Source organism: Calonectris borealis, chromosome 6, assembly GCF_964195595.1.
Source record: "Calonectris borealis chromosome 6, bCalBor7.hap1.2, whole genome shotgun sequence".
NCBI classification, from domain to species: Eukaryota; Metazoa; Chordata; class Aves; order Procellariiformes; family Procellariidae; genus Calonectris; species Calonectris borealis.
Genome location: NC_134317.1, coordinates 28,521,238 through 28,665,416, shown reverse-complemented (window position 1 = coordinate 28,665,416; position 144,179 = coordinate 28,521,238). Strand labels below are relative to the sequence as shown.

The 144,179-nt window shown below is 39.8% G+C and overlaps 1 protein-coding gene across 2 annotated transcripts; it reads left to right on the top strand.

Annotated features, from left to right (window-relative positions):
* Positions 1–43,659: 43,659 nt before the first annotated feature.
* Positions 43,660–139,032, top strand: RAPH1 (Ras association (RalGDS/AF-6) and pleckstrin homology domains 1). Of its 2 annotated transcripts, XM_075153411.1 has the most exons (15): positions 43,660–44,000; positions 80,578–80,697; positions 84,180–84,285; positions 85,187–85,704; positions 104,470–104,544; positions 115,403–115,480; positions 116,835–116,994; positions 120,647–120,768; positions 122,505–122,570; positions 123,972–124,115; positions 125,318–125,428; positions 129,125–129,223; positions 129,886–130,006; positions 131,632–131,774; positions 136,447–139,032. In XM_075153411.1, the coding sequence occupies exons 2-15, from the start codon at positions 80,578–80,580 to the stop codon at positions 138,415–138,417; spliced, it is 3,834 nt and encodes a 1,277-aa protein (XP_075009512.1). In that variant the 5' UTR covers positions 43,660–44,000; the 3' UTR covers positions 138,418–139,032. The 2 variants fall into 2 exon arrangements, with proteins under 2 accessions (XP_075009512.1, XP_075009513.1); XM_075153412.1 differs by lacking the exons at positions 43,660–44,000; positions 104,470–104,544.
* The last annotated feature ends 5,147 nt before the right edge of the window (positions 139,033–144,179 follow it).

Sequence of the window (144,179 nt, the reverse complement as noted above, 5' to 3'; positions counted from 1 at the left end):
TTTCAATTGTTGAGTGCAATAGGCTGCTCACTAAGGGAGCTGGGCAATTAAAAGGACTCTATTATATGTTTTTTAAAATACCACTGTAAAACAGTAAGGCTAGAAATCAGGACCCAGAAGACACATGCATTCAGACAAATAGGCCTTAAATACCAGAGCTAGAAAACAAAACAAAACTGAAAACTAAGAGGTCTCTCCTTTTTCTCTTCCTTTTAATTTACTGTTACTAGTCCTCACCCAAGACTAACCACTTATGGGAGGCAAACGTTTTCTGTCTCTCCCTGGTTTTGAGACTAATGCCTTCTGACCAAACTAACCGTACTGGAGATGCAGCTGTGTCTTGGAATTCAAAGATATCTCAGTAACGAGTACACACGAGTCTCTGTAAAGGGCCTTGTTTCAGACCAAAGGTAAATAGCCAGTGTCACGCAAACCTGCACAGTGATCAAACACTGGAAAACACGACTGGATTTTTTTTTTCTTTAGTCATGAAAGAAGGTCAGACTTGCCTAAAATTGCCTTCTTTGTATGATGCTTTAAGTTGGTGAATTGAACCCAGAAGACGGATTTTAAGCATTAACCAGTGAAAACGCAAGCAACTTTTGATTTTAGAAATCTCTCTTGAGAGTAGCCTTTCCTGTTTAACATTGAAGAATTACACTTCAGAAATAGGTGATCTTTGCTGCCATGCCTCCATTCAAACATGATAATAAGCAACATCTTTTTTTAAGTCCTGTAGAAGCTTTTACTACAGATAAAAAAAGCTCATCCTTTGCTCCTGCATTCTCCTTGTAGCATCATCTTTATCAGAGCGCAAAACACTTATGCATATTTATTTATTTTTCTTGTAAATATCTCATTGATTAAAGAGAGAAAGGTCCAGGTCAACAAATATGCACTAACTGTCCTCTCCCAATGCCATTTCTTGAAATCCTTTCCCAGCGAGGAACAAGAATGAACTCAGGGAGTCCTACTCTAGCAGCACACCAAGGAAGAAAACAAATTTACCATTTATACTACACTTATTATGTAATCCCCAGGTAATTATCTTTTCCTGTCTATGCATATACTATTTTAGGTATGTACTTACAAAATCTAAGGCAAGCATGGCTCAGGTCTTTGACTTGTTGATGCTGCATGGCTTTCAACTTCTTGAATATTTAGGGAAAGAAGGATGAGTTTGTGGTTAAAGTACAAGTCTAGGAGTCAAGAGGTCTGGATTCTATTTCTGTGCTGTGCCACAGACTTCCTGTACGCCCTTGAACCACTCACGTGACCTCTTTGCATTTTTATACCCCATCTACTAAATGGGGTATAAATGCTTCATACACGCTGCTGCTGTGAGGCTTAATTCATGCTTCTCTGAAAGTGTTTCAGGTTTCTCAGAAGAAAAGTACTTCAGAAATAAATCCTCATCTCAGTTTTAATATTGTCTGAGCTGTCTAGCTTAAATGTAACCTCACTCAAAGGGAATGGTATTTGTAAATGTCATCCTTATAATGAAAAATCTGTTCTCCTTTTTCTGCCCCCCATGCCTTCTCCACTTCCTCCCCTTCTTTCTCTTCCAACAAGCTGCAGCATTGTTAAAATACCTCCTCATCCTCTGGGACATCCAGCTGATCACAGACCTGGGTGTGGGGATTGTTTTATGTGGAGATGTGCATGCACTTATGTTGCAACGTTCTTTTCTCTGTCTCTGAGCAGGCAAACGGCTCTGCGGAAAGAATAGAGCATATCTGTATTTGATTTAAACAGCCATTCAGAATAAGCTGAGCATTTCAGGGAACGGGTTGGTCTTTAGCTTCATTTAAAACAAAGGAATTCCCAGACTCTGACATTTCTGAGGGCTTGGGGCTTTTTAATCATCTCTTGAGGGTTTCTGAAGGTGCAGAGATGAGATACTATGCTGCTGTTGGACATGAGTGTTTCAGCTAATGAATGATTACCGAATGATCCATTACTGAATCAGCGTAATACAAAAATTGCAGTGTTTGCACGTGTGGAGGAGAAGAGAATGCTTTGTGGGAGCTGGATGTGTTGTCTAGGCCTGATAACTCACCAGGTTTTTATTATTGGTATAACTGTTTAATTAGTGCCATCTTTATGCTAAGGACAGCTCAGTCAATGTGTGACCCTGCCCAAAAGCTCCATCAGCTTTCAGGCTGGGCAAGGACTGCAGAGACTCATGTGGGTTGTGAAATCCAGACCCTGATTCTGAGTGTGGTGGCTTGTGCATGCTGCATGTCCCAAAGACAGAGGTATGTCACCCTCACAGTGACTACTCAGGCTAACCTCATGGAGTAAAGGCTGATGGTGAACAGGGTGATCCTGCTGGTCTGTTGCACAGCCCCCAGGGTGCAAGAATAACATCAGGAGTGCGTGGGAGAGGAAGGCCTTTGCACCCAGGACACGATGCACCCTGATTACTCTGGACTACTTGAATAGCCCGGAGGACCCATAACAGTGATACATTGGTGAATTCACTATATAATTGCTCACTTGTTTCCCTGAAGCCACACTGTGCATGGGAAGTGGATCCTTGCATTTAATCTGCACATATACAGAGGTCAGTGCTTTAAAAAGCCAATCAGTTCTCTGAGCTGCGTGATTTTCAAATTTGTAAGAGCCTTCTGCAAAATAACAGAACGAGTGCTGAGAGGCTCAGTGTATTTTGGGGGAGCAGCATTGCTGTAAATGCTTTGTCAAAGAGAGATTGTCAAACAGAATAAGCATAAAGAAGAGAGAAGTTTGGCACATGAGGAAGAGAGGAGGAGCAAGTTGCTACCCATAGGTGTAAACACTGGTGCTAAAAAAGACTTGACGTTGTTTGAAAGACCTGGAGGAGCCTTCATTAGGAATGAGAAAGGAAAAACAGAGGAGCAAGTTTTGAAACATTCAGAGCCATGAAAACACAGAGAGAAGTTGGAGCTGGCTGCAAAAGGGAGAGGAAGCAGGAAGCCAGGATTAAGAGAGGACACAAACTTACTGGGGGGGTGCCAAGGTGTGACAAGTCCAGGGTCCCATATTCCCCTGCATCGGGTGACAAGTATCAGCTTGTTAGGCCAGTTATCAGATGAGGAACTTCTACTTACTGCCCATCTCCTCCTTCTCTCCATCAATCAGCAACAGGAGGTGGTGGGCACTTACATTACGCATGCTGTGGATATTAGCTGTCAGACCTGCAGCCCTGTAACCATTCATTGTTTTCAGGGAATACAAGGCTCCTTTATCAGTAACTTTAGGAAGTTGCATTAATCAGCGGGGGACTTATTATAATGCCAAATGGATAAATTTATGGTATTTGGCCTGCCATAAATTGTCTCACACCGAACCTTTTCATTTTCCAGTTGGTGTTCTCCTGAGAGTTAAACCATATAGCTCTCAAAACAACAGATTCGGGAGAGCCTGGGAAAGCAGCGATATTGCAAAAAACATGTGTCCCTCCTACACCTTCAGTACATTCTCCACACACTGTCCCCAGGAAGATCTGAATTAACTACAAGCTCTGCAATATTTTAAAGATCTTTCTAGGCCTTTTCCTGCCCTCCCCATGCTCCCTTACTTGGGCAGATATCCCAGTGAAGGTCCATGGGAGTTTTGCTTGAGACATCTGTTCGGATTTCCATGTCTGCTTTTTTCTTTTCAGCCAGTGTTTTGCTCCTTTCCTCTGACTCCATGTCATTCTCCCCTTGCTGCTTATTGCAAAGTGAGGAGAGGAAATGACGGGATGATACAAAGCAAGGAGAAAAAGAAACCTGTCAGAAAGGAACAGTAAGGGCCAGGAGTAATGGGAAAGACTGGAAACCTGGTCAAATTCATTTCCTAATACCTTCCAGCAGTGCTGGACACAGTTTGGTGGGTACACTTTGAGTTCAGCTATCCAATTTTTGTCCCACAAAACACATCCCTTTTGCTTGTAGATGTAATTCCCAGGACAAAGCTAGCTTAATTAAGTGTGATGGAAAAAGCAATTAACAGATTGCCTTTGGCAACTGCCCTTTCTATTATTTCAGGTCTGAGAAGGTTTGGTATTAGAACAACGCTAGGTAGGAATTAGACTTCTGTAGGTCTGAGCTACCTCTTTAGTGTCCTCTCACAAGGCACCTATGCTTTTGCATATCACTGACTCGCTGCGTCAACTCAGTAGGTTAAGCAGTCACTCAAAAAGAAAAGGCAGATAAAATGAAAATACAGTTCATTCTTCTTGATGGTTTGAACCACCCAGAGAAACCTGCTTTCCTCATCAGAAAAGACACGTCGCACCACTTCAGCCAGGAAGCAGGTGAAAGTCACAGATGTAGCTATGCTTATTTCTTTTTCTGTGATGAGTTGACATGTCCTTGTGTAGACATAAAAGTGGCTGTGCACATTTTTTCTCATTTAAACACATCTAGCAGCCACTTGGTTTTATTTCCCGAGATAGGTTTTGGTTTATTTTCTTTTTCAGTTTCAACATGAGAAATTCCAACCTAGCTTCTTGTCGCAAATATTCTACTTCATGTTTGTCCTGCAGAGTAAGTGTTGCTTAAATATTTTAGGGATTCGATTGCTTCACTTAAGAATTTCTGTCTCCATGACAACCCTTCTATGCTTTGTAATACCTTTGGCGAACATGGTGGAAGTGACTATTATTTATTTCAAACTATATAACATTTAGCAGTGGAGAGGCAAAGGGAAATGGAATCAAAAGAAAAATACCAAAAGAGCTAATTTGCACCATTTTCTTTAAAAATAATTTTCAAAACGACCACATCATTTACAATGTGGGAAGTCTGGTCGTATCGAAAATGCCTCGTTTTTTCTCAAAATCCACTTCTGGGTTTATTCTTTATCTCACCACTGTGTCCTGATACAGACAGGCTGCAGAGTTTGACCTTCAGTGTCATCTCCATGATCATTAGCGTTCTGTTGAAAGAAAGTTAACTTCATATTGAAAGTGCTTCCCAAGTGTTATATAATTTTTTTTTTTCCCCAGGCATCCAAATCAACTTCTCCCACACTGCAAAAAACAGAACTCTGTTCTTGCCTGGGATGATGAATGATCACCTGCCACATGATGGAAGGTATGGCAGAGTTACACAGTTCTTGTGAATCTTAAGAAAGATCCCATACTTTCGTCATTTGGAAACTTTAGTTATGTAAATAATATCCTGTGTATGGAATTTTAGTGCTCTGACCTATAGCTGTGTTGGCTTTCTAATAAAAAAATACCACTTAAAGTAATTTGGCTATTTTCCATTCCATCCACAGACACATTCCTACATTTGTCCCTTTCTCTTTCTTCCTGATGCTGTCCTGTATCTACCTCAATTTTCTAGTTTATACCTGCTTCATATGCGGAGTTGCTAACCTGCACATCTGTGAGATGTCAGACTTCTGACAGTTGTGCTTTGCGTAAGCTCTTTGTGAATAAAGCTCCAGGCGAGGATGTTTTTGGATAGTGGCTTGATTTCTGGATGCATCTGTAGATGCATCAAAACAAGGCCTTATTTTCACATGTTAAATGCCAGGGTTTTTTTAAATCAGACCATGCAAAAGTGGTTAAAGTTGGCCATCCCATATCACCAGTCCCTGCTGAGGGGCTTGCTGTGTAACATCTTAGTGCTTCCATACCTCTGAAGAGCAGCAATAACAAGCAAAGACTCTGTCTCTTTCTTCTCTGCTCCTGTGTCATACTGGAACTTTCTCAGAAAAGTGAGGCACCAGGAACTATGTGCATTTTGATAAGATATCCATATACCAGGTTTTTTTGGTATTAAAAATACCATATATCTGAGAAACCTTTCCCTTTTTTTCCCTGTTTTGAAAATGAAGGCACATTTAGAGCCTAAAACTTCATGCTGAGTCCATAAAGCATAAACACTATCCATGCTGATGTTTTCTGTTCTCTAAGCCACCCTCTTATTCTTAATACATAATGTTGTTTCATAAAACCTACTGAGATGCCGTCCCAGAAGTCTCCCATGCTCCTCTGATTCCTTCTGTCTTGATTTCTAAAGCCACTCAGCTCTGCCTCCTCCTATTCATCAAGCACTGTAGTGCTCTGTCATGAGAGAACTCCTATAATTTATAGCGTTAATGCCTCCAGGTGGTGCTACCTTGAATATAAAAGCAATCTAATTAGGCCACCTTCTGGCTGAATCTGATTTAGTCTTTGACTCGGGAGAGACAGGGAAGACAAGTGACTGTGTGTACGTAGTAGTGACTGTAGTAAAGAGCAGATGTTGCTGAACACTTTTAAGTTCCTTTCTCCCTTGTTTTTGTTGTTTCCTTGTTGTGCTTGAAGCATCTACAGAAAATCTTGGTGTAATATGATATAGCACTTAGGACAAGCAAGGTGATTATAAATGGCTCTTGCCTCACTTATGGATTCTACAGATGTTACTACATGAGTTTTGATTCTTCCTGATTCTATAATTTGATTTTAATGGCTAGATACCATTGGAGCATGCAAGTCCTAACAGACAGTAGTGTCCTTTTACATTCAGAAATATCTGTTGTACAGCCTGAACTCTAAATGAGCAGATCTCTGTCTGAACACCAGCGTTTAATACCAACCTGGCAGACAGCATTCTCAGGAGAAACAAAGTCTAATATGTCTTTTCTCATTGGTAGAGCTCTTTTCTTTCCCCTGTCCTTCATGTTTCTCTTTATTTCATCTGCTACTTTTAGGGATATGAAGTTCGAGAGCCTTTTCTAAGGGCTTAATGCAGCCTAGGGACCAAATGTGTAATTCAAATAATGGTGCTTTGCAGGATAGAACTGGCACCACTCAGAGTAATATTTTGGGCTGTCACTATTTGATCAAAGAACTTGGACTGGATCTGCCAGTGTTAATGCTTTTAGGATGGATGACTCCTTTGCTTTAGAAGGGGTTTCCAGTAACCGAGGGCAACACATAACATCTTTGAAATTTCTCTATTTACAGAGTAGTGAACTCTCCATGGTAGTGCACTTCAGGCACCCTCCAGGGAAGAAACAGGTTACAGAGCTCATTGGCACATCCTTCCTTTTCCTCTTCTAATTTGTGCTTCTTCCAGTTTGGTCTTGTTTCTGTAGATTTCTATAGCCTTCCATAGCACTCAGCTTGGGGAACAAGTCTGAACTCAAACCCAGCTAACAAAGACAGTTTACTCATAGCCATAGGCTGTAAGGAATAAGTTTTAAAGATGCCTGAGTTCTTTGGGGTTGGAACCACAGTACTCTTGTGTCAGCTGAGTGTGTTTTACACCTTAAGTGCTGTACAATAAGTGGCCTTTATAAAACAGCATATCACATGTACTATTAATGCCTGCAGATTAAAACAGCTGCCAGGCAGCAAAACTGTTGCATGCAGAAAAATCAGGTGGACACTCAAATTTGGAGCTTAAATTAATTCTCTATTAGGGAGCTGCAAATCTTAAGGCAACTTCAAACAAAGAATCTTACAGAGGTTTGAAAATTACATTCACAGCAATTGTTCTCAACCTGTGTTTAGCTTTGAGGGCAGCTGCTTTTATTCTAGACTTGAAGAAAACTTGCCTGGTTTTCCAATTATTTTTGTCTAATAAAAGTCATTACTGCTCCTTAAAAACACTGCGTCACGTAGCATGTAGTTAGGTCATAACAAAGCCACTACCATGTGTGCTTGGAATACAGCCATTTAACACTTTGTTCTTTGTATTCAGAGTATCTCGCTGCAAAACAGCAACAGTTGCAGCTTTCGGAGGAAGTTAGCAAGTACTGGGAAGGATCATTCGTTTCTGATAAACCAGCCAGCTGCCCACTTGCTTTTCAAGTAAATCACCACATCCAGTTACCAGATTTCAGGCCTGTTTAGAGTATTTATAAATAGAATAATTGGACTTACTAACTTTATTATTTATCTTTTTAACCATTAGTTATTGTAAATTGAACTAACTGAAATTTAGGTTCCGAACAGAAATATATGTTCACTGGAGCTAATTCTGAAGGCCATACGCGGAAGTGGGTACAAAGATTCAACAAATTTAACTTCCCTGCCATCATGCTCAGAATCCTTTCTTAATATCACCTGCTCTCTGTATTGACAAAAAAATATTGCTTCTAACTGGGCAATAGGTTGGTACATTTGGCAAACAAAACACACTATGAGCTCTAGAAAGTATAAAACACAGGAAAAAAAAGGAGAGTGGGATTCTCCAGAAGAACAAGCCTCTCTGAAAACTTCATTTATGTCACATAAAAACTTTTAAACAGAGCCTTGTGTGTGTTGCCACTACACATTGTTTTGCCTCTGACTCTCACTGTCATTTGGTCCATAGACAGTTCCCAAAGTATCAATATTTAGTGTTTCTTCCTTGCTTCTCAACAGACTAAATCAATCTGCTCCCACTCGCCTTCCTGAGACAAAAGTTACTTCATCCATGGCTGTCATACATTTCCCAGATAACATTTTAATGTAGTCCCACCAGTCATGACTTTCATAAACTTGATTTAGTGTCCAGTTTATTGACCTCGCTTTGCAAGGCTTTGCCTCCCTTCTTAACAGCTGTGAACACGTTGCCATAACAGGAGTTTGCCTTCTGTACACCAGCAATTTGCCCTTTCATGTTCTGAAATCTCCAGGGAAACCCTGGTGGTGTTAATCTTTAATTCCTGGGAACCTGCCTCATACTCAAACACTCTGGGCATCTTAATAAAAATGTAACTAAGGAAATAATTTAGGGTAACTGAGCAATGTTCACTAAACCACCAAGACTACAAAGGATATTTTCCAAGCAAATTGTTTATTGAGAGTAATATCCTCGGTCTCCAAATGAGTAGGAATTTAAAATAGACATGAGAGTACATTTGAGGACAACCAGGGCATGCACGATGTCACCTTTGACTAGTTTGCTCATGCCAATCTAGACCTTCATATTCTCCCATGTCAATAGGTTTCTATTCCACATGCCCATTGGAATAATGAGAGACTGAGATCTCTGCAGCTGAACAGCCACTGAAGAGCTGATTGGATCAATATATATTTGTAACCTCCCACTGCATATGTGGAAATAGCAATAGGAGCCTATACGCAGGGATATGGAGAGCTGGCAGCTAGGGAGTGAAGAGAAATGGGATTGCAAGGGGCAGGAGGAAATGACTAAGAACTGTAGCAGAGGTGAGATCACACTAGTACACAGGCTGAGGAGCAGAAGCATAGAAAGGCAAATACAAAGGTGTAGAGGATGTGGGAAGAGACGGAGAAGTCCATAGGATGTACAGAAGCAGAAGGCAGAGAAAATTCTCGTGCCTTAAATAGCTTTTTTTATTGAAAAACACTTCTGCTTGGTGAAAGTTTTAGGCAAAGAAAGCCAAGGCAAAGATGCAAAAATACATAAACAAAGGAAAAGAAAAATGGACTGGAAATAGTCACTTATATGCCAATAGACAGTGCAATTATGTAGCTTCTGTATAAAAAAGAAAGGTAAGAACTGGATATCAGGGACAAATTACCACCTCCAATAGTGCCTCTGGCAAAGGTCTCCCTTTCTGAAGGAAGGCCATGATTTTGTCATAGACAACCAAAATTAATCAAAACGAGGAAAAAGACAGACATTAGTATTCTGTGGGAATCAACAGGAAGAAGCTTGCAAACAAAGGTTTAGTGCCAGACACAGTGGAAGAGAGGTTGAATGGTTAGGGGCAGAGCGAGGGGCAGACACGACCTAGGCAGCAGCCTCGCTAACTGCAGAGTTTTCTGCCTTCTGCTCACTCCATTCACCAGCGTGCTGAACAGCCCTTCAGCAGAAGTTCCCAAACTTCTTTTCTGTTGCTTCTTTATCAGCATTTTGATAAGCTGGCTTGTTGGCACTCCTGAACTGAGGAGTGTTGCCATGAAGTGGCATGAAGCCTCTTTCCGTGTTACTAAAAGTTACAGCCTTCCTCTACTGTGGAATTAGCAGATGACCTTTCAGAGGCCAATTATAAGAAATATCTTGGAAGCATATGAGAGCCACTTCTTCTTATCCAAGCTCTTCGCCCAGCCCTGCTGTTCTGTTGCATGTGCGTGGCGGGACTACTTGTGCAGAATGGGATGTCTCCTGGTTTGGTTTGCAAGGTAATACATTCTAGATTGATAATATTTGACTGGGTCATGGCAAGAGGTTTGTGGTTGAAAAAAAATATCATAAATTATTAATATTCTGTCAGGGGGGAAAAAGCCATATAATATTGGATTATGCATATTTTATCATCAAGTTGTATAAGTGAGCTATTAAACTGCATACAATTCTTGCAAGTCTTTGTTTTATAGATTAGTTTTACAAAGCATTTTGTGTTCCTGCTGAACATAAACAGCCTCTCAGATCTCCACCTACTACACCAAGTATTCTCCTGATTTATTCATGAAGTCTATAATATTCAAAAGGAACCAGGGAGAAGAAATACATTTTTAAGCCCTCTCCTAGCTTTGGCAGAGCAAACTATCTGTGTTCAAGTCAGGAAAGCAGATTCCTTGCTCGTTTTTTTTCAACACAGCGTGCATTTTTCTTTCATTAGCATCATGTCTGGTCCTCTGTCTTTGCAAGGAACACACAGTAGTTCTGCAGCTACACAGTGGACATGGTGGTGGCTCTCAGAGGTTATCATCATCAAGGCTAATGCTAGAAATGGAGGAAGCATCAGGACAAAATCAAGCCTTACTTGAAGCTTCATCCACAACTAAGTGAAATCCCAAACCTCAGCTTTTCCCAGCTGGGGGAACACTGGCACCCCTCGGTACACTGGTTGCCCAGAACCAGCCAGGGCACCACACAGAGGCAAGTTCTGTAGGCTCTCCTGGATGCTACTACAGTCACCCACAGCCACACCATGGCAGAGGGGAAGGACAGGCATTCAAAGGGGAGATTTATAGCCTCCCCTGGGCAGGTGGGTAGAGCAACATGGCAGACTGAGCTCCCTGGGTGTTCATCGCTCTGCCTCTGGTGGGCGTTTGCCTCAGAGTCCCTCCACCTCAGAGCATGTTGGCTTACTGTAGGCTAATGCCCAGGCATAGAAAGTAGCCCTGAGACTTCAAGGATGGGATGGCAGAAACAGAAATCTTCCCCAGGAGCAAGGACACCTGCTTCACAGCCACTTATGACCAAATATAACATCATCTCAAATAGGTGCTCCCTTATCCATGGACGTCTTCCAGGGCCCAGAGCAAAGGGTGCTCCATGTGTAGCACATTGTTTTCACTTTCACAAAACCGATTATCACAGGCTGAGCCTGGCTGGCCACATGCATGCAACAGAGCCAGAACAGTAATCCCAGTATTTCTGACCGGCCCACTGAAGGGAAGTACCAGCAGAAACGAGGGGAAAGCCCAGTCTCCCAATTGCAGTCTCCAAATTGTTTGCTGGCTCACAAAAGGCTGAGTATTGTGCTCAGCCAAACAAACACTCGTTAGAATTTCATTGCTTGTTTGTTTACAGCTCTTGGAAAACCTCCGTCTGAAGAAGAAGATGGAAAAACAGTCCCCAAAACAGATTTTTGTGTGCACCTCCTTCTGTATGTCTGTTTTTCTGATAGGCTGTATGCATGATGCAGCAGCAGGGCATTAGGGTGAGCAGTATTGCTTTGGGAATTATCTGAGGAACAAGGTTTTGATGTCTTTCTATTATCTATAGTCTGGCAGGAATGAGTGGGAGACAAGGAAAGGTTGGTTCAAGGTGCTAGCTTGTTGTGCCCTCGCCTACACATTGATTTCTGTAATGAATAGGTATCTATCCTTTTGCACTGATGATGAGCTAGACTTACTGAATGTTTTCAGAGCTCAGTTTAAAGTAGATGTCATTCTGCTAAATTAAGGAGGCATTTAAAAAGAAATTGCATGACAGTATTGTTGGTTGTGTTATCCTTTCCCGCCAGAGGCTCCAGGTGCTCTTAATTCTCACTGGAGTGCTAAATACTCAATTCCTTCAGAAAAATCTGACAAATAAAGGTTAAGTATGTTCAACTCATCATTTTTGGCAATGTCCCTTTAACTCAGGTGTCAGCTGGAGGGGTTCTTGCCGCTGTTTCTTCTGTTGTTCTCTTAAAATCCCACTAGATACCATAGCAACAGCTGGATCACATGCTCCTCTGGTGTGCTCCTATAAGCAGATGTGAACAATGTTGGCTAATGAAGTCTCAGCAAGTGTTGGACAGGAAAAGGACTGAATTCAGCCTCTACATTTCTTTTTAATAACTCCCAGCAAAGGCTTTCCGTCATTTCTTATGACACAGGTAAATCCAGATCTGCAGGCAAAACATATTCAAGTTACTTCCTTGCTTGATAAAAAGACCGTCAAGGCAGCTGACATTTTACAGCCATTTTCTCCCCATCCTATGTAAGCGTTTCTCGGAAGCCTGAGGCTGAAATATGTTTCCATATTCAAATGTGTTTGCAGTGCCTGAATGAATACGATCTCTGCTTTATTGATGTTAAATTGATTACGCTCTTTGGTATTTTTTGAAACTTTACCCCAAAGAAGGAATTCAGAACTATTCATATGTCAACTGAATGTTCCATATTCAATTGTGCTCTAATTATGTTCCATGCATGTGGCAAACATTTAAAGTAATACAGGTCAGTTTTAATAACTATGTCATTGTTTTTTAAATCACAGAATAAAGCTTTTCACATGTCAAGTGAACATTTAATAATGCCATCGCTTAGAGGAAGTGTTTACAATTCTTTTCCTTGACTAATCTATGACTTGAAAAATTTATGTACAGCCTTATTTATGTTCATATTTAGGCAAGCAAAAAATAATAATTCTCTCTTTTCATCTGATAAATTCCGCCCATATAACACTAAGCCGTATGCAGTCTCAGCTGTGTCATACTCCCTAGGTTCAAATCTGACTTGCAATGCATAGAGTCTGCAGCTATGTCAGACATTGTGTAATCAATCTGTACTTTAATTATGGGTTCTTAAAAGGACAGATAAATCATACCTCCATGCAGCATGATGGAAGGACTAAAACCCAAAACAGGGAAAGAGAATATTAAATTTATTCCCTTATGCAATTAGATGGAGGTTTTGTAAGAAATCAATGCTAATACTTCTGATGAAGATCCAGAGTAGATTCTGTGATTTGTAAAATCTGAAGAGGCTCTGAAATTGCAGATGCCTGTGGAGTTCTTAGGCTAATACTTGTTTATAGTATCTGCATCAATTTGTATGCAAAAACTTAAGGGATCTAATTATTTTCCTTCTGTTTTACAAAGTCTCTTTTCATTACATATCATTGAGTTAGAAATCCAGGGAGGAAATCTTAAGTAGCAATGTCTGCTGCTGATTTTAGCTCTTTTCTTTCTGAAGACTAATGAATATGTGTGTGTGCGCCTCACAAAGGGTCTGCTTCTGCCACCCCCTTGGTAGTGTTACAAGAAATTTTTGGTGATTACTGGAAATGCTCACTGGTAAGGTCAAAGTAAGGGAAACAGCCTCCAGCCAAGTAAAATGACAGCCCCTGCTCCAAAGCCTGAGATCATTGCATAGTAAGCTGCCTGACAGGCACTTGCATGCATGGCTTCCGTAGGTCTGGAGCAGGCTCTGAGCTGTGTAAAAAGCCACTGGTGCTTAAACAGGGTGGACATGAAGGGTGGAAGGAACACAGGATATTAATAGCATCGTAATGTTTACTTGGTGGGGCAGACACAGGTTTGGATGGGGCAGTATCTGACATTCACGGGGTCTATGTCCGAGCCTCTCCCGCGTGTGTCTCTAGAAGAATGGGGCATAAATGGAAGGGAGCATCCTGACAGGCAAAGAGGAGACACTGAAGGCACGGAGTATCCTGATGCTCAGAGCAGCTTGAGTGTGCTGCCAGTCTCCTCCTGGACTGCCCGTCCCTGCCACAGGCTGTTGCGTAGCTCCTCACGAGCAAACAGTCTGGAGGGTGGCCCACACCAGCTGGCCTCAGGGCAAACCCTCCAGACCAGGTGGGCCAAGGGTGCTTGTCCTGCTGCTGCCCCTTGCAGGGAGACACAGGTCTATGGTCCCCAGACTGATGGCTCAGCATTTCTCACGGGAACAGCAGATGAGGTGACAGTGCTCTATGAAAAACTAGACCAGTTCAGGCTAGGAAGATGAGCTGCTGTTTGCCCCTGCCCTGCCACCAGGGACACGTCTGCCCCTGCCAAACCATCCAGCTCCAGGAAGGATGCAGGCACAGGCCTGTAAATTGATATTGCACTTAAATGATTACAGGCTCTTCACCTTCAGCTGAATCAGCCTAAACAGCCTGATTGCGGCTGACTTGAGGAAAAGCAAGTCCAGAAATCTAGTTCTGTCTGTCTAAGGATTGCTGAACAACTGGGCTAGTTAAACCAGGCTAAGTTAGAAATTAACAGGCATTGCCCTGGGATGGTCTTATAAGCAATGAGTGAAGGAAATAGGCAAGTAATCATCATCAGCATCCTAGGAGGATGAATTGCATGTAGATAGACAGATTTAAAGTCAGGAATAACAATTGTGCTTAAAAGTGGAAACAATTTACTTTTATTTATTGTTTTATTTCTAGTCATCGTGCAAAAGCATTTTTGTTCAAAACTCCTAGGCAGACCATGTATGTTATGTTTGTGGAAGGACAAAATAATTCTTAGAGCATAACCATAATCACAAAGAGATTGTTTCATCTCAGATCTGTTTACTGACCTTTCACCACCAGAAAATGGTTTTTTATTGCAGTCTGTGGCAAGAGAAATTCCACAGAATTGTAACGTGTGCAATTAACAGAGGGTCAGCATTGCAGCTAGTATAAATCAGGGTAGCTAAAACTTGGAGATATACTTACTTACATCAACTGAGTGTCTGGCCCCAAGAATGTAAAATAAGATCTGGTCTGCAGAATGAGACTACTGTTACCAAGGATCCCATGACTAGCCTTTGTATGGTGAGAAAATGCAGAGTAAATAGGATTTTGCTATTAGTGAATTTGATCTGATACTGTGCTTTATTTTATTCCAGGGCAGCCTGGTAGATATTTAGCATCAACAAAGCAAAAACTGTAAGAGAATTTCTTACTTATCGAGAACATTTTCCTAAGCGTTCCGTTGCTCCCCAGGAAGCGGGAGCTCCGGGCGCAGGAGCCTGCGAGCAGCCGGGCTGCGGGCAGCACGGCAGAGCCGCCCCAGGCGGCCTCACCCCGTAGAGGGTGCCCTGGATTGAGGCTGCCAATTCGACTCTGGCACTGTCACCGTGACACTCCTCACAAATGTTGAAATGCAAACCAGAAAAAACAAGCTGCACCTCTTTATTTCTCGACGAGTACTTAAAATAGAAATACTTTGACCTATTTTTTTTAAGCTACTCCTGTCTTGATATTCCCATGTAGAAAAAAGCTGCGTGTCACTCTTCACAGCAGCCCTGTTCTCAAAGATTTAGAGCTGGATTCAGCCCACCAGCCCTACACTAGGGAATATCCACCCAGCCACACTGAAAGCAGGGGTCATTTGACAATGGCTCAGAGCAACCCTTTTCAAGCCTTGAACAGCACAACAACTCAAATAATACTCACTGCCTGCTTTGCTCTTTTCATGCTCTCTCCTAGCTTGGCACTGCAATAATAAAAATCCTCTTTAGAATATAATGCACACTCTGTGTCACTCACCCTTCCTGTAATTTACAGGAGCTAAGGACACTAGTAAGGTCCAAGAATAACAGGCTTTTCTGATGCATTCGAAGATACCTTGGCAAGGTCTTCTGATAGATTAGAAGAAAAAGTAAACAGTTTAATGCAATCCCCAGGCAGCATCACCCGTGTCTGGCATTGAATGTAGATGAGGCCAATCTTGAAGAGGGCTTTGCCTGTAAAGCATCTGGTGCCTCTGTGCCTGGGGGCAGCAGAGCCAAGAAAGGGAAACCCTGCAGGGGCAAATGCCTGAGCCCTGCCCAGGCTGCAGGGAGGGTCAGTGCTCAGCTGGACAAGAGCCTGTCCCAGGAGCACCCTCAATGCTGGCTGTGGGTGGGCACGGCTCTTTACTCATGTAACTGTCTGAGGACTGGGTACAGCATCCAGCAGAGCAGAGCATCTCCCCCGTTTTACAGAGCCTCTGTTCTTGCTCCCGCCAGCTGCTGCATCCCCTCACACACAGTGCTTTCCTTGTTCCTCTGAAGCAAGGACAAGCCTTTCCTGCTGCCTTCTCTCACTAATGGTGGAAAAATTCACAGGCCAACACTATAACACTCATCATGACAAGATGGGAGCTTTTCTCCTGACTAAACTTCTTTACCTCTGTCTCTGAGGTGTTTAGAGATTCATGGGAGGAAAGCTGCCTTTTCCTGATACCTTGTCTGATGATGTGACAACCTGGACTGTCATCACACACCAGTTGTTTTTGGCAGCAGCTGGGCAAAAATAATTAGTACAACAGAGGTATAAGCAATCCTGCACTGTCTGTTCCTCAGCAACAGAGGCCTTAGGCTTTGGCTGCCTGAGCAGCCACGGGAAAAAGTGGTGTAGTCCGAGGGATCTATTACACTAACCTGAATTTAGCTTGCAGCACAGTTTGATCATTCAGCTCATTCAGAACACCCATCTTTGACCTCACTTGCTTCTCAGTTAATGCCTTCTGCTCCTCCTTGGTACCAGCATGGGTAAAACAAAGGCCTTCTGAAGGGGAAAACAAAGGTTATCAATCTGCTGTGCAGACAGTAGTAACTGGACTCAGAGGGGCAGCTCCTTGCCAGAGTGGATTTTGTTTTGCTCTTCATGGGTTACAGCTGTTACTGAGCAAAATTTCTCTCCTTCTCTTATTTGCAGAGCAGATTGCAAACTTTTCAGGGTACTTCAAATGGCAGTCTGGCTGAACATGAAATCATTGCCACCGAGAAGTCTGTCATTTGGCAGATAAATAACATCATTGCTAAAGTATTAAAAGAAGTAATAAATCTTCCACCCTCTGTGTCTTACAGCTATCCTGGGTCTGTGGAGCTCACAGCTGTTTTTCAGGAAGGAGACAGATTTATGTAGAGAACTAATGTGCGTGTAAATCTCTTCCCCATATATGCTGCCTCCTCCTGTGTTGAATCTTGGCCTTGGTAAGAACTGTCATAACATCCAAAACTTTTTAGCATTGATTGAAGAGACTATCTGCTGTGAAGCCACTCCTCTGTTGGGTTTCTCTGAATTGGGGAAGGAATAAAAACTAATTCAGAGATAGCATTACAATCAGTAACAGATTCATACTGATCAGATTCAGAAATATTCATACTGAAAGCCTGCAGTCTGTTCCTCTCTCCGTGAAACTCCTGTTAGATATATTGACAGAAGAGAAGCACTTCTGTATCTGTGTGGGATCTTCCAAACAGAGGTCCTTATAATTCTGCCAGACTCTCATCTCACTCATTTGAATATTGCCACCTGTCTTTGAGAAGAAGCATAAATCTGACATTGCTGTAAGGACTTATTCCTACCCCATAGAGAATTTTCATTACATGTGAGACAGATGCTGCTCCAAGTTTACGCTCAGGATTTCAGGTTTCAGAACAGACTATAAGTGCTAAGAGGAGCAAGTTCATGATAGAACACAGCTCTAGCAAAAAGTGGGAAGATTACTGAGCCACATAGGGGTAAAAATGCAGAGACTACCAGGCAAACTGTCTTCATCTGGTGGTTACCTTCAGCCTGGATGTGGTCCTGGAAGGTATCACGCTGCCCACTGGCTTTGTCTCAAAGGGGCTGCCCCTCCCTGCTTCTGTAAAAGCAGAGAGGGAAAGGACTGGATCATCTCCTACTGCCTGTACAGAGCCCAGCTTCTCAAACCAGGGGCTGCTGCCACTGCAGCAGAGCTCATGAGCGGAAGCCCAGTATACGCTGACCATGAAAGAGGATGCACCTGGAAACACGTGCATCTTCCAGGAAGACCATGGAAATCTAGGATTGCTCAGTGACTTTTGTCTTGGGTGTTCAGGAAGGATGACAAAAGGTGAGAGATGCAGTGCAATGTGGCTGCAATTTCTTCAACTCCAGACATGCAGAAGTTGTCCATTCATAGAAGGGCAACATTGCTCCCTCATGCACGCCAATTCAGGGGATGAAATTTCTTTCAGTACAACAGGACCTGTTGCCTAACTATCTACTTTGCCAAAGAGGTTCCTTCTGTGCTGAATGAATCCAAATGCAGAGCTCACCCAGACTAAGACCTTGAATGCAAGCTTCATTTCATTTTCAAGAAAGGGTCAAACACTTGGTCTGTTCTCTTGTGACCCATCACCATAGGCAGCCTATTTTCCAGTATCAGCACATCCCAAGAATGGCAAAAACCTGCACCTGGCTCACCAGCCTCTAGCACTGCCAAATCAGAAACTATGCCCAACTTTAAATCCACCACAAATTAGTCTGCATCTGAGACCAAACAATATACCCTGGCTTAAACACCAAAGCAAGAGAGCGGCTCCACCCTCCAGAAACAATTCAGCCTGGTATGACCTGCATACTGAAAAGCATCCGTTAGCATTAGCATGCAGATTTAAACATGGCAAGGCAAAGAAGCTGGCAACTAAAATTAAGATGCGTAGGGCACAGAAGAGTCCTGTTCAGCTTGCTCATATTGCACCAAAAAGAGAGAGGGAGGAGAGATACCTTTTGTTTTTTTTTTTCTTTAACACAGCATTATATAGAAAAAACTAATCCCTTTCATTTAGCAAATCCATTTTGTTTCTTGGAGGGTTAAATTCCTGCTTGCCTCAAACAAATGAGTAATCCAATTGGCTTCAATGTGACAACTCCAAAAGGCAAACAGGATTTGACTCCCTCCAGAACGTAGTACACAGATTTTGTGAATGAGCTATTTGAAACGCTGGATACTCTGTGTGCTAGCTTTGGTGCTGCCCTATAAACCCATGATGACTGTGTCAGCCAGTTTTTCTTATGCTGAAGGTTTAAATGGCTTCCTATGACTCTAAATTTAAACTAGGGCCTCTCACTACAAATCATAAATTTGGCCATGTTGGTTTTGTAAGATGGAGAGAAAAGGGAGGAGAAGGAAGCACTCTCTCTGAAAGCAGTAGTTAGGGCCAATTTACTTTTACTGGATGTTTTAATTTCTTGAGAACCACGTAATCTCCTAGGACTCTTGCAAAACTGTAAGCTCTGTAGCTCTAATGTGAGGGAGCAAGAGTGATTGAGCCGCATTGTATAAACTTTCCCAGTTTGCTGGCACCAGGGGCTTTGTCATCTCCTCACTGACTGAATTTCTATGTTCTTACTAAGCCCTCTCGCAGGAAAGCAGACATTTGAGCTTGCAGTTTGTCTCACATTTGCAACTGACAGTGCAGGTTGTTTTCAGAGTAGCCTGAATTTCTTTTCTTTGACACCTCTGGTTAGTTCACAGAAGACACTTAATTAGACACATCCCAGCACCCACCTACAACGCTTGCACCACTGCAGGAGGGAGCTCCCTTGACAAAAATGTTCACGCTGGCAGGAAACCAGATCAAGAAGGTAGTCAACAATCCATATGGATGAAACCCATCCAAGGAAAATAGCTTCACTGATCTAACTTTGAGAGCTGAAAGAATGTGGGAAATCACCCACTGGCTGTTTAAAAACAGTCAGATGCGTAGAGGCACTGAATCCAAATAGCAAGAAAGAGAAGAGAAAATTGCAACAAATATTGTGCCAAACACATTGCATGTTGATTTAACTATGCCCAAAGTCAGACTTAGTGCCATCAGACAGAACTTACATGTCTTTAGGTCCTCTATACTTGCCCTGATTGCTCAAATTGCAGTCTCCCATTGCCCCGTATCTCCTAATAGGTAAGCAAGGCTTAGGCAACTTGCATTTTTAGAAGAATATCTGCATCCTCTTTTTTTGCGAAAGTAAAGCCTACAGAAGGAGGGGGAGTGGAGAAAGTTGTTATATAAGCAGTGAGGATAGGGAGTTCTGATTAGACTTCTACTCCGGCCTGCAAAATAAACAATCAAAGAAAATGAAGACGCAGGTTCTTACATCAGGACTGAATGTGACTCAAGGTTTTGTTTCCTGGGCACTTCTTCCCTGATAATACAGATAGTGTCATGGGACTCATATATGCTACAGTAATCAAGCTATATAACATCACCGCATGCGGTACATCTCACCGGGAGGGAGTGTATTGGAAACTGGCCTAGTCATTTTTAACGTGTGCTGCTCATTGCTAAATTCAAGCAACATATTTTAAAGAAAAGCCTTTGTATTCAGAACGTGCCTTAAACCAAAATGCTGGATGTGAATACCTCCTGTTGCACCTGGTTTGATTTAGGATCACTTTGAAGCAAGGGACTCTGTATTCCAGTGCTCCACCCAGACCACGAGGGTGACAGCAACTACAGCCCTCTGGCAGGAGAGGGATGCTGCGGCCAATCTCTGCCTGTGGCAGAATAAAATGCTGAGAATTTAGGGCAAGTCTGCAGGCTGTGCCATTCTCTCCAGAGAAATTTCACAGGCAGGACCATGTAATCCATGACTATTTGAAAAAGAAAACTGTTGCACACCTTCTTAAATTACTTACAAGGACTTTGATTTCAGTAATATTCTAGCTTTTATTTTGGTAAACATGAAACAGACTTCCAAGCCTTGAAGGAGCAAATATCATTGGAAAAGAAGACGGAAGTCACCCATGAGCTAACTTGCTCTTTTGCCAACTAAGTTGAGCTAGTTCCCTGGAGTCTATTTTCCTAAGATTTTTTTTCTCCAGTCTAGTCAAATGTCCTAATTAATAGATCTCAGTGGGAAAAAACACGAAATTAAAATAATCCAAAGCTCATGGTATGATCTGAAGTGCTTTCCAGTTCCACTGCGTGAAATTTGCCTCCGAACAGTGTGTGGGAAGCCCTGAGAGCTTGGCTCCCGCAGGGGCCGTGTCACATAGAGGTGGGCTGTGAGAAGATGAAGCTGTATGAAGCTGTACAAAGCTCATCTGTGTGGGTCTCCCAGATTTGGGGGGTTTTCTGCATTGCATGGAGGGCATTTCCAAGCCACCTTCTGGGAAATTACTGCCTCAAATCTTGTTCCTGGGAACTAAGTATTCCAAATCCCCTAGTTAGCCCTACAGATCTTTTTCTTTAATCTTATAAACACATTTAAAATCTTCGTCTTAAAGGTCATAAAAGACAAAACAGTGCTCAGCCTCCCTCTCCTGAAATCCTATTGTTGTAAATTGGAGTGAAATACCAGGCTGAAGGTGATTTAAAGGGGCAGCGATGGGGCAGAAGTTTTACAGCGACAACCAAGGCTGTTTTAATGTTAAAAACTTTTGCTTTCAGAACTTGCAGTGCCGTGTAGGAAGAGTGAAACAGGGATGTAACCATGAACCCAGTTAGTCAGCCAGCAGGCTGCACTTACAGAAGTTTCAATCCAGTAGAAAACTATTGATTTCTTTTCTGTGAAAAACAGAGGCAAATGTTTCAATAAAAACTTTCCTCTTTTCAACAAATACAAGTCTAGAAGTGTGGGTTTTTTTCCAAAGTCAACTGCCAGTAGGTGCCATAAACACCTACAAGAACAAATACATTTAGAAGAACAAAACCCAAGCTTTTTGCTGGAAGATACCATGAGTTCAGCTGAGACGTCTAGGCACATTTGATGGCCAGTGCTGCTGCTGGATTCATAATCCTTTCCAGATAACTCTTTGAAGAAAGCAAGCTTAACCCCATTTGACCTGCGCTTACTCAGGGTGTCTCTTCCACTTCAGCAGCTTGAGCCACATACAAAGGACCTTGTTTTTGCAACGGTTTTGATAGATATTCAGGGACACAAATATGCCTGATTCTGAGGGAGGGCTGATGCGGTTTGTGCCTCTGGAAGTTTACTTGCAGTTCGTTAACCCTAGTTGCAGCTGTTGAAGTCCGTTGTGCCGAAATAATGAAATGCAGCCCTGATTTCCTTTCTTCTGGGTCAGGTCTTGAGAGCGAGTGACGTTCTCAGCTCTGAGAGCAGCTGGGGTCACTGGCTCTCAGAGAATTAGGCGCTCTGTCTCCTATGGAAAGTCTTTGGTCTGTTGTGGCTGTTGCTTTGATTTTCTAGTGATGTGTATTTTTATACATGTCTGTAAAAACAAACACAGTTTACCCTACTGCCACACAGATCCCTTGTGATTCCTTGTCAACAATGTAAAGCCAATGTTACACTCAAGCCCAGGAATGACTCATTTTTTACAACTGTGGTCTTCTGAGAACATTACAAAGGCTACAGCGGAAATGGTTTCATTCAGAAGTATTTCCTGCATCACCATCAGTGGCTTATTTTTCCTGGGTCTCCATTTCCTTTGCTTTTCCAATGGTTTGGGTGTTCTATATTTAGCCAATTCACTGAAGCACACGTGGAGAACTGAACTAAGCACTTTTACAAAAGCTTTCCCCCTGAATTTCTGCCTTCATAGTAGAACCCCCTGTAATTTGACTGTCTTGTTACTCCCACTCATTCCTGCTGAATACAGCTGCATAAAATTTTAGCAGTGCACACTGCATTTTTAATTCACTGTGTGCCTCTCCCTCAAACAAGAAGCAGATGACATCTGCTGCCAGGGTGACTCAGCACGCGAAGAACTGCGATCGCAACTCAGCAGCCTATGCTAAATAACCTGACCCATTTACTTCGAAAGTCAGTCAAATCTAAATGCCAGATATTAGATTAAGGTGTGGGTGGGTGGGGTTTGGAATGAGCCTAGGAGAGGTGAGGGAAGGGACAGACGGTGTCCCTGAACTACATAGGCAAGCACTGGAATAGGGATCAATGCGGTGGTGGTGCTTGGACCCCTATCCTGCAGTCCTGGGCAGGGTGCATGCTGATTTGTAGCCCACCCAAGCAAAAATATCAGGCGAAGGTATTACTGAATTTGAAGAGGGAGAGAGAGATATGCAGGGGCAGACCGGGGGAGCCTGTATGAACCTGCCTTCTGCTGCAGGAAGTATAAGAGAAGGTAAAATGACTGGTTTCACAGGTGGCTCAGACAGGATGGCCTGCGGGCAGTAGAAGCTCTCAGGAAGCAGCAGCTCACTTTATCTCCAGCAGTATTTTGGGAGGGAGAAGAGAGGGCACTATCCTGCACAGGCTTTGGCATATGAACAAAAGACATTAGGTAGCCAGCAGTTAATCCACTGAAAAGGTAGATTCCCTGCCTTTGTAACAATGGATTTTCATTTCCAAGTGGACAAGATCTTTGAAGGGATAAGAGATTAACAATCTAATGCTTCTTGGTCTGCCTGATCAAGTGAAATTTCCCAGCAGTGCTTATCAGTGTCCAAACTTGTTTTTCATAGGAATGTAATGTTTTTACAAGGTCACGTTTGGTGGCTGAGCCTCAAAAGGGCCTTTCTGTATGTGTGAAGATATCATTGATTTTAATATCTTCACTGGAAGTTGCTGATTATTTACAAGCCTATTATAGGGGACCTGGGCTTAGTGCTGCTTTCTTTGTGTATATGACAACATTGTCATATGCTTGTCATATTTTCCTTCAGAGTAGAAGGAGCTTTCCATGGATCTCTAAGCTAAGCCCCTCCCTGCAAAAAGGTTTTCTTATTCAGAGATGAGGAAACTAAAACAAGAAATGATTCAGTGGTTTTCCCGAGTTCACACAATGATTTGGAACCTATTTCATGTCTCTGATAGAAGAAGACAGGTTTTGTGGCAGGAGTCCTTGGGTCTGAGTCTTTAGCCTTTCTGTGACCTAGGAGTTATGTTACAGCTATGTGCTTCCATGTGCCTATCTTTTTGTTTAAAGCGATCAGGTATGAGTTCTAGATTTACGGTGATGGTGTTTGGAAGAATTAATGGCTGAGGTGAGATGCCCAGGAGTTCCTGGAGGACTGAAAGTGTATAGAATTTGCAGGTTCTGTTCTTCGGTCAAAAGGCTCTTTTCTCCTCCAGTAATGAGACTCTCGGGGGTCTCTTTTTTTAGGAGCAGAAGGTCCTAGATTACTTTCCCCTGAGATCATTCACGGAGCTCTCTGCTCTGGCTTTGACTGTACAGCGTTGCAATGTGCGAGTGAGAAGACGTGGAGGCAGCTGGCATTCATTCCAGAAATACATGGGCACTGGACTTTGCCAGGGCCACGCCTGGGAATGTCTCAGCTCTTCCGCTGCAGGGATGCAGAAACACAGACTGTTTCCCCTCAGAGCTGGTTAGTTCTGGCAAACTCACCTAACTTTCTTCTTGGAAAACAGTTTTGCACTTTAAAGGTCCTTACCCTTCAAAGGTGTCTGAGCCTTTGTGCAGACTCAGTTGGAGAATGCTCTGGAAAAGGTGGACTCTTGGCCATGATATACGTGACAAAAAGTCAGCCACAAAGAAGGTTTTAATTTCAAAATGCCACATCACATGCATTACGAAATGGTATAAAAAGCTACAGCTGCTCTGCTAATAATTCTCTACATGCCTTAAAATGAAACACTTTATAAACTTGCTAACTTTCTTAGACATCCTCTGTCATGATCTCCTAACAGCCTCAAGCTAGTCACATTATCATAACAATAAACAAAGTGTCCATCTTGCTGTCTCCTCCACACAGATATCCTTTATGAACACCAGGAGCCTCTCTGAAGTTGACTAAGCCACTTGCATGCATATAAATGTTTGGGTCAATCTGAGCTTTCATTTTGTTTGATTATGTTTCATGGACATATACATTCAGCCATTTCCCAGTCCTTATCTAGAAAGCATCCGCCCCTCTAGTTACACAGGGAGGAGTGAAGAAAAGAGCAAACTACAACATGCAGGTGCTTCAAAGGCAGGGAACAATGATATCTGCAGAGAAACACATACACACAGCCTGCTGCCCATAAGGAGCTGGATGAAAAGACTAAAGCAGCACAGGGGGAAAAAATAACACAGAGACGGCCAGCTGTGTCTTGAGGCACAGTTTCAGTTGTCATGTCTACTGTAGTACAGAAGATACACCTTATTTTCATCAGTCATGCTGAGGATGAAGTGAAGCTGAGCTGCCAGACAGTGCCTTTAGGTCCTGAGTGCACTCTCCAAACGTAACATGTAACGAATGCATTAAACAGTTCTACTGGAATGGTGCAGCCCTTGAAGTGTGAGTACACTGTCGATTCATTGCCTGCTCCGATGCAGCTCTAATGTCTCTGCCTGTGACATCAAGGACCAGAAGGGCTGTTAGCTGCTGCCCAGGCCTTCCAAAGAGTATATAAGGATGTCTGAGGACAAGAAGTGTGTCAGAGCTCTAAGCTGCCCATTGGTTCATTGAAACTTGAGACCTTTAAGGAAGAGCAGAGTGAAAATACAAACTGCATTAATTCAGTAGTATACCACAAAAACACTTAGAATGTGAGCTGTGTTGTGAGTAATCAATATTTAATATTACCGTGAGTGCTTCTTGGTTTCAGAAATACTGTCTTAAAGGTACGAAGCACTCAAAGGATTAAAAATAATCTTTGCATGTCCTGCTAAGATAAACGGGGGATGTTTGCACGGGGTTGATCCTGTTCTGTTACTCTCAGACTGTAGCACACAAGACAGCGCTCTATTGTCTCATACTTCAAAAAAAGTCTTCTCCCCCACCAGAACAGGAATAATTCTCATTTGAAATGAACAACACCATCACCAATTTAAGGTGGGAAAAAAGTGAGTAAACCCACAGATTCCTTTTTCTTCAAATAGCAAATTCCTGTATTTATCTCTGAAGTTCTCACACGTAGTCGATCTGCTGGGGAATAAACTGTACAGCAGCACTACAGAGCCAGCCATTAGGCATATATGAACTGATCACATTAACACATAATTAGCACATAATTTTCTGGAGATCCCATATGGCTCCAATCACGTCATTACCAACAGCAGCACATCATATCATCCGACAAGAGCAGGTCAAGCCCTGACCTTTTTCTAGCGTACATGTTCTGATAATAATAGATATTATTTTTGAATAGAAATAGATTTGTGGTGTAATTTATGACACAGCTTATTCTTCTTTTTTCTTAAGAGTGAATGTCCTCTTTGATGAGCTTGGTGGTGGTGTCTGCTATCTTGCTGCTGTGGCCGACAATAACATAACAAAGCCGACTAGATCACCAGCTCAGTCTTACAACTGAGTAAGAGTCTGGCATCTTACCAGCTCAAATAGTGGTGCGCTGGCTGCAGGGCCCAGGAAAAAAATGCAAATATTTCAGCTTGTAGACGGCTATACAAATAGCAGAGCAGACGAGGCAGCCTCATCTGGGGAGACAAAAGATATGTGTGATGACCTCCTTCCTTCAAGTTAAACAAGTAAAATCTTACCCCGGCTCATTGTCACAAGTTCCCCTCCTCTGTGAATGTGCACAAAGGGCAATGCACTATATCTGCAACTTGGCAGCACGACAAGAGCCCGGAGAGGATGTTCTGTGGTCAGGTCGTGCTGTGCCCTGTCTGTGTGCCTGCTGTGTGTGGTCAAGGTGCCTGGGGCTGACTGAGCACACAAGGCAGCAAATGCCAATTCAAGCTGCCGCATTTACTGCCATACTATCTCTGCTCCTCCACCAGCATCTTTGGTGTTGCCATTCCATCTGTTTGCTCTATCTCCCTGTGGTGCCCGCCTTTTCTTGCACTCTCATTTTTTCTTGAGGGAGCACAGAAGTTTGGCAGGAAGAGTGGAAGCTGCCTCCTCTCTGCTGAATGTCCAACATCTTGGTCATTCTCCCTTTTTGGCACGGTAGGCTTGGATGCTGGGGCGTGATAGAGGTTTCCTTGCCCGTTTCCGTCTATCAAGTCTGGCACAATGAGCAGCCTCAGCGGAGGTATTTTTGGCTGACAGTGTCCCAACATGCCATGCACTGCGCAATTTACTTGGCTTTGCTTCTTACCACAGAAATTAACAAAATCCATAGCATTGCTGCTTGCCTGTCAGGAAGCTATACTCTGCATTAATCTCTCATTCGGGAGACAGGCTATGTGACAGAGATGATTAATCCTAGCCACAGATAACACTTCCTGTCTTTAAATAGTTTTCGTAGATAAATAACTTCTGTAATGAAACACTATCCCACAATGGGGTTTTGGTCTAAGCCAGGAACTTTTGAGTTTTAATTCTGGCTTTCAGACAAAATCACTTTGTGGATAAAAATAAGTAGAAGCCTGATTTTTTTCACAGAGAAGGTACACCCCCAGCTTTTTTTCACACTCCTCAGGAGTTCCAGCTCTTCAGCGACTACAAATGCAACTGTGCTTCTCTGGCCACTTCTTTTGCTATAAGCTAGTCATAGAGTTTTCCCTGCAGATGTATTGAAAGGATAAATTACTCAATGTCAGAAAGATTTCTGAAGATGCAGGTCATGGCTTGAGGCAAATTACAGTCACACACCATGCTCAGAGGTTGCTCTAGGGAGCCTGCATTGTCATCGTGGTCCCCACCAGTACTCAGTCTTTACCTGGAAAATGTACCCAGCAGACCTCGTTCCTGAACCTGGGTCACACATACATTCACTACTGCTCATGGATAAGATCTGGTCCAAAGCCCATTAAAATCAGCAAGAATCTTTCCTAATTTAAGTGGGTTGGATTCACGGCTTTGCAGGATGCATGAACCCCAGCCTTCCCCACTTGTGGAGAGCACAGTGGTGATCTAACACGCAGCTGCCTTCTGAGAGCATGTTTACACAACTGGCGAAGTCTTGGCCTCTAGAAAATAAAGGACTTTCTACCATGGGCACTGTCCAAGTGGTATTTAAAAAATAACATTCAAACTCCTGCAATCTCTCTGCAGTACTTGCCATTTAAATCCTTTTTTAAACCACACAGAAATAGAGCATGCATTGTAGTGACTTTCTTCGATTCCCTTCCACCAGACAAAACAGAGAGAGGGGGCTGTGATCACCAGGTCTTGGGGCTGGGGGGAAATAAATGGAAACAGAAAATGCTATGTGTAGGAATCTCATGCTTGCTAGGGTATTTAAAAATAAGGAGTGCTGATGATATAAATTCTTTGAAAGAGCTTGAATTTGTTTAAGGGACTTTTTCTTTTCTACCATGCAAAATAAATGGGCTACATGCTCGTAGTTCATACTAAAGATAGCTGTGCAGATGCAGGAGCATCACTGAGCTTCCAGAAACACTGTGACTGCAGTTTTAGCTTTAAACTAGCTACAGAGGGCAATCTCCACATCCCCATGGCTGCACTGCTAGCTACACAGCACTACAGAGACTTGCCCGTGATTTTGCTGGTACTCATGATACCATAACACAGGCCGAAGTATCAAGCAAAGATTGTCATTCTGCATCCATAAAGGCTGGCAGCCATGAGCAGAGCTGTTTATGATGCTCTGTTTAATGTTTGAAGTAATAACCCATTATTATTCCATAATGGTGGGAGAGTGGACTCTAACATATGGTGATGATTGGCAAAGTAGTGCTGTGGCTACTAGCACTCTCTTTTAATGCACCATGCGACAAACAGAAAGACAGGTTCCACCTGGAACGATGATTTCTCCTCGTACAAATGCAGGCACAAGGATCTCAAGGACTGGAGGGAAGTGGTCCTTGATGCTTTTTCAGAGCAAAGTGGGAACTAAGACCCAGTACCTCTCCCTCTGTTCCCTCAAGAGGAGCCAGTCACTATAGTAATGGTTAACCAGAAAAGCGGATCGGCTCACCTGTTTAGGCTCCCAAGCCAAGCAGTGAGAAGCAAATAAAGTTTCTATTTCATGAACTAGAAGCAGGGAAATTCTTTTACTTTTGGCTAGGCATTTACTGGAAAGGACTTGGGCAGTGTGATTGAATGACTATTCAGCACTGCCTGTGAGAGGTGTTTTCCCCAAAACCCTCAGCCTTCCCCAACTTGGAAGTCCAGACAACAGATCAGCAAAGCACTGAGGATCCAGGCACCCAGCTCTTCTCAGAGGGCAATGGTACCTCTGCCCAGGATGGAAGTTGCACAGCTACTTTTTCTGCTGTAATTTAAAACCAAATGGACCAAATAACAAAATCCCTATTTTGATAACAATTTAATTCAAACATAGTTTTGCTTGTGAAAATGCTGACTACTGGAGCTCATATCCCTGAATAACATTGTTGTCAGAAGGGTTTCCAAGTTTCTGTGGTAGAAACCTAGCCTGCAGCTAAGGTATCTCAGTATATAGGTAATGTTTTCAGAGGCAGTGGGAGGTCAGCGTAAGAATCGTTTATCTTAGTTAACTGTAATCTCTACCATTAGATTAGACATCCTACTTCAAAACAGGCTTTAGATACTCTGGCTTAATATTTTAACTCTAGGAGATGAAATTTAAGCTCCAAATGTCATATCTCCTAAATATAAGTGGCCTGATTTTCCGGGGTGTTAAGCATATGCAATGCCTGTTGATTTCAATGAGAAATGTGGGTGCCTGCCAAACATTTTGGAAAACCAGGCCATTTTATTTAGTCATTGACACATAGATTCCTAACTTTAAGCAGCCAGATTTGAGACCTTTTCTAGCTTCATGCAGTACTGCTTCAGCTTTAGCAGAAAATCACTCCCATTAAGAAGTACCCTTGGCCTACTCCCTTCCAGCCCTATTTTGCATGCTGTTATAAGTATTCATTTAAGGCTGGTTTTGCAGAAGCAAACAACAAAACCACATCAATTTAAAATATTCCTTTTTACTTTTTATGCAGAATAAATCATTTCATAAACATTTTTTAAAATGTTCCTTACAGAGAGAGTGACCTCATTTTTATACAGCAATTACTACTTAAACAGAAGGGAATTTGTGCTGCAGAACTGTTCTCTTTAGTACAGATGACACATTTCAGTGGAAAAGGCAAAGTTAAATACATAGCAAAGTCAAATACACACACTGGGTTCCAGCCATATTTGGACTGTATCACAAACTAAATAACACTAGAAAACTAAAAATGAGCACTGCTTCTCAACTCTAATCTAGATTTATCGTGGTCATCCCACGTGATGCTTGATCAGAAAGGAATAGGAATGCATGTAGCAGGAGACAATGTGCCAGGTCTATGCTAGATTGAATTTGCCAACTGTTCAAACACATCATCCTACTGGAGAGACAACTAATACAAAGGAAAACAAATATGGTTTAGTGCATACAGGTCACACTAGTTCAGCATTAGTTACAGTGGCCAAAATACTTTCCGCTTAGGACTCTCATATACATATATCATATATATCTCACTTATAACTCTCATATATTTTAGAGTTATAAATGCTGCCAAAATTTCATTTCTCTGATTGATACTAATATAATGGCACAGCCTTTTAGTGGTCTTAGCCTTAATCGTAGACTTTCAAAGAGAATTAGCAGCATGTGTTGCTTGCATACATCTCCTTGCCATCTGTGGATTCTTTAGGTTCAAAAGAAGAGGCAAAAAATACATCAACACTTAGGGAGCCATTTGGATCTTGAAATCTTAAAGCGGGAAGCATTTATAGAAGGTTGCAAATAGTCTGAACCTTCACAGTGGTGTGGATGTTGCAGACGTCTCAACACAGGCTCAACAGAAACAGAAAATTAATTAGACATACTTTTCAGAGAGCAAGGTAAGATGGTGAGGGGGCAGGTGGGGTTAGGGAAGATTTTTGAGATCTAACGATGTAGCAGAGGGGGAATTTGTCTCTTTGAAGTCTTTTGAAAGAAGGAGGACATTTGTTTCCAAGGGATAGGTCTGAGCTTCAATATATCGTACTTAAACTGTCCTGCGCACAACGTTCTGACTAGCAGTAATTCAGGCTACATTCTCTTCTGGAAGAGAAGTTATGCTTCTTCCCTCAGTATGCCCTAGGCTTCCTGCAAGTCCACTGTGACATGCCGAAAGGTGGATCTGCACAGGGGCAGTCAGGTGAGCAAGGAGTAGATAACAACAGCCCTGCTATCAGCTGCTTAACATGAGGCACTACCAGGTTACTCACTGAAAGGGAAATCTGGAACTATAGTGATGAGGTCTTGGCATGCTGAGGATCTGGTTGCAATTTGACACTTGTATTTAGTGGCAGGATTTCTATTTAGCCAGCTAAAACTGTTTACAATGGTGTAAGAATAGCTAAGAACAGATCATACTCCCATTTTTCTGACTTTCCAGATACAACCATAATGTTTTAAACACAGGTGTTGGGCTCAGTCTCATGTCTTTGACAGCATGCACAACAGCCCACGACATAGTCATAGTTGGATCCTAAGTAAAACCATACAATGAACGTACCCAAGCAAACAAAAGATAAAGACCATATGGGGTGCTGCTGGGGCTGATTTCTGCTTTGTTGTAAAACAAAAAACAAAGTGAGCACGACTCATAAACTATTTAAAGAAGACACAGCTGTAATCATCACCACTCCCCCAGCCTGGCCCAGCTGCACAGACCCTTCCCACCACCATTTTTCAGCTGTGGCAGAGGAGAGCTTCTCAGGAAGCAGCTGCTGCATTAAGAGCCTTGCCACATCCTCCTGCAGCCGCAAAGGGCCTGGCACTCCCCACCAAGCCACTGCTCCCCGGTCCTGGCAGAGGAGCGGGCAGTGCAGGATACCTGCCTGCTGCAGCGGACATGCAGCCCAGCTTAGAGAGCCGTGACCCACAACACAACCTGCCCTGGGCCTCTTTTCTGGTGAGATTGGAGCACAGCCCGTCACCTTGAATGGTCTCCAATGCTTTTGTAAATCAGCAGGGGTAAGTCCCTGGAAAGACCAGGCTTCTTTTGTCTCATTTATTGTTTGTATTGTAACAGAACACAGGCTTTTGTGCAAAAATTTTGTTCTGGTGGAAGAAGATGGATGGGGCTATTTGTCTGGAACTGCTGAAGCAGCCCTGAGGGAACTGTCACTCTGGCCAGGTAGCTCAATAGCTGGGCATAGAATCGTAGAATCATAGAATAGTTTGGGTTGGAAGGGACCTTTAAAGGTCATCTACTCCAACCCCCCTGCTGTGGACAGGGACATCTTCAATGAGATCAGGTTGCTCAGAGCCCCGGTCCAATCTGACCTTGAATGTTTCCAGGGATGGGGCATCTACCACCTCTCTGGGCAACTGTTCCAGGGTTTCACCACCCTCATTGCAAAAAATTTCTTCCTTATACCTAGTCTAAATCTACCCTCTTTTAGTTTAAAACCATTCCCCTTGTCCTGTTGCAACAGGCTCTGCTAAAAAGTTTGCCGCCATCTTTCTTATCATCTTTCAATCTCCAGTCTGGCCACTTTAACCAGACTAACTATCCACTGTGTCCAACGGCATCAGGCGTACTGCTTGCACACTGGCCATTAGGGCAGCAGATCTGTCGTACAGCTGACGCAGCCTGGATATGTGGAATTTGCTGCCAGCTGCGTGAGTCAGTATTGCCACCCCAGGCAGGAGTCTGGGTGTGATAACCCAGATCCTGTCTCTGCTCTCAGTGCTCTTTTATGCCAGATATTCACACATATGTAACGGGGGACCTACATCTTACTAAAGAGCTGACAGTCAGTTTTGACACAATACAAAAAGTGGAAGAATATCCAGTAGAGGAAATGGGAAAGGAAGGACAAGAATAGCAAAGACAAAAGCAGGCAGTTGCACATATTGATTTTGTGCACTGTAAGCATTGCCAGATTGCTATTTTGAGACATTTGTATTCTTACTGGTTGCTGTCATGGCATTATCAACTTTACAGATGTCAAAATGGAGTGTATATTGAAGAGGTTTGTAAGGGACCAGGCAGTGGCTTCATATATTTGTCCAGGAAGTTTACTTCAGGACACAGAGGGAAAGACAGCTTGTACTTATAGGAGAAGAGGACAACTGGTCAGTAGAAGAGGAAGAAATGGTTAGACTTTGATGAGTTTTACAAGGATTTGAAACTTATATGAAGAGGGTCTACAGGGCAAACTGGTTAACGTGAATGGACCTCTGGGAGGATCTGGAGGCAGTGGCAAGACTGCAGAATAACCTAGCATACCTACAGCTCTAGAAAGAGAAGTACCATTAAGGTGACTTCCAAATTATGGTCTGGAAGAACTCACTAAGGTTGCTAAACATGAACTGGCTACACTAGCTAAATGCATAGGCATACACTTGCTGGGGGACAATGGGCTATGTCCTTTGAAGCTATTTTCACACTGTCATATCCAGTTTGCTACTGGTTGGTATACACAATAGATGTTGCAAGTTTTTTCTATCTATTTTAGGCCTAGTTGTCAGGTAAATAATCAGGAAAATTGTGGGTTTTAAATCTATAGGTTTTTTTCTGGCTGAAAATCTGTCAATTTATTGGAGGCTTACAAGCTTTCCAGTCACATTTATAAAAAGGCATTTAATAAGAAAGCAGAATCCAGTTATGACTGTAGTCTGACTTACAGAAAAACTACCTGCCACAATATGATGATGAGTCAAAAGAAACCACTAGGTCCCCTCTTTCTTTACATGTACATATTGATACAGTACAAGTGAAAAATGAGTTTCAAGATTCTAACAGAAGACAAAGTACATTTCACCTAGAGAGTATGATTTTGCAGGATTTCCCTCATAACCAGTACCAACCTGTGAAACTTTCTGCCTGTCAATTCCTTCCTCAGAAAGCTTGTCCACACAGACGCAGAAGTAATCCTCTAATAAGCAATATAACTGTGGCGGAGTAAGATGCAGGGGGATTTTATTTCCATCTTTCTTAACACCATATGTTCACTTAATCCCACTCTTCATTTCTTCATTTAGTTAGGGCTAATCCCTGAGTACTTCAGTACAAATTACATGCAAACATACATTATGTGTATGGGTGTACCTGTATATAACACCACACATATGTCTCTCGGACTAAGGGAGAAATCACACTGATAACTAAGGCAGTTGAATTTTCCTAAACAGATGCTCCCGAGTCATCTATCTCAAGAGTACACATTAAGATTCAAGAAGGAAGTATCGTTTATGAGAATTACTAATGAGGATTGCTTGGATTTTTGCCCATCAAATCTTGAATAAAAATCTTCAAAGTTATTCTGAAGTGCCATTTAATTTTTCCTACCTCATCACTAAAATTATTCAAGAAATCATGACAGCCCTCTTTGCTAAGTCCAGGAACATCACACAGACCATGTTAAACATGCTGAAATGTTTATTTTCCACATTTCGCTTCAGAATGAGTGTTTTGAAATAAATTGTAAAAGTTTCAAAATACAATGAGAAAAAACCTGAAATTTAGTGTTCAAAAATCTACTGTCCAGTCACCTACAGCTGTTCAAAAAAGAATCTGAAACTTCCCACAACTATTTTCAGTCGCTCACGAGTTAAAGAACAACTGCACCAATTTAAACTACTTCTTTAAAAAAATGTGACAAGTCCAGCCAATGTCACTTAAGTGGTCAAGACAGAAGTTCCAGTAAATCCTAATGTATGATTTACAAGGCATATGTCAAATACTTCACATATGCACAAAAATGACAGGAAAAAAATAGTTCTGCTCTGTACACATTTGGTACAGTTAAATAACACAGAACTTCTGGAGAAAGCTCTACTTTCTACTGCGTCTTGCAACTTGATTGGGAAAAAAAAAAAGTCCACTTGAGCAAGTCACTATCCAGAATGAGATCTGAGGACAAGACATGGCTGAAGATAGCTGGGAAAGAATAGTTAATAGTAACTAGAAAAACAAACAGCAGTGCCAGCACTAGTATACCAGAGATGTGTATATTTATCCCTGCAGCTCCAGAAACTGTACTACATTGCTGCAGTACATAGCTTCCCCCTGCAATTATGGCCAGCACATAAATAAGTTTGACTGAATTTAAAATATTTCACTCTATAAAGAAAGGAAGGTAAATGTAGTATATTAGATTTTCACAGTGCAGCAGGAGAAGCTCCAAAATTCTGTTCTATCTCAGACAGCAATGTGACTGATAACTCTGTTTTATTCCACATTCATAAAATCAATTATACTTTAGTAATTGTTAAATCAGATTTAGCAGGTAATTATTCTGTAATGAGGATTAACTGCATATAAGGTGTTTGCTCTTGAAGGAAAGACACTTTCAACATTTACATAAAAACATTGCTCTTTTTCTAACTCAGTAAGCAAAAGACATCACTTCTGAAGTGAAATGAAATAGAGCCTTTTCAGCATAAAATGAGAAATATGGTCATGGAGGAAGTAAAAACAGAAGGTTAAAAGTAATCTGAAAGGTAAATGACTACTTGTTGCTTCTTTTATGCCTTACTCTGTAATGGTAACATGGATAACATGAACTCCCAAGCCCTTCTGAGAAGTGCTTTCCAGCCTGACCCAGAGAAATGCCTAATCCAGACCCCTGGATTATCCTGGGATTCTTCCAGTTTGATATCAAGCAGAGCCGTTATGCCTAAAGAGCCAGTAAGGCCATTTCAAAAAGGTCATTACAAGAAGAGAAGAACTTTTCGTCAGAACTGCAAGACAAATTTGAGCTGCAAAGTAGAAGTAGCAAGCAGAAACAAACCCGATTTCTTTTCCCACCGCACTCTGCTACTCACCTCCCCTAGTATTTTAAACAAATTGTGGACTTTTTTTTTATGTAAAGCAATGTTTCTCATGACTGCAAAAATTCTGGTATACTTCTGTCATTTCACTGTGATGTTAATGATCAAACCTTTGCCATTACACCATAGCAAATGGGATGTTTTAATGCCTTTGAAGTTATGTATGATGTTTGCTCCTATGCTGAAACTTATAGTGTTGTTGGAATGAACGTGTGGAAAAGAATCACTATTTGTATTTAAAGTGAATCGTGTGCCAGAACCTCATAATTCTTATGAATGAGTAACCTCATAATTTTCAGAGGCATCACTCAAAGAAAGCAAAGGTGTTAGCTAAGTTGTTGACATAGCTTTACCCTCTTTTTTTAGACTGGCCATCCTTACCATGTACTGACTTCACCAAAAACTGACCATGTGTTGTGGTTTAACCCCAGCTGGCAACTAAGCCCCACACAGCCACTCGCTCACTCCCCCCCAGTGGGATGGGGGAGAGAATCAGAAGAGTAAAAGTCAGAAAACCCGTGGGTTGAGGTAAAGACAGTTTAATCAGTAAAGCAAAAGCTGCGCACACAAGCAAAGCAAACCAAGGAATTCATTCACTCCTTCCCACCGGCAGGCAGGTGTTCAGCCATCTCCAGGACGGCAGAGCTCCATCACGCGTAACGGTTACTTGGGAAGACAAACGCCATCACTCTGTACATCCCCCCCTTCCTCCTTCTTCCCCCAGCTTCATACGCTGAGCATGACGTCATATGGTATGGAATGTCCCTTTGGTCAGTTGGGGTCAGCTGTCCCAGCTGTGTCCTCTCCCAGCTTCTTGTGCCTCCCCCAGCCTCCTCGCTGGTGGGGTGGGGTGAGAAGCAGACAAGGCCTTGACTCTGTGTCAGCACTGCTCAGCAGGAACGGAAACATCCCTCTGTTATCAACACTGTTTTCAGCACAAATGCAAAACATAGCCCCATACTAGCTGCTATGAAGAAAATTAACTCTATCCCAGCCAAAACCAGCATATTCTCCACCCCTTATTCCTTACCATTTACGTCATGCTCAGGTACCAAACTATCCAATACAACCTCATTAACCACCACCTCGCTTCCCATCCTTTGATATAATACACAGATATCATTCCCTTAGTCTATGGACCACCCCTATAAAATGTCTTTAATATGTCCATAAATGTCCATTGAGTTCATTTAGTCCATGACTTTGGGCTCCACCTGTTGTGGTAGTCACTCAGGACAGGAGAGGCGGTGTGTTGCGTGGAATTACTGGGCACCCAAGCCAGCTCAGGTCAGGTCACTGCTGCACTTGCACTTCTTCTTGTAAGGCTTGTTCTGGTGGTTCCTGCTAGTAATTCCTATAACATGCAACTCAAGTCCCGGGTTACAACAATTTAAAGGTATTTCTATTACAGTCTCCACCCCTGGTCCCTTTGGACCAGACCATCAGGTTTAACATTGCAATGAACTCCTCCCCTTGCCCCTGCTCTGGCTTGGACTTATGTACAGACTGCAGTCCCTTAGGGGTGTACCTGCTCCAAGTGGAGCCTCATCGATGAGCCACAGTCTCTCCAGGGGTATACTTGCTGCGGCATAGACTTCTCCACAGCCAAGTCACTTTGAGGTGCACCTGTTCCAGCGTGGCCTCCTCCATGGGCCACAATGCCTTCAGAGATACACGTGCTCCAGCGTGGCCTTACCCTTCAGAAGTAATCCTGCTCAACACGGCCTTACCCGTGGCTGCAGTCCCTCCAGGAGTGTACCTGCTCTGTCGTGGGCTTATCCATGGCCACACGCTTTGGGGTGCTCCAGTATAACCTCATGCACAGCCACTGATGCTTCAAGGTGTACCTGCTGCAGCATGGACATATCCACAGCCACAGATGCTTCAAGGTGCACCACTTGGGAAGTGGTGGAGTCACCATCCCTGGAAGAATTTAAAAGACGTGTAGATGTGGCGGTTAGGGACATGGTTTAGTGGGCATGGTGGTGTTGAGTTGATGGTTGGACTCGATGATCTTAGAGGTCTTTTCCAACCTTAATGATTCTATGATTCTATGATACTCCAGCGTGGATTTATCCTTGGGCGATAATCCCTTCAGAGGTATACCTGCTGCGGCACAGAGATAACCACAGCCACAGACGCTTTGAGATCTACCTGCTCTAGTGTACACTTATTCACGGTCACAGACGCCTTGGGCTGTCCTGCTCCTGCATGGACTCATCCACAGGTCACAGTCCCTTCGACTCGAGTTCACACCGGAGCTCCAGCCTATCCAGTACAGCAGCACAGAAACAGCAGCGGTGCCCTGGCCACATGCCAGCCCAGGCGCGTGGCCACTGCTGTGATCAAAATGCTCCCAGGCACAGCAGGGTAAGACGATCAGCAGTGCAGCAGCACAGCAAGCAGCGAAAGCAAAAAGCAGCCACTAATAAGCACTAGACTCTCATATACAGTAAGGCAAGCAAGCCCCGTGGCAAGCACAGGAGCCTGCCAATTAAGAGCTAAACAGCAATAACAGCTATAAATTCGATCTAGCACATTCCAATCAAACCTCATTATCTTGAACCCACGTTGGGCGCCAAAAATGGTTTAACTCCAGCTGGCAACTAAGCCCCACCCAGCCGCTTGCTCGTTCCCCCCTGGTGGGATGAAGGAGAGAATTGGAAGGGTAAAAGTGAGAAAACCCGTGGGTTGAGGTAAAGGCAGTTTAACAGGTAAAGCAAAAGCCGTGCAAGCAAGCAAAGCAAACCAAGGAATTCATTCACTCCTTCCCATCGGCGGGCAGGTGTTCAGCCATCTCCAGGACAGCAGGGCTCTATCACGCATAACGGTAACTTGGGAAGACAAACGCCATCACTCCGAACATCCCCCCCCTTCCTCCTTTTTCCCCCAGCTTTATATGCTGAGCATGACGTCATATGGTATGGAATATCCCTTTGGTCAGTTGGGGTCAGCTGTCCCAGCCGTGTCCCCTCCCAACTTCTTGTGCCCCCCCAGCCTCCTCGCTGGTGGGGTGGGGTGAGGAGCAGAAAAGGCCTTGACTCTGTGTAAGCACTGCTCAGCAGGAATGAAAACATCTCTATATTATCAACACTGTTTTCAGCACAAATCCAAAACATAGCCCCATACTAGCTGCTGTGAAGAAAATTAACTCTATCCCAACCAAAACCAACACACCATGACAGAGTCAATGTCCTCTGCATTAGCATTTGTTTACATCATCCCCCTTGCTGTTGTTGGCACCTTATTCCCGTTCATGTCACCTTTTTTTTTCCTTATGCTAATAGACCTTTTCCAATTAATCTTAACCACTGAGATTTTTTTTCTCTTGGTTTTAAAGGTACTGTCAGATAGAGAAGTATTGTCTTCTCCCGTCTCCTAGAAGATGATGAAAAACCTTGTTTTATGAATGGCCAGTGCAACTAGTGATTGCGACCCACAGCTACATTATTTTTCCCTTGTAATCATATTAAATCAGATGAAGGAAGAAGAAAGGCAGCTAGAGAGTATTAATAGATCTTGGGGGCGTGATAGATCTTAAGGCCTGTAACTGTGCTGCAGAAAGCCACTCATTTATCTGTCTCTCAGTAAGAATCTCTAGAAATAGATGCAATTTACATTATTTCATTCCTAAAGATACAAAAATATATACATTCTAATTGCACTTTGGAGAAGACAATTGCGCCATTCCCCATTAGTGGAAATGCCCCACAGTTAACCTGCCTCAGGCACTTTCAATATCACTGAATCCCTTGGGTGGGATTTTCCAAAGTGCCAGCATTAGCTCAGCTCCCATTAAAATCAATCACTCACTTCAGCCTGGGAGGAGAGTGCAGAGAGTCCCTGTGGTGCCCTGTATGTTGGAAGGTACTAATCTTTGTGCATGCTGTTGCTTCCCTATATGTATGTGCATGACTGCACAGGTGCTCAGATACACTCATGAGGGCCAGGATTTTCCTCAGAGGACCTAAAAAGGAACCAGAAAGTCAGCTGTGCAGAATAAGGAGTAATGGAAGGTAATATAAATCGTGGAGGAAAGGGTAACTTCACATAAGATGAAACTTCATCAAGTGTCTAGTGAAGTCAGTTAATCGCAGCCTTTGTGCCCCAATTCACAGAGCAAAACCTTCCAGAACACGTTTTCAATACTACTTCACACGGTATATTTTCTATCTATGGAATCCAATTGCCATAGGCAGTCATCAAGGCAAAGAGTTTAGAATTAAAAAGGGATTTAGGAAGCTTTCTGAGCAAAGACAATGCAGCTGCATGCGCTAGATTAAAACAGTGCAGGGGACAAACAAGCTTCCTGCTTCAGCAGCATAAGCTGATTGTTTTGAGGGTCAGGAAGAAATGTTTTCTTGCCATGTGTTAGCCCTGCTGATTTATTGAGATGTATGATGGGATCGTTTGAGTTTTCACTACAAGGAGTGATAATGATAATGAATGCTGCAAGTAGATTATTTGCTAGTCTGTATTATGGTAATGCTGGCACTTCCATAAAAGGAGTATCAGTCAATGAGGCTGTGATGAAGAGCAATCTCCCAAGCAAGGGACTGGTTTGGCACTGATGAGAGCAGAATTCAGACCTTGGCTATGAAGAAGACTTCCTTTCTGACTGTAGGGAGGTAGCTTACTCTCTGTGTGCTTTAAATCATCACCTGAGAAACGGGAAGACAGTACTTCTCTAGTTCTCAGAGGTGGAATGAGGGGGAAGTGCATAAAGAAGAGATTGGTCGTATTTTCATTCACAGCCATTCTGTGCTTTGGATTCAGAGCTGTCATCCCACTGTAAATCAGGACTACTTTAGCTGGAATTAGTCAAGCTTTTCCTGATTTACACTGATTAAATGAGTTCAGAAAATAGTGTTTTCATTCCACTGTTTGTGGTGCTCCTCTGTTTGAACTTGTTCCCACATGCAAATAGCAGCAACCTTTCCTCAGAAGAACAGTAGCCCTGAGAAAGCTTAGCGGCCTTAATCTAGAACATGAGCAGTTTCTGCAATGGATTATGTATCATGCTGGCTGGCTTGAAACCCCAGAAGCTCCTGTCCAAGTCTTCATTCCTATTATGGGCTGCTGTTGTCATTACACCTGTTGCTTCAAGGTCAGATCCTCTTCAAGATATTCTTGTTTGCTCTGAACAGCAGATAAGATCTGAGAAAAGACATTTTTAATGTATAGGTTGGATGAGCTGAATTATTTATGTTAATGGCTATGGGTGCTATACCTGTTGCTAAGAAATACTGTAATACTTCATCATAACTCCCATTTGGAAATGCCATTATAGCTAGGTGAGCAGCAATAGATACAGTATAGGTTGAGCAAGCTATTGATGCACAGGAAAGGCTTTTTAATGATTTTGTACCTTGAACACTTTAGTTGGCAAAAATTTGATAAAGAAGCAGGTGGAAACAGTCAGACTGTTCTTCTCTTTGTTAGAGCTGGCAGGGGTCCAGGCGCTCAAAGTTCCATGATGGGATAGCCACATGTATATATAGATGTACCTATATCTGCACATATATTCATAGTTTTGATTGATATAGAGGCTGGATCAGACCCAGCTGGTCTTCACCAAAATGTGAAATCTCTACTGCACAAGTCACTGAGCTTTCTTGGGTCCAACAAAGCAATCAAGATGGGAGTTGTCGTTTTTATTAATTTTGAACTCTTGTATTTCCAGCCTTTGCCTGGTGTGTCCTTTGTGGAAATTCCCCCAACTGTCTAATGATCCAAAAGCCTATGTAACCTTTGTTTATTTATGTTTTCTTATTCAGAATTACTTAAATACAGAAAATAAAACCTCTGAAGGATTCGAAGTTAAGCTCAGCTGCCAACGCTGCTTAGCAGTACTTAAAATTGAGATTGATAGACAACATTTAGGGAGAAGGAAGGGTCAATAGCCATGGAATTATTGCCCTGATTAAAAACAATGATTTATTTCATCCTTTCTTATTTGGAAGCAGACATACATTTAAACTGACCTTTTAACCTACTCAAAAGGCTTAACTGTTTTTATTATTTCATTAACTGTTAATTTTATTGGCGGATGTATGACTAAGTCCCCTGTACTTCTTTGAGAACCTTACCCAATGTCTACTGCGGGTATGCACTATTTCCCTGGCCTGGGGGATGATTTTACATCAGTAACTGATGTATGTAATTGGATAGTGGTTCTGTAGGATGCACACAGATCCAATCTGGTCCTCAAGCTTAAAATGGTCTGGCTCTGATCTCTACCCTGCATTAAATTAACTGTGTGGTCCGTTGTCTGCTTAGGCTCAGGGCAACTTAGCAAGTTTGATATACAGGAATGACATTTCCACGTGCCAAAAGCAGAGTTTGCATTAGCCAGCTGCAGCCTTTTTTTTCCTTTTGATACAATGTCATAGTTGAGTGTATGAAGCTTTGCACACTTCATGGCCATGCAGGTCCTGAGCTGCTGTGGTGTTGAACGTGACTTGGCAGTGCTTCTGTGCTGGGTTAGACACAGCTGGAGCTGCCACGGAGCTGCAGAATGAACCTGGGCACGGCACACCCAAGTTGCTCCTGGTACTGCCCATGCACTCATGGTGCTTACTCCGTAAATCTCGAGGAGGTGCTGTCATTTTAATCCCTTCAGGGTCACGGAGGATCGTTAGGAAAACATGGTGGGATTAATACAACCTGGAGACGTAGTCTAAACCTGCCGATAACACCAGATTCACAGTCACTGCTAACTCACTCTCACTGCCGATATCCAGCTAGTGCAGAACGGCACTGAGAACTGAAGAACAGCACTTTTATTAAATAATGTGAGCCCAGACAGTTATTAATTGTGGAACATTTCCACAAACTATGAAGCAGTGTAGCAGTAGTGGTCTATTATTTTGAATGATTGGATTAAAATGAGTTTATTTGCAACTCCAGAAGGCTACTGTAGTCTTTCGGTGATGAATGCATGTATTTTTATTCCACACTTGATATTTTATAAAAAAAAGTCAGAGTTGCAATTTCTGCATCCAAAACTTTGATCTCAGCTTTTAAGGGTTATTGCTAATTGTCAACATTTTATTACGTTGTCCAAAATTTGGAAGTGGTTACATACTAAGGCTAATTCATATAGCGAAGATTTTTCGCTATATACATTGGAATCGTATGTGTGAACTTTGTCTTTCAAAGGACTCAATTGTGTGCACACAGGAAAGTAATTTTCTCCATGTACTAGCTTGTATTTTAAAATCTGCCTCTTCATGACCTAGCTTATAACCTTGTCAGAAAATTAGTATTTACAGAAGTGCAACACCTAGCATGATTTTGCATAGTTGTTCTCATTTATGGAAAATACTGTGCTTTAGCTGACTGAAGTTTTCTCCTTGTCAAATATGGACAGATAAAACCCGATGTAAAACGTGCCTGTGTTCTGGCATGGTATGACAACAGTTCTAGCAAAGGGGAGAAGTACTCTCCCAGCCGAAGGCAGCATGAATGTCACCTCTTCTGCGCTATAGCTTGGAGCCCCAGCACACTGACATCTTCCCCAGCAGTCCACGCAATAAACTGTATTTCAGCGAATCTCCTCTCGCACAGGATTATTTGTGTATAATAGCACCCAGCTATTTGTGTATAGTAGCACCCAGCGTTTTATCGCATTTTGTAAATAATTTAAAAAACGGTGATCTCGGCCCTGAAGCTGTGGTAGGATGAGAAACAGGGAGAAACTCCCAGCCGGGGGAGAGCGTGGCCGAGGCGGCGCGGTCCGGGGCTGTCCCAGGGCAGCCGCTGCCGGCTCTACGGGACACACGGCCGAGCGTTTCCGTACGATTTCCAGGATTTGGTAATCTGCTGCCCACAGAAGCCCTCGGTGATCGGCGCGGGACGGTAACGTCCCGCACCGCCTGTAGCTGCGTACGGAACCGCACCGTCTGTTCCGCGCCGCAACCTGCTTGCGGCACGGCCAGCGCCCGGCGAAAGCGCGCTGCCCGCCGCCAGGTCTGGGCGGACCTGCTCCGCGAGGCTCGGCAACGCGACCGCCTGGGCGAGGGCGGCGGCGCTCGTCAGGGCACCCCGGCATTGTGCCCAGCCCACCCCGCGCGCCAACCGCCCAACCGCCCCTCGCGCGCCCAACCGCCCCCCGCGTGCCAACCGCCCAACCGCCGCTCGCGCGCCCAACTGCCCCCCGCGCGCCCAACCGCCCAACGGCCGGCGCCTGCCCCGACGCTGCGGGGCTCTCGCCGCCCCCCGGGCGCTGGCGATGGGCCCGGTGGGGCGGGGCGAGGTGCGGCCTGCGCGCCGGAAGTGAGCGGCGGGGGGGAGCCCGGAGCGGCGGCGGGCGCTGGGGCGATAGCGGCGTGGAGGGAGCGGTGTCTCCGCTGCCGGGCAGGGACGTGCTTCGGCGGCCGGGCGGAGGCGGTTCCGCGCTCGGCGGAAACAAGTAAACGGGAAAGGAAGGGAGCGGCTAGTGGGAACCGGTATCGGCGGCCACCATTAGCGGCGGTAGGAGGAGGAGCAGCAGCCGCGGGGGTCTGCAGGCGGAGCGGAGCCCGGGTGCCGCCGCCGGCAGCGAGCGGGAGTGTGTCCGCCGCCTCGCCCCTGTATTTTGTGGGGGGTCGCCGCTGCCCGCCAGGCCGCCGGGGGCTTCCCCGGAGCCGGGGTGAGGTGAGTCGTGGAGCCGCCTTCTTGTCGTTTTTTTTTGGCGGGGGGGCGCCGCCGCACCACCCGGGGGGGGTGGCGGTGGGAGAGCCGGCGGGGCATCTGCCGGGCCGCGGGGGGCGGGCAGGCGGGGAGCGGCGTTTCCTGCCGCTTCCCCTCAGCCCGGCGGCGGGGCGGGGGCCGCTGAGGGACCGCGGCGGCCGGGGGCTGGGCGGGGAGGACCGGGCGAAGGAGTGTGAGAGGGGCGAGGATTTAACGGCTCACGGTCTGTGTCCTGCGCCCCTCCACGCCCCAAACATCATGGGGTGATTTTTTTCAAAACAGGCTTTGCAGTGCTGGTGACTGGTGGAGGTTTTTTTTGTGTGTGTGTTTCCACCCCCCGGGCTTTTCCCCGTGTAAGGCATGCCTCAGAAGAGGCTGGGAAGTAAGCCGGGGATGCGCGAGGGATGTAGTCGGTGGCATCCAGACAATGTCAGCTTGGTGAGTCTCCACCCTGTGGAGCTGCAGGCAGTCGAGTCCCCTGCACAGGCATCGCCAAGTCTCTCTGTGCGACCCGGGGAACAAAACACGCTCAAATCCTCTTTCCTGGTGCAGAAAGGAAAGATTGGTTTGGATTGTTCGTTACAAGGTTTTGTTTAAAAATAATAATAAAAAAAAAGGCCTGAAATCTTTTAAGCTTTTTAGCCATATGACTTACTGAGGGCACGCTGGTTTGTGAAGAGCCTCCCAAGCAAGGCTGGTGTCTGCATTGGTTTTCATGAAGATGGAGAGTGGTACATTATTTTTTTTGCATGGGGAAAATCATTGATGGTGGGAGGGAAAGGAGGAGTGTCTGTATACATGAGTGTCACATGACCTGTGTAAAATTCATATAGGTATACTTATTTTTCTGCTGCATTAATGCTATTTGTTTTAAGAAGCCAATGACTTACCTGTTCATTTTGGAAGGTTTTATTTCTTTTGGATTTGTTATCTTGTGTGGCAGAAAGTAGTCACCTGCGTGTTTGGGCACTGTCTGCATTTTATCATTTTTACTAGTATTTCAAGGCTTTTTATGTTTTTACCTGGTTATAGGTATTCAGAAGGGAACGAACAGCAGTATGTGTAGTATAACTCCTCTTTTACTGGAGGAGTACAGGTACACTTGGCACAGGTATACTATTTCGTATGGCTAATATCTTTACATTGGCATTTGTGTGATGGAGGAATGGGGAACTACTGTAGAATCACACCCACTCCATTTTAAACAAAGTGCCTCTTTTTATTTGTTCTCCCTCACTCCAGACAGGGACACATTAGCTTGTAAAACACCTTTGAGCAGAAAAATGAATTTAAATGTTTATTGATGAAAGAATTTAGATGTTTATTGAAACAATATGTCTAAACCAGCCAATCTTCTTATTTTCCTGGCTGTTTAATCAGCTTTTCTCTGCTGAGAAGTTTCCTATTAAAATAGAGGAACAGAAAAATCACTTGCTAAATCATCTTGAAGAACAAAAGTATAGGTCATAAGTTCCAATTCTAGGGAATACTTTACATGTAAGTTATATAAAGATGTAGACATGTCCATATTTAATATTCTGATATTCTTCTTGGGTGGGTGTGGTGGATAGTGGAATATAGAAGTGTTTTTGTGCACCTAAGTTGGTATGTGGCTTTTCATATCAGTGGGTGACACTCAAATTACCTTACAGAAATTTGTATTAAAGAGGCTTTTTGCTTTCATAGAACAAGGAGGTGAGTGGCACTAAGGAATTTATTTATTGCTCTCCTACAAATTTCATTTTCAGATAGGAATTTCCTTATAATGGCTTGGGTTTTAGACTCATACGACATGTAATGAAGAGTTCTTCTACCGCTGTTTCTCTGACTCAGCATGGGATGACAGAGAGAAAAGTATTGCTGAGAGAAGCCACAGTTCAGGAAAGCAGTGTAGTTTACCAGCTGTTAATCTCTCGAAAGAATATAAAAAATAATGTGAAAAGGGACACTGACAAATTTTGTATAATCTTCAGTCTGCCTTCCTTGCGTAGTATCTTGAGACCACTGCCTTCAGGTTTGAATTTAGAATAGCTTTTTTCCAGGGAAGTGGTGCATTGACATAAACTGTTTTGAACTTCCTGCATATTGCAGCCTGTTCCTTCCTTAATAAGGTAAGCCATGGTACAGCGAACACCTGTTGCTTTAAAGGAGTGTGCAAGACTGCTGTGGTAACTTTTGTAGGTAATAATGCAATATAATTGATTTTAAGAGGCTTTATTTTTCAAGAGGGTGTCTCAGTCTTCTGAGTATCAGAATATGTGGATATTGCCTCATTTCTCCCTTCCACCAAACCACTAAAATTTTTTTAGCTGTAAAGCTATTGTGTTGCTTCTTTATTTGAATTTTTCAAGAATATGAACATGTGCTCCTTTATCTCTTCCTTCAGCATCAAGATTTTTAATAAAATCAGCTAGCTTTTCTAGCCAGAAGTAGTTATTTCTTTGTGCTCTTAATTGAATATCTTCATGCTGTATTAATCTGATCTTAACTGGTCGAACAACTTGCCTGCCTTCCTTCAAATGTCTTTCAGCCACTGAAGGAGGGGGGGGAAAAAAAATAATCAAACTGGGACACAGTTAAATCTGAGTGACTAAGCCAGTTAGGCAAATACTAAGAAGAATAGTGCTGAAGATCCCAGCCGTTAAGTAATTTAGATCACATTCTTAATAGCAGAAAAATCCAAATTACAAATGGAGCCAAAGGTTGCAAAATAATTACACTGCCTTTTCTTTTATGTTAAACAATAGTTTTGTTACTGAATTTTCAAGTAGAACTGAAATAATGTGCTTTACAGCTTCCCATTAATATCTGTTCATACTGAGGACCCTGCTGATTAAATCTAGAACTTGTTACAGGCACTTACCAAAGCCAAAAATGTCCGACTTGTATTTCAGCCCCCAACAATAAACCAAACACTGATGGTTGCTTATTTTGTGATGTTTCACACCCTTTCTCTGCAATTGCTAGAAGAAAACGTATGTTGATTTACAGCTGACTTCCAGAGCTACTATAAAAATAGGTTTAAAACTTCTTAGTCGTAGAACATAACTTCTGCCTGCTACTGAATTTCTAGTCTCAGAAATTCATTAGATTAATTTACATTTGTGTAATCAGAAAGGTGATTGAATCTTCATTGCCTCTGGTCTTTCTTTTTAGGAGAGCAGTGTGTAAGGGGAAAGTTTTTATACAAATATATTATAGCAAGTCTGGTGAGGGAATTACTATACACAGTAGCAAAACTGTTATATATTTACTTTTCTTGAGTAAATATTTTTTAAGTGTTCAAGAACTCAAGCTGATGCTGGTAAAAATGCACTGATGTTGCTTAGAGCGAATGGTAAACTGAATGAGGATTGTTCTCATCTTGTGTGAAAATTATCTTAAATATCCCTTATTGGAATATTAACGTATTGTTCTAATTGTTGTATATGACATCTGCTGAAATGGTCTTGTACTGTGTAAGGGTGTCAGTACTCTGTCAATATAAGTGTTTAGAATAGCAAGTTGTGCTCAAATACTAAAACAGAGCGCTCTTTTGCTTAAGCTATGTTAAGCACAGATCCAAACCACCTTACTGTTTGCTACTGTTTATTACAGCACAATAGCTGATTCCTAGCAGATCAGGATTAGAAACAAACAGGAGCAAGAAGTGACATCATTCTGCAGTTTCGTGGCATGATCAGTTTTATTACTTGTGTCAGTATTGCACTTTCATCTAAAAAAGTCTTGGAGAAGTTAAATAGAGGACCTGATCATTTCTCTCAAATGCATGCATGAAGTGGAAAAATACGCTAAATAAAACATATATACAGAAAGGGGCTAGAGGGAGACTAATTGGCATCCTTCATCCTCTCTGATAACTTTACCCTTCAGAAAGCTTTGGGAGCAATTGCATGGGGACTGGCAGAAACTTCTGTTCATGTGATAGAGTTGAAGTCCACTGCCTATTGCTGGCATAGGGTCCTTTGCTGCTGCAACTGCTGTGATTATCTCATCTTGTCCTTCCCTTTTCCCAAAGACTTACCAATTTGCTGTGTTTGCAGAACCTGTAGTATTCCTGCCATATCTTTTTGTCCTTAATATTGGGTTAAAGGAAAAAAAAAAGGTATAACTGGGCTGTGCTTAGAGTTGAGAGGTGCAATACAATTACTTCTTGTAGTTGGTTTTTTTAATTGTTGCTTTTGTGGTTCTTCCAGTAGGAAGGAACAGTTTAGTAAAGAAAAAGCTCCCTAAAGAAAAGCTCCAAGTAGACCTTGTTGCTTTCCAATGATACGTGGATAGACTTCATCTTGATGCAAATTCTGTCATTTGTTACCACTTTTCTGCTTTAAGAACAGCCATCTTTAGCACAGAAAAAGTAGTTCATTGTATCTAATCATAGTCTTAATTGGTTTGAAATAGTCTTAATTGTCTGAAATTGGTTACAGAGTCCTGGTAAAAGTGCTCCCCCAAACTAAAACTGTTATTGAGCAAGTAGTTTCTGCTTCTGCTATCCTTCCATCGTGTATCAGTGACTTGTGAAAAACTCTGCAGGTTCTTCAACGAAGTACTTCAAACTCTTCAAGGATTACTCTGCAAAATTCTACTTTATTTTCTGAAATCCAGGTAGTCGTCATAAAAGGAAAAACGTTTTCAGGAGTGCCCAAAAGACTTAATTACTAGCCTTACTGAAACTGTAATTGGTAAATTTGCATCATCTGCTTGTAAAATTGGATTTTGAAGGCTATGTCATTAAGTAGTGTTAGAAGTGCAAATAAAGAATATGTATCAAGCATTGATGATAAAATAATCCCGTCTCAAACGGTTGAATTCTTTCTCTGATATCACCTTTGCAGTTAAATCCCTTCAATATATGTCATAAAATTGCCTGCTGAGTTAAGTGCAATATTAAAAGTTGAGTGAGTAATTGCATACTGTGAAAAATGCTACCTTTACAACATAGAATTCATAAAGGGTTTTTTGGTGTGGAATTTCATTCTTTTTGGAACTTACAGATGGTGCTAAGGCAGTTTTGCCCCAACTGTGTTGTTTTAATCGGTGATGAAAAAAAAAATTTAGTGGTTTTTTTAATGTCTCTGCATTTCTTTTAAATAATTTCATTGATTATTATGATGAAATATCTCTTTGTCCAAAATGCCTATTTGATTGGTTTAATCACTGAGAAAGTATACTGAAACTACGTTTGACAGATTTTCCTCTGTCAGAGGGCTTGTAGATTTGTAGTGGTACTCTTAGGTTTAACTCTGTGAAGTTGCTGAATTGATCCTTGTGATATATCATTAGTGGAAGGACAAACGTTCAGAAGGAAACAGCTTGTGTACGCGCTTGGTGGCTTTCTCTCTCTCTTGCATCTCTTCATGATGAGGTGTCACTGATAGACTTTGTTATAGATGCAATAGAAGATAATATTAGCAAAACAAACGTATAGGTTCTTTGGAGGAAGTAAAGTTGCTCCATTGTTGTTTATAAACTTCGTCCAGTCATTAATCTCTGTACAGATGGATTTGCTATGCCTGGAATAGCCACAGGTTTGCAGTTCTTGCTTGCATCTCTGACAGTGCTGACCCAGTCTCAAGAACTGTATGTTCCACTCCTTGTTTTTTTCCTAGTAGGTCCCTTAATGAAATGGTATTAATAAGAGCAAAAGAGAAGCAATTGAGATTAGAGACAACTTTTTTTTTTTCCTTATGTTTTTCCTGGCAGAAATATCCTTAGGTCTTATTTACACTAAACTGTTGTGTGTTAAAAATACTCTTAAAAATAAGAGACTGGTGAGATTTAATCCACATAAGTCCTGTGATCCAGTTTACATGGATGATCCACAGCATGCCAAATTGGTAAAATTGAAGGGGTGATGAGTTGCAGTGAAAGATTTTACCTTTGGGGAGCTGTTGAGAGAGGAAGAGAAGCTACATCCTTGTATACAACTTCCTAGACCATGATTATATAGTTTTACAAAATTAAAGGTTCTTTTATCTCTGGGATGTAAAAGCATTTTTAAAAATAAAGACAAACTCCCTTCCAGGCTGCTATTTGCATCTTATGAGTATTAAAAGGCATCTATCCAGGGTTGCAGAATCTGTTGTAGGGAATACTTTGCACCATGATTTTGTAAATGAATTAATTTTCATAACTAGATGACAAATGTTATCTATACTCATTTAGGCAAGCTGGTTTACAAAACTAGGATGGGTTCTAGCTCAATATTGGAACCAGTAAATTTTCAATATGTTTTCAAATATCTCATGAATTAGACTGATTTTTACAGCTTAATTATGATCTTCCAAAGGTGAAATTGGCATGGGAAGCTTATTAGTTTTACAGAAATACTGTACTTGCATACTAATTGCCTTAATTTTAATCCTGTGTTTTTTCTACTTTGTGTCTGAGCTTATTGCTTGTTACTCCTCTTCTTTATGGTTTAGAGCAAGAAGTATTGAATTAGGTGGAAGGGAAGTACTCTGTAAGAAATGTGAAACCATTTCATTATACTATGACAATGTTCCCTCAGGTTTTCTCATATTCAGGCTGGGAATACACAACGATAAGTTAAGATCTGAAGTTCTTAAATTTGTGTTAACTCTGAAACTCTGTGTCTACAAGGACAAGACACCCTATGTGAAATAAATGGCATATCTACTTTAGTGTCGTGGTTTAACCCCAGTCAGCAACTAAGTACCACACAGCCACTCGCTCACCCTCCCCCACCCCACCTCCCCGTGGGATGGAGGAGAGACTCGGAAGAGCAAAAGTAAGAAAACTTGAGGGTTGAGATAAGAACGGTTTAATACTTGAAATAAAATAATAATCATAATAAAAAAAATTGTAATGAAAAGTGACATGACAAAAGAGAGAGAGAGAGGAACAAAACCCAGGGAAAAAAAACCAAATGATGCAACCGCTCACCACCCGCCAACTGATGCCTAGACAGTCCCTAAGCAGTAATCACTGCCCCCTGGCCAATTCCCCCCAGCTTATATACTGAACATGATGTCATATGGTATGGAATATCCCTTTGGCCAGTTTGGGTCAGATGTCCTGGCTATACTCCCTCCCAGCTTCTTGTGCACCTCCTCACTGGCAGAGTATGGGAAGCTGAAAAGTCCTTAGCTTAAGATAAACACAACTTAGCAACAACTAAAACATCAGGGTGTTATCACATTATTCTCCTGCTAAATCCAAAACACAGCACTATACCAGCTAGGAAGAAAATTAACTCTATCCCAGCCAAAACCAGGACATCTAGCTTCCTTCAGAAGTGAGGACAATGTTCACCGCCCAGGGAGGTTTCTCACGATTGTTCTGTGGGAGGTACAGTACTGATGGATTGTGTCTGGACTTAAAATAAAGTCTCAGTCTTTGGTATTGCACTGTTGGCTATTCCTAGGCAGTTTCCCACTCATGTATGGTTGTTTTCGATTTCATCCTGACTTGCCTAGTTCATGCCTATATAGTGATGAGGCATCTTGCATAGGATTTTTGATTCCATGCCAGAAGCCAAGCATTCCAAGCTCTCTTTATTTATCCTTAGTAATTTTGCTTCCTGCTTTTCTCCTTGCTAGAAGGATCACCATGATCTTGTTGCACCATTTAAAATTGAGTTAATCATTGTTGGAATCTGTTTTAATATACCAATGCAAGTTTGGACTTCCCAGGTGTCTGTAATCATTCTTCTTCACAGGTGACTAAAGACCTTTTACATAAATGTGTTTTATAGTGCATTTAAGAAAAAAAAATCCCTTGTGAAAGGGAATTTTTCACAACAAAAGTTGTGAAAAAACTCCTTAAGTTGTTCTGAGCCTTTAAAGAAAAATGCCTTACAGACCTGTGTTTTCCAAGGAAGTTGTCACTGATCTCTTTAATGCATGACTTAAGAAAATGACCTTTTACTTGGACATGTTCTGAGTGGCTTTGATAAGAAACATGGATGATTGCATGCTATTCCCGGAAAAGCATTCCACAAGTTTGTTGTGTGTGTCAGTGACCAACTTTTCTAGTAGTTTGGATTTTAGTTAACAGTAGCTGTGTCTGAGGGCTTAAGAAAAGCACTTGTATCTATTAAATTGTAGCATTTTATTTGGAGGGGGGCAGGGGGAAGCCGGTAGCTTTCACTCACTAGTAACTTTGCAAGGTAGTAATACTGACTAGAACTTGTGAATTCCTTTGGCCATCTCTGAGCACGTCACAGGTCAGGAGAACAACTATGCCTGAAGCTGGGTAGTGGAAGATCACTTTCTCTTTCACCTCTACTCAGGTATGTCTATCAATAAGTAACTCAGTGATATCTTATGATCAGTTCTGTGAAACTGAAAGGCTATTTGTCAGATTGATTTGAGTACCAACAATAAATTCCTGCCCAGGGAGGAAGGAAAGGAATTATTTTCCTGAAGAAATGTTCAGTTGTTCTGGATTAGAGACCTCAGAGATTCTTTCTAAGAAGCATAGCAGAAGTGAGAAGTCTCACTTCAGCAATTACACAGAAGGAGAAGGAGGGCCCCATAGAAAAGCATGAATGTTGTCTTCCCTTCTGGCAGCTGGCAGGGCGGAAAACTGAAGCAATAGGGAAATGAGTGAAATTTTTAGGAGGAACCACATATCCACGTCACAGTTCTTAAAGTGAAACATACACTGTCTTTATGAAGAGTGCTCTGTATTACCTAAGCTCCAGTTGATACTGCAGCATACAGCTTAAACTTTTGTGCTTGCTATCCTAGTTAGTGAAAATCAGACTTTCTTGTTAAAAATAAAATTGAAAACAAACCCCCCAAAACCCCCACTCAAGTGCTTGTGATTAGTTTGAATGAAACTTTCTATTTTGATATTGCTTATTCCTATTTAGCTTGAATCTGTGCAAAAACTTCAGGTCATCAAAAACAATTTAAAAAAAAAAAGCCCTTGGAATTAGTTATTACTACTTTGTAATGGAAAATCTTAAATTATCTTTTATCGACTGGAATGGAATATTCCTGAAATAACTAGCATGCATTGTGGGGTTGAAAGTCCAGTGTAGAGCAAACAAAGTATTTTCAGACTGTGCACTTTCAACTTCAGTGGTGTTTCATTTCTGAAATGTGTTGACTTGCGTGTCTTTCTTTTTGAAAAGAGGGGTCACTTAATCTTCATTCTCCTGAAGTACCAGGTAGTTAATATATTTACAGATGTCATGTAGGAAGTTAGCTTAGGTAGACTGTTGCACCCAAAAGCTTGAGGAATGATTTTATGTGTCTTTTTTTTCTGGGCCTAGATCCTTCAAAAGTGTATTAGGTTTGTGTGGCCTTTAAATTTAAAATACACATAGTGTAGGAAAAAACCATTGTCACTTGACACGAATTACTTTGATTTAACGTACAGGCTGTCTGCTATCATTGTCGCGAAGAGAGTTTAAAATCAACTGCTGTTGCTTGCTTTCTGGCCTAAAGACTGATCTGAATGCTTTACATACAGCATGTTATTGTATTATCTGTGACTTTTTAAATTATTCCTCACATCTAGTACCTTCTGATTATTAATGTAACAGGAGAATGTGCTTTAAAGCAATGTCTTCCTAAGACTTTCTTTAGTTTCTCTATTTTGTAGAGCATAATAAAACCCCTACCTTCTGAGCTTGGATTCCACATCTCAATTTTTTTTTTTTTCAATCTTGAAGGTACACGGTCTTCCTTTTGTTTAAAATGTACCTCACCTGAAACTAGAAGGCCAGAACTTTTTAGTTTTCTGTATTTGTGCTCATTATTAACTTTCTGAGTTAAGGTTAGTCTGGCATACTCTGTTGAGTATGATACAACTGTTGACAGGTTGTGAGCATTTGAGAACATTTCTATATATGTGGTCTGATGAAACATGATAAAATGTTACAAGGTATTGATATGTCTTGTGTAGTAAATTGTTCCAGTTAAAGCTGCCTAAATCTTTATTTTTCTACTTTAGAGTGAGTTGAAAAGCAAGTTAAAGGAGCAGTTGTTCTCTTACGAAAATGTTAAAAATTACAGCTGACCTTATGTTGTCTGCATTCTTTTTTGCCTTCCAGTATGGATTTAAATATTTGGGTTTACAACTGCGCATGCTTTCACTACGTTATGATATGCCATAAGAGTTGAGAAAGCGTAGCCTACTGATAAATTCAGCAGCTGCTTCTTCATTCCTAAAATGACTTTTGCTGGATTGCTTTCCTTAAAATGTTGGTATTTTAGCATGATTCAGGCAGTATTATTGACAGGAATATGGAACCAACATATGTTCAAAAGTAAGGCTTTTCTTGTTTTTGCAGTGTAATAAAATATATTCTTTTGTGTCTGGATACAGTATATAAAGTATGCATCTTAAATCATCACCTCTATCATGTCTATTTATTCCAAGACGTTCAGACTGAAGTATTGAACTTGCTGAAGTATAGTGACAGCCATTGTTCAAAACAGTGGTATGTAGGCTATGAAGTTTTTTTTTTAATAGAATTTAGAATACGTAGATGGTTAACCAGTTAAAATGTTACGCTATATTGGTTCACTTTTTGAAAAGAAAATTTAAAATTTTGCCTGACAGGACTCATTGTGGATAACTGTAGTGCTGTGATGGAGTCATCTATTAAACTAAAGAACACTACTTTGTGGGGGAAGTAAAAGAAGCCCTTAGTTTACTTAATTTTTTTTTGTAATTTCTGAAGTTCTGCTTGCGTCTATAGTGTGATTGGTAATATTTCACTGCAGGTAGGGGCGTAGCAGCAGTCTGGTCCTGTGTGCATCAAGAATCATCTGTGTAGTTACATGGAACTAGTTTGAAGATACGGTTTGAGGCGTGTATTTGAACACTAGTAAATAGTGATGATCTTCCTATCATTAGGTATGCATGCAGTAGCCTGGTATTTAATGGAATACAGATTGATAACTATGTAGTTTTCACATTTTTATTGCCGAGTATGCTTCATGTATTTTATAGATCATGTTTAGAAAATCTGTCTGTAACTAGCTCTGATCTTCTTCTTTCCAAAGATGAGCAAGATGACCACTGAAATGGTATCCATGGCTCTGCATTCTGTAAAAAATCAATTTGTGCCCTCTGTGTCTGGGTGATCTTTTATAGCGTCTTGAGGAATAGGACATTATTTTAAAAGAGGAAGTTAGGTCTGCCACAGAGGAAGCATTATATTATGGATTAAATGCTGTCCTTGTCATCTTTGAACCACACTTTTTCTGCTGTCTTGTTAGGTGCATATTTTTTTCCTTTATACAGTCTTCCAATTCTCTAGTTGAGTTGCAGACAACGAGTAGTTTTGAAAGTTGTATGTGTAGCTCTCTTGTCCTCTTTTTGGGTATTGGTCTTGGAATGTTTGCTTCCGAAATGCTGCTTGATTTGAAACTGGATAGGTAGAAAAATTCTTTTTTCTGTGCTCAATTCCTTCCTGTACTTGGCTTATGTTTGCGTGCATGCTCTTAAGTTTCATTGGCTAGAGTTGCCCCATAGGAGATATTACGTCCACTGAGAACTGGCCAGAATATTGTTCTTGGTGTTCCCCATCACAAAATGCACATGAGGGGAGGTTGGATAGTATAATTAGCTGTTAGTCCTGTGCTTTGTGCATGTTCTCCTCAGCTGGGAGAAATTCTTTAGAGGGAGAAATTCTTTAGATGATGCACAAGAATTGAAAAAGGGCCTGAGAACTTGCTTTCTGTGACTTGATTGCATTTAAAAAAATATGAACTGTCAGGAATAATAGAGCTGGAAAGAGGTACTGTTGGAATTGACCTTACTACTTAGCACAGAAGGCTGTGAATGATTCCACAGATGTTTTGCTCTTTTCATTGTTTTCTTCTGAGAGAAGATTGTGACATCAGATGAAAAGTTGAGACCAGGAATAAACAAGGTCTTAGGATGCATCCCATTTTTTTTACAGGCATTTCTTCATAAATGGCTTGTGATTGAGCTGTTTCATCTCCAGGTCTCGTAACTGGTTGCACTGAATGGATAGAGGCAGTGACATAGAAATAGTGCTATGGATTCCTGGCAGTCATTCTCAGCGGTATTGCCATGGGACTGTAGTCAGTTCCCTTAGTGAGTGTGAAGGTCCACTGGCAGCTCTGACAGAACAGCTGCAACTGATGTTACAGCATACTAGCACCTAGTTGTTGAGTCATTCACTGCTGATCACTTAGCTACTGTCCAGTAAATAATGAATTTTGGCTAGTTTCTTGACTAAAATTTCCATGTGCACCTTGATGACAGTCTTTGAACAGCGGTTATTACACTAACTTTGCACTGATTACAGTTTTGTCAGGCTTTTGCTACACTGCTGTATATTCAGGCAATATCAGAATGTGAGGTTAAGATTTTAGAATACTATTGAACAATAAAAGGAGAGCAAAACAACGTGACCCATATCTTCAGCTTTCTCTAAGTTCAGTGAAACTGAATTGTTTGTACGACTTCCTTCAACATGACAGGAAAATTGCCCAGGTAATTGCTTTCATATTTATTCTGTTTATATGTATTATCCTTCAAAGTGTGTTGCAGGATTTCTGTCAAATGCAAAAGAGCATTTTCAACAGAATGCCAAATCCAGCTGTAGGAGAACAGAAGTTGCTTCAGCTTCACCAGCACAATTTAAAACCTACCTTGTGTATAAGTAGTTTAATCCAAAAAAAACCAACCTGACCCCAAAACCTAACTATGTTCTGTGTGGAAATGTTCTAAAGACTTATTTATTGAGACTTAGTTATTTGAGGACTCTTAGTAATGGATTATGCTGGTAATACTACCTGCCTCTTGTCTAGTGCTTTTATGAGCAAGTGTGTAAAAAGTATACTGGTGTAAATAAAAATAAAGTAGTTTTTTCCTTTCCAACTTTCTGACCTCTCTAATACAGTTCAGCTAGAAAGTGATACAGTGGGTACTAGGAATCCATCCTTCGTCCATGTGACCAGCAATGTTTAGCACTGCAACAACAGTAATGCGTGGAAATCTTTCCCAACTTTCTTCCACTGACTTTTGGGCTTGTTTTTCTTTTTCCTACAGAAGGTGGGCTTTTCGCATTTGTTTTTTGGTACTGAAAAGGGGTGGGGAGTCTCATGGTTGTTTTTTTGTTGTTGTTTGTGGGTTTTTGTTTGGTTTTGGTTTGTTTTCTGTTTGGTTGGGTTTTTTTTTAAGAAGCAGCTTTTTGAGGTTTTCCTTCCAGTCTTTGACTTGTAAAATTAATTTTTAAATGGCATACTGTCTTTAGCATATGTGTAACGTTGTCCAATCCCAAATACACTATTGTAAGTCTAATATGTCTTGACTTTTTAACACTGTTTCTTTTTTCTGCTATCACTTCTTGGAAAAAGAAGACCTAATTTGTTTTAGATGAATCGGAAGATTTATATAGAGAAACTTGGATTTTCTGACTTTACATATACAAATTGCTTGGATTGTCTGCTGCGCTCTGGAGATAGTTTAGTCTTAACCTTTTTCTTATGATGGGAAAGAGAGGTCTTCTGGCTCCTTTCGGTACTTGGTTATGAGGGGGGGGTGATGATGTATTTATACTTATTGGGAGCTTTGCATCAAGAAATCTCCAGTACCATAATGAAGTGATTGGAATCAGTTGCTTCAGCAGTTCTAAAGGCTTTTGCAGGATTTGACAGTTGGAAAAGCCTAATTTATGAAAATTAATTTTGTTCTTAATAAAAATTAGTAGAATTTTTAAACTGCTTTGTTAGTATCTTTCATCTAATTCTTATACAGCATGACCTATGAACTGAACTTGTGGATGATTTCTGTGTTTAGACATGACATTGTTAAGTAGATCTATTTTTTTTTTTTAATTTATATCCTGAGGTTATTTTGGATGTGGCATCTGAAATATTTTACATAGTGGTGTCAACAAGCATAGGAGTTTTTTCTAAGCTTTTCTTTTGTACTTTATTAAATGTTTGGGTTTTCCTTGACATGACTTAATCTGATTTTTGTCCCACCCCAACCTGCAAAATCAATTTGGCAATCAACTTCTCGATGTTCCAATTTATACAAAAGTATATAATGATTAAATGCACCAGAAATGCTCAGGGATTGTTAAGCCTAGATATATAGCTCAGACATTGGTGGATATTTTTATTTTTTTATGAAATGGTTTGTTATCATTTGACCTGTTTTAAAAACTGTTGCTTTGAATTATGTCAAATCCTTTCAGCCATTGAGTCACAAGTAACATAATTCAATCTCTTACTCCTCTCCTAATACATCTACGTGCTATGAAAATCCAGATGCCTTGTCTGTTTTAGGGTGGACTCTCTTACTTCCTCTATTACTTTATCTTAAAGGCCCAAAGTTAACTTCCCTCATTATGCTTAGAACCAACCAGCTTGTCTTTTATCAGGCTGCAGTGTGAGAACCCGTTTTCCTCATGAAACATTTTCATCTGAAGTGTAGCGTGGCACAAGCCCTGTTATATCGCTAGAAGTCTTCCTGAAAAGCATTGATGAAAGTGTCCTTGGATGCTAGGCTTAAAATCAAAAAGCACTGATCATGTTCTGAAAATGTTTTACTGAAGTTAGACTACCCGTTTTAAAATTAGATTTCATTATGTTTGTTGGTTTTACTGATGTGTCATACTACTTGAAAAGCTGGAGTTCTACCTTGCGCTAATTTTCCAGCTTGTGAGAAGTTCCTTGTTTGTTTTCATGGTCAGGAACCAAACAGTTTCTTTACAGCTTTAGGTTTACTTTTACTGTTGAGTAGAAGAAGAGGGGAGATTAATGTCAGGGGATATCTTGACAAAACAGCTGCATTTCTAGCTACAGGACTGTGTTCTCTACCCATCCCTCTGCATGCTTTAGAGTTAGTCAAGTTTACTACCTGCCGTGATGTAAGTGAACAAGATGAGATGCCATGACCTGTATGAATACACTTTAACATGCTTTTTGTGAATGAAAAGGAGAAAGAAAAAGGAAAAAGAAGGGAGGGTGGGGGGTGGGAAGCAGAGGTGGTGATTTAATAGTAAGAGCTGTAATCTCTCATCTTTGAGATGGAATGACATCTCTAATTCTGAAGGGTGAAGATGGATGAAATCCATCACCTGTATAGATTTCAGGACCTCCAAAGAAGCAGCTCCATTTCATTCCAGTGTTCCCCTCCTGCTGATGGAAACAGGTGTGTGGCACTATCAAATGCAACATTCCTTTACAGTCTGGACGTGATCCCTGGCAGGAGTTATTCATAAATAAGTATACATAAGGGATTTAATTATATAGTTTAGTAATTATAAGCTACCTTTACTGCAGAGGTGTGTTGGGATGCAAGGAGAACGTGCAGAAAGTTCCCAGTGGAATGAAATTTATTACTCTGCAAAAATTATTTCCTTTTTTGGCTTGTAAACCTGTTCTGATTTGTCACAAGCTGGCCCTTTAAGGTATGCTATGCTGTAGCTCCTATCAGCAAAGCTTTATAAATCCTTTAGAAAGATAATAGGAAGAAGGTGCCAGCACGACTTAGACCTGAATGGGTGTTTAGAGGTCTGAACGAAGATAGAAAACCAATAAAAACAATGAAATAATTTATTTTTTTAAGCTTCATTGTAAATCCTTTCACGGTGCTGCTTTTTTGATTTAATTCAGCTTGAGATAGAGAGCTAAGATTCAAGTGTAATAATCTTTTCTACAAGAAATGAAACTAAAAAAATCTCCCAGCCAATTCACACCTCACTGTTAGCAATCACTATTAGTGTTAGGAAATGAAACTGTAGGCTAGTGGAATGTTCCACAAATTTCTGCATCTGCATAAACTTATTCATAGTGCAACAGACAAACACAACTTGGAAATTATTTTGCTTTTACATATTGAGGTGCTATTGAATTAAGAGACTTCTTGTAATGTGGCTTTTAAACTGGTCGCTGTCACCTACATTTTAAACAGCTACTTTTGCTGCTTTGTGGCTCATTTTGGCTACAGCAAACTAATGCAGATCAGTTCTTTCTTGCCAACCCTTGTCCTTAACAAGATCTGAATGTGGTCCAAGTAATTACCATTTCTAATGTCACAAATGACATTCCTTATACAGTGTGGTCAACTCAGTACAGCTGCTTTAGCAGTAAAAATAGTCATTGTGGTACACATTCCACTTTTAGTGTATTCTGTAGTTTATTCATCTGGCTCAATCCTTAGAGAGGTCTTTATACCAACGAAGATATTTTTGAGGAAACAAAAATAATTGTTCTTTTGGGATGTTCAGAAAAAAACTTCACTCTCAGGCTTGCCAAATTGTTACACAGCTGTTAAGATGATATAATGGTTTTTTTGTTTGACTAAGGTTGTAAATGTGAACTTCCTTCCTCCTGCATTTATAATTAATCTAGCTGTATGGAGAATTTGTGATAAATCTTTTCCAAATTTCTGTTGAGGGAGAGTACCTATGAAATGCTTATAAACTTCAACATGCAGTTTATATTTGCTTATGAAATGGGTGACCTAATTTTCTGTGAACTAGATATAACCTCCTCCCCTAGTCCTGCCAAAAGAATGTATGTCTAGAATAAGAGTTTGTCCTGGTTTTATATAGCAAAAAAATATTCATTTGTGAGAATTCTTGACCAGAATACTCTTAATCCTGGGAGGAGTTCACTATAGTTAAGTTGCAATGGAGCATACTTAGTCAGACTTCAAAAATGGGCTAAGAGTGGACAGTAGGTTCTGTTTCGTTTGTGTATGTCAGGTATTCCTGCATTTGTTGTGAGCCATGTTTCCTGCTGCTTTCCAAATTATGCTGAAGGAAATGACAGGACTGGCGATCAGCCTTGTGGACACAGGCTTAAGTATTTTGGAAAGGAACTGAGTCTGGGTGCAGCGATATTATGAACTGAGGTAGTATTTTGCCTTAGGAAGGGCATGGCTCTTTGAGCATGGTGCAAATTCAGTATGCGTTACAGTGTAAGCTTGTTTTTTAGCCCTGTTTCTCTAACTAATTTTTAATGCTTAGAAATTACATGTAATTGTTTTCATGAGGACATGAATTTTTATGATCTGTAGGAGAAAACTTAAGTAGTGTGTGTTAATAATAAAATCATACATCTATAAAAGGTTTGGGTTTTTTTAACAATACTGTAGTATCAGAAGGTCTGTAAAAAGTGTTTTTTGTTGTTGTTTTTGTCTAAACAATATTTTGGTAGTATCAATACATTGTAGCAGGGAAAGATGAAGGAATTAAAATATCTGACTAGTTGAGAAAAGTCATCTATAAGTTAGTCTTCCTGCAAAGTTTTCCATTTTTCCATTGAATTCGGGAAAGAATGAGCCTTGATGCTTCTGATATTAAGATGTGATGGCAAAAGGGGGCAGGAATGTGTGTTTCATGACAAACTGTTGCTTACTTGAAGTGTTCTAAAGTTTGTGGGTTTGATTCTCAGTTATATAACAAAATAATAATGAATACGGTATATATGTTTTGTGATTGCCTTTAGAGCCAGGTACTGGAAAGACAAAGACCCTGCTTTCAATGGCAACAAGCTGTTTGCACAGAGTATCTTGAGCAACCATAGCCACAGCTGAGAGCGTAGTTGGCTGGTACCCTTGTTTGAGTACTGAGCTCTGTACACCTGTTAAAACCAAAAATTTCCAAGATGTCATTTGAGTTAGGGAAGCCTTGAGAGTATGCTAGTGAGATGTGTCTGTGCTGGACAAGGACAATGGGAAGTGGTCCTTCTTCCTTTTCCAGGAAACAGAATACAGGGTCCCTCTTCATCTTTCCATAAGAGAAAGATAATTTCAAACACTGAAAAACAAAAATTGTCTTTAGTTGCAATTAGGGTTCTATTTAAAAACTTAGAGTTAAGGTATTCAGGGATCTACAGCAGAGTATTCTTGTAAGTACTCTTTACACTAAGTAAAGGTCTAGCAGAAGATATTTTAAAAGTGTCATTCCAAAGGAATTTTGCAGTCTTGACTCTGGCAATATGGAGAAAAGATTAGAAAATTCTTACTTTGCCTGAGTTATTCCAGACTTAGCTTGACACTGTTAATATCTGGTCATTACAGTATTTTGTGAGCCCTTAGTATTCCTTGCTTGAAATTATGAGTGGTTTGTTGTTTGTGTTGTTTTGATCTGTTCTGTTTTTTTTTTTTTTTTAAATATTAAAGTATGTCCAAGTATTCTTACGAAAGAATTTGAATTTAGGTGTTTCTGAAAATATTATGGTATGACATTAACCATTCATGCTCATATCTTTTTGGTTTTTGAAAAAAAAAAAAACAACAAAACCCCAAAACACAGATGTAGTTATTAGCATGTAATGTTTTATAAAGCACATACTGTAGTCTGGAAGGCTGTGAAGGAATGTAGGAGGAAGGGTGCTCTGTCGTGTGACTGAAGCTGGTCACCCCATTTCTCTTTCTCATTGCTCACAGCAGAGTCAGAGGCAGTCAACTGCATGCTGGTGGTGCCAGCAGATTGTGCATACTCACCTGAATGAGGCCATATACAAACTTTGAAACAAATGTGAATTTGTGTATCATGGCTTAATTTTTGTATGAAGACTGCAGAATGTTTCTTACAGTGTCAGGAGAGGCAACCTATATCAACTAATTAATGTATGCTTCAGATAATGAAAAATTGAAGGGCCTTTAACTTCATGGGAATTAGTAGTAAACTGCACAATTATAGCTGTACCCAAATGAGATATTCATAGAATCATAGAATACCTCAAGTTGGAAGGGACCCATAAGGATCATCGAGTCCAATTCCCTGCTGGGGAGGACTACCTAAAACTAAATCATATGACTTAAGAGCATCATTCAGATGCTCCTTGACAGGCTTGATGCCATGACCACTCCCCTGGGAGCCTGTTCCAGTGACCGACCACCCTCTCAGTGAAGAATCTTTTTCTAATGTCCAACCTGAACTTCCCTTGACGCAGCTTCATGGCATTTCTTCATACCTTTTCATGTAGCAAAGGAGTGTTTACATATAAGGAAAGAATGTCCTGTTTGTTCCTGATAATTTGCAAAAACTGTGCTACAAATACAGGCCTGTTAAAGTATAAGCCCTTCCTTTCAAATTTTACTTTTTAGTGGAATTTGTGTTGCAACAAGTATTCATTTGTACCTTTATATCATCAGTTCTCTGATGCATTTTAACAGAGCTGTGCCTTTGCTCATGCACAAATGTTTCAATGTTATAAATATCTACAAACTACTCTAGTGAATAAGTAACTTACATTGGCAAGAGATTTTCTTTTATTATTTTATAAAAATGTATTTTTAAATTTTTATATATATATACACACACACACATATTTACAAGTACAGACGTGCGTACATGTGTTGCCTTTGGGCTGGTTCTGAGACCACCAATTCCACAGATATATGCAAGGTCCTAGGCTTGTGAAATAAGTTTTTAGTTTCCAGAAACATCTGACCAATGCTTGTAAGCATTAAATGAAAAAGTGCCACAGGAAGAACATAATTTCTGTATTTAGCCTCTAATTTGAAAGCTCTCTGTAATGGCATGGGCATACTGTGTTTTCATACCGTGTGCCTCAGTGCTACAGAGTTAATGCTGGAATTTTTCTGAATTCAGAATTATTAATGTATTTATGGATGGTAATGCTATACTTTTTTTTTTTTTCCATATTGTTCCAACTTCTGTTTAAATGTAGTCTTCTGTAAGGGTTAACTTGATATCTGAAAAGCACTAAAGCATTAAATGCTTGTAATGAAAAATACAAGCTTTAAATATGGGGTTTTTTTAGCTAAAGTAATTTATTAAGACTTGTCATTTTACTGATTTGGTAAAACTGATCCAATTTTAATATAAATAAGTGCAAATGCAGTAAAATTATAACTGTTTTTCAGTGTCATGTGTATGTGTTTGCATATGCCCTACAGTAGGTAACATTTGAAATTTTCTCTGTACTAATTGGAAAGGTAGCCTTTTCTATTTATTATGAACTTAAGAACATAAGCCCAGTGTTTGAATTTTTTATAGTACACTTTGTGAGCTAGAAATGGAGTTGCAAATTGCAGGTGAGCCTGTTACAGGTAAACTTACTGCTACCAAAAAAGGGAAGTCTCACTTGTTTCTTTCTCTGTCCCTTCTCCCAGCTGTCTTGGTATGAACCCAAAAGAATGTGTTGGCTCTAGTATTTGTCCAGTCAAAGGGTAATCTATTTCTGCTTGCTTACTCAGCAGAAAGATTATTTTGGTGTTTGGAGTGTTGAGTGAGTTCTCTGGTGGTTTAGAAGGTTGAGCAGGCTCAGTGATGTTCTAGAGGAAAGTGCTAGTGGATGGAGAGGAAGGAGAGTCCTTTCTTTTCTTGACAGCAGTGAGGTATTAGGCTGGCTCAAGCTTTAATGTGTAAGTTGTTGTTTTAGACTGTAGGAACAGGAGCTTAAAAAAAAAAAAAAAAGAGACATCAGGAAAGCACGTAGAAACATTTTTCCAAAAACTCCTTTGGAAAGGACTGTAGAAAGTTGGCTCTGGAAAGCAAAGAAAACACCCATCCAAAATGTGTTGGTTTGTTGGGTTTTTTTTTAATAACCTGCAGCTCTTAAATGCCAATAACAATAATAAATTGCCTGAATTTCTCAAATTGCTTTGCTAAAAATAAGTGTTTGTAGATTTACCCAGCTGATACAGTTGTAGGTGTATTTGATGAATGAGTTGATCATGTGAGTAATGCAGCTAGGAGGTAGGCTCCCCCTTTCACAATAGCATGTTCCTAGGAGTAGGTCAAATTGAAAGATTTGGTATTGGAAGTATCTTAACATTTTGGTGCTCTTCATCTGAACAGGCAGTATGTTTATCCCAGGAGAGGATAGGAAGGAAGAAGGAGGAAGTGTGTGCTGCAGCCCCTCCTTTCCTATGTGACTGGAACTGTTGGGTATGCACAGCCCAGTGTGTGCTTGTAGGTGAATTTCTTTCTGAAGGGGCAAGCACAAATGATCTGCTACCTTCAGCATATCACACAACCTGCTCCCAGCTTTGCTTTTCCTGGGCAACTTGAATGTGGTCTGTGTGTATTGCTTTGAAAGTCGTCCCCCTATCTATCTTGAGAAATAGACAAGCTGAATTCCCCTATGACTTTTTACTAAGTAGCATGTTCCAAATAAATCCAGTGTGATGGAGGAGAGACTCTGTGCTGCCAGGAAGGATGGCAGACAAAGGGTAATTGCTATCAAAAGAAATAATCCTGCGTTTTGCTGCTGAGGATTCTGTGGGAAGGTGCTGTGTGGTGAAGCCCATGAGCCATCTTGTAGACTACCATTCTTCTTAACTTCTTGAAGGCTAGAGAGACTCTTGATGTTCACAAAATCAGTTGTGATAGGAGGGTATCTGTCCCCCAGTTTGGCGAATGCTATGGAGTATCTCATTCCTGTCCCTATGAACTTCTGTGGAAATGAGACTACTGTACAGTATTTTTCATTCAGCGTGACCCTTGCTAAGAAGCCCTGGTGTTTAAAAATGCTCACTCACTTTTTTGTATTTTAAAAAAGTTGCGTGGAAAACAAGTACCCATGTGACTTTCAGGTGGCTTTAAAACTAGCCATAAATTATATCGGTCTGATCTAAATATTGTGACTTTCAAAAAACTTTTTTGTAAACTTTAAAATTATTTTAGTCAGCCTATGGTGTTATTTTTTCTCATCATCTACATCTGTCTTACCTTGGTTTATTGATCTACCACAGCATCAAGCTTAGATGAGAGACAAGAATAAGTGAATACTGAGTGATAAACTTCCAAGTGTGTTTATAAAAAAATGTAATGTGAAACATAATGCATAGTGTATATATGCCTGTGTGTATAATAGCTGCACTCAGCCACCTGCTTAGGATTATCCTTCACTGAATAAAAAACCTCATTAATCCTCCCCCAAACTTTTAAACTAGTTTTAATCGAGAAACATTTTGGAAGAAACCTTGAAACTTACGTTCATGAGTGACAGTATGGAGTCTGTTGACTCACTGCATTTATTTTATTTTTTTCCCCACAGTTGCAGTAGCAAAGCAGTCTACTGTCTTCAGTTTTCATATGCAAGAAAAGTTCCATTCACAAAGCTACCAAGTGTGGTGGCAGCAGACTTTACAGTAGTTGTTTATATGACTCAGGTGCTGAGCTGTTTAGACAAGGCCTCTGCAGCTTAGGATCTGAACAGTGTTTCGTAGGAATGCTGGCCTAATCCCATGAATTTAAATCCTTCTGTTTAAAGTCCTTCTTTAACAAGACCCAGCTGTCAGCCCCATCTTCCATGGTTGTTCTACTGTATAGAAACTTTGTGTCCACTTCCTCAGTGGCATGACTTACATTTTCTTTTTTCCTTTTTGCTATGGAAGCTGATTTTCTTACTTTTTCAGGAATATGTGCTTTAAAATGTTGATTCTGTGTTAAATATTTACATTTGGTCTTAATCTCTACAATTAAATTCTAGATAAAGTCCTTTTGGTATGCATCAGTTGGTGCCTAACTGGCTTTTAGACTGCTCTAACCTTTGACATAGGAAAACTTTTTATGTTGAGGCTGCTTTCTTGCTTTAAGTGCTTTTTTTCCAGGGAGTAGTGTCCAGAACTGGTGTTTTTCCCCCCTTCCCTCCCTCACTCTCCACTGCCAAGATTTATTTAGAAACTGAAGTAATGCAGCTTTTCAGTATGAACATATGCTTTAGAGCACATCTTAAGTATACAAAATTAATTAAAAAAAATTTTTAATGAGTTTCATGAGGTCTATAAACTAGAGATTAAGGTCAGTGCTCAGTAGGCAATGCTTAGATTCCTGTTAGCAGATGGTGACAAATTTCATAGCTTTATATCTCAAATTGCTGATACTGCTTTGAGTTATTATGTGGACTTCTTGATTTAATGTAATTAAACCATCCTTCCAGAGACAAGATGTTGAATTGACGGTAGAAGCAAAATCCAAAGTGAAGAAAGTATTAAAAAGAAAAAATGCAGGGAGAAATATTGTCAGTTTTCTCCGTTTTTTTTTTTTTAGAAACTGTGGAGAGAGTTTTTCAGTGACATTCTGCTAAAATGTTAAATAAGAATTAAGTTGTATTTTCAGCCTTTCTCAGTGATGAACATGCCTTTCTATATCTGCTCACAGACTTCCTCCTCTTCAGCAATTTGTGCAGGCTTTACTAGAGAATAGTGGTGGTGGAATTGTTGGCAGGCTTTGGCATCCTGCTCAACCAGATGTCTCACAGAAGTTGTTCTGTGGATTGAGATCACTTCTGGAATGGCTTCTCTCTTACTTTCTGAGGAGAAAAAGAGCAAGTGCTGAGAAGAAGAGTTGTGTGTAGGACTTCCTTCAAGGGAATATTTTTTTTCCTTGCCTGGTGTGGTTATCAAAATACAACTTGGGTTCTTTCAGTATCAACAAGGAAAATGGTGAGTTGCAGTTTATGCAGCAGGAGGTTGGCTTTCTGTCTTGTTACTGCATGTGAGGTTTATGGGGATCTGAAATTGTGCCTAATCACCTGCAAGACGCAAGGGAAAATGCTGATAAAGGACTCTCTCAAAGCAGTGGTTCTCCTGCAGTTCTGAGATTCATAAACATGTTTTTCCACCTACATCCATATCGTGCAGAACTTGTCTGTACTGTCTCCTTTTCATGCCACATAATTGCTCCCAAATTTCATTGTGTGGCAAGGGTCCCTTCAGCCCATGTGCCTCATATCACTACCTAGTGAGCAGTGTTGGTTTACTGCCAAATGATCCCCTCCCCTTTTCTGTCACAGAAGACTACCCCATTCCTGCTAACTTCCAGCCTTTCTTTCCAGTCTTGACTGCTAGGACTTATCTCTGTCCAGTGCCCCACATCAGTCTTTCTCCTAGACTCACAAGGCTCTCTTCTGTGCAGTCCTTCCAAGCCTCCCACAAGGCACAGCTTTTCCATGGAAAAACTTCCCCTTACATAGTATTTCTTTCTTTCTGGTAACGTCATGGTGCAGTACCGTACGTCCATTTTTTTCTTCCTCCATCAGAATGGCTATCCTCATCTGCTCTGTACTTCAATAGACTCACATCCTTCTGTGTAGAGGTTGGTGATGAAAAAGAGTTATGGGAATAGAGAGGGTTTTATGTCCCTGCTTGCAGTTTGCAATGAAGTTGGAATTGAAAATTGACTGCCAATTTAAATACTTAAATCTGATCTTGCTAAGATCAGTGGCTTAAAATATAAAATCAATTGAACCAGGGTGGCCTGTTGTTTAGATATGTTTATTTTTGGTTTAAGCCAGTGTTGTTGTTGTTGTTCTTTCGCTCAGCTTGTTAGGAGTGGGTTTAAAGTAAATCAGGTGTCTTCTAAATTGAATGTACCTTTTCCTTCTTTGATAATGTTTCAGCCAAAAGATTATTTCCCTACTCATCCTCTAAACACTTTTTTTTTTAAGTGGTGTTTCTTAAGGTTATGCTGTTTTGTAATGGCTAACTATAAACAACAAAATGTGTTGACTCATAAATGCTAAGAATGCAACACCTATGTACTTTAGGTGTATCAAACATTCATTTGTGGGTTTTCTGAAAAATATACAGTTGTGTTTTTTGTTTTTTTTTTCTTTTTTTCTGGAGATGGTAGTTCCAGCTATAGTGAAATGCAACTCTTCACAATGTAATCTTAATTCTCACCAGAAATCCTAAATCAACTTCCAGCCTGTTGCAGCTGAGGTTAGTGTAAAGAATATATACCCTGATACAAAAGTTTATATAAAGCAACCTGTGAAGAATGTTGTTTATTTATCATAACTAAAGCACTACTCTTCCTTTTTTTTTTTTTTTTTTTTGAACCGTGGTTCATAGGCTGTCACTAGGCCCTTGTTGAAAGGGATTCTTCTGAGTCTAGATAGTACCCACATCATACAGATTGCCAGTGTCTGGTGTGGTATCTTAAGTGAGCATTAGCATAATGATTATTTTTAACCTTTGAGAGGGTCGCTTGAGCAAAAATTAGTTTTTAACTGTACTAAAGCATAGAGTAGCTCAGAGTCTTATGGGGAGATACTCTCACCTGCATTGTAATTTGACCTATGACCTAAATTATTTTCTTATACCTCCCTCCTCCTGGTTGGTTTGGTCCTTCATATATACCATCTTCTATAAGCACTGTTAAGATGTCCAGCTTTTACAGGTAGTTGGCAGTTACTTGCTTTATTTTGCTTTCTTATAGTTGAAAGACAGCTTAGTATATGTGTAAAAAATGAATTTCTTTGAGTATTTATTCCTGGTGGAAAAAGACCCTGTAGAGGCACAATAGACCGGTCTGTAAAGGGATATGAATTTTATAGTGATTGGTTGGCAAGTGCTTCTTCCTTTCCCAAGTGCAGGGTGAGCCTAAAAGTGCTGCTGTTAGCCTGGTGATTTTTATTACTGGGCCACAGCTACAAGAATATTTGGGTATTTTCTGGGATCTATGCACAAGGCCAAATATTACACAAAATTCATTGCTATTCTTAGTCTGCTGATGGAGAAGAGAGACTACATAATCTTTTCTGGAATGGATGAAGTTGCAAGAGGCAAGTAAGCTCATAAAAATTAATTCACATCGTGCCTTCTAGTGCTTTTCTGGATTGAAGAGAAGATCCCCAGGGCAGTGTGGTAGACTGGGTACCTGTGGAGCTATCACTCAGGGTGTGGCCAGAATGGCATGAATGTACAGCACCTGTGCACAGGCTAGTCTCACTTGCTTCTGTTGCATTATTAAATTAGTGCTGAGTTTAGTGTTGGTAGTAAAGTGGTTTCCTTTAAATGCAGCTGACAAGTGTTTTTCAGTGCCCATTAAGTTTAACTATGGATGTATACAAAGCCATTCTTTCGTGCTGTGTCTCTTCTCACGTATTGTTTGAGGCATCCCCTCCTACAGACAGCACATCGCTTCATGCAGTTTCATGCATCTTGGTTCAGTCACCTGCTGATCCTGAATTAAGACGTTTCCCCATTTGCTAGGTTTCCTTACCAGTTGCACTGACACAAAGTACCTCTTTTTGCATTGCCTGCAAATAGAATAGTCAATGCAACCTGCATTTTGAACAGCAAGGGCAGGGGTGGAACTGTATACCGATTGAGAAGGAGAGGGAGGAAAGTAGATCTGCATCACAATAAGATGTTTTGCTCATGTCTCAGCTGAATCCTTCTTATGAAGGCTGTTGTGTGGCTCTCCTGCAGAATAAGACAGACTTGATTTTGTTGTGTGTTATTGCTTGGTTTTCATTTTATTTTTTTCTTTTGTTATAACTCAGTCTAATAATTATAATTCTAATTATAATTAGCAGCTATAGAGGAAAGAGAGGGCCAAATGAGACCTAGCAGAATTAGATGCCATTTTATTTGAAAAATGTGTTACACCTTTTGGATTATCATTTAGACTGTAGTATGTCTGCAAATGACGTCCTCATTGCAAAATAGAATCCTTTAACTGGTTATGTAAAATACCATGCATGTTTCTGTGCTTTTTTAGTCAGATTTTATGTTCTGTTGTAACATGCAGAATGTTGCTGAAGGTACAGTAATGGATGTAGGCAATTTTCCTTGTTCTGTCTTCCCAAACAATGAGCAGTTTGGTTTGTATTCCTTGCCTTGGCCCTTGTCTGTAAAATGGAAAATGGAAATCTTCCTTTCTTCATTCTTCCAACATGTCTGGTGTAGTTTTGATGATGAATGCATACAAAGATGATTCAAGTAAAAATGCAAGCCTTTAAGCCCTTGGGAAGTTTCAGTAAAAGTTCAGACATCTAAGTTCTTCACTTCCTTTTCTAAAGGTTTTATATGAGCTTTAGTGGAGCTTCAGGCTGGCTGATTGGTATGTGTGAGTCTACCATGTCATTAGGAGATGTGCACTTCTGGATCTCTCATCGACTTCCTTTGTGTACTCTGGGGACAAAAGGATTGCCTACATTGCCCTTAGTGTTCTCATATAATTTGCAGCTATGTATTAGGATAATAACTGTAATTGAATTGAATATTATGCTTCAGGACTTAAGTGAGTTGCCTGCTGTGATCAAGAATGTTTGTCATCTTCCTATGCTGCTGCACATCTTCTTTCCCCCCCTTCCCTTCACAGTTAATGGAATATTTAGGGATGTTATGTTTTCCTGAAGTGTGTGGCCATAGTTAGAATTGGGAAAGCAGAGCAAGGAGCCCAGTGGTCTGAGGTAGAGAATCCTCATTCTGAGGTGCTTACGTAGTCTGTGTTGCTGTGTACTCAAACTACTGACTAGAGTTGGCTGAAATCTGTTCTGCCTCTATCCCTCAGATCAAATTGGCAAGAAATGTCCAAGAGCTTTTCTTTTTCCTAATCTGTATGGACCAAGAATCACCTCTTAGAGGCATCTGAAATTTATTTTGCTTAGTCATTTTTCACTCATTGTAGAAGCTCCATCAACCTTCAACCTGGGTGAAGTTTAATGGCCTGCAAAATATAGGAAGTGTAATCTTGAGGATTTGTAGGAAGGATTCTTCTGAAAGAAAAACTCAGGGCTGAAGTAGCAGAACTTGTTGCAAGTCACTTGTGGTTCTTCAGTAGGTAAGAAAGAGATGCTTTTTAATGATCATTTACTCGAGCAAAATTTGCCATTTATCTAAAAACCTATAAGACAGATTGACCTGTATGTGTATTTATGTCCTCTTCAAATACTGTGATGAGCATGTTCAAAGTATATGTTGTCTGGAGTGAGGCATAAATAACACCCTTAAAGCTTTGAATTTGTACATTCTCAAATTGTGTAATAAAGCTTAAACTGAGTATGAAACCTTCTTTGGATGTCTAGCTGTCTTTTGTCAAGGTTGCAACTACTCTAAGATATTTTTGTTTCATTTATAATACAAAATGCATCCTCTGTCTACTTCCTACTAGTATTTTAAAAAGATTAGTTATGTAAAAAAAAAAAAAAATTATTTACAGACATACACTTCTTGAAGTTACTGCATTAAACTTAGTTCTGCCTCTCTTTCTGCATCAACTTGTTAATGTTTGTTATTCTTTTTTTGGACATCATTCCAAAGCTAAAACTGAATGGGAAGAGATGCTACAATAGTGTTTGTGTTATGATAACTGCATAGTGAAGATTCTGGAAAATTGGAGCTAATGTATGTTTTTAAGTACATCTCTGCCTACTGAAGGCAGACTATACTTTAACATAGATTTAAAGCTATACGTTTTCCTAGCTTTCATAATCTCAGTCTGTTTTCACACTGAAAATTCTCTAGTCTTAGCTGGTAAGACTAAGATGTTGGCGTCTGCAACTAATGAGTGTCATTGTTGTAGAGAACACCTGTATTTTATCCTCTGCTTGAAAAATATTTTAGCTAAGGCAACTTTTGTTTTTATGCTTTCTGGCTAAGCAGTTTTTCAGAGCTGTCTTCAGGTTGTCCTCATAAAAAATCTGCTGTGAGACATGATGTAATCTAGGATGCTCTTTTTATGGGAATTAATTTAATGTCCACTTGGGTACTCTGGCTGGAATCTTCGTTCAGGAAATGGGACACAATGATTGATAAAGCCCCTTCTTTGCAAGGCAACATCTGTTTGGCTAGATGTGAGACAGGCACTGAAATGTATTGGAGGGAATAAAGGTTTTACTGTGTGTCTTCTCAGCAGCGCAGATTTCAGATGCAATTGGATAGATTCTTCAGCAGACATTTCAGTAATTTTGGTGTGTCCCCTCTCTTACAGGAAGAAAGATCTTTTAAATGTGTCATTGTATAAGGGGTCACCCTATGGAGACTAATTTAAAATTTCAGGCTGCAATTATGGAAAACTAGAGTCAATATAAATAGTAATAATAATACAAAGACAGTGTAAGTGATAATAAGAAACCAACCTCGTGGAATATAGGGTAGAGTTCTGCTTGATCCACTTTGCATCTTACTTTTCTCTTCAAGCTTTCAAACAAAGGAGGAGTGGGTGAGTATTTTGTGGGTGGTTTTGCTGTGGCAAATCAGAAGTATTTCCCATTGTTTGTTAGAAATCAAGATAATGAAGTAAACATTCTAGTATTTTCAGTTTGTTTATTTCAGGAAATTGTGGGTGCTCGTGTCAACTAGAGTTAGAGGGAGGATATACAAGTTTTGATTAAATACAAAGGGAGTCAGTAGCTGCAGTGGATGTGAATATGGAGAATCATGTTTTTCTATTTCTTCATGCTGCTAGCCAAAAAGAGCTTTATTCTTTCATATTTGTATTGTCTATGAGGAGTACTGTGTTGTCATATCCCTGCTTAACACACTGCTTCATTCTAAAGATTTTGTGCTGAATCTGTGGAAGACCAGGGAGCAACTGTGGCATGTTTGACTTTCCTGGTTAGAATCTCTGGGGGTAGTTGCTGAACAGCCTGTTATAATCTGAAAGGCATAACAGTGCTTTCATGAACAGCACTGAGTTTTAGAAAACCTGTATTTACTGTATACAGCACTGATGTATTTTGGGGGATTCCAGGAACAGTGAGGCAGTTTGCTTTGATGTTACCATCTGATATCTGACTAAGACTTTTTTCTTCTTCCAGTTGTTTTTTCAAACAATTGTTTCATTAGCAGTTGCTAATATTTATGTAAGTTATGTGTTCACTCATGTTGCTATAAATATTTATACTACAAACTTATAGATAATGTAAAGAAAAATATTTTTAAGAGCTTAGTGAAAAGGTGGTTGTTTGACTGGGCTTAAAATACAAACAGCTAGAGGCAAAGGCAAGTTCTTGTACAGGCATGTGCTTAATTTTAGGAGTAGCGTTAGAAATCATGCTGTGTATGTTTGACTGAATAACTGTTACTTTCAGCAGCTTTTAATTGATCTTATATTGAAACTCTAGCCTGTCTGCAATTCAAAACATGCATTTTCAGACACAAAGATTTCTTTGCTGTGGTTTCAAAGATATATTCTTGCATGTCACACAGAGGGTAAGGGAGGGAATATTGTGGGCTGTCCAGTTTTGCACCTCCCAGTTAAACCTGAGAATAAGGCCTTATAGTGAGGGTGCCTGGTTTTCATACTTGCTGGATTTCTGCAGTCCAGACCAGCTGCCTGATATAAAGTAACAGGCTTGAAAATGAAAGATGCTCAAACTGCACATTGCTTTTTAAAATTTTTTTTAATGTATTCTGTAATTATTTTTCTTCCTTCTCCCAATTCCTTTGAATAAGTCTTGTACATTTCATGTTCTGCTTCTGACTTCCTATGTTTGAAGAATAGGATTTATTGCTAAGGTCTAATGCCCTGTTTTAATTTTGAAGAACAGCTTGAAGAACCCATGTGCATAAACATTTGTTCATTCCTTTTTGCCAACCCTATTTCCAAATTGCTACTAATTAGTTTATTTTAAGAAATAAGTAAAGAATTAAATAAAGTAAATTTTTCAAAGTAATACCGAGTCCCTTGCTTCCTTGATAGTTGGAATGCAGTTGAGTTTGACAGGACAGATCAATTGAATTGTGGCAGATATGTTGATGTAAAGAAAACATCCTTAATGAGTTGGGGAGGGGGAGAAAGAAGGGCAGGAAATAGGTAGTAGACTTGGATCAAAGGTTGTCACATTCTGTGATAATCCAGAGACCCAGTATTGAAATACATTAGTAACTATGAATGCTTTATACATCTTAATTATATCTTCAATCTGTTGATGTGTGATTAGGTGCAACTATTTCTTTCTTGGATCTTACACTGAGGCAGATAGATATTGCTGTCCAGGACCTCAAGAGATCACCCACGGTACTTCTGAGTATGTGAGTCTCTTCATGTGTCCAAGGCATACATTCAATATTCTTCCATTTTAAAGCTGTATTGCATAAAGAGTTTTACCTCTTTCACTGGTACAAAAGAGTGCACAGACATTATTTGGTTTTTAAAATGTGGCAACACATGCTATCTTTGTATAATACATAAAAGCAGAATTTTAACTATTAAAATTACTGCCTGGGTAATTTCAGAAACATATGAGGTTATTGGTTATAAAGGTCTCTTTGCTTTTACTGAAGTGGCCGAAGCTTTATCTTTTATCAGACATTCAATGTGTTTTCACCATGTTGTGTGACTACCAGCCTGGAAAACTATTGTCTGAAGCATGGTTTAAAAAAAGAAAAACGAAAGTCAAAGTTGGCTCAAAATAGTATATTGAAGGAGGCTTTCACTTGACATAAGATTTTTATTTGGGATGTTTTGAATTTGAATTTTTTGGCTGACAGATTTGTACCTCAGTTTTTGAATTTGAGAGGCGTTGGAATGTCTGTGTGCTGTAGGAGGCTTGGGATGTATTCAGCTAGTACCTGTGCTATGTGAAGCTAAAAGAAAACAAATGCTCTTTTGTTCAGGTTTTCATCTAGATTACTCTTAACGTAAACTGGGTTATAGGACATTGGATAATGCACAAAGAATTTCCCATAACTTTCTAATCCCCCTCCAAATATCTTTTTCAGGAGTAGTTAATTTCAGAATATTTTATGCTTGTTAAGAAGAAACATGGAAATACTAAAGCAAATGATCTGCACTGTATCGTTGGCCTAGTGTGCTGCGGTATTAAATTCAAAGGAGAAATGTTAGTGTCAGTTATAGTGTAAGACTTTCGTATTTTTTACCGAAAAACATGCTGGATTTGATTGGTCCCTGTCATGCAGACAGAGTATTAATATGAAACAAATAATTTATGTGCTCAAACTACCTTTCATTATTTACCAGAACTTCAAGAAAATGTGTAGAAACGTGGGTGTGAGCTTTGGCTGTCAGTTTTGTGAAAGCATTTCAGTTTTTTTCCTAAGTAACCTTATTTCTTTAAGCAGTCAGGTGAACGAGTATTAGAGGTGAAAACCTGCTAGAATCTTACTCTTGTATTTATGTGTGCACCCTATGCTTATGTGCTCGTACGGTATGCTACTGTTCTGTCATATACAGCTTCTTAAACAGAAGTGGATACTGGCATGATGACACATGGATGATCACAAATGGAAGAATAGCTCTGATTTCCAAACCAGCTCCAAACAGAGTATGTTTTCCAAACCAGAGTATGCCATATAGTTCCTTTTGGTTCCTGAGGCTAGATTTTAAAATGCAGAAATCCAGTTACTTGTTCAGATGGTGTTTTGAACGTTTGTGTATTGTCTACTGCATCCCTATAATAGATTTGTAATAAATTCCATAGTCGTTTTTAGGAAGAAAATCCTTAGTTCAGTAACAAGCATGAGCTTGTACAAGCTTATGTTTAAATAATAAGAAAGGTTGGGGGTGAAAACATCAGTTGCCTGAAAGAAAGATGGTTTGTTTTCATTTGGGGGTTTTATGCTGTCAGTTGCCTTTGAACATACTTAAGCATCTCTAGTTCAAAATGCTTATTATAGTGCTTCTGAAATTATAGTGAACAAACACATTTTTGTTGCTCACCCTTTAAACACATTGCTGTTTCCAGTTGGACTCAGAATTCTATTTTTGTTTCTCTGATAATCTTTCCATCATTAATCAAGTGTGTTGTAGACAAATCCTGAAGTCTTTTACAACTACTTTTTTCAGTGCAGAGTGTTTTCATTATAAGGAAATATTGTTAATATAATAAAATTTCCTCTTGTCTTGAACTGGGTTGATTTAAGGTAGGAACTGCCATCTCAAAGTGCAAGTCTGTAGAATGGGGTCTCAGTGAAATCTCTTGGTTATAACTTACTTCTGTCCCAAAGAGCTGTCCCAAAGATCTTGCTTTCTAGTGACAGCAATTTGTTAGTTTCAGAATTCTGCCATGGTGTCTTTTCTTGAAACTGTCAAAATGGTATATTTGAAGCCTTGTTTGGGGGCTTTTCATCTTCCCTCACATGTTTTGATATCGCATCATTTCATGCTTGTCCTGGCATACTGAAAGCTACAATGGCTTGCATAAGAATCAGCTTGAAAGAGTAAATGTTTCTTTTTCCTAAATTATTGGTAAGTTTTTTTCCTTACAGTGTAATTAAAATAGTAGATTATGATTAAATATTGCAACTGGTGACGTCTAATGAAAGCCTCAGTAATTATTAATAAAATAATGTTAGAATACTGTGCTTCATGCATTTAAAGGGGAACAAACCTAATGAACTGTTTTGGAAACTAGACAGTTGACTTACAGCAATTATGGGTCTGCCTGTTTAAATAGCATTTCAAACAGATAAAGTTGACTGATGCAGTCCATAGTGGATAATTAAATAGTACATAGACCACACTTTAGTGCAGGAAGCCTTACTTGCATATGGAAGACTATACCATATTGGTACCTTAATTTATCTAGGTATCCCAGAATGATGCTGCTCATTTTCATTAAGTTCTATTCTGACATACACTTGAACAGAGTAGAAGGTGAAGTGTTGAAAAATAACTTGAATCCTAAAATTACTTTGGCACATCACCTGGTATGAGCTAAGCAGAAGCAATAGCTACTTAAACTCTGCTACCCTGCAAATGCTTTGGGAATGTAAGTGGCTTACTTTATGGTGTCACACTAGAACAGTTATTCCTTTTCTATTTCTTAGATCTAATTGAGTTCTAAATGACTCCTTTAAAAAAAACAAACAAACAAATGAAAAAAACCAAACCAAAACAAAAACCCAAACAAAAAAACCCCCACAGAACAAAACACAAAAAACCCTACTCCCCCAACCCTTAAACTTATGCCATTTTTCTTTCTTGTTATAAATAAAAATGTCATATTCATAGAAAGGTGTGATAACTCCCAGTTAGGTCATGATTTGCCAAGTATGGTGCATGTTTGCTGTGATCAACAACAAAAAAATGGTTGTAAAAAGGAAAATTTCAAGCTTTTTAATTGGAATGTGCACTCTGAGTTGTTACTTCTTTTTCTTATGTCAAAAAGTTCAGATACTGTTATCTGAGCATTTTGTCTCTGCCTTAATTTATTGAATTAATCCTTTAATTAATGTCCTTTGGGATATCTTCTTCCAATAGTGGAGCTTGTGCTAAGAGAGATCCCTTTTACAGAACTAGCAAGTTAATATTAGCTGTTTCTTAAGTGAGACACTATCCTCTGTGTGCCTTTTGCAAGCAAACGTTGACAGGCTCATAGGAAATGCAGCTGACATTAGGAAGCTTGGGTGGGGACTGCGAGGAGCTGGCAAATACTACAGGGTTTAGTGCCAGACTTGCTGACACAACAGTACTTTACTTGTAAAAGTTTTCTTTAGGCTGCTAATTCTGTCTTCAGAGTAACTGGAACTGAAGCAGTGTCTCTGACGCCAAGTTAAAATAGCTAAAGCAACAGTTTATGAGAAATTGAGAATGCTGGTTTCTTTCCACGGCTTAGATCCTCAGAAATATTAGTAAAAAGAACAAGCTCCTCTTTTAATGGAAGGATGAGTTATGAACAGTGCCATAGAATGAATGCTCTGCAAAACAAGTCCCATCTAACTGTAGAGTAAGTGGCAAAAACACCTCAAAGAGGGAAAGGCTGGCGGTGTAAAGTATCTGTAAATACTGAGCTTGGTCTGTTTTATATCACAGTTTCCATTTATTTGATTTGCCAGTTCATAGGCATATTTCCTAAGGCATGCTTTTAATAGCTTCCCTTAACCTTCAAATAAAAATTCTTTATTTCAAGTGTATCTAGACATTGGGAAACGGTATGTTGTCAAATGCAAACAGCGTTACAGCAGTTTGACCATGTCGTCTTAAGTATAATGTGTGTTGTCTTGAATTTACAATACGTAAAAGCCTAAGGAGTAGTAAAGCAAAGCTTTGAAAGAATGTGGAAGTGGAATCCAGCTTCTGTTTGTTTTACAGAAGTTCAGGCAGAGTATGAGTTGCTGCTACTGTGCCTCCATTTCTGTATGTAGGAGGGCTTTCAGGTGACATCGTGGAGAGGAACCTTGCAGGGGGAGGCACGCCTGACTTACAGAACATAAAAACTGGTGCGGTCTTCGTGGAAGGATGCAGCTTTATTACATAAGCATATTGGTGTTTTTTGGATTTCAGCATCATTCTTAGATTTTAGGAAGAGCTTCCTTTTCCTTCCCTGGAGTGCTAGAAGTACTTTACAGGACTCAAAACAAGTGTTGGAAGAAATGAGGTTCAGATAGTGAATTTAATCTGCTCAGTGTTTGCTCGGTGCAGTATGCCATGCCAGGTTAGCTTTAATATTATTGCCCCTTTTAAGGTAAGCAGCTGCATTGTGCTCTCCCACAAAAGTAAAATCTCAGTAGGAGACTGAAGCGGCTTTGCCTAGAGCAACTGGATGGCAGTATCTTGCGTCTGTGGGAGGCATTGGCTTCTGCTAACCTCAGAATTGTAAATCACCTCTGAAGTGTTCTGTTCCATGATTATTTTATCAAGGTAAAGTGAAATATAAGCAACATATAAATAGAAGGAAAGGCTATTTTTAAATCATGGAGGTTTTTTGCATGAACTATTGTCATATAAAGTCAAAACCGGATTGAACAGTTTTTCTCTGAGATTACCTTTATCATCTTTCGTAACCTCTCTCGTCAGTTTAACTCTGCAACACTGTGATGTCTTTCAGACCAAGATTTGTCTTTTCCTGAAGTCTAGCATTTAGAAAGTTTGCTTTTAAATCTACGAAATGTAAACTGATGCTTTCTGAACGCTATGTAGTAAATTACTATGTTTGACCAAATCAAGCTGTACAGCACACCATGAATTTTTTGTGTAGCTCTTGGTGGCGATCTGTTCTCATGTCTCTCTGGACATTCCATAGCACATCTCTAGGGTTTACTCTTCTGTAGTGCCTCATCGCTCCCAAATTGTTGCCTATGTCATTTTCCTCCCAAGTATGTAAATTTTCATTCTGAACCAGATCCTGGGTTTAACAGTGTGGATGTACCCAGGAAGGCATGTGTGTCTTAACTCCATATAAGGGGCTTGGAGGACATGTTTGCGGAAGAGAATAGAGGCTTGTTTAACAAAAGATTAATTTCTTTTGAGGTAATAACAGATAACCTTTGGAGAATGTCAAGTCTTTATCTTGGTCACTCAAATTTGTTGAATGAAGGAGGGTCTGATAGCTGTAGTGGTAACTCTCTGCTTCCAGGGAGGAGTTTCTTTGTTGGGTAAAAATTGTGCAGTATCACTGAAGTGATCTGGACAGTGTCCAAGATTTAAACTGTCTCAAGGGATGTATTGCTGGCATTCTCTGTGGCCTGTTTAAGCATTTCTGTTTATGGACTTGTAGTTAGCTATTTGCAGTGCAGTGAGACTGCACTTCCTGTGGGTTGAATGGTGTTGCTTAACTGTGGTCAGCTGAATTCCTTGGACAAGAGTTGAATTTTTGTAATGTAAAGTCAATAGACTTTGCCAACAATAGCTGGCAATGAATGCACGTGCAAGGCTAGCATGAAATAATTTCTGATGGTGTATTAAATATTGTGGACTCTGTTCTTCATCTTTTTCTGCATGGTTCTGACAAAAGTGAGCTGCAAGAATGGCTTTGTAATCATCCATTGCAGCTTTCACACTAATTCTTTACTTGTGAGCAGGATAATGAAGTGTTAATGTATGCAATTTTTATAAAGCTTATGGACAGACATGTGCTTTGACTTCAGAACACTTTTTCAGAAACTTAGTAGCTGACATCAGTTTTCTTAGACTCTGATACAATTTGAGTATCAAACTTTTATTTTTTTTCAGATGGAGCAATTATCAGATGAAGAACTTGACCATGGTGCAGAAGAAGATAGTGATAAGGAAGATCAGGATCTGGACAAGATGTTTGGGGCCTGGCTGGGGGAACTGGACAAACTCACACAGGTTAGGGAGGTTTCAATCATCTCACAGAGTAATTCTTTAAGTATTACACGTTTCTTTTCAGTCGGATGCTAACTACTTAGCACTACCACTTGCAGCAAGGTAGACTGTAGCATGTGACCAGCACAGTATTCTTTAAAGGTTTCCAAATTGCCTTGTTTTCCCCATCTCAAAGTTGTTAAACTCACTTTTCACAACCTGCTAGTTTGACCTTTCCCAAAAGGTACAATTCCTTCTGACAACTATGGATTTGGTATTTTGTCCTCATGTATATAGAGAAACACTGACTTCAGCTGGCTAGAGGTACGCTATATCTCCAAACATATGACTGGACATTGTCCAGCTATGACAGCATTTATTTGTTGCACCTGAACAGCAATAACGAACAAGAAATTGTGAATGTTGCCATTGATGACATGGTAAGGTCCCCTGATACACCCTAGAGCACTCACCGTTATTGCAGAGTACTCTTGCATCAGAGAGGCAGCTTATAGGACATCTTTTGGCACTTCCTTCTTTCTGGTGCTTTTCCTTTCCTTCACAAGCAAATCTTGTGTTTTGCATGCTATGCCAGACCCCTGGGGTGATAGGCCATTTCTCTGTGACTGCCTTTTATGTTTTTTTCAGCCATGTGAGCTGAATAACGTATTTTATTTCTCCCTCTTTGTCATGTAAACTTAAGCCAAGGCATGATACCTCAAGTTTCAGTAAGGTAGAGAAGAGGCAGCTTTTCTCATTTTCATCTTACCCAAAGAGTGAAGGAAAATTGAGCTAATCATGTGACAGCACTTCAAATTCAGGCTCATCTCTGTTATCTTCTGGTTAAATCTCTGCCTGCAAGATCTAAATGTAGATAGCACTCTAGAGGAAAATGATGTTTTTTTCTGAACTTGTGCATGCAGGGCAATAAAGAATCCTGCCTTTTGAGATGAATGGAAGTCAGTGTGAAATAAATCTGTATATTGTAATTCTTTTTTAACTTCCCGTGAAGGATTTTTAATGGTAAGTGGGAGCTGTTTTGAAGGCATGGGCTCTGTAAATTACCTTGAGTGAGGATCTTCACAGAGGAGCACAACAGGTAATTGGTCTTAGGCCTTTTGTTCTCTGCCCCTTTTTTCTCAAGTGTGAGCAGCCTAGAAATATCGGGGCTTACAGCTACACTATTGACATACAGACTTTATGGTGATATCTCAATTTGTGTGCTGATCCATGCAAAATTCTTAAAACCTACTAACAGATAGTTAAGGGGAGGACCCACATTATTTGTTTCTCACTTTCATATTGCTGTACAACACAGTCTGCAACATAGCCTGACAGTGGCACTTTTGTCTTTTGTGACTACTGAGAAATGACATTTCCCCCAAAACCTTGAATGACCTCATATGGTTTTGTATAAACAAGTTAATGCGGTTAGTTGTGTCTCTGTTCATTTGTTTGGAAAGTGATTGTGTCCTGATGCAACTGTCCCAATAAAGTCTCAATAAAGGGGGGTGATTAGAGCTAATGAGCTCCAAAGTGCATTCTACTGTAGTCTCAGCATTTGTTGCTATTTATTAGCTGGACTCTAAGAGCAGTAGGAGGAAAGGATTTTTTTGTCCCCGAGTTCCTTGAACTTTAACTTCCTTTTTAGATTACCTAAATGTTTATTTTGGGGAGATTGAAAGTAAGACCCAGATTCCTTTCCAGATGGAGGTGCTTTTTAGAAGATTTGTAATTGTTAAGATGCCCATGAGATCATTTGAATTCACTTTGCCCTCTTTAACTCTTGGGCTAATAAAAGCATTATAAAATGTAGTCATAAAATTTGCAGCACGTGTGAGCAGTGTTTGGCACTGATGCAGAGTTATCCTGCTCTAGTTATCCTCCTCTGTGGTGCAGGTTAAATGAAGGAAATCTTACCTTGCTTTTCATGATCATTCAGAACTAAGCTTTTGGTGCTGTTGCACCAAACTATTCTCCAAACTGCTAGTTGAGCATCATAATGTGTTATGGAGAATGTGCTCTGGTAATAGTGAAAGCGTATCACATGTGTTTCCAAGGATGTGAAATAACTTAATTATTATCAAATTCAGTAAAACACATTTTAGATGCTTTTAACCAGAATATATTTGCTTTACAGGAAATCTTTTGTGGCAGTCTATGGGTTCAGTCTGAAGGAATAAGCCCTAGCTTGCCTCTTCTGTCTCCAGTTTCACTGCTGCCTCTAGATAGATTATTATTATTATGGTTATAGATAGATTCCGGCTTCCCCCTTCCCCTCAGCTATTCTGTGTGGGACAATATGTAAGCTCCATCAGAGGTGAGGTTTCTTCCACCTGCTGGAAGACAAGGCTGCATCACTGGCTTCTCATTAAGTGGTGATTGACTTACTAATAAAGTGATTTTTTTTTTTTTTTTTTGAAGTTTGAGCCAAACTCGAGCCTCTCCTTTGAGGAGAGAAGGGAGTTCAGCAAAAATAAATATTAGGGGAAAAATATAGTGCATTTGGTTTTTAACAAAGGCTTCAGTAAAGATGTAGAAAATGGAAATAAAAAACTTAAGTGAGAAACTTTGTTCTGCTAGAGCTAGAAGATGCTTTTCTTTCAGACAAGCATATCTTCAGGAAAGCTCTATCAGTACAAGCATTGCTTAAATTCAAACCCTCTGCAGGCCTGTCAAGCCTTAGCGACAAGAAGAGCTAGATTACCCATGTTACACTTGTCACTCCAAGGGCAGCAGCTCCGTGCCTTGTCATGCACCTCTTGGGTCACCAGCTGGATCATAGTGTCTTACTGCTTGCTGCTTACAAAAATGCTGGTTTTTATTATAATATCATGCCCATATTAGCTTTTATAACATAACAGTTCAATGTTTTGGGTAGAAAAATGTCTTGTCTTTTTTTTTAACCTATATTAGTTTTTCAAAAAAATTTATCCTACATAAACTGGCTGGGGTTTGCTTTCACAATTTAATATTTTTCACAGGAAAGGTTTATTGAGAAAAATGTCTGAATTTAGCCAATTTAAAATCCCTTTTAATAAAACAGAATTCTTCATTGAATGCATTTGTGTGCTTAGCCATGATTAAGCTCATAAGTTAATGATGCATTTCTTAGAGAGGGTGCCACTGTTCGAATGTGTTTAGATACTTGTGCAATTTGCTGCAGAGAATTTGTTACAGGTAAGCCAGCTATCTGTGTTTCAAAATGAGCTAGTATGTAACACCACTTAAAAATGCATTTGGAATATGCTTCCGTCCTTTTGATTCTAACAAAAAACAGAATGTGTTTAACATCTTTCTCCATTGAATAGCTGAAGTTAAATCTCTGTGGTATGGTGATGTATGTTTTCAGTCTAAAGCCTGAAAAAGGGATATTTTTTTTTTTTTATATGCCAGGAGCTTTTGAAAAATTTCTCCTAGAGAAAATTAAGTTTCATTCATCTTGGAGATTTGCTTGTCCAGTTCCTTGTCAAACTTTATTCTGCCCTTTTTCTTATCTTTTTCAGAGTTTGGATACAGATAAGCCTGTGGCACCAGTGAAGAGATCACCCCTCCGTCAGGAAACCAATCTTGCCAACTTCTCATATCGCTTCTCCATGTACAATTTGAATGGTTTGTTGATTTATTTACCCTCTCAAATATTAGTTTAGGAAAAAAATCTGTTCCAGCTACAAATAAGAACATTGTAAAATATAAGAGCATTTAAATACACTTCTAGCTGAAGTGAGAACATGTTTGCTGAGGGCATTGCTTTCTGATGGCAAAGAATTTTGAGTGTCCTAAAGCACTATCTTTTATAGCACCTAGTATCTGAGAATTGTAGTCTAGTGTTTGCACAGAAATACACATTCTGGGATCTGGTCTCATGAAAGAATGAATTGATGTGTGTCTGTTAAACGGGAAGAAAGATCATCATGCTTGATGGGATAGGATGCAGGAATATAGCTACAGAATGCTTTCACATTAAACAAAAATAATATTTTTCCTTGTCTTAAAATAGCTTCCCCTGGTTGTAATATGGGAAGCCTTATTTTAAAGGCTTGAGTGTGTGTACAGTATTGTGTGTTTTTTTTTAAAGCAGTGTCACATACCTTGCACTGCTTTAGCAGAAAATGCTTAGCAAAACATCTACCTTTCACCTTTTTTGAAAAGTAGAGGTGTGATATTATAAAATATATTTTTAGATTCTGTTCATAGGACGGCAGTTTAAACTTTTCAAATGTAATCTGAACATTCATAGATTCCTTCTGTCAGCAAATGTATTTAACCTAAATAGTTTTTTGGGAGGTTTTTTGTTTGGTTTTTTTTTTAATTGCTTTTAGACTGGTCAAGAGTAGTAGTGCAAATAAATTCCTGCTTAGCAGTGAGCAGAGATTTTGCAACACAGATGGGAAAAGAAAATACAGCTTCCTTTGCTCCCTTACCCTAACTGTTAAATTTGATAACACAAAGTGAAGAGTTCACAGACAAATGAAGTAACTCTGCAAGTACTGAAAACTCTTGTTTGTTGCAGAAGCCCTGAATCAGGGGGAGACTGTGGATCTAGATGCCCTCATGGCTGATCTCTGTTCCATAGAGCAGGAGCTCAGCAGCATTGCGTCTCATTCAGCAAACAATACTGCAGTGAAACGCCTTGCCACAGAATCCAAAGCTCAGAAGCCACCTGCTAGCCGACCTTCTACTAAGCACAGCAGCGGGAAAGGATTATCTTCCTCGTCTGGTAAGGTGACTAAACCATCACATGCCAACGTATCTTTGGATGACATCACTGCACAGTTAGAGAAGGCCTCTTTGAGCATGGATGAGGCAGCCCAACAGTCTGTTGCAGAAGACACCAAACCAGTAGTTACTGCTCAGCACAGAAGGACGGCGTCTGCTGGCACAGTGAGTGATGCTGAGGTGCGCTCAATCAGTAACTCCTCCCGTTCCAGCATAACCTCTGCAGCTTCCAGCATGGACTCCTTGGATATTGATAAGGTGACGAGACCTCAGGAACTGGACTTGACATCACAAGGGCAACCAATCACTGAGGTAGAGTGTCATTAATTCAAGATTTTTGATTTGGTTTGTTTTTTTTTTTTCTCCAAACTCTTTCCCCCCCCCCCCCCCCCCCTCCTTCCCCATGCTGACACTCCTAGCTAAACATCTGCAGTGCAGTGGGGTTGATTAAAGATTAAGATTGCTTCTGCATGGACTGCACATGCTGTGGCTACTTCTTTCTCTGTTATTGTTTCTCTCTGCAAGGAATCTTTTTAAAGAATGTGTACTACTTTTTTTTTTTTTAAGGGCTTTCCCCATCTCTTCCTCCTCCGAAGCCAGTCATGGATTTTAATGTTTTATAGTTAATGCTTTTATTCTAAGTAAATCTCATATATTGCTTTTAATCTAAATCTGAGGAGCACACAGCTGTGGAAAAAAGAAAGTACAACTGACAAGACTACATTCCTGTTACAGTACACTTAATACCTGAAACACATGCAGCAATTTGAGTGCCTATCTGGAGCTATACTATACCAGTAATTTGCTGCTACTAAATATTCTTGTTTAATATATGACAGGGAGAACTCTTTGAAGCAATGCACAACACAGAAAAGCAACTGGGCTGGGGTACAGCAATAGCAGATGTTCATTTGGGATTTTGGAGCCTCGGCGTTGCTTAATCAGAAAGGAAACTTATCCGTAAAAACAGCCAGTTTGGGGAACGTTGAAAGTGCTGGTGACTTGTGTGAGGAAATGGGGAAAATGTTCCGGTGAATTTAGAGAACTTAAACTAAAGCTGTCTTGTAGAAATATGCTCTGAAACAGAAATCTGGCCTGTTCAAAAGTCAGTTGTACTAATATGCATGTTCTCTTTTACGGGAGAAAACTGGAACAAGCTGAGTTTATTCTAATCAATAATTAACAGTAATTTGAATGAGCTGTGCTGAAAGCATGCCTCTACCCATCTGCAGCAAAAGTTCATCTGATGTAAAGAGTGAATGATGCAGGCTTGTCTGTCTAATGATCAACTTATCAAGGTCACGCTTAGATTTAAATCTTTATTTGAAATGGTGAGAAATGAATGAGTGACAGTTTAGGTAAACTTTCTTTTTGTATAAAAAGTTGGTGTTCAGTATATTTTTATGGGAGATTCGTATTGAGTGAAGCAAAACAGAGGTAGATAGAAATGCGTCCTTTTCTCTTTGGAAAGTTAAAATGCAAACCTTTGCATTATTGCTGTAGGCCTAAGTGTTGGAGCCAGCCTGTGACAATCATTGATTATATTGTTGTCTGTTTGTCAATCATTTTCTTTTCTGTGGTATGACAAGGTTTATTTTTGGGTTTTTTTGGATCTCTGACCGTTATTCATGCTGATATCTCTTTTTTTTTTTTTTTTAATGTAGAAAGTAGGCAATATTGCATTTTTGTCTCAGGCTAAAAAGATGATTTTCTTGAATTAATCGCTTTTGTAACTTGTATAGCACAAGAAAAACTTGAATTTTGCATTTCTTAATTTTTAAAAATGCAGGATGTTTTCTACAGTTCGCTTTGCAGGTCTCCCTCTAGATCTCAGCGTCTCTTACTTCAGGAGTGATATGCTTGAGGCATCAGTAAGATTGCCCTTCTTGTCTCCCAGATTTTTCAATTCTTCACATGGCATGAGTAATCAACAAACCACCTGCTGCCCTTAAGTAACTTGATGTTGGTGAACCAAGAGACAGAGGTCAAAAAGTTGCCTTGTCTTCACAGGAAGCTAATCTATATTGCTGCAAGTGTTGCAGTTGCTTTCTCAGTTGCTTTCTGAGCTCTTAGCCACTGACTCCCAAGGCTCAAAATCACCCCCAAAAGCTTTTCTCACAAAGACATGTGAGAGCTGCCTTTGTAAACCCGGTGATTGCTTCTCATAAGAATGTGGCTATTGTTTCTCTGCCCAGATAAGTTGATAAGAATGATTCCTTTGAAGGAGGTAATCAGAAAGTGTTGGTAATTTGAGAGCCAAATTCTGCTCTCCTCTTGAGAGCAGAAACCTCTACACTTACTAACAGTGCTGCTTTGTTTTTATTCTATCTGTTCTTTTTAATTTCAGTAGCCTGAGGAAGGTGTTCAACTCTGAGAAATTTCCCCCAAGTTTACAGAATTGATATTCAACTATTCAGTATTAGAACTATTATGGGATGAGATGGGGCTTTTTACTGTGAAGCAAGTTTTTTTCCTCATCACTGGTGAATGGAAAATCACATTTGTTTGGAGTTTGTGACAGATTCTGTGGTGGTGGTTTTTAAATTAAATTCACCTTATAAATGGGCAGAAACCCAAGGATTCTTTGGTGGAGTCATTGGGTACCGACAAAGGAGTTTTATTTCCTTTTTCATTCATTTAGTGCCTGAAAACTACTGTTTAGGTGTTTATTAATCTTCATGACTAGGTTGTGAACCAAAATACCTTTTCCTAGTAGGGCTAAATTCTACCCTCCCACCCACACAGTTGACTCAATGGTGCTATTTCTAATGGAGGACATCTCTCTGACGAAGTAGCCTTTGAAGAAGACCTAGTACCCATGTAGGAAAAAAAGCCCAGTTTTTATGCAGAAAGTGGGAGAGGCTATTACTTCATGGCCATAGCAGACCTGTTATGAGATTTGTTATTCTCACATAGTGCTTCAAGTTAGCTCGTTTCTTTTTGCTTGTCTTCCTTGAGACTGTGTGTAGTTGAGCTGACCTTTAAAATTTTTCTTTGCTGGTATGGCGCTTGCAAAAGAGGTCAGTGACTTGGCAGCTCTGCCCTTTTGACTGATCCTTTCTGTCCTTTCCAGGCAGTATGGGGACTTTAAAAAGTCATCCTTTCTTCTGCAACTTAATATTATGCTCTTCCTCTTGTGATTCTAATAAAACTAAGTAAAAAGGAAGACTGTTTTGATAGGAGGAAGTGCTTGTCTGAAAAAGGAAATTAAGCTTTGCAGTTATTAACTTCAGTATTCTATCTTAAAAAATAATTGTGCTGTGTATTTAAGAGCTCTCTGACCTGAAAATGTAGGGAAATCCTGTAAAAGAACAGCTATTCACTGGCCCGCTGAAGGTATGTATAGGCTAGTATACTTTCTGACTGATAATAGTGACAAATGTTATGGAAGGAGGCTGCAATTCCACAACCACCGAAAATGGGAGGATATGACTTCTCTTTCCTCTCTTCCTTCCTTCCTTCAAGCTCTTATTTACACTGTCTCATCTTCTCCCTTGTCCCAGCTTTGGCACTTACTGGTACTTAACACACCAGAACTTACCACTTTTATTCTGGGGCTCATTCTGTGTGATTTGAGTGAATTGCATAGGCTCAGAAAGGTCTGATGTGTTCTGATGCGCGGTAGGGGGATTGTAGCCAAGAACTGGAGGCTGGAAGGGAGAGCAGGAATACACCCATTGGTGGTAACGGATTATTCGAATCTTTTTTCCTGAGCAATTGGACAGGCACCTTAGTGTTGTTGTCTTCCTCTTCCTCCTAGCAGTGTGTGCTGTAGGAACTTCCTGGGGTTGAAGATACATCAGCATCATGACAGATGATAACTCTTGGTGGTCCTGTAGGCCGGGACCATCCTTGTTCTCATTCTGAATTTGTCTCTATGTCACTTTCAGGAGAGTTGACTGGAATTCCCTGGGTTGTCCAAAATCATGATTTTATGAGTTGTCATCATGATTTGTTTAATTTTCTCCCTTTCATAACAATTCTTAACACTATCTCTCTGGACCTGTGAACGTTAATGTCTTCAAAGGCTATCACTTTGTAGTCTCAAGATCTTGTCTTGGTGGTACTAAGTGTTGTCTGTCTGCACTTATGTTCTTGTCTTCAGTCTCCTCTAAGCATTGCTGAATAAGAAAAGTTGTTTCCACCCCATTCCAACCCCCTGTAATTTTTGCTAAATTGAAATTTGTCTTTCACAAAATTATTTCCCAAATCCTTGCTTGAACATTTTCTTTCTTAAATTGGTATGTTACATTTTGTCTTCTGTGCTTTTAGTCGTGTAACGAGTGGCATACACTTTAAATCTTGGTTTCTGTGTGGGGGATACTTTACTTGAATGTAGACTGAATGAGTGATGTAATAGCATGAGTTAAAGGTAGGGGAAGTGATGACTATATGACTAACTTGTCCCCTCCACCCACCCATATTATCTTTTTCCTTCTTCCTTCAGTCTCTCTGCCACCAAGAAATTGTCTCTATTTTCAGTGAGCTGTGCTAGAGCAATAGGAGAAGAAAGTAGTGGGGAGAGAATAGAGAACTGTGTTGATCATGCTCATGTAGCTAGTTATGTCTGATCGGTGAAAGGGTCCATTCATGGACAGTCATTATTACTGCCCTGCATATACTCAGTGAAGAGGTCGCAGATAAGTTTGAAGTCTGCCATCTGGTCTAGCACAGTACAGCATCACCCCCCCTCCTAACACGATGGAGTTCTTTATGTCTGTAACCCAGTTTGCCCAGCTGAGAGATTCTGACTTACATACAAAGATAATGCATAATTTAGCAGTTGGTGATGCTACATGATTCACTCCCTTCGCCCTCCCCCCCCCTCCCAGCTTTTACTTAAATTCATTGTAGTTTAGACTTGATGTATAAGAGGTGGAAATCATGATAGGGGACTGCCAGTGCATTAAAACTACAGGTTCTTTGCTTCACTTGGCAGAGAAGGTGACAGTATAGAGTAAACATGAACGTTTCTTTTGGGGAAAACAAGGGAGCGTTTGGGGGCTTGACAGTTAGTAATAGTTGTAATGTAAGCTCAGCACACATAGACAAATCCGTATTGGCTAATAACTCCTGTGGGTTAAAGTGGAAAACTTGAAATGGGTGTAAGGAAAGACAAAGTTTGTGTTCCATAGCAATTTTGCCTTGGTTCTTATATGGATGTAGTCGTCACTAAAATAATACTTTTACTACCCCGTGGTATATAACACAGCAGCTTTTCTACTCATTAAAGTTGTTATTGTAGGTCATGTTTTATGTGTGATTACTAAATGTTACATTGTATGAAAATGCAGTTAACTGTTTCTGTATGCAGAGAAATCAACCCATAATATATATGGTCTTTGGTAGGCAACAGTGTCTTAAAATAGAGTTGGATTGCTGAACCTCATATATTATTTGTAGGTGATTCAAAGAACAGTTGTGGTCTCTTTTAGCTCTTGGAGGAATAGAGCATTATTGGCTCTTGTATTTTGGGAACTTAAGGTTTGAGTAGTTTTCCTTTATGTTTCATGTTTGTGTGGTTAGCAGATGTGAAGGATGTTACTCTCCGATTTGTAAGAGTAGTCACAGATAAGCAATAAACAAGGCATGACAGACATTTGTTTTGTGTTTATTCTAAAGACTCCTAAAAAAAATCAAATTAATTTCATTTTCTGCAAGTTCTATTATGTCCTTAGTTTTGTACACAAAGTGTATTCTGGAGTGTTTCCAGTTATCCTTTTCCTAAGCTGAAAATAGTCAATGGAAAGACTTAATTTGAAACACAATTAGACCATCTCTTCGTCTTCCTTTTTTCCAATTATTAGTCACAAAGTGTTTTTTAATAAGTCAACAGTAAAGGAAAATTGTGCATGTCTATCATCTTGAAGCATTACTTTGGCTTCCAATTTTGTTGGCATAAGAAGTGTGAGCTGTCCAGTTTTCAAATGTTCTTGAAATACATGTAAAATGACTCTTCACTTGCCAGATTTTTGGAGGCTTTCAAAACATCCTCTGTGGTAAACATATTAGTTTATGAAATATAAACAATACTTATGTATTTTGGTAATCAAATGTGCTTGGCTATTCATCATGAAGCTTATGTGTGACAGTAAAACAGTTTTCGTCGTATAATGCACTAGAATCCAAAGATTAGTAATACACTCTTCCCAATACCTGCAAAACTAGCACTTAAACTTTTTTTCCACATTATACTTACAGAATCTGCAAAGCAAATGATGGGAAGGGAATTTTTTTTTTTCCCCCTAAGAATTTTGAATTGGAATCCAAGGGAGATGTTCTAAAAGTTTAAATTACTGCACATGCATGGAACGGTAGGTTTTAAAAATTGGGGTGTATAGATTTAAAATATGTGAAAGGGAAATGAGAACCTAAACATTATACTTATAATAAATCTTGGTTCTCCGATCAGTGTCTCCAACTTATTTCATAGCCATGAATTTAAAATTTACCCTGTAACTTTTTTCCTCATAGGAGAGGTCACTAATTAAAGTGTAGCAGGAACCATAAAACATGTAAGAATATATTTATCTTCTGAGATTGCCTGTCAACTTTGCCTCACCCTGATGAACAAGCTTAAAAGTTCCCTCCCTGGAAGGAACAGGAAAATGGACTGTATGACACTTGTTTGACACAGCTGGCTGGCAACGCTGGTATCATCTCAAAAATTACTGTTATGGTATATTTTGTTACCTTAAGTATGAACACTAAAGGCGTTTTCTATGCCTAAATGCTGTTCTTTCTGGTTGTTCTGTGATGTTGGAGTCTTTTGTGGATGAGCAACTGAATTACTGAAACTCTGCCATCCCAAATGCATTTATCTGCAGTTAAAACTGCTTCTTCAGAAACTTTCCTGCTAGCCCCTTGCATGTGGCAGTAGTGAGATGACTGTCGCCAGCGAAGTCGTACTATATCACTTAGAATTTGCCTACAGTGTGCTTGGCCTTTCTTCCATTGTTTTCTTCTGGAGATACCAAACACTTGATGGTTTCTATTCTCCAGCTGTTCTGACTCTTTAAGATGAAGGCACACAGTTCAAGGTTCATCAGCCTTCACTTTCCAGTTGCAGTAGACTCTTGCCTATTACAAGAAAAGAATGTGAGCTAGTGGCAGTGGTGGTCAGCTGAGCTGGTACCCTCTTAAAGTGGTTAGGCTTCTGTGTGTGTATGTGCATGTGCTGTTTTGATTAGTAATGCTAACAGTAGAACAGCTGCTGTTGCTGATGGAAGCTGTGCGCAATCCAGTGACCTTTTTTATCCTTTTAGCTTCCCCTTCTGCCTCTTTACAAGCATTGATTAGAGAAGTCGCTATCGCAGATTTCATCAGTTGTAGAAGACAGTTTGAACTGGATGCTGTGTAAATAACCACATTTTAAAATAAATCTCTCTGCTTTCATGCTGGTTCCACAGCACTTTAGAAAAATACGTGTTTATGGTAGGATTTATTGAGAAAAAAATATATCATTGATACAGACAAGTGAAGAAAATGGTTGCTCAGAGGTTGGAACTCTTACTAGATTCATCTGCAAGAGACAAAATAATGATAGATCAATGACCAAGTAAATCTAGGCAACATACCTCTCGGAAGAAGCAGTCTTGGACCAAGCCACTAGACGTGAGTTGAGAAATGAGAATTCTTGCCTTATGGTGTTACCAAATTTTGTCAAAAGCACTGCAGGGAGTTTTATACTTTGGTTGCAGTTTCCAGTGAAGATACTGCTCTACAAGTTGTGATTAATTAATGGAGCTTTTAAAACAGCCAATTTCTTTGTAAATACACCAGTCCACTTAAAACCAAGACAAATTCCTTTACTTTTTCTGCAGCATCTAATTAGATTAGGGAAGAGAAATACTACATCTGTAGGAAATTAGCAACAGATTACTTGTTTGTCCTTACTTCAGATTGCCAAAAATCAAATTTGGAACAGATCACAAAAATTAAGAACACAGCAGCCGATTGTGGAACATTAAATGCTTAAGAGGAGAAAAGAATTTATGCCGTTTTCTTCAGTTGCATATACTTCTAACTTACAGGATGAAAACTAGGGTTTGTCAGGTTTGTAAAGGAGTTTGAACCCAAAAAATGAGACGTCATGTTCTGAAGAAACAACTGAGAACTGGCCTTTCAGCTATGTCAGTTTTGTGCATGCTGTTTAGTCTGTTATGGTATAATAAAAGTCTGCAAATACAAAGAAAAGTCTTCATTTTTAGTTAACCAAATTTACAGTCTTGGCTACAGTTTCCTGTTTGGACATTTACTAGTCTCATGTTTGTAAAAGTTCTTCAAGATTTTAGACCAGCCACATCAGTGGTTTGCTTTATGAATGCATGTTTAATTTTTTTCATATGGCTTATCTGCTTTTAACCATAGATTTGTGACTTTTAACTCCCCAGCTGTGTATACCCATTCTCTTCTAGTGATTGATCTTTGGATGATTTGATGTCTGCAGTAATTTATTTTTTTTTTTTAGGACTGATTCATAGTTTAGAAGTCAACAGACATATAAGCAAATGTTACTTCACACGGTTACTACTTAGTGTAAAAGACAACAGATTCAAACAAAACCAATTAAAGCTATGTGTACTTTTATTCCTTAGGTTTCTTAGCTGCTTTGATGTCTTGTTTTCTGTGCTGCAGGTAGAGCCCTTCACAGGATGAAGTATGTGATATTCGTTCTCTAACTGATGCAATTACATGTGAATTAGTCTTACTAAAGTTTGGGGTTGTTTTTTTTTTTTTCCTTCCTTGAGTTTTCCACTTAATGCATCTCTTTTTGGACAGATCAGACAACCATTTTCCATTAAATTATACTCCATCTTAGTTATTTTTTCCTGTTACGGTTTTTTTTTCTTTTGGGAAAATTCCACTGCTTGAAACCTCCTCCCTGCAGACAAACTTTATTTGAGATTTCATGTTTGGTTTATGCTAATTTTAGGTCCATGCTACTGCTGAATTGGGGAGTCTTGCCCCATCTTGTATTGGCATTAGTGTTTGTGCAGCTGCCTAGTGATTTGGATCAGCTTGTGGTCTCCCTGAAAAATAATCCTTCTGAATTAGTTGTTCATTGATCCACTGGACCACATGGTCAAAATCACTGCTGTCCACACAAAAGAGATGTGAGAGCACATGGTTGGGGGAAGGTCAGGACTGCCTCTTTCTTGTGGCAGTTTAGTCTTAAATTTCTGAAAACCAGTAGTGAAACTAAGCTTGAACTGAGATGTGTACTAGCTTTTGCAATCCCTTCTGTCCTGCTGTGTCCCAAGGAACTTGCGTTCGACAGGGAGGCATCATAACCTGACCTGGGAGGTTCATGGACTAGCGAATACTGCACCTTATGCACACTGTGCAGCAGTTTCTTAATTGGAAATGTCCACAGACATGTTTCTTAAATTGCAGCGAATTTCAATAGGTTTAGACTGTAACTGCCAGAACTGGCATGAAGTTATAAACGTCCCTGGTAGTTAAAAAATACTTCCTGTGAATTTATATATATATATATATCTCTTTTTTTTTTCAGTCCTGATTGTTTTTCTTCTTTTTTTTTTTTTTTTTTTTTTAAAGTTGTGAAGTTGAACACTTAGAGTTAGGAAATTCCAGTTGCCTCCAGTGAAATGGAGTTGCCCAAGTTCCAGGAGGAGGGTTGGCCACTTGGGAGCACAGAATAATAGCTCCAGATTCTCACTTCCCGTGTCTGGCTCCAATATGCTCTGCAGCAGCCAGGCATTACAATTTCAAGAAGGCTGCTGTACTCTCCCACCTCGGACCCAAGCATTCTCAAACTTGGCCAATCTTTTGCTCAAGGTTAGTAGTGTGCAGTCCAGTTGAAGGGCTGGGCAGTGCTCTGTGAGAGGATGCAGCCTTGAGGTTTTTTTATTGTGATGCTCCAGACTTCACTGAGACTTTATGGACTACCATTTTAATTCTAAAGGCTTATGCTCAGACAAATTTGGGTAACTTCCGATGGGACAGCTCAAAGCAAGTCTTTGAGGATGCCCCTGCCAATAATCTATTTCATGGTCAGACATACAGAGGTCTCTAAAAACATCTATATTTTAAATGAGGTGCACCTTCCTTTCCTCTCTTGGAAATGCTTCGTCTAATGTAAATGACTAGTAATCATCCTGTAACAGTAACCTATCATGAAAAATTTCTGTCTTAGTGGTTATAGCTTGTCAAAATTTTTATAAGCAATTGAAAACACATCTTATATGTGGAAGTATCAGGCAGCTCCATTATCTAATGCTGCCGCTTTAGTTTCTAAGTGTCTATTTTCCTTTTCTGAGGTTTTGATAAGAATAAACTGTAACCCCTTTTGCATCTGTCGAACCTTAACTGTGTAACTTTGTTACCAAAATTAACATGCCTGAAACAAATACTTCTGTACCTTTGAAGGAAAAGGAGCAAGTGTTGGATGACACACTGGAAATCTTAGGCACTCCACTTTTTAGTAGCACACTATTCAATGTTTGATCCCTTAACAATTTCATACTAAGAAACTTGTCACTACCATGAACATTTTGTCCTGAGTCACAAATGTCTTGTCTTCCCCTCCCCCCTTCCCTTACTGAAGATTATGGAAATACAGAAATGCTTTCTCTTCATTTCTTTTTAAATGAATTACAATACGAGGGCGCTCAGAGATCTAAAATAGTATGACCAACTGGAAGTAAGATAAATCTCTACTAAATGGAAGTTCTTCTTATATATACTTAGTAATTGTCACCAGAGTGTGTTATGTTTTTTATTGGTATGGAGGAACTGACATGGGAAGCAGATAAGCTTGTGTAAAGTGACAGTATGTTTTTTTCTGTTTGTAGTGTTTAGAGAATTTTACTCTCAGTTGTTGGCTTAGTGAGCAAGTGGTTGTGCAAAGAGAATGTTACCTGGGTTTATTTTCTGATTTGTTTCAACAAAGGTAGAAAAGTGTGTTGTGTGTGCCTGCAGATGTTTTACTGCAGTGCTTTTATCTGAGATTATTGACTGTTTCCCCTCTTACTGTGGTCGGAAACATAATTGTATCCTATCTCCTTCTCCCTTCCCATGGGAGAGAGCCTGAATCTCCTTTTGTCTTCAAGTCATTGATCATTTGTCCATGAGAAATTTGGATGAGGGATACTGCAACTTCTTAATCTAGTTTTGTTTCCTTTGCTTAAGTTATTTGTCATCACTGCTTCTTTCTTCCCTCTTCTGAGTGATAATAAAGCCTTTCTTTCTCCTCCCTCGCTTTCCCCTCTTCCCCTTTTGCATTCTTCCCTCCCCATTTTCCTACATTTTTACTGTTTCTATGGGACATTCCATCACTCAGTCCAAGCATCCCATTAACTTTCCAGAAGAGGAAGCTGAATTGATTCCTGTAAGTTATTGTGACATGTTTATATGGCTTCTGTTTATGTCAATAGTTGTGTCAATTTGCCTGCAACAGAAAAATCACATTAGTGACTTGAGTTTAATTCATTAGTATCCCAACAGTGCAGTAAGGTAACCATGTATATCATTACAAGCTTTTTAGTTGTCTTTAAGTTGATCATTGCCTATTTTCTAGTTATTAATTGGGCAAAGCTACTTAAAATACACTTAACTTTTCTTTTTTAAAGCATGATTGTTCTTGGCAGTCGTAGAATCATAAATAGAATCATAGGTTTTCCAATTTAGGTTGTAAAAGTTCTTTCAGATCATCGAGTCCAACTGTGAACCTAACACTGCCAAGTCCACCACTAAACCATGTCCCTAAGTGCCACATCTACACTGTCCCTAAGCGCCACATCTACACGTCTTTTAAATACCTCCAGGGATGGTGACTCAACCGCTTCCCTGGGCAGCCTGTTCCAATGCTTGACAACCCTTTCGGTGAAGAAATTTTTCCTAATGTCCAATCTAAACCTCCCCCAGCACAACTTGAGGCCATTTCCTCTCGTCCTATCGCTTGTTACTTGGGAGAAGAGACCCACCTCGCTACAACCTCCTTTCAGGTAGTTGTAGAGCGCGATGAGGTCTCCCCTCAGCCTCCTTTTCTCCAGACTAAACAACCCCCATTGCAAAGGAAAGCATGAAGTGGATTTATTTAATTAGATGTTCACCACTTTATATTGTGTGCTCTTATACATTCCATATGAATACATAATCTCAAAGAGTTTGCAAAGAAAAACTTGATTCTCCTTTCCCATCTTTGTGCCCCTTTGGGACAAAATTACAAAAATTATGTTTAAACTGTTTTTAATCCTTGAGTTCTCTTTTGAAAATAGTGGATTCTAATTCTTTAAGCTGGAGTCTAAAGAATTCAACATACTGATGTAGTTGAAATGCAAGCTGTAGTAGTTATCTTCTCGACAAAGTTTTGCAAGCATATAGCTCTCTATTGGACACTGCTTACTCAGTTTCCCTCGTTTTAGTTTGTTTCTTAGGGACAGAAGGAAGCTTTTAAAGATTTTTGTAGTGTTTCTCAACTGTCATACTAAATCTAAAATAGTGGCACAAGAGTGCCACCAGCTGGTTTAATTAGATGTGTGTGTTAATGTTAAGTTATTAGAGTTTTGCAAGAAATATGGCAAGGTATTTATGTACACAAGTCCTCAGTGTCTTGTCATTGTCTTTTTTTTTTTTTGATGTACTGAGGTAAGTTATTCTGTTTTACATACCTTGAGTGAATGATGTCTTTGAACCTACAGATAATGTTTAACCAGAAAGGAGTTTTTCTATTTAACATATTTAAGGTATTAGAACAATAAGATAAAATACCTTAGAAGATTGCCAGGTCATGTTTTTCCTACGTTTCCCACCCAGTTTTTGTTCTTTGTTCATTATTTGTAAATTGACAGTGTAAAGAACATATTTGGCACCTTTCATGCTGTATTGTACTGTTTTTAAATGCTGCATGTATGTATTCTGAGCCCTTACCTTAAAATTAGAGGAATTAGATACGACGCTGTCTCTTAGCGATGAGAATCTTTCTAAATTTGTCCCATTTCTGTACTAAGTGATAATCAGGTGTGTAACAAGAAAATGGATCAGTGTTCGATATGAATGTGATTGTCAAGGTTTTGCAAAAATGTGCAAGTCGAAATGAGGCAATGTGTATAGCATGTTACCTGTGAACTGATGGTCTGCTAAAGTTGCAAGATGGGCTACACAGCCTGCATCCTTCAGAACCTAGCTAGACAGCTCAGTCTATCACCTCTTCTGAAAGGATCTTTACTTCTTAAAATCCACCCATCAGTTACTGTCTGCAAAAAATAATTCTAATATGCTCAGTAATTCAGTGTCAGTTTAGAAATCATTTCAGTTGGTGGTGTTTGTTTGTGGTGTTGGTTTTTTTTTTTTTTTTGGAAACTGGCTTTCATCCTAAGACCTCAGAACTTCAAGAATTGAAACAACCCACTGAACTTTTCATAAAGGAACTGACAATGATAAGAGGGGAGAAAATCTTGAGCTTTTGGCCATGTAGAGGTTTACTTGTCATTTAATTGTATAATGCAACCACTTATATTCTGAAAATCTGAAAGGTATTTTCATTTTCCTGGTAGTCCATCTGTTCTATCATGTTTAGCAAACGTGTTTTGTAGATGTAGGGTTGGTGATGGGTATAAAAATGTTTCAACATTGAAAAAACTTTCTGGCATAAGCAGCTACTTTGTATTTAAGAGGACTATTGTGTTGAGTTCTCTGAAAACACTGTGAAATGCAATATTCAACAGCTGGTCCATGAAGTTCTGGTATTTAGGCCTGAAGATAATGGATGTCACATTCCTGTCTTCAAAGAAAGGATATAGGAAATCTTGGAAGTCCAAAATGTAATTAGGAACAAGACTGTATTCCCTGTTTTTATAAACAGCAAGGCTAGCTGTCTTTACTGAATGAACTACACATGAAAACTATTTAAAATTTTTTGTCCTAACAGCATCTTGACGTTTTAAATGTTAATGTTAATTTTATTCAGATCTAGTTTTCTATGTTGTGATTATCCGTACCAGCCACAGTTCATTATGGAAACATTAGTAGGCTTGTTTATATGCTTTTTTGTTAGTTCTGATATTTTGATCATCATACCTCATTTTTTAACTTGAAAACGTTTCTCTACTTTATACTCTTGTGCACAGCTCTTTTGTAATCCCTTGAGAAAGGTATACATTTTATTTTATAGAATGTTAATGTTCTGATCAGCATATCTTTTCTAGTATTTTGAGGATTTTTTTTTTTGTTATTATTGGTTTTAGCATCCATAGTTTTTGGTGTGACTCAGAATAATTGCTGCTGGGAGTTACGGTAGAAAACAGTCCAAAACAGTCATCATTGCAATGTCTGCTTATACTTCTTGTTTAAAATGAGTTTAAAACATGGTTTTCCTATTTTTTAATAGTTTTCATTGTTTTTTCTCTATCCAGGTCTTTTGAAGTAAATTGAGTTTCTGAAACTTACTTCAAAGCCTGTTCCATATTACGAGGAAGCACTAAAACATAATTGAATAGCTTTTTATGTATTGTGTAAAAATTGTCCCCAAAAGAAGTGATTTTGGCATGAAAAGAAGTTGCAAGCATATTCAATACCTGATGGTAGGCTTCATATTTGGTTTTTTTTCGGGAAGGAACAGTATCTTCTGAAGATTATACAGGAACAAACTTTTTTGACTGAGGTTCAATCTCCAGCATGGCTAGTGTTATGGCCTGTCCAGTGTTACTGTTGTAAAGTCTTGTAGCACAGTTTATATCGACAGATTCTTCACTTAGACAGTTTCTGTGGAAGTGCAAATTACATGATTTGATGACGTGACAAGGAGAAAAATTTCTTATTGCCCCTTAAGAATCTTCTTAAGGCCCTATGACATTTTCTTTCGTGGATGCTCACCAGGCTATAGTATTTTGAGTTTTCCCTGAGCAGTGGTGGTGTTAGATTAACTGGGAATCCGAAGTGGAGTCTGGCTCTGTATTCATCACTTAAAATATCAAAGTATAAGTGTTGGTTTTAAAATTCTTCTATTGACAGAGTGGTTTTATAGATCCCCTTTTAGTAGAAAATTTTATTATCTGCTAATGCCTATTAAGTGAATTTTTTCTATGTATAGCGGAAATAACTTTGGGAAGCTTTTTCATTCGTACTGCATTTGCATTAATCATTTTATACAAAAACTTACGAAAAGGTATGGCTGTAACTGATGGCTGGATTTTATTGAGAAAGCTATCCTATACCTAAAAAATATACCTTTAAAAAATGCTCTAACAGAAGTAAAGAATTACAGCTAGCTTTGGACTGTGCACATGTTGGATAAGTCTTTGACTGAGTGTTACTTAGGTTGAATAAGCTTCACTGAGTATTGTAGTGAATGCAGCAATTAAATAGTCTTCCAACACTGTTACAACCTAGTTCTTATATAACTTCATGCTTAGTATAAAGAACTGCATGTTTTTGCCTTCTCTGAAGCTTTTGTCACATTTTGATGCTTTCGTGATGTTTCAAACTACTTTTACCTTCCAAGGATATTTTAGTATTCTGGTTACGTGACAATTTTAAAAAAATTTAAAATGAAAATACCCATTATGAGAAATGATGGCCTTGTACTGTCAAAGCAGTCAGCTTACTGCAACAGGATAGAAAAATGCATGGCATTGGGGGGGCGAGGGGGATGGGACATACTACTTTGTGTAATTTGAATTATTTTTATATCCTAAATGAACCTAAGTCAATGCACTGGGGGAGAGACGAGTTTGTTGCCAGGGCATGAGTTCTCGTTGTTGTGATGGGAGCAGGTGGAAGGAGAACAGATGCTTTTCATGGAAGAAGACTAGAAATGTCTATCTAGGAGTAATTAATGTTTTGGTTTTGTTTTCCTAGATTTCATTGGTGTTATTTTTAATCTGGGGAAGTACTTAGGCCAGAAAAGTAGGTTGATTTATTTGGAAAGGTCAGGCATTTATATTGTCAGAGCTTTGATGTATATTTGAACTCCAGAAGAAGAGAGGAAGAGTGGACTATTTAGATCCTCTGTGTGGTCTAATGATGAGGCGCTTAGGGACATGGTGTAGTGGGTATGGTGGTATTGGGTTGGACTCGACGATCTTAGAGGTCTTTTCCAACCTTAATGATTCTATGATTCTATTCTATGATTCTATGTGATTGTAGTATCTTAAGAACAAATAACAAAATATTTATCTTCCCCAGAACAATGGAATATTCCTGGGAGCCTGTATTAAAGGGCATAATTTGTTCACCTCAAAGCTTGATGTTTGAGCTGAAGTCTTTCCTTTGAAATAGATTAAATACTTTAAAACTGTGGATTATGAGCGTGTAACACATTGTTGTTCTAAAATGAAACTCTTTTTTTCTTCCTCTAATAGTTTGTGCAGATCAAATATTTAAAAAAATGTAATGTGCACATAGTTGTTGTTTAGTCACACTATAATTCCTAGAACTTGGGCTTTCCTATTGCTTTGCTACTTCTGCCCATTCTAACTTTTGGGAATCTGCAGTACTGCAGAGTTAGGCAGTAGGAAGGAGCCAAGCACAAAAGGTGTCTGGCAAAGAACTGTTGCCTTCCTGTTTCTAGACATGTCTCTCCAGCTCAAATTCACATAGGTAGTTGTCATCACACTGTGACTTCACATTTTACTGGCCAACACCTGCTCCCATGAAATACCATCATTCTTGATTTCCAGAATAACTTTCCTGTGGTTATCTGTGGTTTTCATATTTTGCCGCAGGTCTGGAAAGCAGTATTAGCAAAGTCCCCAGTGGTTATTATTTTGTAAGAAATACATGGCATTCCCATTTCTGGATAGAATAAAAGTTCCTTAGTGGAGGAACTTACTTAATGTACTTAAATGCAAGATGGCAACAGCCAAAATGACCAACGATAGAAGAAGGTTAAACAATCTGCCTTGAGTTTCTCTGTAGGAGAAATATTCTCCAGCAAATAGTATTTCCTTTAAGGAGAGATTCCTTATCCCCTCTTTAACCTGACACTATTGTTGACTGATAGGCTAAGGAGAGAAGGTGGCTAAACCCTAAGGAAGGGGCTACAAATGTATACTGTAATGTTTGTTCTACTGCAGTGCTCCATTCACCAAGAAAAGGTGATCCATATTAATTGCAGACCGTGATGTCTGACAAGAACTCTATAAAGAAACTCTTTAAAAGAATTTCCTTTAACTTGTTTTGGGGGTTTTCTGTATATTTCTGGGCTTTGGATTGAGCCAACCAATTTATTCCAGAAGTTCTGTAGTAATATGTTATAATGAGACCATTTTAAACTGACTTTGTGTGAAGTTAGAGCTTCTCTGTAGGAAAGGATACAATTCAGAGTAAAAATGCATCTAGCAGAAATCATAAAAAGAGGATCAGTCTGCCTTCAAGTTAAGCAAAGCTGTATTATTCACCAGCAATGTTAGCATCACCTCAGGCTTGCTCAGGCTGAGTAAATTAACTGTTCTTTAAATGATAGCTTTTCTTAAGTATCATTGAAGTTGCTGGAAATCCTGTGTATGTAGAAAAAGCAGAATGTGTTAGTTCATCGGTCCCAAATGATTCGATGGTGTGTGTCAGGAAGTCTAATCTGTGAATTCTGTATGACTGTAAACAGTGCACGAGACCTTTTAATTATACCAGGTCCTGCATCACAAAGCTCTCACCAGCGTGTGCTTGAGGTGTGAAAAATCTGCCAGTAGGCAGCACTGCTGTGCTTCTAAAACATATGTTGCAGACACAGATGGTAATTAATCTGCAGGCAGAAAAATCTTCATTCAGTCTGTAGCATAACCTGTGTCTATATTAGTGGCTAAGTACCAGGTGGAGCTTGGGCTGGAGGCTAGGTTTTACCTCAGACGCTGTGTAGAATCTTTTCTGAGCTGTAACTTTTAAAGCCTGCTAGACATCCTTAATTACTCATCCCAGCATGTGGCCGTCACATCAAGTAAACTCCCCCTTCAGGAGTTGTATCACCAAACTATTTGATATTGCCTTGCATGAAGTTGTAGACATGGTCTCTTCATTTTTTTCAGGAGACTATACCTTATTGTGGCTCTGAAGAAGAGACGGGGATTCTGTGCTGCTAATTATTAAACAAGAGTATAGTAGGCTGCTTGGTTGTCATGCCTTGTTCTGCATAGCATTGGACCAATCGACACAAATAAGGCCGAGACAGATGCAGCCACATGGGACAAAATTTGCAGTACAGTGGTGGTGCACAGGAGATACACTTATGACTCTTGTTAAGTGCCACAGTATTAGCCTAATTTCCTTAGCAGACTTGTGACTATGTGGTTCTGCAAATTCCTGTGGGCTGATGGTTTTGTTGTTCCTCTGTAGAAGATGCTGGAGAAGATAATCGCTCTGTTAACTGTCATTAACTGATTTTTGCCTTTTGAGAAGTCCTTCTCTACTGGTTGCTACTGATTTTGTGTCCGGTTTTTAAACAGAGTAAAATATATTTTCTGCTAATTACTTATCCAAGAGAAATATGGAGATTTGTTTCCAACTTCTTGGATTATAGAAATTGGACTGTACAAGAGAAGAGAGACTTAAGTCCTTTTTAAAAAAAAAAAAGGAAAAAATTAATTGTAAGACAGGTTTGGATTATTATTACGGTAACGTCTTTTTTCTTTAACTATGGAAGCTGCAGCCAGCGTAGAAAGCGCGAAACCAGTTTCTTGTCTCCAGGATGACCAGTTTTTAGTGGCTTTACATTTGTGTAATGGAAGTAGAATGTTCAGTTTTAGAAGACTGGACAGGATTTTGAAAAGCATTGTAAGTGCATGTTTACTTACTTTTATAGTTCTAAATGTATTTTAAAATAAGTTGTCTCTTGCAGAAAAGAAACCAGTAGCAGGTAAGCAAAACTTTTCTTAATTCTATTGTGTGACATTTTGTACAGGGGAAGATTAAAAGTGCGTCCTCTATTAGCACAACTGCTTTTATATCAGTGTGTTAGGCTTGTAGTATTTGGGAATGTTCACATTTTTATGGGAGGGAAGTAAAGTGATGATGTAGGGGTTTTTTCCTTGAACTCTACTTTATCTTCTGTAATCAAGACACTATAAAATTACTATACTGACTTCTTTTGACTTATGTTCTTTCTCTTTCTTTCTGCACAAGCACTCCTATTTGGACAGGGAAACCTCCCTCCTTCTGAGAAACATTGCAGGAAAGCCTTCTCATTTGCTGACCAAGGTGACGCTTCTTCTTTCCACCTGTATGTGACTATTTCTGTGTAGAAAGAATGCTTTTGGTGTATGCTATGCTTTTCCCACCCCTGCCATTTCCAGGAACTTATGCGTTTACTTACATGATTTTCCTGATTGTCCAAGGTGCTTTCAAAGGCTGAATTTTATTGTATGTCTCTGCAGATTTATCAAAGTGTTCAAGTTCTTGGCAAATACTTAATAGCCATGCAGCAGGTAAAATGCCTTAGCTGAAAAGAAAATGTACTGAGCTAGAAGTTCTTTTGTTCCTATTCCCATTCACTAGTTTAAAAAAATAGAAAAGATCACAACTGTGGAAAATATGTGGGAGTATTCAGGATTGTTAAAAGGCAGTAGTATCTTAAAGTAAGTTCACATACTGTATTGAAGATAAACTGTAGTAAGTAATGGGATCCTTTTCTTAACATTTTGAATGCTGTCTTAATATAATGTGGGGAGAATATCCTAATAAGACAGTGGTCTAATGAGCCGAGTATGTACAAATCCTGATTATAAATTAATTTTCTTTACAGGAAAGAGGTCAATAATGTACTAAGAGGGCACAAATTGCCTTTCACTTTCTCTGATTCAGTTTGTTAAGAATTACATTTTCTATACATATTTCCTTTTGAAATTAGAGTAGGAGGGATGGAGCAAGCTATAAATTCCTGTGATGAAAAAACAAGCTGGGATGAAGAACATATAGCTTCATGTTGTTGAGAAAACTCTGAATGTTCAGTAGCTGAAGTTTCAGATACGTCTGATGCTACTACCTACTGCAAACCATTCCTTGGGTTATTTTTCTAAAATAGACACTCTAGAGCAGAAACCTCAGGCAAGCCTGAAGTGTCAAAATGTACCTTGGCGACTTCAAAACAATAAGGATAATGTTTGCTGGGCATAAGTAGTCTGTATTTTCCAATAAAAGTTTAGAAATAGTTTACTACTTTTTCTTAAATACCTTAACATTCTTATCAAAATGCTCAGCATGCATCCTGACAACAAATTTTCAGGCTGTCTTCTAGAGGAATATAAACAGCCAAAATCAAGTAATTTTCTGCTCTTGTGATTGTTTTGCTTAAAATTTAAGTCCATACCTCTTTGTTTTCCCCCCGTTAGCTCCTTGCCCCCGCACCCTCAACAAAGCAAACAGCCACCAAACGGGCAAACGTTGCTTGATTGCAAATAGATTAACAATGGCTGTGGCACAAACAGAAACCATAATTTTCTCTCTTTCATCTCTATGTGTTTTCATATCCTCCCTTCTGGTTATTTATGTACAGGATGAGTGTTGGTTAGCATATACAACTTCAATTAAAAAAAATGTATAAAATATTAAGTCCATTGCGTCATATGACTATGAACTACTTCATATCAGGGATTCTAATAGACTCTTGAAGTTAAATGTTTGGATTTATAAATCTTTGTCTTGGCTTATTAGACTTTGTAGCCCTTTGAGTCAGGTGCTTATGGTGAGCTTGCCAATGTTCTGAGGATAATGTTTATTGTTAGCTCAGCTTAGGACTGTCTCAGTACAGCTGTGCCTTCTTCTTCTGACCACTTGAGCACACAGTCCTGGTGTGGATACTTACTGGTTCTCTTCTGACCTCCTGCAGAGAGAAATATCTTTAGTAAAATCATGAAATGGAAGTCCACTTTGCTGGTTAGATCTCTTCGGCTTGCTGTAACATTAGATAAGCCCCAGTATGAGAGAAGCAGTCCCAAGAAATGGGGCTTTTCCTTGCCATTGTAGCAAGGTGTTAGATCAGTTAACTGTAGGATCATGTTGCAGCTCTATGCTGGTGTCTCTCGTCAACTATTTCGTATTGTCTTATTATTTCTTGTATTCTTCCCTTTGATTTGTCTACCTCTTATATTGAGACTAGAGACCCTTTGGGGGAATGATAATACCATTTTTGTCCTCTGGTAATATAACTAATTGTAAAAATTCTAGTCATGGACTAGATTCCTTTTGCATTACAACCATGCACAAATACAGTTCCTGTCGCAGATAGGGCAGATCTCAGCACAGAAAATGATCTTTTCATTGTAGTGGTCTCTTCATTTTTAAATGTAATTCCATGTGTTATTGTTCACACTGTGTTCAAACCCTTTTTTTTGAAAACAAAAAGAAGCGAAAGCATATCAGTGAAGTAGGTTATTGAATATTGAAAATAAAGCAATGTATCTTTAACGTCAAATCTGCAAGCTTGTTTCCCTATAGGATTGGAATTAAGCCATCAAATGAATACTGAAAACTAAGCTTATGGCTGTGAAATATAGAGCATGTGGAAATAATTTTGAGAGAGTATTCAGGGCTCAAACATATCCCAGTTTAGGACATGAAAATAGGAAATATAAATGTAATATGCTGGATTTTGCAGTTACCATTTCTTCTACCATTCTGATGCATGTGAAGCTGAAACTACATTCAGGAAGCCAGATGATGGTGATTTAATGATGTAATGCTTCAGATATGTATGTCAGCATCTGGAGAAAAGGAATCATGTTGTGCCTTCCCTTCCCAAATATCTAGTATTTCATTCTTCTTTTCTTATTGACGTGAAAGGCAAATACTCTTCTTATGAATGTTGATTCCCCTGGTTTGTAGATTTTGGTTACTACACACTGTAATCCCTTCAGACCTTTGAATAAATCAGTTGTGAAGTAGGCTTCATGCATCTTGGGTCAATCTGATTCAGATGTCCTCATTCTTGAATGAAGCATCTGTCTGAGATTTTTTTTAATTCAGTTTAAAAATACAGCAATTGATTTCTAATCTGCAAAGGATGTAAGTGTGATCTGAAAGCTCCAGCCTCCTACAGCCAGTTTTTGGTGAAGTTGTGATGGCCACACCTGGAAACCACAAGAAGGATGTAGGTGGATAGTAGCAGAGTTTTGTGCAATGCTGAAAATTATGATATAAATTTTTTATTCAACAAGCTGCTTTGTACTAATCCACTGTGATTATTGTGATGTTCCTGTGTAGTTTTAATGTCACCTTTGTCTTGGAATGAATTATAATAAGCTGTTATGGATACATTGCTAGACAAACAGCCTATGTTCTCAAATTTGTGTTTCTACTCCGTTCAGTATATCAGTCGAGCTATTTGTACAGCTAAAACTCCTTACCAGTCAGTCCTAGTGCCTCATCTGTTATGTTGTAGTCTTACGTTGAAGTCTTCTTTCCACTCTCAAACTTCCTTACCGTGGTTTCTAAGGCCTATTCTCCCTTCTGGTTTTGGTCTTTTTTTTTTTGTTTTCCCCCTCCCTCTTCCCTTTCTTGCTTTTTCCTGGTCCCAGATCTAGTACCTTTTCTTCTATAATTATTTGTCTTAGGTAGCCCCAGTGAGAAGTTGTTAAAAGACAGGTCCTATTCAGAGGCAAGCAGGAAGATAATCCAGCGCAGATGGATGCTTCAAGGGATAAAGAGCCAGTGAAATTCCTTGCAAATGCAGTCTGGTTGTTTTCTTCATCACTACTAGCTTTGTCAAATCTGGTTTGAGTATTCTTTCAGGGGGACAGCAGAATGTATGTCCCTGCTGAATAAGATTCTATTCTGCCATACCTTGAAGCATACCTTTGCCAAGTAACTAGCGATAGGACAAGAGGAAATGGCCTCAAGTTGCGCCAAGGGAGGTTTAGATTGAACATTAGGAAAAATTTCTTTACTGAAAGAGTGGTCAGGCCTTGGCACAGGCTGCCCAGGGAAGTGGTGGAGTCACCATCCCTGGAGGTATTTAAAAGACGTGTAGATGAGGCCCTTAGGGACATGGTGTAGTGGGCATGGTGGTGTTGGGTTGACGGTTGGACACGATGATCTTAGAGGTCTTTTCCAACCTGTATGATTCTATGATTCTATACCTTCAAAATGGCATCAAGTCTGGTTGGAGGGCATTAACCAGTGGGGCACCCCAGAGATCAATACTGGGTCCAATACTTTTTAACATCTTCATTAATGATCTGGATAGTGGGGCAAACACTAACCCTAATTTCTGGCTCAGACTAAGTCCCCCACCTCTGGCCCACACCAAAAACTACTCCTCAGCCCTGATCTCTTTGCTCCAGCTTGCCTTTGGCTGCCCAGTTCCAGCACCACTCCAATGTCCCCTCTAGGTACACTCTTTCGCCTCAGCCTTAACCCTATAGACAAGCTAACCCTCATAGACAAGCTGTTGATGTATGGGCTGGATAAGCAGACGGTGAGGTGGACTGAAAACTGGCTAAATGGCCAGACCCAGAGGGTGGTGATCAGTGGCACCAAGTCTAGTTGGAGGGCAGTAACTAGCAGTGTACTCAGGGGTCAATACTGGGTCCAGTCCTATTGAACATCTTCATTACTGATCTGGATGATGGGGCAGAGTATGCCCTCAGCAAGTTTGCTGATGACACCAAACTGAGAGGAGTGACTGTGATGCCAGAGGGTCGAGCTGCCATCCAGAGGGACCTCGAACAGGCTGGAGAAATGGGCTGACAGGAAGCTCGCAAAGTTCAACAGAGGGAACTGTGAAGTTCTGCACCTGGGGAAGAAAAACCCTGTGCACCAGTCCATGCTGGGGACCACCCAGCTGGAAAGCAGCTCGGCAGAAAAAGACTTGTGGGTCCTGATGGACACCAAGTTGACCATGAGCCAGCAATGTGCCCTTGTGGCAGAGGCGGCTAACAGTATCTCGGGCTGCACTGGGAGGAGTGTTGCCAGCAGGTGGGTGGAGGTGATCCTTCCCCTCTACTCAGCACTGGTGAGGCCACACCTGGAGTAGTGTGTCCAGTTCTGGGCTCCCCAGTACAAGAGAGATGCAGAGCTACTGAAAAGAGTCCAGCAAAGGGCCACGAAGATGATGAAGGGACTGGAGCATCTCTCCTGTGAGGAGAGGCTGAGAGAGCAGGGACTGTTCAGCCTGGCAAAGAGAAGGCTTGAGGGGATCTCATCAATGAAGGGAGGGTATAAAGAACATAGGACGGAGCCAGGCTCTTTTCAGTGGTGCCCAGTGACAGGACCAGAGGTGATGGGCACAAACTGAAACACAGGAGGCTCTGTCTGAACATCAAGAAACACTTTTTTTACAGTGAGGGTGACTGAGCACTGCCACAGGTTGCCCAGAGATGTTGTGGAGTCTCCATTCTTGGAGATACTCTGAAGCCATCTGGACACGGGCACCTGGCTCTAGGTGGCTCTGCTTGGGCACAGGAGTTGGGCAAGATGATCTCAGTCATTCTGTGAAAATTGGGAAAAACAGGTTTCCTAGAGGTAGGGACATCCACATTTTTTGATATTGACAAACTTAACTTTTGCTTTTTCTCATCCTTTGAGGTAGCTGAGGTACTCGTTTTGCATACTCTCTTCCTCAACTTGAGTTTGAGGTAGACGCTAGCGTGGCAGTTTTCTTCCCAACCAGATGATATTACAACCAAATAAAATTCTGATCTTGTTAAAGTTGCGCAGTGGTTCTCTAATAAAAAGTAGCACTGCCAGGTTTGTCTGTGAAAATTTCTTTGCATCACACTTCTAGCATTAACACTTTGCCAAATAGTGTATGTTGTTGTAGTATGGTCCAAGATCATTGGGGAGAGTGTGAAAAGCTTAAGTACTGGGTAATTTTGATCAAGCACAAGGGAGGTTCTGGAGAGATTCATAGATGCCATTATGCATTCAAGTTCATAAGCAACTGCCATCTATCTTTTGGCCTTCTTTCTTTGCCCTAATAGACTGTGGAGCCAGTGTGACTTTGAGATGCATTTAAAACATAACTGCTGCTTTCCAATTTCCATTCATCTTCTTTGTTGGCTTCTAATAGCAAAAAGTTTGTGAATGGTGCCCAGAAGTAGAACAAAGGAAAAGTTTGGCACTACTGCAGTGTAAGTGTCATTGTAATATTTAAACTTTTCAGGTGAATAATTCTCAGACAGAACCCCCAAAACACTACTGCTTTACATGCATTTCCATATTTATTAACGTAATACAATATGGTGACAATAAGTCAGGAATGTGCCAGGGGTATAGAAAACTATATTAAGTTGGGAAGGAAGAAGGAGGAAATGTGGGATGAGTCTACCTTAGGGAGGATGGACCCCTCACCAGGAAAATGGCTGCTGTACACTCACATTTAGTGAGCTTTGAAAGAGAGTAATGTCTTGTTTCCCTTTCTGCTTTACTCAGATATAGGTTATTCTGGGTTATTTTGAGAAGAAATGCAATAAAACATATGTTTTGAGAATGGTCACAAGCTACTACTGTAAACACAAGTTCACTGTTTATAAGTGGGCTGTGCCACCATTGCCACACATTGTTTTTTAGGGTAGGGGTGTTCTGCCTGTCCTGAGTTTGTTGAGAAATACAGAAGAACTGCTCTTAATATTCACTCATTTGGCTTTCCCCTTCCAGTGCTGATCACATACACACTTGTTCTAGTGTTCCTTTTTTTTTTTTTAATATAATAAATGAAAACAACCAACAGAAAACACCACATTAATGTGATTAATATTCTGACAATAAACAATAAATGTTTAATAAAGATGTCTTGAAGTTCTGGGGAATTAGGTACAAATTGAGATGTTAAAATGGTGTTCTTGGGCAACAGGAACCTCTGTTTCAATAAAAACCCTGCAGGAAGGAGAGTCCTTGCAAAACTGGTGATTGTCTTTCTACCTTTCTACCTAGACTGTAGCTGGGAAAATAAACAGTGGATACCTGCTTCTAGTCCTTCAGAAGTCAATGCTACTTGTGTATTTTGTTATCTTCTTATCTACATTCAAAGAAAGACTTAAGAGAAAAATTTCAATATTAAACATAAAAGACATTTCTTCTTTTATGCATCTTGTGATCTGTGTATCTATCCTGCTAACTTAAGTGAAATGTGGATTTTGTTACTTACCTCTTATCATTTAATTACTAGCTTTTCTAAATACTGTAACCTTTCTTAAGTGATTTTTTTTCTCCCTTTTTTTCCATTCTGCCTGTGATCTCTGTAAAAGGGATCAGTTAATGACACTTTAAAAATGTACAATGAAACAAAAAATAAAACCCTAACCTAAAAATGTGAGGCATAAAGTCATTTGAGCAAGGTCAGCTCTGTCATAGCACACATCTTGCATATTTAATGTTAAAACACAGCTAGAATATCTTTAACTGCACATTTAACTGGAAGCTGGGGTAGGAGACTGTGATTGTCGTTATATTAAGGAAATCTTAACTTTAGATTTTTGGGGTTATTCTTTCCAATATTCTAGTATAGGCTAAAATTACTGAAAACTGAATTCTGATTAAAAAAACACAAAGAAAAAGTCATTAATTTAAGACCATTGCATTGCAGAGCTGTACTGCTTCAATTTTAGTTCACGATATGTTAGGATATTTTGGATGTTAACATATTTTGGAATATGTTAACATAAGTATGTTGCCAAGCATTCTTTAAATCAGGTGTGATGTTTTCCATAACCAAAAGTAATCTCAGCTCAAAGCTTTAAAATACAAGTATAACTATACTCCTGAAGTTGTCCCCTTAAAGCAGTGATGTGTACTGCTACTAAAAGAGAATCTCCTTTTCCTGTCAGAGGTGGAAATGACACTCCTTTGTGTTTTGCGTTTTTACGCAGTGGGTATATGTATGTTTCTCCTTTATGCTTTTCCATAGCATGTATGTACCCATAAAGGCAGTCTTATCAAGGAGTGGATTCTGCTGAATCTTTCTGCTGCGTTAATTTTCGACCAGATCAGCTCCCTGACTGAATTGTCTGTGTGGCCACGGCAGCACTATGACTGCTATAACTGAGAAGTAATGCTGTGCAAGGGAGGCAGGTGTATCAGCCATTTCAGGGATTTACATTGGTATATGTCACTTGTGAAACATGACCTACGCAGCAGACCTGCCATTTATGTGCATAATTCTTTGGCAGCTTAACTCGCATCACACTTACTAGAAGGATTTACTAGCAAAGGAGAAATAAATACTTGAGTTAAATATGATTGGACTGTATGTCCTGGCCTTGTCAGTTTGTGGTGTTGAGTAGTTTACAGTTGCAGTCAGGTATTTTTGCCACCTGTCATCTTTCTCCGCGTGCAATGAAAAATATTGTTAGTTTACTACAAGTGGATGGATTGCAGATGCTTCCTCCCATTGAGGAGTTGTCTTGGTTCCATGTACAGGGGAGGAGAGAGCCTGTGTTTGTGTTTGAGTGCAGTTTTGGGGAGAGGATGTGGGTGGCTGGTTTCTTGGGCCATTAGGGGAGAAATAGAATAAATAGTTGTGAGTTTTGAAGAATTCTGTAGTTATTAAATCATTTCATTAAGTAAACAAAATAGATAGTTTCTGCTCCTGCTCCAGTGAAACATCGTTTGTCACATCAGCAATAATGCAACAGTGGCCTGAGCACTAACTATAAAGCAAAATTTGAATAACTTAAAATCCTTGACTACTATGTGCTTTCAGAAATTTCTGATTCTTGCTTCCTTTTCCTCTGTGCATTTCCAGTAAGTAGATTCAGACCTTTTTATAATTTGTTGCTGGTTGAAACCAGTTCTTGTTTTTATAATCATAATTCTGGGTTTTTGTTTAAATTTAAACTGACTTTTTTAAACTCTAGTAAAGTGTAAGAAATCGTGGTCTTTGGACCCACATTAAAATTGACTGGGAAATGAAAAGTAATTGTTAGGTGTTAAAATAGTAAATCCTCGAAATCTTTTTTTGGTCTACATATTTATTTATTTTTAAAAGCATTTTAGGGAATGATGGATTATAAACTTTGAGATTGACAAAGATATTTTAGCTGTGTTGGCGCAGGTATATGAGAGGCCCCCAGCTGATTCCCTGTTGCTTGCTCGCTTGTTGCTGCCTGTGTGCTGTGGCTGTAAAGTGCTCCTGCTGGGGTTTGCTATCGATAGTTGCATTGCCCAGGTGTACAGTGAAATGGGGTGGAAAATTGTGCTGCTTGACTTTAGTGAAGAGCAAAACCAAATGTGCTGTCAACCTTTGTACAGCAGTAAAGGTTTATGGTTGGGTTAATGAGCAGCTTTTTTAAACCAGAAATTACAGTTTCTCCAAACGTATGATAAAATTAAAAAAGTCTTTTGCTCTTGCCGATTTCATAATGCAGAGGTGCACAGCATCACTTCTAGAAACTTACAAGTATTTAAAGCCTTGGTTTTTAGTAATAATTTATTTCTACAGATGGAAGTGGTTAATGCTAAGGAAGAGGAAGAATATTTTAGAATTCTAGGTGTGTTTTACATTTAAGTGATTCTAGGTAGCATGACACTGTGTGTGTGTTTGTTTGTTTTTAATAGAACGCTAATCTGATTTAACCTTTCTAAGCTCTATGACAACCATCATTAAGGTGAATAAAAAGCCATAGTTCCCTGTAGACTAATAAAAACCTATGTTCCTAGGTAACTGAGTTCCCAGATAATGTTTCAAGCTCACATTATTTGTGCTCGTGTCAACTTACTGGTTCATTTTATTGAAAAGAATTATGTTTCTCACAAGGCAGCCTATTGTCCTGTCTAGCTGATGTTTTTTGCGATGCATAGTATGGTCACAGGTGTGAGGGAGCAAAAGCTGTTAAGTAATTGAGTACAATAAGTAGCATAGGGAATACCCTTTAGCAGTTGATAGGAATATTAGTAATTCACTGAGAAGTGGAAAACTTAGACTCTATGGATTTCAGGATAGCTAAATCTTGACTTTTACAAGAAAAGCAACCATGTAAACAATGGTAAAGAAACCATCAATTACATTCATACCAGAAAGCAATGCAGAACTAAATGCTTATGGCATGCTGAGTGTTGTTGTGATGGGCTGTGCTACTTTTCATCTGAGAAAAATCTTAATTTTTCTTTTCTAAGGAGATTGAATATTTTGGAGGGGATTTGTTTGTTTGTTTACTTAATATGTTTGTTTATTGTTCCAGAGATTCTTAAATAATTATGATTCTTTTAGGTATTAGCCACAGTGAACATCCACAATTTAAGATTTCTAAAATCTGAAACCTGCATATGGCATCTTAAAAAGAGTCGTTGCTCGTTTAGCTGTGTATTTCAAATCCACTTTCAACAGAAATATCAATAATCTCCAGAAATTAAAAAACAGTATTGCTAGTCTTACAATATACAGATTTCTTTAGCATCAGCAGATAGAATAGATTTAATTATCTGAATTTTTAATGCATTTCCAGTTGTAAAAAAAAAAATTTACTTAGACGAGCATCAAAGAAAAGAATGCTTGTTTGCTTTGTGTGTCTTAAAATATTTAAAGCGAGGAGAGATACAGCCTGGATTTAGTAAAGATAAAGGGAGTGTTTAAGCGACTTACTTATTTCAAATGGATTTAATACTTTAAAATCTTCCAAACCAATGCACATAGTGTGGAATCCTATTTTAGGATTTGTTTTCTGTACTTTCTGTGTGCTGTTAAATTCTGATGTTTCAGTGTGCTATTTATGTCTTCTGTTGAGTGTACTCAATTGTACACTCTTGTTGAATATGTTGTGTCCAAATCTATGACTGTAGATACATGATATGCTAAAATATTTGGTAGCAATGCACAAGGCTACTTAAAATATGGAGGAACAGAGAAATGCCAAATGTGTCTATACAAAATATATACCTCCAGTATATCTCCATTCTTTTGGAGATAATGGCAGTTGTATTTCTAAATGTTAGATAAATATATAGTAACACTTTTTGTCTTAAAAATTAATAGTCTTCATCATCACTAAGAAATAGTTGAGGATTTATAGGTGGGTAAATCAGCATTTCAGTTCATGTTTTAAAGCATGGTAGCCTCAAAATTAAATCCACTAAAACCGGACTGAAGTGTGTGTTAACTGGTATTCTGTGTGTTGTGTCCCCTTAGGAGGAACAGGCTGCTAAACTCAAAGCTGAGAAGATTAGGGTAGCATTAGAGAAGATTAAAGAGGCACAAGTGAAAAAGGTAAGTTATTTATACTGGTTTATAAGATACTTATTCACCAGGAAAATGCAGGCAAAATTTTTCTCATTTGTGTTTATTACCCTTAAATTGCCTTAAATGAAATAGGAACACTCTAGTGTTCTGATCTTGAATCATAATGTACTTTCTCATCTAGACTAGACCTAATCAAGAAAATCCTAGCATATGGAATAACATTATATTTTTCTTAAGGAATAGCTTATTTTGCAGCTAATGCACATTGAGAAGACTTTGCCAGCTTCCACCCAGAGCTGAAATGAAGGTCCAGCCTCCTGAGATTGTCTTTGTATATTAAGTAGTCACACATTCAAAAATTGGGTCTGTTTTCTTTACAGACCCCTTCCCATTATGCATAGCAGGATTTTCCCGTGGTAAATGGAATACAAGCATTCCAGACTACAGACAGGGGTTACCAAGTGGAGAAAGACTACTGACATTACTTGATGCACTATCAAAGAATATAAAGTGTTCCTTTGAAATTTAGCATTCTTATTTTACATTTGGAGTTTTTCAGTAGCTTAAAATGCCTTTTACAATTAGTGTGTATATATCAAAAGCTGAAAAACTGTCCTGGCTCGAAGATAGGAATGAACAAGCCAACCAGTGTATTACAACTAGGACATTTTAACTTTTCCAGCTGAACAAGGTGTAAAAAAGGAAGCATAATGATTGGCAAGAAGAATCTATTGTCTTAAGTTTTTTGATTGGTTAAAAAAAATGGCTGCATTTTTCTTTCTGGATGCTGACCTCTTTAAAGTGCCTATGAAAAGCCATTCTGTTTTAAAAGCAGATTTCTTTCACACTAATGCTTCATACTCCCCAGAAAAAGATGATTTAGTGTAGGTATATTGTTTACATGATCAGCATTTTTAGAAAATATGAAGGAAGCAGGCAGAAAGCTGGAATTGCAAATCTAAAAAATTCTGATTCTATATAAGGTTGTGCAGAACTCTATATCTGTGTTTGTTCCACCTAGATATGTGAGACAAATCGTCAAAAAGACATTTTATTAATCAGAACAGGACACTGGCAGTAGGGATTCTTTTTCCTCCTTAACACACAACTAAAGTACATTGTCATTGTATTGGGAAGACCTTTATATTTCCTCTCCTATACTGAAGGAGAACAGTGTCTTGTTAAATGTCTGTGATACAAATATCTAACCATCATTTATGGCTTTTTACATTTTGAGGGAGTTTTTTGAGTGAACTTAATATTTTATGCTATTTTAACAAAATCTTAGAAAAAGAAACAAGATCTTAAAAACCATGTTTTTATTTGAAATGTGGGAAAGTAATCCTTCTTCTTGTTTTCCTAATTTTCTGCTTAATAATAGTTGGTGATTAGAGTCCATATGTCCGATGATAGCTCAAAAACAATGATGGTGGATGAGAGGCAGACAGTGAGACAAGTATTAGACAATCTGATGGACAAATCGCATTGCGGTTACAGTTTAGACTGGTCATTGGTGGAAACCATCTCTGAATTGCAAATGGGTAAGTAATAATTATAAACATTTATAATTCTTATCTATTGATGTAATACTTGTCTATATCTATGTCCTCCAAATGATTTAAATTCTTGTCTTCATAATGTCCATCATCCCGTTCATTCATGTAGTAAATGTTCATTCATGTAGTAAAGCTTATGAATGACATTGTTTCAGAATGATCTGGAAATGTTTTCTTCTTTCATATTAAAATCATGTCTAAATTCTAAGGTGTGATATAGGAATTTTACTAATGTCTAGTTACTGAGCCTCTTGATTTTGATGTGTTCCTCACAGAAGAAAGAGGTAAGGGATAAAAATCTTACTGTGCATCTTCCTCTGTGTAAATAATATTTTGTACTGATCCTAATAGCTCTTACTACAAAAAGCTGTCTACATTTTTTTCTGTTAAATATTTTAATGCAATTGGCAATATGGCTCTAAGGGCAGTTAAAGCTCCTTTACGCTGCATTACACATACCACAATGTAAGTTGTTCTTTTAGCCAAAGGATATAGCATCTGAATGGAAGAGAAGGGGGAAAATGATAGAAAAACAGTGTTATTAATCCCCATTATCAGAGAAGAATTACATCAGAGCTGTTAAGCACCTTACCCACTCACTAAAGAAAAGCCCAGAACTGAACCCAAATATCTTTATTTCAAATTAAAATGCAAGTTAATATTTCCTCTCTCTTTTGGTGAAATCTTTTCTATTTCAGGCAGTGTAGCATGTTAACTTTGCTTATTGTTAGACAAAAAAGGCCATTGTAGGGTGACAAGGTATCCGTTGAATCTGGTACCTTTCATGTGAAAAATAACATGTTACTAGGCTCAAAACCTTAAAATTTTAATAAATGAAATCTTAGAAGTTGCCCAATTTTGAAACCAAAAAGAATTTGCACAAGTCTTAGGTAAATCCAAATTAGGTATATAAAAATAAAATGTGTAATTCTGTAACATTTTACCAATGAGAATAGTACGAATAAATAACCTTACTAGTTCTGCAATGTTTCTGTCACTGAAAAATCTCTGATTGTGTAGGTAGCAGGATTCTGAACTCAAGGCTCAACAAGAGGTCTTTCCCATCCTAGATTTGCTCTCATAAGACACTTCCATTCACTGTGCAGCCTGAAAAGAATAAAGGAAGAAAATACTGGAAAAAATATTCTCCACTTCTGTTAGAAACAAAGAGCTAGGCTGCAGGCAGAAAGATAAACTGATATTTATCCAAATTAACAGTGTGACTGAATTAATTTTCTTTTGAAATGAAACTGGGTTAACAAATCTCTCTTGTTCGATGTTTTGCAAATGTATGCATGCCCTACTGTATGGGCTCAGTGACATACTGGGAATGACAGAATTTGACTGCTGTATTGAAAGAGTTTCAAGCTAAAGAACAACATCTATTATAATTACAGAGTTTTAAATTCAGACTACAACATGATAAACCTAAGAGAGATGCAAGAGGGTAGAATTCAGTTTCCTCTTTTGTTTTTCAGTTTGGCTTTCTTGGATCCTTGGTGGGGCAGCTGTTAAGTAGTTTTTCATAGATTTCACATACATGTTTTTTTAAAAGACAATCCAAAATGCAGCCTATTTGACTCATATGTTTTATACTGGAACTTGAAAAACAGATGAAAAAATGATTACAACAAAGCCCTCATCCTATGTATTATTGTGTTTTGGATTGGTTCATCTTTTGAAACATTTTTTCAGTCAATGTCTATGTAAGAGGAAGGAACTCCTTTATTAAAATGTTTTCCTTTAGCGAGAGACAGAAGACCTATGTACCTTTGCAGTGTATTTTTCCATGTTGTCTTGTCAGTTGATTGCTCAATAATTGTGTGGTTCAATAAAATGCAGTGAAAGCTTTAAGCTAACAAACTTAGAGAGAAGCTAACAAACAGGAGAAAGACATGAGGCCTGTGGAGTTCCTGATTGTCTGCATTTTATGTGATCTGCTTCAAATGTGTGTGGTTAACTAGTTTTTGAGGAGTCTGATTTAGGTACGTGTACTTGAAGTAGAAGGCCACCTGTTACTATCTAATGGTTTAACCAGGAGCTTTATATGTTCTTTCAGAAGAACTCAGTGATACTATTACCAGCATGCAGAATGAAATGCTTTGCCCAGTTTTACCCTGCCAGTTTGTAACAAACAACTCTGGAAAGTTTCTTTTTCCTGGGACAAAGGCTGTTTTCATTTTTTCATTTAGAGCAGAGTATGTGTTTGAGTTCAGTTATTGTTATTGTAATAACAGCTGATATGTTTTGAAAGCTATCCAGTTTCACTAATGAGGCTGCAGTGAGATTTAAGCTTTTGTATCACAGCCCTCTGATTTTTTTTTTGTTTTGTTCTTCTGTTAGGTAACACCTTTTTTACTTTCTTGGAAGACAGTATTGCTGTGTTGCTGATAGAGCTTGATGGAAGTTGTGAGTTGTAACTCGAAAGCTTTTTAGAAAGATCTCACTGAGACCTCAGTAATGTTGTGTTGTCATCTCAAACCTTAATTCATTCCCTACAGATGACATTTTGTTGCATTCACTCTGCTTAGTATTCTTAATTACCAAAGATGCTGAGATGTCATCTATCATCTCCGTCTTCATTAGTGATAGCTCCTAGGTCTGGATGTGATCAGTGCCATATATCCTCTGTAAAAATGTGGTGTAATTGATTTTTGTGGAAAAAAACATATTCTGCTTTCAGATGCAATTGAAATGTCAAGCAAGTCCCAAAGGATTCTGAAATAAATAATTTGCTGAAATGCCACTGTTGTGTGGCCTATGTGAAGAGGGAACAAATTGCAGAAAGCAAGATTCTACTTCAGTGTCTTAGAAAGGAGGAGAAAATTGGTCTAGTGGTTTCCCAAAGATGTATTCTTCCTTATTTATTTTAGAATAAGGGTTTTCAGATATTTCTCTACCATTTCAGTAGATTTTCATCTTTTTTCTTCCTCTCTTCTTTTTTGCCTATTTTCAGTGCTAGTGATAACTATTTCAACAGAGAGTCAAAGCTCAGAGTTCTCAGAAGCCATTGCTGATAGAGCATTTATTCAGCAAGATAGATTGTAAGAAATAAACAGTGTCAGTTTTCAGACTTCTTCTATAATACCCCCACTAACCATGGGTATTCTGCGTTTTGGAAGCATTTTGTTTTCCCTCTGATCATTGTCTATTACTTTTTTTGATACTTTATGAGTGAGATAGTGATTGGGGATCTAGAAACAAATTTTGTGCTGAAAAAGCTGCCTAATAAATTCCTCCAGGGATTGTGTGGACCAGAGTATATATAAATGTGATTGCCTTCTTATTTGTGCTCATAACATTTGAAATGTTATCATTTGAGTCTGCTGTGTTCATGTGGGATTATAGGCTTTGTCAGGTAAAAAAATAAAAACACTTCATATATTGATGGAACTATAAGCCTGAAGAGATGGAAGTGAGAGTGTTGAGTGAGTGTATGTGTAAAGTTAAACCAGGCACATCTGAAAGTTGACTAAGTTCTTTTAGTTTCTTAGTGTAAACGTTTTCCCCATTTTAGTAGACCTTGAACTCTATTTTGTCTATGTATATGCCTTGTCTCCCAAATATGACTACAGAGCAGTTTCTGTCACAAAATGTGACAGATTCAAATGTATTTGCTCTCTTGTTATTGCTGTAGAAAGGATCTTTGAAGATCATGAAAATTTAGTTGAGAATCTTCTGAACTGGACAAGAGATAGTCAAAACAAACTAATGTTCGTGGAACGTATAGAGAAATACGCACTTTTCAAGAATCCCCAGGTAAGCCTGAGATTCATGTTGAATGCCTGTGTGCATGCACGCATGCATGCCTGATTGCAGTTTCTTACTTTTTTTGGTAGCATTCATTTCCATACTTTTATTTTGGTATTTGTGTATGTATTAAAATGCCAGGCAACTTTACATTTCAGCACAGAATACATCCACATTGTGGTTGGCACAAAATCAAGTCCCTAGCAGAAAACCATGAGCTGAAGCAATCTATTTGCTAATGTGTTTGTGGGTAATTTTAATGGAGATGAAGGCAAGCAGTTTCATGGCATTTAGACCAATACTTAGTGCTGTTCAAATATGTAAATACGCGAGAAAGGTGTTGATAGATATTGCTAATAGCAATGCCTCTCCACTTTGCATTCTTACTGGCAATAAGGGGAAGAGAAAATCTAAGAGAATAGCTACTCCATGGCAAGTGAAGAGAAGAAAGCACGTGTTCCTCCCTGTGGAAGCGGGACCTGCCTCTATTCACCTGTGTTTCCTGTTCCCTGGCTAGGAAACCAAAGGCCCCTCTCAAATGGCCTCAAAGGCCTCTCTCTTCTCAAACAGTAGCTACAGATTTGATATCCAGCAGCAGTTCAGTATTCTAAGGGAGTGGAGGAAAGGAAACAGAAAGTGGCTCTTTGAAGAATTTGAATTGAAAAGAACTGGATATAATCATAGAATCATAGAATCATTAAGGTTGGAAAAGACCTCTAAGATCATCGTGTCCAACCGTCACTTGATCTTAACTCTTACCTAATGCATTCCCTTTGGGGTCATAGATTCTTTTTATATCTGTATGGCATCTATGTGGTAATTTCTTGGATTTAAACCGAGTATCAGTTTTGCATGCTCATCCTTTGAGACACCGTCAGTGTACTTGATTATTTTTTTTTTAAGCAAGAATTGAAAACCAGGTCTTACTCAAGTGCTTTGCGATGAAGCAGCAAAACTCTCAATTCTTTTTAAAAGCATTTAATTGATACGTTTACTACTATACATATGATAGACACTGTCAGCAAGGATGAGGTACTGCATAAAACCAATATTTCTCCTTGCTTTAAAATACTGAACTGGCTAAAGTTTGTGAATATTATTTTTTTCCAGTATAAGAGCTAGGGATTAGGAAGAGGAAGATTTTCATTGTCCCAGTCCTTTTTAAGCTGAAGAAGAGTACAAAACTTCTTCTTAAATAAGATACAGTACCTATGCATAGTTAGTTTCCTTTTAAGAAGACAAGGAGTATTTTGTAATTCTTCATGAAAAATAAATATTTTTATTTGGCAAAACTGTCAGGGCAAGGTGGGAAGAAGTACATTGCTTCTGTGTGTGCTTCTTTAAACACATAAATAATGGCATATGTAACAGGTTTAAAGATCTCTGGTTTTTTAAATATTTTTATTATGGGATTTTCAAGTTCATGGTATTTTTATTTCTGCATGCATTGTACCAGGCAGCTGTTTGTTTTGTGGAAAGCCAGGACAATGTTGTTTGAGGCTGTTACTTAAGATAAAAGAATGGATTGATTGATATTTCTGGAAAAGGCGGTTGTAACTTAGTTCCATGTATTATTTAGCAGTCTGACAGATAGATTCAATTGAACTACAAAGTTTTGTTCAATTAAGGTATTGTTCTTAGATAATAGCTGTTTTTTTATTACTGCTGCAGAAAGGTAAACGAGAAATGTTATTTGGCTTGATTTCAGAATGCCTATAGAAATATTAAGCTTTATCTTGTTACAGAACTATCTTCTGGGGAAGAAAGAAACTTCTGAGATGGCGGACAGAAATAAAGAGGTGCTGCTAGAGGTAAGACTGCCAAAACAAAAAGGGCGTAGCAGTCATTTCAGAGTTTGAAGCTAAACTCTAAAAGGTGGTGATTGAAATTGATGGATGGAGCTGAATGTAATTCTGGAACAAATGTGAATGGAATGTGTTACATTTGAGATAAATGGTTATTTTGATGTTACCCTGTTTCAGATATGATCAGTTAATAAAAACATGTCTTTATTTTGTTACCTGTAACTGTGGCTAAAAACAGTCAAAATTCGCAGAACTGTCACCTGGTTTTTTGACCTGTGGTGGTAGAGATTTTTTTACTAGTACTTTCCAGATGGTTATTCTCTACAAAATTCTATAGCATTGGTTCAGTGACTGGTTTATGTTAATATTTCAAATTTTGTTAGTAAGCAAAGCAGTTAAAAACTGTTTCAGTTACCTTTTAAAATAAACAATCAAATATTAAATTTAAAAAATGAGTGACAGAAAAGGAAGTCAATTAATATCAAACACATTAAATAGTTTACAGAACTAAGGACAACAAAAAAAAATGTGTGAAGCAAATAAAGTACAGTTAACAGTAAACATAGCCTCCATAAGCTGAAAACTGAATGGTTTTGTGACATTTTTGCAGACATACTCATGCTGAAGTGTCATAGCTTCTACTTGATTTCCAGAATAATGATTATGATTTCAGTAGTTACACAAAAGTAAATATTTTCGGTATTTAATTTTGGATTACACTTAATACAATTTAACTTATAAGTAGCATATGCATGCCCTTAGTATATTATTAATATGGGTTTTAGTAAGTGGTCATGTGAATACTGTGGATCAAAAAGATGCTTGAAGCCATGAGAGGGTTGTAATTCTGTCTAATTCTTTCTGTCTTCTAGGATTACTCATAAATCTCTGTGCTGCATATTAATCTGGAGTGTATTTAAAGCATTTGTTTTCCTCTGTTAGCTCTTTATAAATATAACCTTAACAGAAGTTGTTGTGTTGGCAGTTAGTAGCAAGAAAGTACTTAGGGAATGAATTATAGCTGTATCGGATGGATATGTAATTAGGTTTTGTGTATGCTTAGACTTATGAGGCTACATCTATAAGGTGACCTCGTGACTTTAAAGCCAGTAAAGCCATTGGGGGATCTATTACTGATAAGAAAATCTTTACAGTAGCTGCTAATATTTTTGTTGTCATTCTTGCGCTGAGAAAATGCTAAGATCCCCTATTGTGTTTGTCTGAATTACCTTATAGCTTCTACAGTTAATCTCTAATTCATATTACTGCATGAAAAAAAGAGCCGCCCCTGTTATGTGTGCATTCCTGAGATAAAGAATTTCAGAATTTCAGTCATTAAAAACAAACCACTGCATGCTGTATGTTCTGTTTCCTTCGCTCTTCCCAAACCGCTGTGTTTATCGGCAGGAATGTTTCTGTGGAAGTTCTGTAACCGTGCCAGAGATTGAAGGAGTTTTGTGGCTGAAAGAGGATGGTAAGAAGTCTTGGAAGAAACGTTACTTTCTTCTTCGAGCTTCTGGAATCTACTATGTCCCTAAAGGGAAGGCAAAGGTATGCTATTTTAAAGCAATTTCCCTGAACTGTTTATTACTGGTAAATCATGCACATAAGAGTCAGCCTTAAATTTTGGCTTAGCTGTGCCTTGCCTAGTGCCACATCCCTTAATTAAAAGTGCAGCTTTATCATGGAAATATCGTGTGAATTACTGTGGCAGCACTTGATGTGAAGGATGTAACCCCAAACTCAAAAATACAAGACAACAAGAGTCTGCTTTTTGAGTGAGCTCAGAGTTAGGTGTTCAGAAACGCTTGAGGAAAAATGATTGGTAGAGTTAAAAGGCTGTCTTTTCTCAAGCAGAATTCAGATGAAGGACTAAATTGCACTGCAAATGCCAATCATAAAATATCAGACCGACTCCACAATCAGTCTGTATTGGTTTTAGTTAGTTCATATAAATGGGATTCTTTTCGGAATTTGTGCTATGTTTTTTGAAACTGGTAAATATAATACCATTTCTCCAGTGTCACTTACTGCTGTTCTGTGTGTATCAATAATGAAAAGTAAATAGAAAGCTGCTACAAATGCATTATAGCTTCAAGGCTGAACTACTGTGGGTTCAAGTTGTCCATGAATCCATCAGTCTTGACAGCACCAACTGATCTCCAGAAGAGGAAGTCCACCTCCCACACAGCTGGCAATGAAGAGGAAATCTCTGTCAGCGCATCAGCTCCCTTTAGAGCTGAATACATCTCAGATGTTCTTTCCACAGCCTTTTGCTTCGTTAAAACAATCTATACGCAAGATAGCCTGTTGAAATTCTGTGCCCTACAATCACTGCCAAACATCATTACAGTTATACTCATGGTCACACTGGAATTTGGACACCTTGATTATTATCAAGATTAAATGTAACCAGCAGCTGTTAAAAAGTTCCTGGTCAACGATACCAACTCTGATAAACATTAGTAGTCCGGTATAAAATGTTGTCAAAAGGCAAAATGCAGACAAAACACAAAAAAACAGATGGAATTTGGAAAAGGATATCCTGGTTAAAAATGAATGTCTGATGCAAGAGTTTATGCATGGCTGTATCTCCTTGTATTGGTAACCGTTTTCAAATCAGATTGAAACTAATATCAGACCTTAACTAGACCTTATATTAGTATTGGATCTTAACACTAGACTGATTTTTGTCAGTGCATGTGGTTTTCTTATAAAGATATTTTGTAAATTATTATTTTTGTATTTAATAGGTCTCGCGGGATCTCGTGTGCTTTCTACAGCTAGATCATGTCAATGTTTACTATGGACAGGACTATCGGAACAAATACAAAGCACCCACAGACTATTGTTTAGTGCTAAAGGTAACTTGTTAATTGTTTTAAAAATTCTCATACTGAAAAGAGCAATTAAAGAGCTTGAAACATTTCCACACTACTCTTAGTCCCTTATAATAACTACACTTCCTAATTGTGAGCAAGAGCTGATTAACACAATATTCATTTTGGGAGAGGTTATAATTTAGAATACACTTCCTATAGTAATATAACAATTGGAAAACTGCCCGTTGGTTTTCAGGGGAGATCTCTAAATTATTTTCCTTCTGCACACGAGAAATCTAAATTGCTGTAAGTTACAGTGACAATGAGAAAGCTATGTTTAACTGTGTTTTCTGTGGAGTTGTTGTAATGACCGTCCTTGACAGAAATACTGTAAGAAAAATGACAAAATGCCATGCAGGGAGTAGTGCAGAGGGAAGAAATGCCTATGAATCACTTTCTTCACCACCAAGCTGACAAATTTCCTCCTCCTGCCAGAAGATCTGTGTGGATTGCATGGTTGGGGAGGAAAAAAGATCATAGAGAGCAGCAGAAGAATGGCTTTATGGGATTCATCTAGCACTCTAGGTTTCTCTGACAGTGGACTTTCTTTATAAGCTGCTCAGGGAAAAATTAGAAGTGCAGGACAGTCTTGCAGAGATACTTCCACAGAATACTTTTTCAGCCTTTAGAAATTTAGGGAGCCAGGGAGTGGATCTTGGCTGTTCAATAGCCCTAGGTGCATTCTTACTCTTTGTGCCCTGTCTCTTTTGGCATTCCAAGAAACTTTTAGAATGCTGCAGCAGTTAGGTACACCTTGTATGCTCTTTTACTTGTTCTGAGCCATCAGTTGCTTTCCATTTCGTTTTCCTCTAGTTCTTGTACAGGAAGTGAACAGTTAGTGAACAATTGCTGCCTGTTCTCCATGCTCCTCATGACTTTGTAAACATTTTCATATTGTCGTGAATTGTCTTGCTTCTAGACTGATGAGTCCAAGTCTCGTTCATCATACTCTAAAACATAACACTAAACTCTCTTTGTCCCTTTGGCAACTCTATACCTTACAACAATTCAGGTTCACTGAGATAATACCCCTTTGAAACACTAACTTCAGGAAGTTGCCGTCTTCTCAGAGTGTAGGTCCAGAGTTGTGCAGAAATTGGTGTTAGAGAGTCAAGTCTACCCATATTGCCCAACCTAAGGGAAAGGGGATGCTGTAAAGGAAGAAGCTTATGAGTATAAAGGACAGGTAGAAAGAACAAGTAGAAAAAAATGTTATGAAAGCAGTGACCTGATCTTAAACTGTGAGATTAATAACTTGAGTACTTCAAGTTGTTTTACGTTGCATCAACTCATCTCGCAGTCTCCCACACAGTGTTCAAAATGGTGTCAGCTCCTGCAAGATAGCTAGCTACAAAGCTATTTTAAAACAGGTTTTCACAGTATGTTCATAGCAAGTAAAGTGTCTTCATGGATTTGAAAATGGTGCAAGTAACAAGAGATGGTTATAGTTGCACTTACAGTTTTCCTTTGACCTCTTACCTTCCCTGATTTGTAGCTCGTGTGGTGTTGCATATGTCTGTACATTGGAATGTTTTATGTGCCTGGAGTGTGTGGCTGCCTGTCCGCTGCGTGAAAAAAGGATTTCATCTTCCAGTAGACAGGGGAACATGCATTTGGGCCCACTGAGAGGTAGACACTGAATATCAAGTATAAGTCATGACATTAAGGGAGAAAGCATACAACTGAAAGTGGAAATATTTTCCATGTTCTTATAGGTCATTGGCACAGTTAATTGAATGCAATTAAAAGCAAAAGTGTCGGTATTTGTAGGTATTTATAAATTCCTTGAAGTAAATTGATTTCTTCTGCTTACATGTCACTTTCTGTCCACGTCGTTTGGACAGGTTAATAGTGCATTATTTTTTCAGACTTGTTGACCACACAGAGTAAACCAGACTAGTCTTATTTAAGTAGTTTTTTTTAAAAAGTATTGCCATTCTGAGCATAAATGAAGACATGAAAATGTTAAAGTCAAATTTTAATGTGTCTAAATTGTCCCTTACTGGCTTATTTAAGTAAATTAATGGAGTAGAGTTAGTCAGGTAACTTAGACAAAGTGAAGCTATGTTTTCAGTGTGGAACTGATGAATCACCAAGTTACTATATTAAGGAGGATTGAGTTCTGCCTTCCTCAATTCTTAAAATGTTACATCAGTGTGTTATGTTAGAACCAACGTATAGAAGCCATACTTTTTTTTTAATAGAAACTCAGTTTTGTGCCACAAAGATTCACTAAGCTGGGAAATATCTCCAAAACATGAACATGTTTTTGGAGAGGTGAATGGCAAATACAAATTCAAAGGCCGATTCTCACTGAAGTCCAGAATGGATTTGTCTTTACATGTTTGCTTCCATTGTTTATCTTGAACCTTACTGTGCAAGACAGGTGCTGTGCTATTGTTAAATATAACGTTTGTATGCTAGTATATAATATTAGCTCTTTGATCCTAAATGTTAGATTTCTGAGAGGTTCTTTTATTTCTATATAGCCAAATTTTTGAACAAGTCCAAGAAAAAGATGGCTTGTTAGTGAAGTAATTTTTTTGTGCTTCTATAGACTCTTCTTTGTTATACAACATGTATGTGAAAGAGGCTGGTAGTGAAAAATGAAAACAATTATCTAGTATCATAATGAAGTTAGTTATATATTCTGTTTATGGAGATAAACATGTTCATGTTCATTTTGAAATAGTTACGTTTGGAAGACAACAGGAGAAAATATTCTGAAAAGAGAGTAAAAGTTCTTTGATATATGTTTCAGATAGTCTTCAGTAAAACTTAAATACCTACAATCATCTAGCAAAATTCTGTGTCACTGAACTCTAAGCTAGTAGAGGAAACGATAAGAACTTGAGTATTCAGAGTTGCCCCAACAGCTGTGAGACATGTAACTTCTACAGCGTGGACAGGAAACAACTGAATAATCCATCCAGAATGATTTCCAGTGTCTGATTTTTGAAAAATATACATTTCTTTCTTGACTGCTGAATTGATAAATACAGCACTTTTTCTTTTTTATATATGCATGTGGGAGCAGCAAGTATTTTAGATGGTAGCCCTGTATCAGTAGGGTGGGGACCTTGAAAGCTCTACAAGGTGAAAAAGGAATTGTGCTTAACAGTGTGTCATTTGTGGAGTGTCTCACTCAAGCCATACAAAAGCAGAGAAGACCGGTGTGTTTGTTTTCCTCCAGTTTGTTTTGGTATGAGATGAAGGTGAAATATTAGTTGTCTCCCTCAGGTGGTGAGTTAGTCCATAGAGCAGCGAAAGGAGACAACTCTTTACTCTTTGTTGCTTGTGTTTAGGAAAGGTTTTTAAAAGCTGAGATTGTTCTGACCATTTGGCTTGAGTGTATAAAGATTTCTAAAGAGCTTTACAGGTACAGAAGACTCTGTTGGTAGGTAGAAGGTACAGCACTAAAATACTGAATGATTCACCCTTTTTTAGTGTTTCAAACCTGAAATCAGTGCACACTGGACACACTGCCAATCTGTGTGTTAAGCAATCCCCACTGCCACCTCCTGAAATACTCTCAAACATTTTTAAGTGGGCTCAAAATACAGACTGCTATTGAAGAGCTTCCAGCATTGTTTGTCTGTATAGACCTCAACAGATAAAAGGCTTTCCTTGCATTCCTAGCTATTAAAATATTGATGAGGATTAACAATTTTTCTGCAGCATCCTCAAATCCAGAAGAAATCCCAGTATATAAAGTATCTTTGCTGTGATGATGTAAGAACTCTACACCAATGGATCAATGGCATCCGCATTGCTAAGGTAACTTCCTCTAGGCAGTCTGGTTGTCATGAGTTGTTGTCATTATCTGTTTGAATCCACTTACAGTTACTTAGCAAAATACATGCGAAATTTAACTTCCCTCTGTTTAACTATTCTGAACGTGAACCGTACAATCTTCTTACATATTTCATTCCCTAGCAAAATTGTTAGGCTTTGTTGTTATGATAATTCAGTAATTGGGCCCTTTCTTCTTGTTTCTGCTGCACCTCTTTGTCACATGATGAAGTTCTAACTGATTTTAACCAGCTCCCTTACAGATTTTAAAAAGCCAGCTTATGGGAAAAGAAGAGAATTGAGAAAACAGAATTGTTTTCTAAGATCACCATGTTGGCTTAGTTTATTCATTGGCCCATTTCTTGCTTGACGCTGTCTCTTCAAGCATAAGTAAACTGTTTTTCTTTCTTTCAGCAGTTCACTAATAAAAAGGCAAAAGTTTGGGGGGAGGGAGTTGCCACTTTTGTTAAATAAAACAAAATGAAATTTGCACTGAATTAATGTTACCTGAGCTCCTTAACAAAGAGCCTGTTGTTTCCCTCGGGCGGGAAAAAAAGGTGGAATAGAGAAGCCAGAGGTGGAGCTCAACAGTCTGAAAAGGGTACACAGCCTATACAGTTGTTAAATTTGTTTGTCATTTTGCTTAGTATGGGAAGCAACTATACGTGAACTATCAGGAAGCATTGAAGAGAACAGAATCAGCGTATGATTGGACTTCCTTGTCTAGCTCCAGTATCAAGTCAGGCTCCAGCTCATCTAGTTTGCCAGGTAATAATATGATTTGTCTCATAATAGAAAGATTTAATTACCTTTTTTATCATCTGCTCTCTGAAGACCTCAGGAGAGACTATTGCAGGAAATGGACTGTTTCTCTTAAGTCTTTTATGCTATGTTTAGTCTAAAACATAGACTTTATGATTAATATATACATTAAAAAACATATAAAACCCTATTTTATTATATTACTGGCAGTGCTGTATGTATTTGGAACATATAGTACTTACTTGTACATCTCCAAAAAATAGTGTTTTTCTGATGATGAGAAGAGGAAACTTCCTTTCAAATTCCTGATGCCTCTATCTTCACCTATCTGAAAAAAGAAATCAAATCTATGTTTTAATGATGCATAGAAACTTGTGTATGTAGCTCTTAAACTGCTTTTGTTGACTGAAATATTTGAAATTGGAAAATGAGAAATAGTCCTTGCCCAAAGGCAAAGATCCAAACAATCTCTTTAGAGACAAACTTTGAAAATACTATTTCTGTTCCTGTGTCAAACTGTGTGTGCCTGCAGTAATATGCTCCTGTTTACCTCTCAGCAGGACTGGGATTGGTTTTTTGTAGCATATAACAGTTTAAAAATTGATGAATGGTTTATATATTCTCATTTCACTGTTCAAGCTGACTGACACTCTGCCAGGTTATTCTGAACCCTCAGGGGCAAGTTTCATTATTGAAAACGGTTTATTGTATGAAAGTGTTTTGTCCATCGCAGATACAGGTCAGGAAGTAATGCTACTGAAAGGTTCAGAAAGTAGCCTGTGAGAATAAGCTAAGCAAATGCAGCCTAACTGGGAAGGCACCATGTTTTTTCAACTGTGTGGAACAGCTTGCCAGGTGTAGTGGTAAATTCTTGGTTACTGACAATTTCTCCATCCAAGCTGGGTGTTTTTCTGATAAAGTTTCTCTTGTTGTGGGGAGCTGAGCCACAGCCCACCAGCCGTGCATGTTCTGCCAGACCTGCAGTCCAGCCTGTGCCTAGATGCTCTTTTTCCCCTGGACAGCTTGGGACTAAACAGAAGGCAGGTGCCAGGCCGGATAAATCAGTCTGGCAGTGGCTGTTGCTGTCTTTTCAAGATACCCTGTGGACCCAGAGCATCATCTGCGTTGCTAGTTGTAGAATGCGCATCATTCCTTCTCTTCCCTTGAGGAATGGAGCAGTCAGAAGCATACTGCTGCCTCGGCTAGCATAGTTTGCCTGTCCTCAGCCTATGTCCGATGTCTGTTTCTAAGGTTGTGCTGGGAAGGAGTGCTGGAGAGAGCAGGCTGCATGCATTGCATGAAATGGGGCTTTTCCCAAACTGCAGGAGCCGCTGGATGTTTCAGAACCTATACAGCTGTAGTGTGTCACGCTGAAACGCTGTCATCTTTGTGGAGCTTAAGATTTGGTTAATACCAGGGATCTGTGGCACTGTTTTGTTTTCCAGACAGCAACAGCCTGGATGTGAGCTAGAGCTTATGCAGTAGTTAGTGGAAACAATGTCCTTTGGTGGGATAACGTGTTTAACAAGTGTGACCGATAAAGGTCACACAGAGTTGCATTATAAGCACACCGATTTTACTCTTACATTCAGAAACATATGCTAACTGTTTCTTAACTTTCTTCTAAACAGAATCTCAATCAAATCATTCTAATCAGTCTGACAGTGGAGTTTCTGACACCCAGCCAGCCGGACATGTCCGTTCCCAAAGTATTGTCAGTTCCATGTTCTCCGAGGCCTGGAAACGAGGCACTCAACTGGAGGAATCCAGCAAGGTAACAAGAAGACTTTAGTTTGAGAACCAACGCCCAACAAAATGTACGACACAGAGTGATACCTCTTCCACCTCTGTCTTGAGTGGGATTTCTTCTCTTTTTTTACTCTTATGTTATCAACATACACTGCCATATAATTGTTTTTTCAGGAATCAACTTTTCAGGGAATTCAGCCCTGGGACCTTCTTGTTCTTGCTTTTATTTGTGTGCACAGAAGCCCTCTGTTCTTTGAAGGCATGATACAGTCCTTCCCATAGAATCCTATTAACTAGTGTTGAATAAAGACAAAATAAAAAGATCAGCTGTTAACAAGTTGAATGAAATTCTTTCACCAAGATCTTTCTTCAGTTAACTAGCTACATCTTTCCATTTTAAAGATGTGAATAACTGAGACCTGAAGGCAGGTATATCTATTTAAAAAGTACTCCAGTAGTTTTTACTCAAATGTTTTCTATTACATTCGGTGGAAACAGAAACAGTAACCATAGGTATGGTCAAAACAAAGTACGGAAATTGACAGCGGTTGTGGATTGAGGCAGATTTGGTATCTTCTGTTGCTGGTAGAGAGTTACAAAAGATATTAGCCCATTGAAGCCTGGGGCTCAGGTCTGTTGTGGTTTGGTCAGTTTTCTGTCCTTTCTGTGGTAGTTGACTGGTGTAGTTCCTGGGGAATACTTCCAAACACAGCAGAATTGCCACTTAAGCTGGTTTGTTGTCAGGCTCAAAGGAATTTCCAGGTTCCTGAACAGCCATGATGTCAGTATTAACTGCAGCAGTTACGTGTGGAAGTACATTGGCAGGGTGCTATGAGAAGCTATCTTCACTCCTGTCAATTTTGAGACTTGCCCAGACCCCAGGTTCAAGCTAGAGAAGCAAGATTTTTAAAACTAAAACCACAGGTCACTACGCCTGACATTGGTGCATCAGATAAATAACTAAAAATAAGACACAACACATTTTCAAATAAGAAAGCACGTGTGGCACAATGTGAAAACTGACATGGCTGCATTCTTTGGGATTCATAACTTTTCTGCGGTGCCTGCTGACTTGGAAATTGTCTGATTCTAATAGTAATGTAGTACTTAGCCCAGGAATGTAGCTTTCTAATTGTTATCCAAATTTCCCTGCTGCATGAGTGCAACACCTGGTGCATGTTCATCAGCAGATGGCTTGTGGATGTGTACAGAGTGCATCATTTCTGCAGGAGCAGGGTAGATGCAAAAGATAGGGCACTTGAGTTTGCCTAGCATGTATCTGACAGAGGTGAAAGAGTACTGCTATGAGAACTGTAATGTTATTGTCTCCTAAAGTTTTGTTTTAATGTGAAAATCTTGCTGCTACACTCTCTTTTAGAGAAAAGTTTGAAGTTTACCACAGTGGGGTCGCTGTTGTTCTTATGGGGTCCGTAGTGCTGCTGGCAATTGCTCATTTAAATAAACCCCAAGAATTTTTATGTTATCTAATTAAAGCCACTTTAAAAATAAAATATTCAGACTGCTCCCTGTTGAGGGCCATTCATGTTTCAAGATTTCATCCATTTCTATGCACAAATCCAAGAAGCTGTATATTTCTCTTCCTCGTGAGTATCACAGGTGAATGGATTGCCCTAAAACTTCCAAAAAATCCAAATGAAATGAACCATGTAAAACCATAATTCGAAGCCATGTTAAAAAATTCTGAGTAATTTGGTGACAAATTTACCTTCAGTGAAACTACAGTCCATGCTTTTTTATCCCGTGCAGGTCTGGCCCAAGGAACTTAAATAACTAATAAATCAGACTTGCAGTGTTGAATGTTAAACTGTGTGGCAAGAAAGGAAATAACAGTGTTGAAAAAATTGTAATTTACATGAAAAGGTAATTGCAGTTGCAGTGGTACTGAGACATGCTGGTTTAGGCAGATTAGTCTCCAAACAGTTATTTCAGAGGTAATTATTCCACAGTGCTTTTGGTGACAAAGCTGGCTTAAGAAGTTCATACAGACAGGGTGCTGCAAGTGGCAGAATTAATGGAGACTTGTCCAGCATGTACCTTCTCCTTCTGCAACAGCTCTCTGCCCCTGTCACCCTTGTCTCATCCCCCTCAGCAAGCAGGGCAGAACAGAGTATGCTTTGGCTCAGCAGGGAGATGACACTGAGGCTGGCCAGCCAGCCAGGATGTTGTACTGGTTGGCCAGTGGCTAACTGCTCAACAAGTTAAAAATGGGTGAGTTCTACCTGCTTTTCCCTCATTTACCAGGTGCCAGTAACTTCACAACAATTTCTTGAAGTTGAAAATATATTGAGATTTCTAGCGGTCTGTCATGTTTGACTGAAATTTGCTAACCAATCCAAAAGCACTTGGCATAGGAAAAGAAATGGCAAACAGTTAAGATTGCAAAAGCTTGTTTTCTTAGGAAAAACAGCTAAAAAAAAAAAAAGCACCGTTGTTATTTTAAAAAATAGATACTATTCTTGTTATAGTATTTCTGAGAGTTCCAGATAGTCATGAAGATGCATGTTACAAATATGAATTGATAGTATGCAATAAGTAATTTTTCAAGACACACAGAAGGACATGGCATAGTTATAAGGACGAACAAGGACAATGGTCTGTTTCAAGGTTCTTCCATAAACAAAGTATCACTGAATATGTTTCTGGTGGTGGAAATATAATTTGATTTGATGGAGGTGGGAGGGGCTCCCCCTCTTGAGATGCACAATATTATTTTCCCTGTCCTGAGTGTTTAATTTGCTCACTGTGAAAATGACTGTCTTCAACAGATATGAGGAAAATTTCTCTCTGTTTCAAATTTATCTAAGATTAAAAAAAACACCTTTCCCAAAATGCAGGTAATCTCTCCACTTCATATTTTGAAAGATTGCTGTTTGCCCAAAGAATGCTTTATTCATCTGTTCAAATTCTTCACAGTTGGGCAGTGAAGATCTCATTGTGTCTCGTTTTGATTGTTAGATTTTGAACACGTTATTTTAAATGGGATGCTGCAACAGGCATCAAGATGCATGCTCACTGTGTGTGCTTTAAGTGACAAATTCAAGATTCTCCAAGGCCTTGCCATTCAGGGATAGCTGTTCTGATATGCCTTGGTCTCCCTCTCTGTCTGTTTTATGCCGCTTTTATTTTTCCTGTTGCCTTTTGCTGTCTCAGGTGTCAAAAGTGAAGCTCAGCACAGCTAAGGTCAGCACACCCGTGGTGCCTTATACAGGGCACAATTAAGGTCAGGTAGTGCTACTTGAAAATTCATTAACCTGGGTGATTGGGAGAATGGTACTTTACAGACTAACACTTGCAAGAGATCAAGATTTCGCTCCTATTTTGTTATGTGAACACCTTGATTTAGCTCCAGAACTTCGTTATACTCTTGCCTTCCAGACCTAATGTGACAGGTAGAGGCACACCCCACGTGTGTTGTAAATCACTGTTTGTTGTTTCTGACTCTAATCCTTCTGGTGTTCTTCTGCGCATATAGAAACTCTGTGCATCTGTGTTTAGAACAAAGCAATATGCAAACCTGCTCATACAGGGCAAATGAGCATAATTGGGCTAACTTGTGGCAAAGTATCTACTAATGAAGTATAGGTACCCAGTGTGGTCAGTTGCCATGTTGGTATTGCATTTCTAATGCATGTTTCTATGCTGTGCATTGTGAAATTCACAATTTGGCTTGTAGCCAAACCACTTTGTATTAGGAGGATATTTATATAAACTTGAGTAATGCGATTATCTTTTTAATTTTTAACAGGAATGTAGGCTTACAATTTTAGAGAAACAATTTAACTTGAGCAAAACCCAATGAGTAGACTAAAACATTGCCTGCTGCTTTCCCATTGCTCCTTCCCTTAGTCAGTTTTTCCCTGTCTTTCCTTTCTTTTTCTGCTTAACGTAGTAATTGCATGTATAGCTTTTCTTTCCCAAGCTAACTTTCTTTTGCAGATCTCTAAACATTTCCTTCTGGGAAATTTTCCTAGGAAATCTCAGTTCTCCCTCTTTTTCCTCATTTTTTTCCTTGCCAGTCTTGGGTATCAGAGCATGCGGAGTGGAAGGATCTCAGTAGTATTCCTGCGTAGAGCTTGCTCTTCACGTGTTTTAGAGCAGTTCAGGATTTCTGCATTTTGTAACCTCGAACAGTGTAAGGCCTGAGCTAACCAACGTAAAGGCTTGACAGATGCTCTGGGAGGCCATGTATGGTTTAACACTGGTCTTACTGAGCTGAAGAGATGTCCGCAGAATCTCTTGCTCTGCCTGATGTCCTCTGTCACGGCCTGTGGTGCTCTGGGGAATGCTCTGTTTGGGTCATTATACTTGCCCAGAGGAGGACCAGCGATTCTCACTGGGTACAGCTGCCTGCCCCACAGAAGTGACAAGGCTGCTGTATTTTCTTCCTGACATTCAGCCTAGCTTGGAGTAGACCTGGCTCCACTGATTCTTGCCAGCTCCCCTCCCTGCCTGCCCGGTCGCCTGCACGGTCCAGGCTTGTCAGTGTATGGAATTGTCTCTTGCATTGTTTCGCTAATGCTTCCTGCATGCTGTAATCTGCCACTTAATTTTTAATGACAGGCACATTTAGACCTTGACTTTATAATCTCTTTGTCTCTTTCCCTCCCTCCCTCCCTCCCTCTCTATCTTTTTCCTTTTCTCCCTTTCCACTTTCACTAAAAATCCCTTCCCAATAGGCCCGAATGGAGCCTGCAGGTCGGCCCTTCATGTCTGTCGCACCTCCTGTGTCCCCACAGACAAAAGTGGCAACCCCCTACACAGCATCGCAGCCGTCCCCTCCGCTGCCCCCGCCTCCTCCCCCACCCCCACCTCCCCCACCCCCTCCACCCCCACCCCCACCCCCACTCCCCAGCCAGGCCACCCCATCTGCGGGCTCGCCCGCCACCATGTTTGTCAAGTACAGCACCATCACCAGATTGCAGAACGCTGCCCAGCACAGCGGGCCTTTTTCCAAAGCTCCTGCTGCACAGCAGGCCCCCCCGCCCCCTCCACCCTCAGGAAAGCCTCAGATACTGGTGCCCCCCAATGGGGTCATGCCGCCTCCCCCCCCTCCACCGCCTCCCCCCACACCAGGCTCAGCCATGGCGCAACTGAAGCCGGCACCTTGTGCCCCCTCTGTGCCACAGTTCACACCGCCACCACCGCCCCCCAAAATCCATCAGGTTCAACCAAATATAAGCCAGGCCACTGCCGCCACCTCGTTGCCACCACCTCCTCCTCCTGTGCCTGCCCCACCACCACCCCAGGCACCCCCAAAGCCTGTCATGGCAGCTCTCCCCCTACAGCCTAGCGGGAAGGCAGCGTCACCAGGGGTCACACATGTCAGCCCCCCTGTGCCAGCTCCCTTGCCCCTTGCAATAAAGAAACAACCAAGTGTCACCTCTCCCCAGGTGCCTCCGCTGCCCCCAGCCCCTCCTGGCCCCACTCCCCCCCCAACGTTCCCAAAGCAGCAGAGTTTCTCTGTGAAGCCTCCTCCATCCCCGCAGTCCCCAGTGCCATCGGTGGTGAAACAGATAGTTAGCCAGTTCCCACCGCCTCCCACCCCACCTGCCACTGAGCCCCAGCCTCTGAAACCCCTTCCACTGAGTGTGGCTCCACAGTCACCTCCAGCAGTGAAGGCAAAGCCCAAATGGCAGCCCGCTTCTGCTCCCTCACCAGATTTCCCCCCTCCTCCACCAGAGAGTAGCTTAGTGTTTCCTCCTCCACCTCCTTCCCCAGCTTCCTCTGCAGGTTCTCCCACCCCTGACAAATCAGGGTCTCCAGTCAAAAAGACCAGCAAGACATCAAGCCCTGGAGGGAAGAAACCACCTCCAACACCTCAGCGAAACTCCAGCATCAAGTCCACCAGCTCCACTGAGTACCATGAGTCCAAGAGACCTTCAGTGGACCGCCTTGTCAGCAAATTTGCACACCCACCAGAGCCATCAGGGTCTCCTTCCAAGGAGTCATCGCCTCCTGCAGCCCCTCCAAAACCAGGAAAGCTCAACCTTTCTGGGGTGAGCCTGCCCATTGTCCTTCCACAAGGAGGGATGCCGGCCAAGGCTCCTGCTCCGGGTGTGTCTGGGAAGGAACCTGTGGTTGAATTCCCTTCACCACCATCCGATTCAGATTTTCCACCACCACCACCTGAAATAGATCTTCCTCTCCCACCAGTTGAGATCCCATCTGTGTTTTCAGGCAGCACCTCCCCAAAAGTTGCTGTTGTCAATCCTCAGCCTCAGGTGTGGTCAAAACCATCTGTGAAAAAAGCCCCACCACCCACACGTCCCAAGCGGAATGACAGCACTCGACTGACGCAGGCGGAGGTCGCAGAGCCACCAGGGTCAGCTGGCCCTCAAGTGCCCACTTCACCGAAGTCCAGCCTTAGCGTTCAGCCGGGATTCCTGGCAGACCTCAACCGGACGCTGCAGCGGAAATCCATCACCCGGCACGGCTCCCTGTCGTCCGCACGGATGTCCAGAACAGAGCCCACGGCCACCATGGACGACATGGCCCTGCCTCCGCCTCCGCCGGAGCTGCTGGCTGACCAGCAGAAGACGAGCAGCTTCGGGGGCAGTCATATATCCGGCTATGCAACATTACGGAGGGGGCCACCCCCCGCACCTCCCAAAAGGGATCAGAACACCAAGCTGTCTCGGGACTGGTAGTCAGTCTCCAGGGGCCGGTGCTCTTTGTGACTTGTGAGCTGCTTCGTGATCAGCAACCTGTGATCTTGTGCACTTGGAGAGAATGTGGGGACGTGGATGATAGCCCCATCAAAAGAGGTGATCTCAAACTGTAGCTAAGGCTAAATGTAAAGACATTTCCCTTTCGTGGCTAGGCCAAAAAGGTTGGGGGCTTGGGGGTGTTGATACTGGGAAAGGTAGGTAGAGAGGCATTGACTTACTCTTTCACCCTTCATACGGATTGGACCAAAAACCCATTTTCTTACTTTTTCTGCATTTAGGGGAGGGGGGGAGATAATTTTTTGTAGTGTCTGTCCACGTGAGACATGGTTGTGCATGTATTATAAGTGTAGGTATATAATATATTGTGATATATTTCGTCGCAATTATAGAAGATAACCAGAATGTTTTTGTAGAACCGTATTTATTGTTTCAGTCACTATATTATCTGGAATTGGACTCTGTAGCTAGGCAAATCTTACCACAAAGATGAAGATGTAGGGGGCACTTTAAAGAAAGGAAGGGAAAAAAAAGAAGAAAAAAAAACCACAACAAAAATAAAAAAACACAAACCTCTTGGCAGTTTGTGGTGGGCATATGGTGCAGAGCTGAGGTGTTCTGCTAGTAACTGTACATTGTCCATTGATTGAAAAGTACAGATGCAACGTACCAAAACATTCTGGTCATAATACTACTGAAAATGGGTATGTTATGAGGAAGAAAATAGATTTTATATATAGTGGGCTGGAGTGAAATATATTTATACTATAAAGAGCCTCCCCCTCCCTTCCAAATAGTTTAAAAATATACACTGCTACAAATTATTTTAAAGTTATTTGTCCATGCAGTAAGTAGGATAAGTATATATTATTCCAATCCATTATGCATTCTAACTTTATAGTAGGCTCAATCGTTTGTTTCTATGGCTCAAGATGAATATATTTGTGTTAACCCCTTCTGAAAGCTGCCAGGACTCCTGCAATCAATGCTGACCCATGCTGATACATCACTTGTACGTGTAATTCCTTCCCTGAATGAACAGGTAGGTTTCTGTAGAGAGCGTTATGTTCTCGCACAAACATACACACCATACCATCTTGCCTTGTCTGTGCCTGATAAGATGTATTATCTTCACAAAAAAAAGTGTCTGGAAACATTTAAAGAAAGTATTGTTTGTAATTCATTAGAAACTGTCAGGAAACTTTCCCTTCTAGAAAGAGAGAAGGGAGTGGTAATTTCAGGCCAAGCACAGTAGGGAATTCTCTCTCCTTTCTTTGACCCGCCAGAGACTGCAACAAATGCATGAATCTGTTAATTACAAAGTTGCACTTCTAGCAGTCAAGGGAGAAGACTGGGAAAAAAACCAACCTTGAGAGGCAATAACATTTGCTAATAATTTAATTTAAGGGCCCATATAAGTAGGAAATAGACTATCATATTTGCTTTGGGTTTTTTTGTTTGCAACCGATTCACAGTCAATCACCAGATCAAGTACTAGAGTCCTTTTTCTTGTACTTCGGTATGGTCTTACCCACGTATTCGGACGTTGTGATAAGGTAGTGTAGTTAGCGTAAGTGGTCTTATGTATCATGCATGTTCACTACAGGGTAGTGGTACACCACCTTTGTAAAGTAACTAAAATACTTGGACTGTACCTACCCCATCTTCAGTTGTCACAGCTTCCCTCGCCACCATGGGGATACTGCCAAGGCTCAGATGGCAAATGATTTTACTGTTTGTTTACCTTTTCTCCAAAAGCAAATTCTAAATGCTTTCCTTCCCCCAAAGAATGAAACAAAGGAAGTAGCCTGACCTGACAGTATCTTCAAGTGTGTAAAAAAGATGTAATCTCTCATTAGAGTAATTCAGGCTGATAGATTTAAGAAATATTGTGACAGTGTCCCCTATTCCTTTTTTTTTATGAAGTGTTTTCTAAAAAATCCAAATAATAAAATAAATGTCTTTGTGAATAATTTATGAATAGGAAAAAAGCTTTGCTAGAGGGAGAAAATGACACATCTGTAACTATATAGTTTTAAATAAGTGCATCATAAAAAGAGAAAAATTAATGGTGCTGTCTCTGCTGACCTGTTTCATATGATTTTTTTAAAATCTGTTTCAGCACCTCTGGAAATTGTTTTAATATTTCAGACTAGTTTTTTTTGAGCAATAAGAGTATATACCATTGTGTGCATTTTTAAAGCACTGCTATGGAAAGGCACTTTTTTGTATCTTTCAAATTGTTCACAAAGTTTTGTTTCTACTATTTTTGTGCTTATAAAGTGTCCTTAAAAGCATTTGCATTGTTGATTTTAAGCATGCTCAGTGTAGCTGGCGAATAACTTCACAGGAGGATTGTTAAGCTATACTGCAATTCATGGGTGCTGTAATTTTCAACATTGGTCCTCCTGCTGCTTTGTACTGTATGCAGCTCCTGGGGCTCATACCCACCAGTGGAGCAAAAGGTGCGCAGACACAGATGTAACTCCCCAGCTGTTACTGGTGATAGACAAGTGGACATGTTCTCCTACTACCTGGCAAGAGGCATCTGGGCTGATGCAGCACGTGCTCCCAGATGAGAGCAGTCAGGGAATTCTGCTTGCCCCATCTGTTTTTCTTTTCCCCCAAGACAGCTCCACCAGTGTGTGTCAGTTCCAGCCCTTTTTCTTTTGTTCATTCAGCGCCGGTACCTCTGGGCTTTGGACTCAGCAGAGCAACGTTTTGAGTGCAGTTTCTTCAGAGGCATTTGAGCTGTGTTGTCATTTTCCTGTGCCCAAGTTCATTTACCCAGTATCTCTCCCTAGACAATGAATCCATGCTTACTGCTGCAGGCTGCTACACAGCTTGCAGGAAGACAGAAGTTTAACTCTTAGGTTTGCAGCAAAAAGAATGAGCGTCAGCAAAGATGGCACGCTGTATTCCTTCTTGTTACAACTTACTTCCTAAGCCAGTAGTGATACAGAAATATAGTGAGTGGCTACAGCTTGCTTTCTCTCAGCCGAGCACTGAGATTTGGCTAGTGTGGTTCAGACAACCTGGTTGCCTTTTCAGCTTATGAGACCCCTCATTGTAACTTGCTTTTCCAGTGTATTTACTGTTTTTGTGACAGTAAATATTTATGCCTTATTTGCAAGTAAGTTATTTCCCCGTGTGCACTGGTGTCATAATTGCACCGTTGTATTTATTTAAATCAGAAAACAAAGGGACCAGATCTCAGACACACAGCAAGAAACTTCCTGCTACAAACATGGGCTGTAATCCTTTTGGCACTATTAAAATGAGCATGTGAGAGCTGAGCTTTCATACTCTGGACACAAAGATAGCAGATGCTCTGATCCTAAAATACTAAGAGACTACAGCTGTAGTTGTGTTACATGATGAAGCATATGGCCTTTGACACTTGTTAAGGTGGGTGTTGGGGAAAGCCCTGCTGCTGCAGGGGCAGCTGAGAGCATACAGCTGCATTCGTTAATCTGTTCCAGATTTGGTCTTCATTTCCTCTCTGCCATGCAGCAGTAGCATCCACCTCTCTGAGCAGCAGGGTCCCTGCAGTTCAGCCGGGTTTCTCTGCACAGGTGTAGAAAGCAGGGAGCTAGTCGTCTTGGACACTTTCATTGTAATTCAGGTCTTGGGGAGTTGCTTTGGAAGGGAAAACTAGGCTCTTGTATCAGCACTAATCTTAGAGGAGAAATTATTTTAAAAACACAACAAAACACAGGTTCTAAACAAACCATAGGTAACATGTTTGGGGTGGATATGGTGGGGGTTCTATTTAGTCTTTCAAAACCTGTGGTTGGGGAGGAGGTTAGGCACAAGTCTCACAAGAAAATAATCCTGTTATTTTCTACGGAAGAGAAAAGCTCCTGCTTCCCCCTGTGTAGTAGTTTCCTCCTGTGGCAAACCACCACTGCTTGCTCTGACTTGGTGCACGACCTCAAAGCCAAAGAGCTCCTCTCCTGAACTTGCTGACCGACACATCAGGCAAACACAGTGAAGTACCTGGATCACTTTGGTTTCAGGTGTGATGGGAGAGGGAGCAGATTTTTCAACAAGTGCATTTTAAGATTTAATGTTCTGGACTTGCACGTTTAAAGGTTTTCTAATTTCTTCTTTCTGTGCCCTTAGGCAACCAGATAACTCAAATCAGCTCAGAGATAAAGTGTGGCCAGTTTTCCTCCAAGTTAAAATTATTTTTTCCACAGTTAAAGGAACCAAAAGTGCCATTTCAACAGCAGAGGGCAAAAGAGAAATTTTCTGCTTATTACGGAAAACTGCATAGAACTAGATTGTTTTACTTCAGTGGTACCATTGCAGGTAAATTTGTTTCTTATTCAAAATAAGATTATAAGTAGGTCTTACTCTGAGTATTACTTCAAATACAGAGTCACGTTAAAATCAGTTGCACTCCAGCAAGGCAATATAATTCCTGACAGAAGGTAGTGAGGACGCAGCTGGAACATGTGAGTTTGGGTTTTTTCTCCTTTTTTCATTGTTAAGGTGTAGATGACATACTTGTTCAAACAGTGCTCCTTCTTTGGAGGTGAGGGGAGTCTTACTATTTTGAGGGAGGAGACGTTTTCCCAAAGCCCATTTGTGGCTCCTGGTGTTTAGCTTTGCATTCTCGCACATAATTGGGGCAGACTCTAAATTAGAGAGGATTTAACACTACAGAGGATAGTTTCTCTTAGACGTTTCTGTAATGCGCTGGTGGGTTTTAAGCTTTTATTTTGGAATTTCAAGTTTGTCTAAAGTTGAGTAATTTTCCTTTCTGAATTCTTTTTCTCCTTCAATCCAAAAAACGCCCATGAAGACTTGACAAAACCAGCATTATGTTGCAGGGGTCAGCACTCACTGATACTGTGATCCAATGAGTCACAGGCATTGTCTAGTTTTGAAAAGTTTAAGACACTAAACTGCAAATGAGGTGACAACACATGCTTATCCCTCACAATGTAAATGAAAGTAATTGCCTCTAACATGGGAAAAATAGTGATTTGGGTTGATGGCTATTTGGTGCTCTGAGGCACTGCACAGGGCAAGGACTCAGTGAGCTTTGTTCATCAGAAGTGTGCATCTTTGGTGAGGAGGGCTAGAGAAGTTGGAAGAACAGGAGGAACAGGAACTGGTGCTATATGCACAATCCCCATGGCAGGGATTTAGTGAGGGAGGGAGGTGAGTGAAAAGGAACTTGACTAACAGATTTTGGACACACACACACACCCCTCCCTTATCTAAATGTTTAAAGGCAACGTGTCTTTCAGGAGACTTAGGAATTGAACTGTTCCCTACAGTGGAAAATAGTTTCCTCCCACCTTTCCCAAGATGCCAAAGATGCATTCAGAGCTAATTCCAGGTATGCATATGTGCTTGCACCAGCCCCTCCTGAGGCTGAATTGCCAGGAGCTGAAGTGCTGCTGATCTGCAGCAGCTGTTTGGCAAGAGAACAAGGCTGCCACTGTTAGATGTTGTGCATCTCTTGCCTTTAACCAACGCCGGTAACTGGATACACATCTGCATGGGGCAGGGGCAAAGGACAGTTTAGCAAATGAACCTGTGCCCCAGGCTCCCTGCTGCTGATTTGGTGCAGCACTATAAAGCTTGTACTTCTAAAAGGAAAAACTAAATGCTTTGTCACAAGTTGTAATAATTGCAAATCTTAGGTCTCCTTTTAGTGGACTGCAGTGGACCAGAAATTAACTGGAGCAGCAGTTTGTTTTACGGCTTGCTTACACTAATTGTTAGCA

Bases quoted from the DNA above. Each gene is read 5' to 3' on its own strand.
- RAPH1 (XM_075153411.1), top strand. From the start codon at position 80,578: ATGGAGCAATTATCAGATGAAGAACTTGACCATGGTGCAGAAGAAGAT. The intron at 120,769-122,504 runs GTAAGCCTGAGA...ATCTTGTTACAG, and splicing joins CACTTTTCAAGAATCCCCAG to AACTATCTTCTGGGGAAGAA. The intron at 130,007-131,631 runs GTAATAATATGA...TCTTCTAAACAG, and splicing joins CAGCTCATCTAGTTTGCCAG to AATCTCAATCAAATCATTCT.